The following is a 144,179-nucleotide window of genomic DNA, read 5'->3' as shown; positions in this document are numbered from 1 at the left end:
TATGATCAAACGAATCATTGGTATTCATAAGTCAAATTGGCATACCATGCTATTTTCAGCACTTTGGGCATATCGGACCTCAGTGAAAACATCGATTGGTTTCACTCCTTTTCAACTGGTCTACGGTTTAGAAGCAGTGTTACCTATTGAATGCGAAATTTCGTCTTTACAATTAGCCATAGAATTACCCTCAGCTACTTCTAAAGAAGAGAAACGTTTTTTGTACTTAGCTCAGCTAGATGAGAATCGACGCACTGCTGCAATAGCAAACGAGACTCATGCGAAACGAATGAAAGCTTAGTACGACAGAAGTGTTACACCTTGTAATTTTTCAGAAGGAGACCTAGTTTTAGTATATGATCAAGCGAACGATAAGCTAGGGGCTGGAAAATTTGTACCTATGTGGCATGGTCCTTACATTGTTAAGCGAAAGCTGACAAAAGGGGCTTATGAATTGATAGATTTTGACGGTGTCTCTTTGAATAAACCCAGAAATGGACTTTATCTGAAGAGATATTATGCTTAAATTCTGTGTGGAGATTTTTTGTTAGATTAGTTTCTTTGTAGCTAGTGTGTTTTAGATTAGAAAAGTGTGCCTAGTTTAGAGAGTGCTCTTATCATTATTCCTGCTTATCTTGATTTTACTCTTGATATTGCAGATGTCGACGTCTCTTCAAACATACATTGGTTTTGCTGATGGTGCTTGTTGTAGTACATGGAACATTTCTTCCGCAGCTTGGGTTATCTATTCACCCTCTAATGAGTTAGTGTCTATGCACGTACTAGACAGACAAGCAATCTTTGAGATGTAATTGATTCCGTTGGAATAATTAGATATTACGATACATTTTATTTCGCTATCTTGGTAAGCCTCGGTCAAACAACGAATAACATTGTAGAGTATAGTGCAGTGATTGAGTTATTATCTGAATCCATGTCATTTGGGATTCAGAGTTTGATTGTTAGGTTGGATTCTGAACTCGTTGTATTACAGCGTAACAGGGTTTATGCCATTAGAAATCCAGTGTTATTAAGGTTATTTTTGAGAGTTTGTCTCTTGGAACGTGAATTTTATTACATTGAATATCAGCATATTCCAAAACATTTAAATACATTAGCAGATGCAGTTGCTTCTAGTATGATAAATAGACATTTGCAATAATCAAAATAGTAAATTTAATAACATTCGATAACATGTTACACGAGATAGCCAGTAATAATGATATATCATAGCATAGAAGTGTGTTTCAAAATATACATCGTCTTCGATCATAGGTTGAAAAACACCTTATGATCGGCAAAAATGATAATACAAAAAGACAAAAATGTCGTGAGTCTACAAAATCGATCATCCTATCCCTGGTGATGATCACGATAAGAAACTACTGCTCGGGCCACCCTACATAGGAACCTCCTAAAAGGTCCTGGGACCCCAATCACATATCTCTGTAACCTAAGTGGAATATCATCTATATCAGTCTCTAGAATATCTAGTGTCAAGCGCTCTAGATGATGCTCCAAGTCGGTTAGGATCTCTGCTGATTGGTCCTGTGGGGCTGGTGCTGCTGCAGCTGGTTGTCTCCTCTCGTAAGGCTAGAGAGCAGCTGGTCATCGTGGACCCACATTTGCATTTAAACTTTTGATTGTTAGTTTTGGACGATTTAAAAAAAAAACAAACAAACAAACAAACAAAAAACAAAAACAAAAACAAACAAAAAACAAAAACAAAAAAAAACAAAAAAAAAAACAAAAAAATTAGAAAGTGTTGAAAATGGTTTTTACCTGAATCATCCCATTGCTCTCCTGGTGGAAGAATCATGTCTGGGTCACCGCGGTAATCCATCCCGGCGTATGGAAAGTCCTGAATCACAAAAATTTGGTTGTTCAACCAACGAAAATATTCAGGCGGAAATCGAACAACCTCTGTGCCCTCAGAGTGACAGGCCATCAAAGCAACCCAACGAACCATTCTAGGCTCTCGAGGAAGACCAACATCAACAGGAATATGCTGCGAGGCTAACATGGGGATCCTCTCTAGAGCAAAGGTGACTACGATAAATCCATATCCAAAGTTTTTCAACTATCCATTCTTTGCTCTGGTTAGTTGGCCTTTCACATTTGCCAACACAGCCTTGCACCAGTTGTATATGGTGCCTCGAAAACAGTCTACAGCCATCTGCATCTGGGATCTAGTAGCCACATGCAATGTTGCACTCCCGCATAGTCTGGTAACAGTGAATGCAATAACTTTAAGCTCAGGACGGATGATAGTTTTAATATCAATCCATTTATCCTTGGGGTCTGCTTGATCATCGCAAAACTCCAATCGGAGACTAGCGACAGACTGGCCACCTGGCCTAGTCCCGAAAAGAGATAATTGTTTGCCCCTCTTGGACAAACCAGTCAAAAAGTATATGTCCTCCAGCTCGATTTTGAGCCGATGGCCACCAATCACAAAGCGTTGGTCATGTCTGTTCCATCTATCTACCATCCATGTCAAGAGGTCTACTTGGGCCCTCATGCCCTGTATGGCCCAAAACTTATACAATCTGCATGCTCTCAATGCCTGCAATGTGGGCATATCATTCATTGCGGCATAATCTACATCCTCGTGCTCGCGTTCTCGCCAAATAAGCATTTTGAATGTCCTACAATGCATAAAAAGACATATTAGAACAAGCTTGTTCGAAAAATTTTGGGCAAATTTGGAGAAATTTAAGTTTTAAAATTCATTTCACGGGGTCTGCACCTGATGCTTACAAATAATGCGTAGGTTCGCATGGGTTGTGAGAAATAGGTGCGGACCCATGACTTTTTTCTTTATAGAAAAAAATCGGGGTCTGCAAGGCCCGCGTGTTGCACCTGCGAACCCCCGCGAGCAATTGTTTAAACCTATTTTTACTTTAAAAATCAAATTGAAAGCCTAAAAAAAATGTAAATGGATTAAATGCAAGTTAAGGAGGACGTGGATTACCTAGAGCTGACGGTTTTCGATTCCGACGGACGGATTTTCCAGAATCTTCACAGGAACTTTTTTACCCAAAAGCTCTCACTTCTCACTCTAAACTCAAATGGTAAAATTGAAGTTAGAAAAGCCCTTTTTATAAGTTTTTTCGAATAAAAGAATTTTTAATTTATTTAATTTTTCACTTTAAAAAGTTAAATTTTTAAAACATTTTTATTTATCTTAAACAAGTATGTGTAATGTTTTGAGTTTTTGTGCAGAATATTGGATTTTTCGGGAAAATTGATCATTTTTCAACAAAGAGCATACTTTTATCACTTTTTCGGACTCTTTCAAAAATTTACGAAAAAGCGAAACATTGGAGTCCTCTTTAAGTTCTTTTCAGACTCTCGAAAATTGAAAAGATTGCCGAGCACTTGATTGTTCGAACTTGTTAAAATAAATGAATAATCGTCCATTCAGTATAAGTTTACCCCTTTTACGGACTGAAATGGACTATTTACGAAAAAGGTATATGTTGACTAATTATAGACAATAGAGTCCTCTTTAAACCCTTTTCAGACTCATTAAATATGAAAATATTGTTGAGCGCTTGTCTTTTCCAACTCGTTAAAGTATTGGAAATGTCATCCCTCCAGTATTATTTTATCCTTTTTTGAACCTGTGGGATTATTTTACGAAAAAGTACCCCCATGGAGTTTTCTTAAGTTTTTCTTCTGACTCCCTAAAATTGAAAAACACCAAGTTTTTCCTATACTGGACTCGTTAAAATTTAACAGTAAAGGACCTGTTCAATTTTAAACAAGAACGAACCACTCCTTCTTAGGGTTCGAATTTTAAACTAAGTTGAACTCATCCGAAGGATGAGCTTATAAACAAGCAAATGTTATCCTCCTCAAGCTTGTCAAAAATAAAGAGGTACTTGCCAGAAATGGTGGGGGAAAAGAGAGAAAAATGATCTTGTTTGTTACACTTTGTTTGCTTTTTTAAAAGCCATCAACCACTCTTGAACATGACACTTTTTGCTCACCTGGGTTGGGAAAATCCTTTGCCTAGCAGTTAATCAAACCACATTGAAAGTCTTCAGCTGGTTTCTGGGTATTAGCTTTGGGTCAATTGTCACCAAGCCATCTGCAGTGTCGTTATGTATTCAAGAGAACAATTCAAACAAACCATTCATCTGCGAGATATTTGTCATCCATTTTGACCATCCCTGAGTCAGTCCTTGCCAATATATTTCTTCAAAACTTGATCTAGGATTTCATGTTGTGGGCTTGCCTACGACGGATCACTTTCTATCAACTTTAGCTCATTATCTAGGAAGTTGATCTATAAATTGTCAGTACCTTGAAAACTACATGCCCTAATGGCAGTTTTCTCGCTTTCGACAATAGGTTGCATCATTGACCTTCGATCGAATGATTCTATGACGTGTTCGACTTCAGCTCATTTATTCACATTTCATGGATTGTACTGGGTACTTTTAGAGCCATTGACATTACTGGTGGTTTCCCTCACACTTGTTAACAGTCCACATCATTGACCGGTAATCAAGTGGTTTCTACCATGTTCGACTTCGACACATTCATTCACATGGATAGAATTGTACTAGTTCAGGAAGCGGAAATCAAGACCCTAGATCTAGTTTCTACCATCCAGGCTACGAGGAATTTTGTTATTCATTATACAGTGGACTATTCATAAACAGATGGTTGCGTCCATACTGTGTCTACACATGTCTATACTCTTGATGTATTACAAAATCATTCCTGTATCAGAACAGTTTAGTCAGTTTTGATCTGAGTATGGGAATGCCTACCTCAACGATGATATGTCTACATATATATATATATATATATATATATATATATATATATATATATATATATATATATATATATATATATATATATATTGCATTGAATGTTTTTACAGGTTCCAACTGGGGTGTCCACAAGATGATCCTTGAAATGATAAAGTACTTCACTCTTCATACATGACAGACTCTATCTTCATCTATTACAAACTTCGCACTTTAGGGGGCAATCTGTTGTAGTAAAAATTGTCACCTTGACATTCTGTTATCTATGTGAGTTCATTACCACTCATACTTTCCTCCTCTGCAAGTCTAAAACATCAGTTCCTCATATCAAGTCTGGAAAATAAGAGAAAAGCTCTCAAAAGTTTTTAAAACTCTAGTTCCACACTTTCTCGTTGTCTTACCTGCGGTCCCGCACCTAATGGTCATATTTCCTGCACACCTGACCGCATTGTCTCTGTGTTAAAGGTGTAGACCCCTGTAAAAGTTAAAAAGGCGCAAGTATACTCTAAAAAAACTCACTTTCAGTTATTTCTAGAAGCTTCTGGAAGGAATCTTGAGGTGTCAAGTTCGCTCTTTTAAGGTTGATGTATCCCATACCTTAAGGAGCTAACCCTTTGATGTGAGGAGCTTACCCCTTTGAAGGAGGATTCTATCCCTTCATAGGTGGACCAGTAACCTCCTCCTCTGCACTATAAAAAGAAGCATTGAGCTGGTTACTTGGGAGTTAGAAGCTTAGTATTTTTTGAGGTAAAATGCTGCTGGAACTTAGTCTTCTTTAGTTGAGTTTTTATGAGGAGAGATTACATACCTCTAGATCTCATTTGGAAGAGCGCAAGACTTGTCAAAGTAAAGGAAATTCTTGTTTCGAACCCTAGGAAGAGCTTGTTCAACATCAAGGCTGAAAAGGTTGTAAGGTTCTTCTACTATTCAAAGTTAATACAAATATATTTGTTTTTCTCAATAAGTTGTTAATTCATGGTTTATTTTATGGATTCCTTGATCACCATAATAGACATGATTTATAATATTTTCTATGCAGGTGCTATTTAATGTTTGCTTGTTTGTGATTGCAGGTCTTCAAAGGTAACGTTTTCGAACGATTGGAGGATGACTACTACGAACAAGCACTGGATCTAAGGTAGGATCTTAACACCTTTGTAGTATTTACTTATAAATCGCATATGTCTAGAGAAAGATAGGTTTGTTTGTCTGTTTGTTGCTAGACTATCTTCTGATACTAGGGAGATCAGTCTTGTCCGCAAGATCGATTTATATGGCCAACACTTCATTTGCTTCTTCTTAGATAGATAGGTCAACCATCTTATGCTTCTTGTGATAGCATTTCTTCATTTCTTTCTTCCTAGACTAGTCAACATTTCTTCTTGCTTCGTAGTCAACAATCTTATACTCATTATGTGAGCATATTCTTTTTTTGACCTTCATTGCATTGTAGTACATGCCTCCGAGCATGTTCTTGGTGAAAGAGATTTTTTCATACTTCATCATGTTATAGAACTATTCCCATGACTCAATAATATACAAATGATAACATGACTAAAATTTGATGTATACATACCTCATCTTGATTCTCCTTTGATCATATTAGCTTCATTTGGTTGTCCTTGGTGTGGCCCTTCTTGCTTCATCTTAGCTTGCCTATATGTTATCCTTTCCTTGAATCCCATGAATGGGATTCCCAATGAGACATCTCCTTTGGTTTATGAACCTTATTTTGAAGATTCCATCATAGGATCTTAAAGACCCTTGCCTTGCAAATGTTTCTTTCCTTTTGATGGTGGAGGTTTTCTAAGATTCCTTTTCATGATCAATTTCCTTTCATAGTGGATGAGGTCCTATTCTAGGTATGCTCATTCTATATGAATATCTTGAGCTATGTTCATCATGCTCCTATATTCTAGAAGATATTTATAACCATGCATTTTTGTTCTCATTTATAAATGCTCTTTCTACATGAGTATCTATAACTCTATGTACTTCATGTTTCTAGATTCTAGAAGATGTTTCTAGCTACGAAATTTTATTTTATTCCTACATGCTCCTATCCTACTCAAAACTTTGAAACAAGACTTGAAGTCAATGTAGAAAGTCCCACTGTAGATCACCTGATAATGCAATATACTAAAGCAAAATACTAGATCTACTTCTACAATCAAACTTTGTGGAAGCTTAATCAATTTAAGCTAGATCAATTAGAACACAAATAACTGAGAACGAGAAATCAATCACACATGAACACAGAAGAATAACCCGGGGAAAGCCTCAGCCTAAAACCCCAATCTCTGTATTATCATACAAGTGGAAATATGTTCAGATCACAAAAAGAATCAGCTCACAAGCTATCATGCTCTCTCTGCAATCCAACTGTTGCTCATAGATAGTTAAAGGCTTCTCACAAACCTTCTCCTCTGCCCTCCAAGCCTCCTATTTCCTTGTGTAGTTTTTCCTGGGGTCCAGTGCTTCCACTTGTGTGAATTCCCACCTCACACTGCTCACTTGGCTCAGAAATAACTACACAAACCTGAAGGAGATAATTCCTTCTGCATGGATGAGTTTCCTATATAGGAAAAATCCTCCAACTAATAGTACACTATCCCTTCCTCTGATCTCAACTGGGTCTCTGACTGAACTGACATGCATGAGTTATTTATGAGAGAATATTCAGTTATCTGGAGAGCAGCAGTTACATGCATGCAAGCATTAACTAACTGAACTCACAATTAATTCTATAAACTATTAGAACTAATCTAACTGGACTTAACTCAGTTAACTGAGCTAACTAATTACAACTCAAATTACAACTCATCCTTATCTCTTTAACTAAGGGATAAATTCCTCAATCAATGGAGAAACTGTTGCATGTCTTCACATAGACTTCATGTTTAATTTTCTACAACTAATTAACTCAAGATAAATTAATTAATTATTTTACAAACAGCTGCTAAGATCAAATTTGAATTTTACTTCTCAATTTTAGTTCAGGGACTAACTAAAATTGGAATCTATCCCGAAATACTATTTATAGCAATTCTATTTTTAGCACTTCCATTTTTCATTCCTTGTTGCTATGTCCAACACTGGTACTCGAACTGTTATTTATAGCAGTGCTATTTTTATCACTTCTATTTTTAGCATTTCTTGTTGCTATTTTCAACAGTAAAGAGTTTGACCTAGTCATAGTAGAGATATGGAGGATCTTCCTTCTTTTGCTTCTTTTTTTCTTCTTTCATTTCTTGATTCACATGAGCTTCTTCCCTTTTCCTTTTGTTGTTGTTGTCCATCTTAAGCTTAGGACAATTCCTTTTGTATTGTCCATATTCTTGGAATCCAAAACATTATATTTTGGACATGTCTTTGTTGTTTGTCCTTCATGGACCAAATTTTTCCAAATTTTCCCTTTCTCTTGGCCATGGTAGCAAATGCTTGCTCCTTTGATCCCACATGTTCCTTTGCTTTAAGTCTGGTTTCCTTTGTCTTGCATAGAGACCACATTTCACTGAGTGCGTTTTCTTCCTTCTTGGCATATATACTTGATGTGAAGTTGCCCCAATCCTTGGGTAGAGCATTGAGTACTACAGTTGTCATCTCTATGTCAGACGTGACTTCCCCAAGCTCTTGAAGTTGATCTCTCATTTCAGATATTTTTCATGAAGTAGGGAGCTATTCCTTCCTTTGTTATCTTCATCTTGTACAATTCATTCCTTAGATATTTTACTTCTCCGGTTGTGGATACCGAGAATAGTTCTACTAGCTTATCATAAATTTATTTTGATGTTTCAAATTTGGAGACATAAGGAATGAGAGAGTCTTTGATTAATTCTATTAGAATCCTTTGATCTCTTTGTCTCATCCTTATTGTACTTAGCTAAGGCTTGAGTTTGTTCCTTAGTAGGGATAGTGATATTCCCTTTGACATGTTATAGGAGTTCATTCTCTTTAAGAAGTAAATCAATGCTCTTCTTCCATGAAATAAAGTTATTGGTACCTACCAATTTGTTAATTTCCTTGCAAAAATACATTGATGTAGATTCAGAAGGGGACGTGTACTTACTTGATAGATTTTGAGATGTAGTGGATTTTCTTTCTCCTTGAATACTTGATGGCTTGCCTTCCTAGGATCTTGATGTTCTTCATTTTTCCTTCTCCAAGTGAACTTGCTTGATGATGAGATTTGCTTGATGACTTGTAGCTTGATGTAGGTCCTACTTCAATCCTCTCTTCTTTGTAGGTGCCTTTATGTAAGGCTCTCCTTCTTGCTATGTAGTCTTCCTTGGTGAATGATAGGTGATAGGCCTTATTTTTCTTGAGTAGATTTGGCTTGATGCTTCAACCTTGTAGATGACTTTCCTTGATGAGTGTTCTTGAGTTGCTCTTTCCTTGATGTGTCACCTTACCTTTGATACCATATTGAAGAATCTAGGGCAATAAGGTATAGTAAGATTCTTTATTACTTCATAAAAATTTGTGGAGTATTTTTTTTTTTCTTGTTAGCTTAATCTTCTTCTTCTTCTTCTTCTTCTTCTTCTTCTTCTTATTAAAGCATGTGTACATACTTCATCAAACTGCTACAAAAACATAAGAACAAGAACACAAGATGTTGGCTCTCTATCAAGTCCAAAACCTCTCTTCTCTTGAGAGGAAACCCTTTGGTAAGTTTTCTCTTAGTGAAGCTTTTTTCTTGATCAATGCAAAACCCTAGACCCTTGACTAGGATGTCCTAGAAGCATAAGTCAAGTCCTCTCCTCTTTTCTGCACTTTGTTCCCCAACACATAGACTTCCTCCTTCCGACACTTTTCTCCCTAGCACTTCGTCCTTCTTCTTTGTTTCTTGTCTATATATAGACCTTCCTTGAGTGATCCTTCTATATGAGATGCTCCTCTTCTATCCTTTACTCAAGTAGACTTCTTCAAACGAGATCCTTCTTGAGATATGGGTGTATGATTGTACTATTGTTCTACTGCCCTAGTTTTCTCACGTGTGGAGGGTAGCTTTAGTGAATTAGGGTCCTTTCACCTTCGCTAGAGAGAGAGACTTCTTCACTTGACTTGGGAGGCCTTGTAGGCCTAATATCTAGCCCAAACACCAACGAATATCGCACTGAAAGGTTACTGCTATTATATATGCAATATGTCCTCCTTCTTCTCGCATGTGTGGTTGTTTCGAGCCCTAGAAACAGTCCCCTACACTTCGGTCTTCTTCCTCCTTTCTTCGCTTGTCTTGAAGACCCTTAGACTTGCCTTTTCCCTTCACTTTTTCAACTTCCAACTTCGTTGATTTCAGATATTTTGTTATCTTTTGAGGGAGTGGACATCCTCTATATATAGAGGTTTGTCCCTCCTTTAGGCCGACTTGAAGTTTGCAGGCCGAATTGACTTATTTAATTTGAATTGCTTCTTTGTAGGTGTCGTTGCATGGAGGAGACTTGTTGACTTTGCTTGGAGGTATTCTCTTGACTCTAATACATAAACATACATGGTGTAACATGATCTTAAGGTCTTCAACATTTTCTTTTGACTATTTGACTCACTTATAACACTTTAATATGTGATATACCTATTTCAATGAGCAAGAAACTCATTGACATATATCATAAAAATAATTTCTCTTTTCTTGAATAAATACAAAAGTCAAACTTACATTTATGAAGACCAAACCTAGTTACATTTCCTTCAACAATGTCCCTATAATACTAGTGTATCCCCCCTTATTCTTATTGTTGTGCCCATGTAGCCCCCATATTGTTATTTTTGAGCCCCATAGAAGCCCACTATTGTTATTGTTGTGCCCTTAAATTATTATTGTTATGTAGGCTTTGATTATATTGTGACCCCTTAGACTCTTATATATACAAAGGATGTCTTGTCATTTTTATCATCCAAGAATTGTTCATTTATGTAATCTAAAGTATATTTCCCCCTTGAATAGGATAATTTTTTATTTTTTTTTCACTTTCTGGTTCACGGATATCCGGGTCAATGGGTAGCCGCTACATCCAGGGTTGTTCAACACTGAGTGGATGCACCCGAAGGCATCAACACCCCTCGGCCTATTTACTGACCTAACCCCAAGAGCTTTCGGGATTCGACCCTGTGACCTCCCATTGGCGAGGCACTTGATTTGACCGATTGAGCTAACTCTTGGGGCTTGAATAGGATAATTTTTAAGTCGTTTATATATCTTTTTGTGAGCTAGTTGCATAACATTTGGTATCAGAGCTTTGGATTCTATGGTTTTGCTTCTCCAAACAGGTCATCTTGGAATTTTCACTATAACTTTGTTTCTACGAGGATTCAAAAACTGAAATTTTTATCACTTGTGGAATAAAACTTCATGAACTTCGTGTAAAAAATTTAGTTATTTTTTCTCTATATTTTTGGAGATATGATATGAGGAAGATTGGGTTTTTGCAAGATCCAAAATTTTGTCTCAAGCAAGTGACCTAGGGAAAATCGTCATAACTTTCTTTTCAGACATCAGATTTGAATTTTGTAAAAAATGGATAAAATTGCATGGACTATAGTTTTTCGTTTAGAAATCTTAGGGCCAAAGGGTGAAACAGTGACTTGTGGTATCCCATACAACTTCACTCTACTAAACCAGTCCATAATCAGGACATTGTGGGAGATTTGACATAACTCTTTCTTGAAGAATACAATAGCAATCAGGTTGTGGGGTTGGAAATAAGACTCAAAGAGATACCACCAGAAGAAATTTCAAAACTTGGAGATCCAAAATTACAGAGTTACAACTGTTTGAAGGTTAAGCTCCTAAAAGAAAGAAAAAAGTGTGTATTTAAAAAAAAAATGCATATCTTTTGTTTGAAAAAATAGTTTGAAGTGATTCCAAGGGTATATTGAAGCATAGATATCAGTATTGGGTTCTAAAGTGCCTCCTAAGAAAAATAATTCTACACCCATTAAGCCCTCAAGATCTCTACTATGATGCATGAAGAGGAAGAATTGCAGCATGATATATCAAAATTATGGTACCAAGTGCAACAATTTTTTCTCTCATAAAGATCAACCAAAGATGAACTAAAAGGTGACATGGATGGTTTAAAAAGAGGCATGGATGGTTTAAAAGGACACATGAATGGTTTAAAAGAATATATGGAAGGTTTTAAGGAAGGTTTGACAAAGTTATTACAAGAAAGGCTTCCCGATGGTGACAAGGTAATCCATGAAAATCATGATGAGGACAAAAGGAATATGAATTACGATTTTAGAGACTCCAATGTGGGGTTTAAGAACCACCACATTCCAAAGATAGATATGAGGAAGTTTGATGGAAAGGATCCAGTAACATGGATGTCAAATGGAGCAATATTTTGATCTACAGGATGTGCAACCCTCACAAAAGGTACCCATTGCATATTTATATTTAGAACCCAATCATTTTGTATGGTATAGATGGATTTTTTCACTTAAACCACTTGTCACCTAGTCAATTTTTATCGAGGAAATGACAGCACATTATGAAGATACAAATAGAAACACCTTATTTAGCCAATTGATAAATCTCAAACAAAAGTGTTCAATGGTGGAGCACATTGAAGACTTCCAAAAATTGAATATTAGGGTAATCGATATTCCATAGGAGCATAGATTGATGTCTTCATAGGGAATTTAAAAGATAAAATCCGATATGAGGTTCGCCTTTGGGAACCTGATTCATTGGAGAAGGAAGTTGAAAGCAAAATTATGGCAACAAGGAAGTCTACCACTTACAACTATAAAGATGGAAGTGTTAGTCTTCCACAACCTAGAAGGTTGACACCACAAAAATTGGAGGAAAAAAGAGCAAAAGGGATTTATTATAGTTGTGATAGAAAATACACTAAAGATCATAAGTGTGCTGAAAAGAAATTATTCTACAAATATTGTGAAGAGGAAGAAATGAAACAGGAAACATCAAAAGAGGAGGATATACACCAGGAACCAACCCCAAGGAAAGAAGAAATGAATCCAACCATATCTTGTAAAGCATTGGCAAGAATTACCACTCCTCAAACTCTCAAGATAAAAGGATATATCAAGAAGAAAAAGGTAATAGTGTTTATTGATTCAGGTAGTACCCATAATTTTGTTCATTATAAGATAGCCAAGGAATTGAATTGCTTCCTATATCTAGTGCCATAGTGTCAAGTGATGGTTGCAAATGGAGGAACTATAAATTTCTCTAGAAAGTGCCATAATATCAAGCTAACCATGGGGGAATATGTATTGAATAGTCAAATTTTTTCCATTCCAATGGGTGGTGCTAATGTTGTATTAGGATTCCGATGGTTACAATCTTTAGGGACGATCGCTTTCAATTTTCAAGAACTTTTCTTGAATTTTTTTTAGGAAGGAAAGGAAGTTGAATTAAGGGGTATTGCAGGGAAACCATGAAAGATAATTAACTCTAATGTCATGACAAAGCTTCTGAAGAAATAACAACAAGGCGTAATTGCACAATTATGCTCACCAGGGGTTCAAACATCGAAATCATTTGTTTCTCCAGATCTCCAAAAAGTCTTCGACAATCATTCCAAGGTATTTGAGACTCCCAAAAGCCTCCCACCTATTCATGATCATGATCATGTGATTCAATTTATTCCAGGAAGTGCTCCTCCAAACATCAGGCCTTACAGATATCCTTATGCCTAAAAGAGTGAAATTGAACATATGGTTGTAGAAATGCTAGAGGCTAGTATAATTCAACCAAGCCAAAGTTATTTCTCTGCTCTAGTAGTATTGGTGCACAAGAAGGATGGATCATGGCATATGTGTCCAGATTATAGGGAGCTCAACAAGCTCACTATTAAAGATAAATTTCCCATTCTTGTCATTGATGAATTGTTGGATGAATTACATGGAGAAATTTACTTCACCAAGTTGGATCTTCATTCAGGATATCATGAAATTAGAATGAAGACTAAAGACATTCCAAAAACAACATTCAGAAATCATGAGGGTCATTATGAATTTTTGGTCATGCCTTTTGGCCTTAGTAATGCACCTTCCACATTTCAAGGTTTGATAAATTCCATTTTCAAACCCTTACTTAGAAAATTTGTGTTAGTATTTTTTGATGATATACTAATCTACAACAAGTCTTGGAAGGATCATGTTCAACATGTTGACAAGGTGCCCAAACTATTGGAGGAGAAATAATTATATGCAAAAACCTCCAATTTTTTCTTTGGAGTATGGGAGGTGGAATATTTGGGTCATATTGCATCTCATGAGGATGTTAAGGTAGACCCTAACAAAATTAAATCCATTAAGGAATGGAAAATCCCCACAACCATAAAGCATGTTCAAGGATTTCTCGGGTAGATAGGGTATTATCGCAATTTTGTTAAGAATTATGGGAGAATAGCAGAACCTCTAACATCATTACTGAAGAAAGATGCATTTTCTTGGACGCCAGAAACAATGAAGGCCTTTGAACATCTTGAAGAGGAAATGTGCCAAGCACTGGTCTTAGTTATGCCAGACTTCACAAAAACTTTCATTATGGAATGTGATGCTTCAAGAAATGGAATTGGTGTTGTTTTAATGCAAGAGGGAAGACCAAATTCTTTTGAAAGTCATCCAATCGAAGGAAAGTATTTACACAAACTTATTTATGAGAAGGAAATGTTGGCAATACTACATGCACTAAAGAAATGGTGACCTTACCTAATGGGAAGACACTTCAAGGTAAAAGCAGACCATGATAGTCATAAATACTTTTTGGAACAAATATTATCTTCAGAAGAGCAGCAAAAATAGGTGACAAAGATGTTGGGCTATGAATTTGAAATCATCTACAAAAAAAGGAAGCAAAATGTTATTTCATATGCACTCTCAAGAAAGGATGAGGATGTGGAAGCATTTCTTTGTACCATTTCTATTATCCAACCTAAGTGGATAACCAAAGCAAGGGATGAATGGAAGAATGATGAAGAGGTGTTGTCTCTCATTCAAAATTTGTAGCAAGATCCCAATACATCTTATACATTTAGCTGGAAAAAGTATTCATTATGGTACAAAGATCGCTTATATATTTGTAAGAATTCCCAACTCAAACGAAATATTCTTTTGGAATTGCACACCTCTCCCTTAGGAGGGCACTCTGTATTTTTAAAAACTTACCATAGGTTCAAGAAGGATTTTTCTAGGATGGCCTTAAAACTGATATTCAAACGTATGTGGAAGAATGTTTGGTTTTCCAACAAAATAAAGTTGAGACAATTAAGACCCCGGGTCTGTTACAACCTTTATCCATTCCAAGTTAGCATTGGGAGGAGGTCCCAATGGATTTTATCACAGTTTTACCCAAGTCTAAAGGAAAGAGTGTCATTATGGTGGTAGTTGATAGACTTACCAAGTATGCACACTTTTGTGCATTCTCTCGTCCTTTTAAAGACAATACAGTTGCTTCTGCATTTATGGAAATAATTCAAAAGCTTCATGGAAATCCAAATATTTAATTAAGTGACAGAGATCTCATTTTCACTGGAAATTTTTGGACGGAATTATTTTCTTATCTTGGTACTCAATTAGCTCATAGCTCATCTTATCATCCTCAATCTGATGGGAAAACTGAGATAGTGAACAAATGTTTGGAAGGATATCTTCATTGCTTTGTATCTGATAAACAAACACAATGGGTCAAGTGGTTACCTCTAGCTGAATGGTGGTATAACACTTCCTTCCATACTACAGCAAAAATGGCCCCATTTATGGCACTTTATGGATATCATCCACCATCCATCACATCATCTTTAAGAGAAAAATCTAAGGTTCAAGCAGTGGAAAATCACATCGATCATCAACAACAAGTTATCCAAGTCTTAAAGGATAACCTCACTCTGGCATAGAATCAAATGAAACAACAGGCAGATCATCATTGCAATGAAAGAAGTTTTGACGTAGTTGACTGGGTATTTTTACAGCTACAACCATACAAACAAATGTCTCTCAAGCAAATTACGAAGGATATTAAATTATCACCCAAGTACTATGGTCCTTACAAGGTATTGCAAAAGATTGGTACTATGGCATACAAATTGAAGCTGCTTGCATCTTCCTGAGTACATGAGTTTTCCATGTTTCATGCTTAAAGAAGGTTATCGGTGACAAGCTTCTAGTTCAAACAATGTTTCCAGAACTTGATGAAGAAGGAAAAATCATATTTGAGCCTGAAGTAGTCACAGAAACAAGAACCTGATAGCTACAAAATCGATCAATTTCAGAGTATATCATTAAGTGGAAGAACTTACCCATTGAATATTCCACATGGGAGGATGAAAATTTTATACAAAAGCATCCAGAACTACTCAAGCATTGAGGAGAACACTTTTTTGAAGGAGAAGGACATGTTAGGTCCCTATAATACTAGTGTATCCCCCTTATTGTTATTGTTGTGCCCTTACATTATTATTGTTATGTAGACTATGATTATATTGTGACCCGTTAGACTCCTATATGTACAAAGGAGGTCTTTTCATTTGTATCATTCAAGAATTTTTCATTTAGGTAATGTAAAGGAGGTTTCCCTCTCGAAGAGGATAATTTTAAAGTTGTTTATCTATCTTTTTGTAAGCTGGTTGCATAACAAATTACATATCAACTTCTTCAAAAAAATTATCAATTTTCTCTTATCCAAGAGATATGCTAAACCTTCATGGGGAGCACACTATTGAGAAACAAAATTGGGGTATATATAGGTGTATACCTTACATAATTGCCCCAGTAGAAAACACCATTTACAAAACATAAAACCACTGATTGATGATAAAATAAAACTACTAATTAATAATAAAGTCCTTGATGACTATGAACATGATATGATGAGCTAATATGCATTGGGTTAAATTAATTTTTGAGTTATTAGACTCTATTAAAGGATAATTGATGGACAAGTTTGGTCATTGATGCACAGTTCTCCTTCTTTCAATTTGCATCTATTATTAGCGAGCTTGTTTGCTTCTTTGTTATGGTCCCATAATACATGAAATTATGCTATTATTGGAATGTCTTTTACCGTTTTCACTGCTCTTTTCATGATATTTTATAGAGATATTTCCTTCAGCATTGAGCCTTTAACTAAATGTTGCAAAATAAGGAGGGAGTCTCCAAGGATTGTGAGCTCTTTCACCTGCTTTTCTTTGGTGATCAATAGACCTTGATAACAACCATGAATTTGCTTGATTATTTTTCATACGACCAAGTCCCCATGAGTACCTAAACACTTCTTCATCCTCAAGGTCATAAAGAATCCCCACCCCACCCCCTCCCTTTCCTCGATTTCGTGCATTCAAAAATACAATTTAAATAATGAAAAAGGTATATGTATATGTATATGTATATGTATATGTGTGTGTGTGTGTGTGTATATATATATATCTTAACCACGGATATACCAGATATCAAATTTATCGAAGTACAATATTTTTTCAAGTTTTGCACTTAAAAAAGGTTTGCACGTCAAGAAATTTGATCTCTTAGTGCTTGCTATATCTAGGTAAGATGGATCTATATTGGTTTATAACGATCATGATTATATGGTTATATGGTTATTGAGGTGTACTAATTACTCTTGTAAAATATTGGTAAAAAAAGGCAAACTATTTTATAAGGTGGAGAGTTTACATAATATTAAATAAATATTCATTTAAAACATATAAAAAGGATTTGAGAAAATCTTGGAATATTAAAAAGTTAGTATGATTTAGAAGATCAATAGTCACCATGATTTTTTATAATAGATTCTTTGTAGAGAAAAATGATCAAATGTTAGATTGCCACTTGTTGAGAAATGGTTAAATCAAACTAAGTCAAAGAAGATAGGAAATAAAAAGCCAAAGAAGAAGCCTCTTGAAAGGAAACATAAAAGGCCACTTGTCCATTGGGGCTAGGATAGGAAATGATATATAAATGTCATTTATCAATTGAGAGAGGGATTTTGGTAATGCATTGTATGAGACTGTTCGATTTTTATGTGAAAAAATAAGTTAGTTAGACCCCAATAGGCCTCATTTCAATAGGGATACCTATCTGCATTTTTTTGTTTGGTAGCACCATTGTAAGCCCAAATAATGCAATTCAAAGCCTTCTAAGCCATTTTATGTATTGTGGTATCTTAGGCTTGTTATGGTTGGTCATGCCTAGTTCTTTTAGACTCCATTCTTAGGTCCTTTCATCTTGTATAGGATTAGAGGGCTTAGGATGGACTTACCTAGACACACAGTTTAGAGAAGTAATTGGTTTTGTAGGGGTGATCGCACTCTATAGGGTCAATATAGTCCATGTCTTGAGTGCACCTATGTCTTACCCACATGGTCATGCGTCATAGAGTTTTTATGCATTCTCTAGTCTTGCTATATTATTTATTTTTTAGTTCTCAACATGTTAGTATCACAATTCACAGAGTGTGAATGTTTCCCAAGGCATTTCATATATTCCAATGCACTGGATCTTAGATGTCAAAAGTCAATAAAGGATCATATTGCTTAGCATAATTTGTAATTTCCATGCCACGTGGAAATTTTGTCAAAATTTGAAGGCATCAAGGATATATCCTCAATCAAATCCCATGTCATCAATCCAAGCCATATGGGGATGCCATGGAGCTAGGGCATGATGTCATCATGGAGAGCAATGTATCATCCCTTTTATAGGGTTCTCATATCATCACCATTAAATTGTTTCAAAATAGGGAAACATCCATTAAGAAGCTCCAATGTTATCATGGGGTTGTCTTATCATCTCTGGGGTACATAAGCTCTCTAAGAAACACCCTGGCTTACATATGTAGTGTTTTAATTCTTGGAGGAAAAGGAGAGTGTCATCAATAGTGGTAAATGCATCCCAAGGAATATGCTTCTGAAAAATTGGTCAATGTCCTAATTCTAATTCCCAATGCATTCAAGTTTGTTTGGACGTCCTCTTCGAAGTGTTAAAGATCCATCATATAATCATTCAAGGTATGGAAAGTGTACCTAAGAGAAAGAATCTCACACTTGCTCACAAATTCAAGTGATATCAACATCATAGGTGCAAGAAACATAATTGTATTGGAGTGGGCCATATACAATATAAAAGACATCAAAGTTCATTACAAAAGCATAATATTCAAATGTATTCTTAACTTATGGTTTGTAAACAAGATATCATGCTTAGATATGGGAGAGTTATTATAAGAGCCTATTAGTTTCTTCCAACCCCGAGGGGAGGAACATTTTCTAGGCTAACCCATCATTCAACAGGTGCAAGTGATTAATGACAAAGTATGGGATTTACTTCATAGAGGATTACACAATTTTGTATCAACAATGAAATTCAAATGTCCATAAGTGTTATGATGCAAAGAGGGAGAAATTGTGGGACCAAATTTACCTTTCACTTCAACCTATTTTCACCATCCCTCTTGTGCACTTATTTCTTCATTGATTTTCTTTTTCTTTTACAAATGTAACTTGGGTTACAAGCTTTCATTGATTCATGACCCATTAACATGAAGTGTTTCATTGCTCATAGGATTTGGGGTATTTAAAAGTCCTTTTATTTACATTACCCAGGAACTAGGTGAGCATTAATGATGGGGGTGGAGATTGTTGGCAAGTTGTTTTTATCATTGATGTCAATGTATAGTCATTGATGTTAAGTGATGTCAAGTTTAGGGAAAGCTTGTTGAGTGTGATGTTAATTTTTTGGGGAGCTTGTTGAACCTATTGAGTATATTGATGATGTGCTAAGATTATGATGTAATTTTTGCCTTAATTGTTTTCTAAGTAGCCTATCTTTGAAGGTATTTTTCCTAGAGGTATCTTGTTCAAAATACCATGAAAAGTGCATGGTTAGATAACCCTCAAAGATATTTCAAATGGCATGCAACACTTATTCTAACTCCCTAGGAATGAAGAGAAAACTTTGAGATTGAAGTGATGGATTACAGAAAGACCTAGTCATGGTTATGATGGGTTAATAGATATCGTCCATCTAACCATCCTGGGGATGAGCAATGATGATAATTGGGTAGATGATCACCAATCCATATTCATCTAGCCATCCATACCTATCTGGAATCACCAAGGCATCCGGGCATTCGGGTCTCCAAGATAGCAACGGGGCAATGCTTAAGAAAATAATCGGATCCCAGATTTCCCAATGCCCAACACCAGGTGGACCCAAGTATGATATGGAATCACACATGGAGATAGCTAGCAGTGATAAAGTGATTGGCATGGCCAAGTTGATGACATGGAAACCTGAGGTGAGGACACGTGGAAAGTGGATTTAGAATTTTTTAGTGGCCAAGTGGCCTTTTTTTGAGTGACACATGGAAATGACATGGTGGTGATGTGGCATGACAAGTGGCAAATAGATGACATGGCAGTGACATGGCCTAATAGGTAGTAGAGATATGACGTGATGGTGACATGACATGAAAGGGTGCAGAGAGGTGATGTGGCAAATGATGTGGCATACCTCGAGATTCATGCTAGGACATTGTGTTGCAAGGCCTCACAATGTTAATAAATTTGGCAATTTTTTGTATTTTTTCAATTCAGAGGCACAAGGTCATTCAAGCCTCTAGTGATCTAGAGGTGCACATAGTATCCACCATTAACAACTAGCCAGATGTTGATCTATAGAATATAGTCTCCATGATAGGTTTATGCGAAGGTATCCAACCAATAGGTAATTTGGTGACAAGGCGTCAAGTGCGAAGGGTAGAGGGGAATAGATCCTAGATCCCCATATCTAGGCCTTAGCGACACCATCACGGAAAAGGTGGGACCCACCACAATTCTATGTGTTATCTAGGCCACGAGGCATCCAATGATGTAGTGTTGTTGTGAAGAGGAGTGGGGACCCAATCCCATATCCCCAAATCTAGGGCTCAGCGTGAAGTTTAAACAAGGTATCCAACTATCTGTCCATATGATGGTACAGTCTGGTGTGTCAAGGGGAGAAAATGCGTTGATGCCAAATTCCACAAGAAAATTGTATAATAGTAAGGTGTTGGATTGCACAAGTCCAAGGCTAAGTGACCCTTGAGCTTAAGTTGTTGGTCTTGTCTTGTGGTCATATGGTCCATGGTGGTTGACACTCGAGGGCCATGACTGGAAAAATTTGGTGTTTCGGGCACACAAACAGTTAAACATAATTTTTTTTTTTAAGAGGCCAAATTTTGAGGTCTGTGCATATAATATTAAAATCAAAGGGCTTGAATTTGGAGCATATCATGTTCTCATGATTGTGAAGGTGAAAAGACTGATAAGGACAAGCAATACTATGGCAATTCATTAAAGGAAGTGGTGTTGTAGAAATTTATATAAGCTAAGCTCTTGTTGGGCAGAAGACTGTGAAACTGTGCGCTAAAATGACGCTAATCAAAGATTGAGGTTGCAAAGGACTATTGTGCAGAGTTTAAATATGTAGATTGGATAAGGTTTGAGGCAGTTGCATGAAATATAAGCTTGAATCTAATATAGAAGAGAAGAGGAGTATTGAGTTGAGACCAAATGCATAGATTGACAGAAGCAATTTCATTAAAGAGAAGAAGATATTTGAGATAGAGTTGCGGAGGAACGCTAAGAAGTCGAGTGTCCATTGTAGTTGAAATTTGGAGTTGTTATGAAAAGAGAAATGGTTGATATGAAGAGATGCAGAAAGACCAGAGAAAATATGAATGGATGAGATCAAATCTGAGTTGGAGGAAGAGAGAAAGAAAATCAAAGACTAAAGATTGCTTCTTGTGTAAAACTTTAATCAAAGAGCATATGGATCTGAGTTTGAAAATGCATAAAAGATGGATTGATGGGAAGAGTACGTTGGTGCCTACAAATCAAGGGATAGAAGTTTCCTTTAGGTTGGAGCCTAAAAAGATCAGGGGGTTGGTGCCTTCAACAAGTTGGTGCTTGCAAATCTAAGGAGGTTGGTTCCTCCTGCAACTTGGTGCTTGCAAATATGAGGAGGTTAGTGCCTCTTGTAGGTGGGTGCCTACAAATATTGTAAAAGTAGGTTGGTGCTTGCTTCAATCATATAATCCAAAGAAGTTTTTTATGTTTTCTCTGATATGGGTTTCCACGTTAATATCTATGTCCCCTTATCTATGTGTGTGTTATTTGATTTATGGTATTGTTTTGTATTTAACTAGAAATAACTTAAAATGTCGTAATTATTGTTTAAAAAATTGTGTAACATTGATTCACCCCCCTCTCAGTATTATCATGGTTTGCAATAGAGACAAGGGTAGGATTTCATACGCAAACTTTCATTTTAACACTATAGATCACACTTCTTATTTTATTTTTGTAACATCAACCTCTTAGGGTAAAATTTCCAAGCCCCTTCTCAAGGGTAAGGAAAATAAAGAACCAATACTTGTGATAGATAACAATAAACTCGAAGTCTAGGATGTGGACATTAAGGAGACAAGGAAGGTGTTAAGTATGGATCACCATGGACATGCAACATTAATCAGAGCCTCCTACTTGTGCCACTACTACATAATGAAATAAAGGCGTAAAGAAAAGTCACACTGGAGTAGGGGTAGGTGATAACCACTAAGGTGAAGCATGGGGACAATAGTACAACCAAAATTGGTCTATTGTCCAATTCAACCTATGATCCACACTAGAATTCCCTTAAAAATTAAATGAAAGAACTTGAATACAAAAATGGTTAACATACCTCATATATGATGACCCAACTTCATGAAATGAGTAGGCTAGATGAAATAAAGCACTAACCGGGAGCATGGATGAGAGACCTATGAAGCTAGATATTTATAGATCATCATAGGGTTACTGATTGGAAAGTTGAACAATTGGAAAAAAAAAAATTCTCCTAGTGGTTACCACATTGATGGGTAATGGTTCATGACGTCTCACATGTGTGAGGCTTCTTGAGGATGTTTGGAGGGTCAAAGCTAGCCATTGAGATAAGTCAATGAAAGAAAAAGTCAATTACTCAAGAATAAATAAAATCTCCAAGCAAAAGGGTGAAAAGCATCCCTGTTCAAGTAAAAAGGTAAATTCTCAAAGCTAGTTGTTTGTCATCTTCAAGGGAACATGGAAGGTTTTAAGGCCAAGTCGAAAACCTTTGGACTAAATCTAGTTGTTGGGAGGTTCTCTCCAACCAAAAAAAGGTTCTTTTCAAGAAAATCAAGTCAACTTAAGCACATTGAGCCTCCTTCAAGTTAGAGTGAACTTCGTATGCTAGCCATTTGGAATATTGAACCAAGTTGACCCCCCTTTTAGGGGTATTTCTCATGTAAATTTTTTTTATGATTGTAATGATTTAGTTTACGAGTTGTGGATGACAAGCATAATCTATTATTTTAGGAGAGGGTTTTAAATTATCAATTAGAAATAAAATTATATAAGGTTAGTCCCTCATCTCATTTTTTGTTTTGAATTGTGAGATCATCATGCCATAATAATAACCTTCTTTTTGTGCATTGATTATTTTCTTTTTCTTCTTTTCAGCCATGTAAAAATTGTTCCTCATAAGATAATTGCAGGTTTTTTTCAAATCACACAAAGTTTGTGTATCGATCCATTGAGGGAATACATAGTCACATGGAAGAGGAGGGTCATGGCACTATCTCTCATTTCATCTTTGTTGGGTTAGAGCTATCATAATTTGATTTTTGGAATAACCCTTACCAAGGGTTTCTCCTTTAAGGATAATATATCTCCTAATTCCATAGTTGATGCATTGGTCGAAGGTATTGTAAGAGGGAATCACTTCTAGTTGAGTTTGGGCATTAGTGCATCATCTGAGACTAAAGTGAGGGCAATTAATCTTTTCAACTCCAAACTCACATCCTAGTCCAAAAATACAAGGATGATTTAGAAGCCATTGTCATCACGATCCGATATCGAAAGTTGTAATTTGCAAGGCTAAGGTAATCCTCAACTCAACAATCAATATTTAAAAACCTATTTTCTTTTTTCAAATTTATGTTTATATAATATAAAAAATATCAAAATATCAAAAAATATTTCACTAGATTGAGCTTAATTTATATTTTTCAACTAGTTTTATTACTTGGGTTATGCTTGAACCTTATCCATTTTCCTGAAGAAAGATATAGCCTGCTTGATTTGTGTAGGAAAAGTCGATCAAGACTACAACACAATTTTACCACAACAGATTTGAGTGGTAAGTGAAACCCTCACTCTAGGGTTGGGCATAAAATGTATATACTTGTAAACTCTTGTCTATTTTCACTTCTAAGCAATAATTCACCATGATTTGTAGTGTACAATCAATTTCCAACTTGGTGGAATTAGATTTCTGCATAATACAAATCTGGATTTTTTCACCTCTTAGGGATTTGACTCCTCTCATTGTGTAACATTTTCCATATCTCTCAGTTTACTCATTCATTTTAGTGCTAGGTTGCTCATATTTTTGCTTATTCATTTCCCTAACATTTCCAAACCTTAAGTTCAACTTGATAGATCATTTTCACACTTGTCGGTGGACCCCAAAGGGGATTTAGCTTGCTGACTTTTGCATTTTTCTACAGTTTTGTAGGTCAGAAGTTGCAAAACAAAAAACTAATTATCCATCTTCAACCATTTATCAAGGTTTACAACAAGGTATTCATCTCAAATTTGGTGAGTTCTTTTAACATTGATATTTTGTGTTATTTCAAGGCTTATTTTCTATAATTAGAATGTTATTTTATGGTTGGCTTGCATTTTTTATAGTGAATTTTTCATCTTCATATTAGCAACATATTTAAAATTAACTCCTAGGCTCCATCACCCAAAATGTATTATTAGGCACTGGTCTACTAACCTGTGTTAGAGGGTATTTAGCATAGGGAAGTCTCCCTTGGTTGTAGGAGTTGGCCTAAAGAGTGGGATTTGTGCTAATATGACAATGGGAACTTGTCTTATGTGGTGCCACCTTAACATCTCTTAAGGACATTAGTGAACCTACTAATTTGGGTGGTAACAAGGCCCTTGAAGATTTAACCACTATGTAAGTTAATGCCATGACACTATTCTCTATGTTTCTATGCAAGATCCTTGTAACGATGAAGATTTATGCTAAGTTGTTGCCATCTTTAACTATTTATAGCTTGTGGATACAAGAATGTAACTAATCATTCTAATAAAGGAAATTTTGATTATCTTATTTGGTATTAGATATTTATGTCATTAATTAATAACAATATTCTTTATCCTAATAGTGGTTATTTCCTTTGGCTCTATATGTTCTCTTTCTTTCCAAACCTTATGCAAGTACTTAGATTAGATAGCTTTTTTTTAAGCAAACTGTTAAAGCTTTATATTAGAAACATAATCTGGTTACAAGGTGAGTACCTTGCATATTCAGTTATTTCTTCTTCACGAAAGCACTTACATTTCCAATGTCTATTTTATCCTATTGTGCTTTCAGTTTACTGTATATCTATACCGATATATCCTAATTAACCTCCAAAAAACACCTAAATACAAAATGTGTCTACAATTCATATACTTGCAAAAAACATACAAATAATCCTACTTAGGTGGTCCAACATTAGAGATGTTCTTGGATAGTGTTGAAGCCTTGAAAATCGTTGCTTACAACATTGGGGGAAAACCACCCGATCCAGACCTTGGTTGGCAGCTCCTTTTCCATTTGGTGTAGTGGCTCTGACTAGGGGTAATGGGACCAGTTTCCCAATATAAATTATGATAGTGCTGATGGGGTGATATATGATAGTTCGGCAAAATGTTTAAGCTAAAATTAATCTAATCTAAACTAATAATCACATGCATATATCCTAATTTAAACACTATCTAGCTATGACTATACCCGGGAATAAAATTGAAACATGTGATCTACAATAATGTCCTAAAGCAATTGGTAATAAAGATCATTCAACTACAATAGGAAGTGAAATCATTTTAACAATAATTGTTTCGGATAAATAGTTAGTTGAAACGATTGTGAAAGATATATCGCATAAGAAATTATTCATATATTCAGCATAAAATTTAGGCCATCACCATACAAAAGTGCAATAATGCTAACCAAGCTTTAAACTTTCATACATAAACAATTTAAAGAAAAATTATTGCTTAATACGTAAACAAAACAAAATCACGAGATAAAAGTATCATTTGTAATAAGTTCTGCTCATGTGTTTTAGCAATATCAACCTACTTCCAATCAATCCAACACCATCTAAGAGTACAAAAGTGCAATTTCAGTAGAAGATGCCAGATAAGATAAAAATAAATCATGTTCCATTCATTTCACCAGAACTTCCTCAAAGGGATAGAAGTGCATGTTTTGAAGATTGTTTCTGATAAAATTTATGGACCCCTCTCTAAATGCATGAGAGGGGTTTAAATACTAAACTATAAATCCTAATAATAGATTATTACAAAAATAGTTGAGGAGGTTTAAACAACCTTCCTCAAATTGTGCAAAACAAAACAAAAATAGAAATTAAAACATGGTGACTAACTCCTTTGCGTTTGATCTTTGAGATCGCAGATGTCCGTCATGAGTTTGAGTTGTGTCGGTCGGCTGATCGCAGATTTCAACTGCCCAGTGAACATGGCATCGGTCAGTGTTGGCACCATTTTCTGCGTGGAAGAGGTTAGGCATCACAGGGTCATCCATTGGTTGTAAGGTTTAACTAAATATTGCTAGTACGCTTCCCAGTTTAACCTAGTCATTTGCCTAATTGCTTCCTCTTTTTCTCCTGTTGCCTGCCTCCACTGTTGTTCAAGTTGTTTGACATTCGGAAGAAAACCTGGTACAGACTCTACCACCAGGTTTGTGCTGTGTAGATTTTCGTTGATGTTTTCAATAACACAGTTTGTTGCTGCTGCTGTGACCATCGTTTCCTTTTCTGCTTGCCTAAGTCGAGAATCCTAGTCTGCAAATAAAATTTCTTTATGTGACTCCTCCAGTATAGGAAAATCGACCTTCCTCCCATCCTCTGAATTCTACCAAGTGATGAAGTCAGAAACTCTTTTCAAGACTTCATCATATTCAAGTCTCATGTCAACGACTTGACTCGTTAACTTGTCACTAGTCTCGCAATAAGGACTCAACTGCGAGACCTTCTGGCATAGAATTTCTTTTTGATGCATTAGCTGGGAGTTCAGGCTGAGTGCTTCGATTATAAACTGATCAATATTTGGGCTATCCTTATACTTATCTGTTAATGCTTGTATCTATGCTTCCTTTTCTGCTAAACTAGCTTGATGTTTTATTTGCATCTACTCGAATTCTTGTTGGAGCTTGGCTATTTGCAATTCCGCTTGTTGGTTAGATTTTTCTTGCTCTAACTGTTGTTCCAACAACAGAATTTTATTTTCCTTTTCTCTGAGCAACATTTGTACTTCTGTTGCTTTGTCAATAGTCGTTGTAGCATAGGCTCCTGCAAACTGAGACAGTCTAGTAAGGTTGTCAAATGGGTCAATGGGTGAGTCTTTCCAGACAATATCCATCGATTCATTATCAGGATTAGTAGCAGTTGTAGCATCCAAATTCTGCTTCTTTCTCTACCTTTTGACAATAGCTTGTGGGTTGGGCTATAGAACACATCTAAAAGAGGAATCTCCTCAATTCTCAAAAAAAATTCAGAGGTAGGAGTGGCAGGAATGCGCTCTACCTCTTGAGTACTTATAGTTTTCTCTACTATAATTTATTGAGTTTTTTTGTGTTGCGGAGTCTGTGGCTCAGGTGTTTGTTTCTCTGTATGGAGATTTTTATTAAAATGCTCCCATTCTTTCTCTAAATCAATCACTGGGGGTTTTGTTGACTGGGTGGAGGTGGAATGAATTTCAACCTGTTTTCTAGCTGAAGTTTGCTCAGCTGTCTTTTCTATAGATTTGGATGTATCATTTTCTAACTCCTTGCTTTTGCTTCCCCCATTCTATGATTGTTGCTCTGATTTCTCTGACTCCCTAGTAGACTTCTCTTGGGACTCTGCTTGGGAATCATCTTTAGAATTTTCTCTGGAGCTTCCTTCTAGGCTTACGCTGGGAGTTGGCTCCCTTATTGGTTCAATCAGTAATTGGTCCAATGGGACCTTTAACAATCTCCTTTCTCTGTATTCATGAAAGGCTTCAAGCTCTTCTGGGTCAAAAATTAATGATGGCATGTGCTTCACTTTTGTGAATGTTTCTTTCTGTAGGAAGATGTCATCAAATGTGTCTTCCTCATGACTAAATACCTTCACTTTTACCATGGTAGTGAAGTCTTTGGCAGTGCCATTTGGGTCATACTGCCTTCCTGGGAATTTAGGTAATTTTAGAGATTGCATGATCTCTGCTTCTTTGAATGCATGGCCCAGATCGTGCAGTGCAAATGCTCCACACTGTAATGGAAATGTAGGCCAAATGGCCTTTTTCACTTCCTTTAATCCTTGTTCATCACACCCTCACTAGCTGTTCGATAAGTTATCTCTCTAGCCATCAATTTGTCTAGAACATAGTATGGGAGGACATGAGGTGAGGTGATGCTCCCAAAAACCCTGATATATGTGAATGTTTCCTCCCCAAACCATCTGGCCACTGGGAGGATATCTACCTCAGCTTCCTTAGAAAACCTAGGGGCATCTCGGTTGTAAACCTGTTTGTGGATAGGCAGCATGACCCCATGACAAATTTTGTAAAAATGCGAGTGAAACTGAGACTCCCACATGTCCTTATGATATATATGAATGGGAAGTGGATCTTTCATAGTCCACTTCCATCCCATGATAGGAAATTTTGAACCAAAACAAATTGCATCCATCACATAGGCACTCATAAAAAATGGAGGGTAAACCCTCGTTGAGACACTCATTTTCCTCCTATAATCGATTATTGCCTTTTCTAAATTATCAGACAAAATTTGGGCCCAATTCATTACGGTTGTGTTTACCACTGCATCTATTAATGGCAGCCATTTTAGGGAAAATTTATTGCTATCAGGGTTACCAAACATCCTACATAGCATGGTTGCTGCAAATTATGGGGAGGAGAAATAGATGTAGTAGAGTACATACCCGCTTTGTCCTTTTTTATCTTGCCCTCATTATTCGACCAGGTCCGGGTGACATCTGCTGGGTCCTCGTTCTCTTTGGAAAACTTCTCAAGGAACTGTTTGTTGTAGATGGCTTGTGGCTCTGGTAGGTGGTACATAAGCCGTAGGTTGTCTGGTGAAAAAGATCCCATAACCTCTTGGCTTCTATTCTTAAATTCTCTATCTGAGATATTGGCTTGATCAATAATCCACTTGACCATATCTATGTAAGGGATTATCTTTGGGCGCGTGGCTATGCGATGCAGAAATGAGCATGCCGTCTCAAAAATGGTGGCATCTGAGGAAGCACAACTGTCAATTGTGACCTTTGTTTCCAGAGGTCTTGGTTGCTCTTCTTCTAATAAATCATACATGGTTTCCCACGTAGAGGTCCCTCCTTCTCTGCTGCATGTAGTATCTGTGAATAAAGGAGTCATTTATGATTTCTCAGACGCAACTACCTTGCCCTTCTTTGCCATTGCTCCCAAAGACTCCTTTTGTGGATTTTCCCTGAAAATGGAGAAAAATAGCAACTATTGAATATACAAAGATAAGAATGAACGTAAGCTGGGATAATACAGATAACTTGAAAAGGTGATAAGAAAGGATTTTTATTTGAACGCAAGTGAGAAGATATCATATCACCTTGGATGGATTTTCACACATAAATGCCATTAACTTTTACTAAATGCCCACTAATGGTTCATTATCTCTTAGCTTTAATGCTCATTAATGTCTGCATCGTAAGTCGGGAAGAAATCTTCTAGGGTGACGAGCCTTTAAATTGCGAAAATGGCGATTTTGCGATTTGCGAAGCAATCTCGCAGATCGCATTATCGCGTTATGTTTGTATGCTTTCCTTATTGTTTCTACGAGATGCGAGATGCAGGCCACTTACTATTGTTTCCAGGACATAGCTCATTTGTCAGGTTTTCTTGTGTAAAGCGCTTTTTATTAAGCAGCGAACCTAAATACTTGTCTGTGACGTATCTCGGGAGTGGGTCTAGGTCTCAATTGCATTTCGCAATCTCGATGGATGGTAAGTTTGCAGTGTTCTTTTAAATGTCCGAAATGCGATGTGATAAGGGAAATGTTGTTATCGCAATTTCGCATCTCGCACATTTTAAGGTAACTCATTAAGGTGTGCTTTCTAAAAATAGCGATATGTGATGCAGGCCTTAGTTTTAATAAGAAATGCCTTAGGACTTAGTTTATATAAGAAACGTACTAGTTTCAAAGTATTAAAGCGCGGAGTCCTCTTTTGATCGCTTTTCGCTAGATTTGGTGGATTAGCAAGGCTTTCAATCACGCTTGATCGTGCGATATGTGGGAAAGGGAGACATTTAATAGTTTTTTAAAAGGTGTTTGATTGATATCTTGTTTTATTCCAAAATTTAATAAGGAAAATGCCTAAATGCTAAACTTATTTTTGGAAGGATTTTTTAAAGGGTCCCCATTTATTAATGTAATATTAACTACTACTATTAACAAATTGGGGGTTTTTGAAAAGCACAACAGCTAGAACGGTTAATTTCCTTTTCTCCTGTTGTGCCTGAATGAGCACACATTGCCAGTCCATGCCCCTAGTGTATTTGATGTCCCCAACCACGTCCTTTGCTACCTTGTTCCCATCTGATTCTATATTTCTCAGCCTCAAATCCAGAATTTCCACCTCTGCTTTCAGAATTGCTTGGAGTTTCTCATATTTTCATTGCAGAGTTTCACATTTTGGTCCAGCAATGCTAATTGTGCTTTCTTCTCCTTTGCTTCCAACTCGCTTCACCTATTCAGTAAGACAAAATATACTCCATGTTTTCAGTTAAGTGGTCTACTTGACGATTCATTTTCTCATGCTCCCTAACCAGAGGTGTCTGCATATCTCCCTCCATCCTTCTACTTGTCCCAAGCTCTGCTAACACAACTATTTCTCCTGGCAATCCACTGGCATCTCCTCGACTATGCCATTATGACTAAAAATTTCCCCCTATATAAAATAACCGACCTGGAGCTCTCTCTCCTCAACCAAGGTGGCCATTTAATGGCAATCAAGATCAAGATTATTGCATTCATGGTGCCATCAAGACATTCCTCCCTAATTGTTGCTCTGATATCCTCCCAAATCGCCTCCACCAAAACTTCATTGAGTGTACAAAGTATCCTGGATGTGATATTAAGGTTAATGTCAATCAAGCCCTTTTCCCAATCTTCACAAGTGAGGTTGATCATCCAAATGTTCCACATGTTGGTGCTTCATACCTGTGACGAATAATTGTGGATGAGTTGGGGGCTTTTTAAAGTATTTGCATCGGTTGTTGCAGGCCACCATTCTGAAGGTTCTAGGATTGATGCCACGAAACTTTTATAATGTCATCCAATATTTTGGCAGACTCACCGTCGATCACCTGATTACAATCCATGTGCCCTACCATATTAATGAAGCTTAAGGTCATGGTAATGGGTTATATTTTTTTATACCTTCCACGAATTCCAACATGCCCTGATTCAAACTAACACCTTTATTAGCTAATATATTTGCTTTGACATTCAAATGTCTTTTAACATGGTAAAATTCTATTGTTTCAAAGCTTCTCAATTGAATTGTGATTCTTTGCAATATAGGAGAGTTATGGATGTTGCATTTTCATTTAAGCTAGTTCACTTGTTGAATGATAATTGTGGAATCCGCGAAGACCAACAATTTGTGAATTTTTTTTGTTATGGCTATTTCTAACCCCTGCCACAAAGTCAGATATTTTAGTTAATTATTGGTGGCATAACCCAAACCCCAGGCATATTATATCTCCCTTTTGTTGTCAAGGTGAAAGATAACCCCTCCCGCTTCTACCACCCCAACTTAGATTAGATAGATTAGTCATGCATTTGAGTTTACATTTTATAAATCAGGGAAAACTATAATGATTGATTGGGTCGTAACTAGTAAACCTCAAATCCATAATGCTTGTTTAGCCATAATCTAATTGGGACTTGTCACTATGATGAACTCTTTGTTGTTGAGCAATCATTCCTATACATCAACATAATATTATGAATAATATGAAGTTTTACAATGCTCCTATATCTCTATCAGCCATGACTAACACCAACAATCTTAATGTAACACCTTTACAATTAAACTTCTTAAGTATAAATAATACTTCACGAGGTAATATGAAGTGTTTTAGACCTTATTTGTCCATATCTAACATTACAATAAACTCAAAGCGTTAAAAATATGAAGAGACAAAACAAAAAGATGAGATAATTTAATCATTCATTAACTTGTGCATTCACATCACTTTGGTGCATTCTATTCATTTATGTTTTCTTCTCCTTTGTTTTGTGAACACTCTCTACAGATATTGCAGTTAAGTAATCATGAACTTGGCTAAACTTTGAGCTCATACTTTGACAATTCTTGGAAATGAACTTCTCACTAGTGTCACTCATTTTGTCATGGTCATAGTCAATCTCCAATTATTTTATAAATCACTTGGAAATATAAACAAGTTGGTGGTATATGGTAGTTTTTTTTTAAATTTAACTTAAGTCATCGCGAACTTGGCTAAACTTTGAGCTCATACTTTTAAATAAACTTTTCGCAAGTGTGGCTCCTTTTGTCATGGTCATAGTTAATCTCCAATTATTTTATAAATCACTTGGAAATATAAACAAGTTGGTGGCAAATGATAGTTTATTTTTAGTGTATACTTTTTTTCATTAGTTAAAAAACATAGTTTAATCATTGCTCGATTTATCATACCAATATTATATTTTATTTGTAAATTTATTTCGTGTATGTTTGAGGTCTTTTGTTTAATTTGTCACATTATAGACTAGTGATTATGGTTTGTGAATTGAGAGTAGTATAATTATTACATCAATTGTGCCGAGAGGTGCGTTCGACAATCCAGTATGAGGGAGGTGTGTAATTTCTGGTGTGATCAACCTCTAATTGATACATATCCCTTATAGAATAAAAATAAAATATTTTCTAAGAAAAAACATTGTCAGCTATAATAAAAAAACAAAAACAAAAATGAATATACATGTTTATATAGTTTTAATATAGTTTTAGTCAAACATATTATAAACTAGTATAAAAGAAATGTGGTAAAAATATTTCATTCTCAATTCCTTGTATCATTGATATAATGTAGTAAAAATATATAGTAAAATATTTCCCAAAAATATTTGACCTATTTGACCTATATATATTTGACCTGTGATTGATGTGTTTTTGACCTGGATATATATTGATGTTACTCAACACAAGTATAAATCAAGGGTGACAAACAATATGCAACAATTAAGGCCGCTATACAAGAGCATGCGCAAACTAGAATATTTTGATTTGACTAACTGCGGATGTTTGGATGATGGCAAGTTCACATAACTATCAATAAGTTGATTACTATTTCCAAGGCCTCGAAAACCATTATTCAAAGATAGTGGAGCAACCAAAGGTTGTGTACCGAGTTCACAAGGCACGTGTGGCATTACAATGGATGTACATTTTTGGTGGGATAGGCAGGACAAGCACTAGATGTTGAGATATTGCTAGGCAAAAATGATTTTTTTTCCCAAGGAAAATATCAAGGGATGGGAACTTCTTAGGTCCTCTGGACATGGTGTTTTTTAACTGCTCTTTATCCATCCAGGAGTATTATATATAATTTTGTCATCAATGAAGAATTGTCATAGTCATTAAGTACTTAAAAGCATTTTCAAAAGAAGACCTAAATATGTGCTTTGTTTTTTTTGCAATAATGCCCATCGAAAACTCAAAAAATGTCCCCTTGGTAAAGACAGAGCAATACATTTGAAACAAACCTTTCACTTTCCTTGCAGCTGAAGACACTAAGGTAGCTCAATAGTAAATTTGTGCGCTAACAATTTACATTATAGTTCTATGTAAGTTACAGTAATACGGAAAAAACACAATAAACGACCTTTTAAAGCAAATTCCTAACGGTTACTTCATTAAAAGATCTAGAAAACTTAAAGAAAGGATATCCCCCGTCGTGAATTGCATTGTTTATTGGGAATGGTCAGTGGGAACTCAAGTGAAAATAGAGACATTCATCACCATCATGTTTCGTCATCTAAATGGTACGCTGACACTTGCTAAACAAATTTGCATTTGAGATTAATACTTCTAGCAAACAGTCTGCCCATGTGCACCAAAGGTTTCTTCGCTTATAACTGAAACAATTCTCAGTACACCATTCATATCACAGGAGAGTGGAGTTTCTCTCATGTATGATTTCGTTTCCATTGGACCGTATTGTTATTCTTTCTAAATATTTACAACTGTCAATAATTATGCATTTAACTTGCTGAACGTTATAACCACATTTGTAATATACATTCTTACAAAATAGTAGCATCATATATATTTCTGTGAATGTAATTGAAAACAATTTTCATTCCTAATTTCTCCAATTTTCTATAAAAGGTCATATGGGACCTAGCAAACTTTGGCGGAGAAACATGATCCATCCCTAGTAAAAAAAACGATGAACACTTCAATCTATTGCATCCGTTACAACAATTACTCTCAAAATGAACCGAACTAGGAATTGAAGTGTTTGAATAATTAAACCATTTCCAGAATTTTAATGTTTCCAGTAGAATTCGCAGCAACTAATGTTTGGGTTTGTCCTCTCCAGGAAACACATGAAACAAACTGTGCGCTGTCATCTTCCATCTCCAGACCTGTCATTGGGTCTTCACAGCTGAACTTATAAGATGCTACTGGCATTGGGAGGGACTTGTGATAAACAAACACCTGTAACATATCACACAAATGTGTCATTAATACATCATGTAACACCAGTATGGACATATGTACAAAAGTGGATTTTAAATCAACATGAACAAACTACATTACCGCCCGCTAACAAATGACTCAAGCTCCACATAGGAAGTTTTTCCTCAAGTAATTCATCCATACCAAGTACTAATGCAGAAGGACAATGGAATTTTTTAATCATTTCCTAAAATAGCTTGTCTAGCAATCTTAATTATCGTCCATGAATGAAAAGAACATAATTCCCAACTATTTATAATTGCAAAAGCGTATGTAGCTACTTATAATTCGTGCAATAAGTTCATTCATTATCTTGAATCTATGTGTAGCTTCCACTGGGATCAACTATTTCATTAAGAAAACCGAGATGAACAACCAATGGTTTTACAACATGTTCTAGCAATCATGCATAGAAATTTGCTACTCTGATTTCTAAAAAAGACGTACTCAACCATTGACACTGATCTCAATCAACTTAGACAGAGTACATAAGCAGAATTGCTTCAGTTACAAAACCATGAAAGCCCGACATTGATTCATTAATTCCTTCCGTTAGTCCAAAAAAAAAAAACTGAGTACAGCACTGCAGTAGGCAATGCTATCGTCAGAGCCTCCATTATTCAAGCAGTTAACAATAATGAAAAGCAGATATCATCGTGTCCACAACGATCTTCTGTTGGTCATCTCCGATGCTTGCAAAAATTCACAGAAAATATTTGGGATGGTAGTCCACTAAAATACTCTAACAGCACTAGATCCTTGGGAACTAGAAATGATTACCTCATTTGTTTCTGAACCAGTGGCAATATACCCGTCAGCTACAGAGAGCCCAACAAAATTCTGAAGACAGCAACCAACGTTTGAATGTCACATAACAGTCAACAGACTTCCTTTTCTATTTCTTATGCATCGTATATTACATTAAAAGTCGAAGTTTGAAAATTTTCATGTAATTCTGAAGGCAGAATACTGACATTTTAAAATGCCGGTTAGCAGTAAAGAAGACTTTTCCTCTTGAAAATGCATTTTATATTACATTCCAATGCAAGTTTCAAAAATTTGCATATCAATCACTATGACATCCATTCCAAGAACCAACCACCAAGTAACCGAATCTTTAGAATAAATTAGCTGGAAAATCATTGAGTTTCCGTAAGCAAAGAAAGAAGGGATATTAGCTCCTGAAGGCACAATCACACACCTTTACATTTGTATGCCCAGCAAATGTCCGGACAGGATTCTTGAGTATCCTTCCTTTGTTTGTCGCCAAATCCCAGAGCTTGAGGGTGTTGTCTGTAGAAGCGGAAACAAGTGAAGCTGAATCGAGAAACTTCACATAGCTCACAGTCTTACTGTGGCTTGCCAAAATGTACCAAGGTGTTTTTGTGTTCCGAAGATCATAGCAATATATCTTATAATCTGCAGAGCCCAACGCAATTAGATGACCAGAATCTGGTTGAAACTGCACACAGCAAACATTTGCCTTCGTCCTGATTGTAGACACACTTTCCCCCTGTGAAAATGAAATTGAATTCATGGGTGTCAGACACATTACAAAGACTGAATGCCCTTTGAACAGCAACAAACTAGTGTACCGTGTTTAATGTTTTCATTCAAATCTTCATATTGTGATAGACTCCAGTACCAAATAGATGCACAAATAAAGCAAATGTTTTGTATGTACTTGCTGATACTCTTTGTTGCATGAGCGGAATGTGCACAGCCGGCACTGTCCTTTGTTTGTCTTAATTTATATATATAATTTTTGCAATCAAAATGGTTGTAAGAAATTATATGATTGCCTGATTAATGCTCCAAAGCTTCACAGTGCAATCATCACTTCCACTTGCCAACTTGGTTGGATCAGATTGCGAAAAATCAACTGACCAAACACGTTTCCCGTGCTCTTTATAATCCATGATAGGCTGGCTTCTTGTAGCATCCCATATCTGCAAAATTTATTCGAAGGGAAAAAGGTTTAATCTTTAAATTCACAAACTAAAGGGTGATCCCTAACATGGGAAGGTTTCAATTCCAATGAAGAAAACTAAAAATAAAACCAAATGTGTATGACCAACTATATTGAATGCATGATCTTTAACTAAGAAAATTAAAAAACTAGGAAGCCAAGCCTGTAGAGACATACCCTTACAACACCTTCAAAATCACTTGAGGCAATCTGGTTTTTTATATGATTATTCCAACAGACATTGCTAAACTTTGATTTTCCAGTCATCTCAATGACAGGATAATGAATATCCATATTGTCATTCAGGATTGTATCACATTCAAAGACTTTAATTCTCTTATTGACTCCTGCAGTAGCAAACAATTCTTTATCTCGATCAAAACCCAGGGAACACACTAAATTAGAAGTGTTAAGCAAGTCCCTTTGATTTAGGTTTGCTTTCACCTCAAACTTGCTGAATCGTAAATATTTGCATAAGCTGTCAAAAAATGAACCAAGCCGGTCATTCATACTTCCTTCACCTTGTTGTCCAGTACCTGCTAAACTGTCAACTGAGCTAACGTTAAAACCCTCTGATCCAACTATAGATCCCCATCCTATACTGCTTCCACCCAGATGTCTTCCCATTGAATTACCTACAAACTGTTTTGGCTTGCATCTTGTGGAAAAATAAGCTTGTTCTAATCTTTTGAAATTCCTCATTAACCGTGCACTCCTGGATAACAGTTCCCCCTCTCTGTCAATCTCAAAATCACACTTTCCAATCTTCTTCCCACAAATTGCTTTGTTATTCTTGTTCTCTTGGCGAAGGTGTTTTCCAAGCATCGTTGTTTTTCTAGTCGGTATGCCAGTTCTGTTGGTGAGACCTGTTTCACTTATCTGATCAAATTCGCTAGATGAATCTATGAACTTCTTTCCTTTATCAGGTGTGTATTGCTCACTTCTATTGAATTCATGAGATAAATTACCCCTCTGCTGAAGGATTGCCTGATGCTTCACAACCTCTTCAATGTCTGATGTCAGAGAAGTAACAGCATCAGATAACTTATTCACCCTTTCTTCCTTTTGTTGCTGTACTTGAAGTAGGAAATCTAGCAATAATTCTGTGTCTGCTATTTTCTCCTTTAACTTCACTGCAGCTTCCCGCTCTTCCAAGGCATCATTGGCTTCACTGATAATTTCACTCTGCAGCACTTCACTGTGCCACAATCAACAACAACATTTCAACAGGGGGATAGGTATTGCTTCATCCACTTTAACAAAATAGATCCAAATACTAATCACACAATTATGAACGTAGTTATGTCTCTTGGAAAACATTTTCTGCAAATACAACCGTGACTTATCAACCTTGAAACTACTTCTGCTAAATTCTTTGTCACTCAATACTTACTAAACTCACAGACCTGCATTCAATGGTGAATTTTTCAATCATCATGTGTGAAGTGGGACAAGAGGGAGAGAAAAATGTAATTGAACATACTAGGGCCTCCAAGAAGTTTTAATGCAGAAATTTTTGAAATCATCCATGAATGAAGACACTGAAGACACTGGAAGCAGAGAGAGAGAAATAGCTCCATTCTACCGACGGAAATGTGAATGTAATCAATTACTATCTACTGTCAATGGTGACAGTGGCTCAAATTATACACACAAAGTCTATAAGTATGTGTTATGGAAGAGGACAAATTTTAACAAGTAGAACTTGTTTTGACGTTGATATTCATCATAAAAATGCATGTCAAAGCAGATCTCTTCACAGTAAGAGAAAAAGCTCATAGGACAAAGTAATAATATATATTTCTCATAAATCAGAAAGAAGAATATTTGTGTGTGAGTGTGTGTTCCTTGTCCCTTTTAATTGCAGTGTATGTGTCTAATCTCACTATTCTGTGTTACTGCAGAGATATAGGACATCTTTTTTTAACATTTTGAAACCTGATTCCTCTTCACTTCAGTAGTCTTGAAAGGAATAAAGACTTCAAAGGAATAAAGACTTATAAGTTATAACAGACAATTTTTGATAATTCAAATAAAGTCTTTCGGTAGAAATCACATGGGAGAATTTTTTTTGGCTGACGCGTTTCAAACCAACAAGTGTGGTTCATCATCAAGACCAGATGAAGACGCAGACCATGGCAAAGGCTTAAATAGAGAGCAATGTAGAGACATAATTTCAAGTAACGGCTATATTTGAACAATAATGTTTAAATTATAATATTATTTTATTAATATATTAAAAACAAATATTACTAAATAACGGCTATATTAAACGGCTAGTTTTTGAAAAAAATTATTTAAATAATGATATTATTTCATTAATTTATTAAAATATTAATAGGTAATGGCTATATTAAACGGCTAGTTTTTGAAAAATAATATTTAAATTAATTTATTAAAACCAAATATGACTAGTTCTTGAAAAATAATATTTATATAAAGATATCAGTTTATTAATTTATTAAAATATTAATATGTAACGTCTATATTAAACAGCTAGTTTTTGAAAAAATATTTAAATAATGATATTATTTCATTAATTTATTAAAAATGTTAATAGGTAACAGCTATATTAAACGGCTAGTTTTTTAAAAATAATATTTAAATTAATTTATTAAAACCAAATATTACTAGTTCTTGAAAAATAATATTTAAATAATGATATTAGTTTATTAATTTATTAAAATATTAATATGTAATGGCTATATTAAACAGCTAATTTTTGAAAAATTAATAAACTAATATCACAGCTTAAATATTATTTTTCAAAAACTAGTAATAAAAATAATATTTAAACTGTGATATTAGTTTATTAATTTTTCAAGAACTAGCTGTTTAATATAGCCATTACATATTAATATTTTAATAAATTAATAAACTAATATCATTATATAAATATTATTTTTCAAGAACTAGTAATATTTGGTTTTAATAAATTAATTTAAATATTGTTTTTCAAAAACTAGCTGTTTAATATAGCTGTTACCTATTAATATTTTTAATAAATTAATGAAATAATATTATTATTTAAATATTTTTTCAAAAACTAGTTGTTTAATATAGCCGTTACATATTAATATTTTAATAAATTAATAAATTAACATCTTTATTTAAATATTATTTTTCAAGAACTAGTCATATTTGGTTTTAATAAATTAATTTAAATATTATTTTTCAAAAACTAGCCGTTTAATATAGCCATTACCTATTAATATTTTTAATAAATTAATGAAATAATATCATTATTTAAATATTTTTTTCAAAAACTAGCCATTAGTAATATTTGTTTTAATATATTAATAAATTAATATTATAATTTAAACATTATTGTTCAAATATAGCCGTTACTTGAAATTATGTCTCTACATTGCTCTCTATTTAAACCTTTGACATGGTCTGCCTCTTCATCTGGTCCTGATGATGAACCACACTTGTTGGTTCGAAACGCATCAGCCAAAAAAAAAAAAATCGCTCATGTGATTTCTACCGAAAGACTGTTTAATTCATTATAGATCACAGAAGCTTGAATACAAAAATTCAAGGAATTGTTTGAAATTCAAGCGAAGGTTTTAAATGCTGAAACTTTTTCTCGATTACTACTTATGGATACAGCAAAACATAAAATTTCCAGAAAACATACAAGCTTGAAAGGTGTCCCACGAGAAGGAAAATCATAGACAAAAACCTGATAGAACGGATCAAAAAGCACTGTTTGTTGAATTTCACCTCTGCCCAACATACACATCTCTATCAACCATAAATTCTCGCTACACTTTTCTTATAAACTATGTCAACTGTGTTACTGTCCTTGAAGATGCTATTTTTGTGGTTATTCTTCTAGTTTGTGAAGGGATCATAACAGATGTTTTCTATAAACATACCGCTACCTCTAAGCCAAGCTCAAGAGCCTGTACAGAAGACATGGAAGGTGATCTAAGGTTAGCATATAGAATGAAATTAGAAATGGCAGTATGATATCGAGAATAAACAGGTTTATATTAAATGAAAACGCAAACTGTAATTGAACAAACTAGATTTGGTTACATGTAGAGGAACCCTAGGGACCAGATGGCATGAAATAGTTTGACTCGAATAAATACTTTTTACCAAACTGAGAAGGCATTTGATCTTGAACTCCCACAACTACTATGTATGCCTAGGAGATTAGCAGGCTGCTCTTTCAGAACAGAAATGCTCATCATTCTTCAAATCAAATAGAAGACTAACAATGTCTAATTTCATAGACAACTAATATTGTAATCTGATAGACATCCTAACGTGTATAGTGACTGCAAGACAAGATATGTACTACAGCAAACAACACAAACCACAAGTCTTCAAAAAGCACAAAAAATTGAAGCAAGGGATTAAAAAAATGATTGCCTGTAGATCATTAGCATATTCTGCATCCTCGAGAGATATTTTCAATTGTCATGGTGCATGACTGTAACAATGTTTGAAGTTACAAACTGGAGGTATGTGGAGAAATATTAAATATGTCTTCAAAAAGAGCAAATAACAGAAATGATTTTTTTCTTAAACCATGTACTTGTTTATCATACAATTCCATTGCATGAGCCCCACAAAATAAACGAAAATCCTTAGTAATTGCCATTGTCTTCAAGCACTCAATATTATCAGGCCAAGAATATACACTACTCTGTCAGAACGAATTTCCAAAGGGTGGTCATGTTCCATGTTTCGGAGCAGTCCATGTTTCAACCCATAGAAAAAATTTCCACAATTAAGACTGAAACTCAATAAAATTACCAATGATCCAAAAAGGTTCTTCTCAGTGTTCTGAATGAAACAAGCTCTTCCATGAGTAACTGAATAATGAACCTTTTTCTCCACAAATATGTTTGCCACTGTTTTAACTTTCGCTGTCTACAATAAAGTGGAAATACTAAAAATTTACATGAGATCATATACTTCAACGAACTGAAGTTGTCTAGTTCTGGTTGTGCAGTCTAAATCATAAATAAGTATGCCGGATTGTCTCTTTCTGTAAAAAAACTTATATGTCCTAATTCCTGGTAGCAAAAATATAGCTGTCCACAACTTAATAATGAATGGAACCCTTCTGAACTTTTCAATAATTCTTAAAAAACATTTACTCTATAACCATAAAGGCTATACATGCATGTTTAGCAAGACTAATGGAGTCAAAAATGTGCATATGGAGTTAGATGCAAAATTCAAAGTACAACCAGGCGCAACTTCACAACGAATGGCACCCTTCTGAACTTTTCAAGAACTCTCAAAATACATTTACTCTATACCCATTAAGGATATAAATGCATGTTTAGCAAAACTAATGGATTCAAGGAACAATACATTCAAATACTTTGGATTTGTGGATGATACACTGTAGAAAAAATGTGCATAAAGAGTTACATGCAGAATTCCAAGCACAACCAGGTAGAGTCCATTGTTCTTCAAGTGAGCACAAAGTTTTCATCCATTGTTCAAGCACAAAGTTTTCAACTTACTAATTACATTTTTAGTTGATAAGTTGTCTTGCTTTGGTAATACATACTAATGAATAACCTCATGGACAAAATTTCATTATTAAAATCCACACCAAAAGACAGTTCCACGATGATATCACTATGGACGTTTCTAAACCCTTCGGAAGAGATATTTCCCATTCTTATATCAATAAGTAAACGAAACCTGTAATCACCAGCCTACTGAGAACAGATCAAATTCTATAAGAATTCATCTCTTTTCATAAATACAAATCAAATATGAAAGCATCTGGCCAGACTTAAAGGGCAAGTTTCCTTTGGCCAATCAAGACGGATTGATCTGGAATGCATCAAAGAATTGGTCCCTAATAAACTCCTGGTTTTCCTTGGCTTACAGGGGTCTGCAGCTGTAATATTCCTAGGGAATTTTTACAGTAAATAACAAAGCATGCATAGACATGAAAATCACAAAAAGCAAACACATAAATCAGTCCATGAATTTGCACCAAAAACTGCACTGCTGAGCCATTTTTTAAAAAATAAAGAGGGTACAATGTGATGCTGGAAAGAGTGTGCTTGGGCTTTCCCAAGGCAAGCTAGCAAAGCCCAAGTGAATAATAAGAAGTCCCCCTCAAGTCTGCTGCTGCCCTCTCCTGGCTCTGCGCTGAACTACCCAGAAAATACACTGCTGGCTGTGAAGAACAACTGCTAGGGCCGCCTCCAATGTTCAAAAAATTCCGGGAAATTAACCCCAGGCTCTCCACCAAATACCCAGAATAATCCACAAGGGAATTGGCCGATGGTTGACCTTGGAATTTCGGCCCTCTTTTCCCTCTATGGCTCTGCTGCTGGGTAATTTGACCCACCTATCAATCCTGCTGCAAAAATCCCCCAAAATGGCTGCAATCTCCAAACAAACACTTCCCCGGAGTCCTCAAATTCCAGCCCCAAACTCCCTTGACTCCTCAACCTCCAAGCGTACCTCCTCCAAGAATTGTGCAATCCCTGCATTGTTGCTGCTGAACCTCTCCACAAACTCGCACTCCCCACTGCTGGTACGAACTGGAATAGATGGAACTCCCTCCTTGGGCTGGCACTCGAAGTCCATTGAAGCAAGGGTTGAGATTTCCGCTCGGAAACACTCGTGTGCTAAACAACACTTGCAGACTTGGTTTCAGCTCAAGCGTGCTATGTCAAAGACAATTTTCTCAAAGATGAATGAATGCCCAAAATGAGTGCCTTTCCTTCCTTTTTGTCAAAGTGCCTCCAAAATGCCCATGTGGGCCCAGCTCAATTTCCTCCCACCGAACTTGCTCCAATGAGTGCGTACTTCTCATGTGGGCCATAATTCTCTATGGGTGGCCCCCATGCTCCACTAGAGATTCGATGTTCCCCTTCCAACTCTAATGTTTGGGCTTGCTTTAATCAAAATACATGTGGGGCCTCTAAACCCACATTTCCTAAGTGCAAACATGAACTAAGACAAAATTGGCCAAAATTAATATTTCACTTAGCAATAATGCTAACTGAGAATATCACAGTCCTCCCCGCAAAAATGTTGCTTGTCCTCAAACAACTGTAATGAATGATGTTGAAGTATTTGCTCCCCTTCCCGAGTGGCATCCTCATCTGGTAGGCTCCTCCATCTGATCAAAAACTCCTTGATGACCCTGTTCTGCAAATGCCTCTCTCGGGTGTCCAAAATAGCCTATGGCTCCAAAACTAAGTGCCCCTCATCATCCATAGGGGGTAGCCCTGTAGCTACTATCCCCTGCTACCCCAGTGCCTTTTTCAGGCAAGACACATGAAAAATGTTGTGCACTCGACTTCCCGGGGGTAGCTCCAACTCATATGCTACCTCCCCAACTCTCTGAGTGACTCGGTATGGCCCATAGAAGTGAGGTTTGAGATTTTCGATCCCCTTCTGCTTGAGTGATGACTACCTATACGGCTGAAGCCTCAAGAAGACCAAATCCCCTACCTCAAACTGCCTCTCAACTCTGCCCCTATCTGCATAAAGTTTCTACTGGTTTTGTGTCATCCACATATTGTCTTTGAGAGCCCGCAAAATGTCTTGGCTCTCCTGTATCCAATCCTTGGCCCTAGGGGCCTTGCTATCTCCAAACATCACGTCAGCAAAAGATAATGCATCGTAACCATATAGAGTTCAAAATGGAGACATACCTATGGACATGTGGTACGTGTTGTAGTAGTACTCACCCAAGTGCAACCACCATATCCATGCTCACTGATGGCTCGTCACATAGTTACGCAAGTAACCCTCTAGCCATTTGTTAACTATCTTTGTCTGCCCGTCTGTCTGGGGGTGATAACTAGTGCTTGGAGTGAGCTCAATGCCCACCAATTGGAACAACTCCTGCCAAAATCCCCCCATGAACCTGTTGTCCCAGTCACTGACAATGGTCTTCGGAAGACCATGTAGTCGAAACACCTCCCTAAAAAACAATTCGGCCACCTGTGAGGCCGAGTACCGGGCTGAGATGGCAAAAAAATGTGCAAACTTCGTCAACCGGTCCACCACCACGTAAATGTGGTCCTTGCCCTATACTATGGGCAACCCGGTAATGAAGTCCATCGACACACTCTACCATTTATCCTCAAGGATAGGAAGAGGTTGTCGTAACCCTGCAGGGTGTGGCTACTCACCCTTGTTCCTCTGGCAAGTGTCACACTCCCTGACATGCCTCAAAACGTCATCCTTAAGGCCCCTCCATGCAAAATGCTCTTTGATGGCCTTATATGTCTTTTTGAACCCCTGGTGCTTTGTTAGTGGTGAGTCATGGGCAGCGTGTAAAATATTCTCCCTCAATTGGGAGTTGGGCACCAAGTAAATCTAGTCTCTGAAGTAAATCACCTCGTTCATCACCCTGTACTGGTCATCTACCACTACCCCATCAAGGACCTCACATGCAAATCGGTCCTTGGAGTACTCTACCAGTAATTATGCCCTCCAATCCGGGGCAATGCTCATCAGTGAAAGGGTAGCCGACCTCTTGGACAACGCATCAGCCACCACATTGTGCTTCCCTTTGACATACTCAATGTCAAATTCATACGCCTGGAGCTTGCTCACCCACTTCTGTTGCCTCTCCTGCAACTGCTTCTGCTCCAAGAGAAATTTGAGGCTGTTGTGGTTTGTCTTGACCCTGAACCTGTTCCCCACCAAGTACTGTCTGAACTTGGCTAGCGCATGCATGATGGCTAGCATCTCCTTGTCATAGATGGAGTACAGCCTCTCGTGGGGCAGTAGTTTCCGACTCTCGAAGGCTATGGGGTGCCCTCCCTGCATCAAAATTTCTCCTACACCCTCTCCAGATGCATCACACTCCAACACAAAGGGCTGGGTGAAATCTGGAAGTGCCAATACAGGAAACCTAGAAGTGCCAATACAAGAAACCTGGAAGTGCCAATACAGTGAAATCTGGAAGTGCTCAAAAGCCTCCTGCGCTGTAGAGTTGTACACTCAAAGGCCCTCTTCTTCGTCAAATCAGTGAGGGGACCTGCCAACTAAGAGAAGCCCTTCACGAACTTCCTGTAGTAAGTGCAGATGCCCACAAATCCCCTCAACTCTGTCACATTCCAGGGCCCTGGCCGATCCTGGATGACCCTGATCTTCTCTTCATGGACCCTCACACCGTCCTCCCCAATGATGTGCCCTAGGTAGAGCATCTCTGTCAAACCAAACTCGCACTTAGACAGTTTTGCGTAGAACTGTTGCTCCTCCAAAATACGCAACACTGTCTCTAAATGTTGCAAGTGCTCCTCCCAGGTCCAGTTGTAAATCAAGATATCATCAAAGAACACCAACACAAACTTCCGCAGTTGTCCACGAAACACGTGGTTCATGCAGGACTGGAAGGTGGCCGGTGCATTGGTTAGCCCAAAAGGCATAACCAAGAACTCAAAGTGCCCATAGTGGCACCTGAAAGTGGTCTTAGGGACATCCTGGTCCCTTATCCTGATCTGGTGGTACCCTGAACGCAAGTCAATCTTGGAGAAGAACTTCGCCCCCCTCAGCTCGTCCATCAACTCATCTATGCGTGGGATGGGGTAACAGTTCTTCATGGTCTTCTTGTTAAGGGCCCTGTAGTCAATGCACATGCGTAGGGACCCATCCTTCTTCTTCACCAAAACAACTGATGAAGCAAAAGGGCTGGAGCTAGGCCTGATGTGCCCAAGTGCCAACAACTCATGAATAGCTCTCTCTATCTCATCCCGATATGCCTTGGGATGTCAGTAAGGGGTAGTAATCATGGCCTGTACCCCCAGCTCCAGCTCAATGGTATGCTCAAACCCCCGGTCAGGTGGTTGACCCAGTGGTATGTCTCCAAATACTATTGGTTACCTATCCAAAATGGGTGCGGTGGCTTGGGCTAACCGCCAGCCTCTGAAACCCCAACTCCACAACCCACTCAATGTTCCCCTGTCTTAGATCAACCTCTATCCTGTGGGCTGAAACAGTCTGTGGAGGGTAAGAGTGCATACCCCGTAGCAAAACTAGTTTGCCATTCGACCCCGTGAACTCCATCTCCAACTTCCTCCAATCAGTGGTGACTCTAGCAAGTGAGTAGAGCCACTAGACACCCATGACCACATTGGTGTCCAGCACATCCACCATGAAGAAGTGATCGTTCACTGAGTAGTTCCCCATGGTCACTATCAAAGCTGGAACATAGCATGTGCACTGCATGGTTCTGTCCCCTAGTACCAGAACCAAAAAACCCTCAAACTCCTCAGTTGTGATACCCCTCCTCTGGACCATCTGTGCATCAATAAAATTGTGGGTAGCCCCACTGTCCACTAAAACCGAGACACGGTGCCCCTGATCCTCAAAGTCAAAAAATTGGGTACCCCACGTAGAGATGCAAGGACCCCTTCTGACGGAACAAAAGGAGCTCTCCCTGGTGGGGGTGGTGGTGGTGGTCCCCTCTCTTCCTGCATTGCCTTGTCATCTCCACCCACCTCCAAATCACTATCAGAGAAAACCTCAATGTAGTGGGTCTTGCCGTTGTGCATCTATAGCTTGGAGCCCATGGTTCCTGACAGGTAAAACACAACTTCCTCCTTCAAAGGTCTCTCTAAGTCTCCTCATCCAACTGTCCACGCCCCTGGTTGGCTCTCGATGGCAAAGCCCTAGTGTCTCTTCCCCTCTGCTGGAAACCCGGTCTAGGTGGTAGTGGTGCCCTAACCCTCGATAAAGCATCCTGCAAATCTCAGGCCCTCCCCATTGTGTCCTACAAGGTAGTGGGCCTGTTGGACTTCACCAGTCCCTTCAATGTCTCTGCTAGCCCCTCTATAAACATGAAGACCGTCCTAGACTCCAATAGACCCAGCACCATCACTGACAACCTCAAAAACTCTAAAATGTAGGCCTCAGCACTCCCGGTTTGCTTGAGCCTTATGAGCTCCCCAAAGTGCTCCTCCAGATTTTTCCTCTCAAAATGCTCAAACACCCTCAGGGTGAAATCCTCGTAGGTTGTCACCCCGACATGTCCCATTGTCGTTGGCCCATGGAACCACCAATCACGGGCTTCACCCTCCAAATGTAGTGTGGCAATTTAAATTGCCTCCCCCTCCGTCATCTGATTTAGTTGGAAGTAGACATCCAGCTTCTCTACCCATGCTCTGGTTGAGCTCTTAGAAGATCCATCAAAAGTTAGGAGAAAAAACCTCCCCATAGTATGCTGCAAATCAGTCCCATGTGTGTAGTTTCCCCCACTCTATCCCTTGGGCCTATTATTGCCCTTCAGTTGACAAAAATCCCTGAAAGTGATGGCTAAACTTGGGTCCATAAGACTGATACTCCAAGAAATAGTCCCCCATAGGTAACTCCTCCTGCCCTTGCTGCCCACCAGCTCCAAATGTCAAGAACATGGGAATAGTGGATCTAGGTAGTGTGTTGGGAATAAGAGGAATGTTGGGGTTAAGGGATGCATGGTGTTGTGAAGTATCAGAGCCTTCGCCTAGTTGGAATTCCCTTGAATTCCCTTGCCCTTGTTGTTGCTACAATTTTGTTGCCTTAGTTCCTCAATACTCTTGGACAAGTCTTGTACTGCCTTCAACAAACGCTGAGCAAACTCCTCCTCCTTACTCCTTTTGTCTCCCTCATGCTCTACCATGTTTGTTTCCACAACCTTCGGTTCAGTTATCACGGGATTAGGAGTAATTTGCAACTTCCTTTCTCTACTTTTGTACCTCTGTCTCCGGCTAAGTTGCATGAAACAAGGAAACGAGTACGAGTTTCCGAAACGGGCACGGATACGAAATGCAACCCCCAAAATTTGGAAACAGGGAAACGCGAATATATATATATATATATTAGAATTTAGGACATTTAAGAAATGTTATGTGCAATCATAAAGCATACATGATACATTATAATTTATTACATTTAAAGTTTAAACATTATGATTTAATTTACATCACATTTGCTCATGATCACATAATGAAAATAACAATATCAGAATATCCAAAATCAACCTTTATTATATATCCAAATCTCAAAATCAACCTTTATTATATATATGAGGCTGCAAGTACAATAAAGACTATAAGGCTACAAGAACTATAGAGACAAAAGACTAATCCTCATCAAAAATAGAAGCAGAAGCATGCTCAACAATGGATGGTGGTGCTGAAGAAGATGATGGGCCAATTCCACTTCCACGCTAGACCTCAATATTCGGGGCAGCGAGAGAGAGATCCAAATCAGGACTTTCTGCATCCACATCCCATTCTTTAGAAGGGACATTGTTGTATTCTGGACCCCTACGAGATGCAAGGTGAAGGTTGGAGTGCACATAAACAAGATCCTCTGCCTTCTGTGAGCCCAACCTATTGCGCCTCACAGAATGAATAAAACCATAAGTGCTCCAATTCCTTTCTGTTGATGAAGAGCTTGCCACTTGTGAAATAATACAAATGGTAAGGTTTTGCAAATGTACACCATTTGCTCCATGACAAATCCACCACCTAACTGGATTCATGGTGCTTCTCTCCTCCAAAGCTGATATATCTGCAGAATCATCTATTCCTACAACAAAACTGGCAAATTCTTCCTTTACCTCCTTGTGTAAATGAGCAGGAAACATTCTCATAAGGGCTTTTTTCACCCCATTAGCCACCTCTCTATCCTTATGGGGTGCCTTCCTCTTCCCATTGCTTTGAGCAATAAGCTCCTCATCATAAAATTTGGGGTTCAAGGCATGTGCTAAAGTGTGCAATGGAGTGTTGAAATTGTTCCACCTATCAACAATAATTTTCTTGACTAAATCAGCAAAATGATCATCAACAAACAAAAGTTGTGGAGACTCTTGCGAAATGATTTCCATAGTTTTCTCAACCATGGAATCCATGCCATCATATACCTCTCTTAAGAAAGGTTGGTCAGTGTCAGCATTCCGAAGAAGCTCAAATGCAGGGGTTGTGAACTTTAGCAAGAAATCTATCTTGCTCCACCAATTTGTCTCCACTCAATACAAAGTTGACTCACCACCATAGAAACTAATGCATGCTTAACCTCAACAAGGCTGTGCAACATCAGGAAGTTTGAGGCATATCTTGTCTCAGCAACTTTTAACAACTCCAATTTGGAGTACTCTCGAAATATTGCCTGAGTGGTTGTGGTTGGTGATGAATTTGACAATCTCCCTTGCTTCCCCTGTGATTTACTTTATCCATGAAACTTTGTTGTCGATCTCCTCTAAGATTAGATTCAGATTATGGACAATGCATGGTGTCCAAAAGATGTGGTCATACCTCCCCTCAATAATTAAACCTGCAGCGTTGCAAATTGGTGCATTATCCGTGATAACTTACACCACCTTGTTAGGCCCTATTTGTTCAATAACTTTTATAATAACATCAACAATGAACTGTGCATCTTTTACCTCTCCTCAGCAGTGTTCCGCCTTGATAAACATTGCTCCTTTGGGGGAAGTGGCAATGATATTTATCAATGGTTTGTGCCTTGTATCTGTCCATCCATCTGAGACTATGGTAACCCCATAGCTACTCCAGGAAGAACGAATTGGCGATAAAATATCCTCCACAAGCTCCTTCTCATTTTTGAGAAGCTGAGTTCTAACTTTCTCATAGTTGGGCCCCTTGTCCCCTTGAGGAGCTTTGTTAATTGCCCTTATCATATCTTGCCAGTAAGGAGAGCGAACAGCATTGAATGGGATACCACATGCATAAATGCACCTATCCACTCTGGAATGAGTTTCTTCTCTCGCTTGCACATTCACCAATTTAGCAATTCTGCTACCCTGAACTGAAGAGGATGCCCCTCTGGTATTTTTGGGTGCTAGTTGTTCATGTTGTTGAGTGGCACCGACTCTCCTCTTTCTTGCTTCAACTACAAACCTTGGCTCAATGTTAGATGGAGCTTGAGGAGTAGCTTGACTAAGCTCATCATGCCTTCTCTTAATAACATCCGCCTCATCTTGCTCTCTTTGATATGCCCTCCTTGCCAATGGGTCTGTTGTTTTTGTGCAATCCACAACCCCCTACCCTTCTCCATGCAAAGGATGTGCCTTCACTCTTGGGTAGGAGCCCTTTTACGAATTATTGCAAAGATTACATCGTCATTCTCATGAGCCACCACCTCCACATTTTTGAAGCTTTTGAACATGCCTCCAAAGAGAATAATATTCAGCGCTTGGGTTGGCCCTGGGGCTTGAACTTGCAGCTGCACTTTGGTTGGAAGCCATTGCTACAAAAATAAATAAGTAAAACAAATATGTAAATAAAAAATGTTTTTCATATTTTTGGCAGCATAAACCCTCGAAAATTGAAGAAATAGTAGGAAAAAACTAAGAAAATGAATGTGGCTTACCCAAATTAATTTTCTGTAGCTAAAGCTACCCCAAAATGCCAGAAAAGACAAGAGAAATATGGTTGTAGCTGAGCCAAAATCCAAGAATGTCGTAGCCGGAAACTCTGCACTCCAAAGCCACTGAGCAACTAGAAGTCACTTTAGTTGCCTAATAAAAAATTAGAAGACAAAATAATAATAAAAAATACAAGAAAAAGTCAAGTTGCATGAGGAAACTCCGCCGTACGGCCCAGAAACTCGTTTCCTGCCGTACTGGCCACGTTTCCGCCTCTAGAAACGGGCTAGTATGGCCGGAAACAAATTTACGAGCAGTACGGTACGAGTTTCCTCGTTTCCGTTTCGTTTCCAGCCGGAAACGGACCCTAACTCCACGTTTCCTGGAACTTAGGTCTCCGATAACTCACGTTTTGCCTATCCTCTGGTGTCATAGACTGTGTTGCTCCCACAGGCTGAGCCAAGTCTATGAGCTCTAATACCATTGTAATATTCCTAGGGAATTTTTACAGTAAATAACAAAGCATGCATAGACATAAAAATCACAAAAAGAAAACACATAAATCAGTCCATGAATTTGCACCAAAAACTGCGTTGCTGAGCCATTTTATTAAAAATAAAGAGGGTACAATGTGGTGCTGGAAAGAGTGCACTTGGGCTTGCCCAAGGCAAGCTAGCAAAGCCCAAGTGAATAATAAGAAGTCCCCCTCAAGTCTATTGCTGCTCTCTCCTGGCTCTGCATTGAACTGCCTAGAAAATACGCTGTTGACTGTGAAGAATTGCTGCTAGGGCCTCCTCTGGTGCTCAGAAAATTCTAGGAAATTAACCCCGGGCTCTCCACCAAATACCTAGAATAACCCCCGAAGGAATTGGTCAACGATTGACCTTGGAATTTCGGCCCTCGTTTCCCTCTATGGTTCTGCTGCTGGGAAATTCGACCCACCTGTCAATTGTGCTGCAAAAAGCCTCCAAAATGGCGGCAATCACCAAACGAACACTTCCTTGAACTCCTCCTCAAATTCCAGCCCCAAACACCCTTGACTCCTCAACCTCCAAGCATACCTCCTGCAAGAACTGAGCAGTTCCAACTTCCTGCGCTACCGCGACTGAACCTCTCCACAAACTTGCACTCCCCATTGTTGGTAAAAACTGGAATAGATGGAACTCCCTCCTTGGGCTAGCACTCGAAGTCCACCGAAGCAAGGGTTGAGATTTCCGCTCGGAAACACTCGTGTGCTAAACAACACTTGCAGACTTGGCTTCAGCTCAAGCGTGCTATGTCAAAGACAATTTTCTCAAAGATGAATGAATGCCAAAATGAGTGCCTTTCCTTCCTTTTTGTCAAAGTGCCTCCAAAATGCCCATGTGGGCCCAACTCGATTTCCTCCCACCAAACTTGCTCCAATGAGTGCGTACTTCTCATGTGGGCCGTAATTCTCTATGGGTGGCCCCCACGCTCCACTAGAGGTTCGATGTTCCCCTTCCAACTCTAATGTTTGGGCTTGCTTTAATCAAAAATACATGTGGGGCCTCTAAACCCACATTTCCTAAGTGCAAACATGAATTAAGACAAAATTGGCCAAAATTGATATTTCACTTAGCAATAATGCTAAGTGGGAATATCACAGTAGCCCAATGAAGGGATTGGAGATGGAACCACTCTACATGTCTGTTGATCATTATAAATGGCTATGTCCAAAGCCCATCCTCGATGTCAAGTTGAACAAGCTAAGGAGTCTAAAATCAAAGCAAAAAAACTTTTTCTTCAGGCTCTGAAGCATATGGAAGCCTTCAGTGGAGCCAAATAAGGCCTTCTTTCCTTGATTGATGATTCCTGTGGGACTGGCTCTAGGCCAGACTCCAGCATTTGGTGGTGGCCCAACCTAAGTACCCCTTGAGAGAAAAAAATAAACTTCAAAACCCTATTTTAGGTACTATAAGTTTTCCAAATGTGCCTGGGTATGGGTGTCTAAAGTTTTGTAACAAACTCTACTCCCTTCCCCCATTTCTTGGAAAGTCACCCAATTTGGAGCTAAACTTCCTTGGGCCATTGAGTTCAATAAAGCATGGAAACTCATTTGATCCATAATCGCTCAACATGTAATCTCCCCTCTCGAATGATCAGCATAGGGATGGCTCATTAGCTCATTCCTGACTTCGGTGGGCTAGAGTCGTAAGAGAAACATTAATAAAGGGGATCAACTAGTCAATAAAGCGTCATGGGTCATGATGATTTTATAAAGTGATGTCTTAAAGTGACATTAATAAAGTGATGGGGAAAACATTTGAAAAGCAAATAAAAATTAAAAGAAGGGGAAAATAAATTCAAAATAGAGAAAAGCCGGGAAATTGGAAAAATGGGGATTAAAAGAGAAAAAATTGTTTTTCCTCAGATTATTATACATTTGCCTTTTGGAGATTGGATTGGAGAGCACATCTCATTTCTTCCTCGGACGGAAACCCTGTGAAGCAAATCTAGTTTCGGTGGATGATCATCTACCCTAGCTGGATTGTAGGAGGGATCACACAGATCTCTAATCGAATTTAATCGTGAAGATGTTTAGTGCCAATAGCTCAGTGATTCGAGTTACCTGATCAAGTGACCTTTGTCTGACTTGCGGATCGTTAGATTCTATCATTCATAGCAAGAGGATGAGAGTAAAATGCTAACAAGATTTGTGTGGAACTCATGGGGCAAGGAAGAAACGACTAGGGTCACAACAATGGCCTGAGACAAGTGATCAATCCACTATGGGAGATTTTAATCTCGAGTTGGGCAGGAGACAGCCATCGGGCCCAAGCTATGGGTGCACGCGAGAGGATAAATCCATCTCCTACAAGCCTGTTATGTTGTGGGAGTGACTCAAGGGTTTGCATGAGGTTGTTGTAACTGCACGTGGAGGAACATATTGTCGACAATTTGTTCAAGGCAAAGGCAATGTTATAGGGAGGCCACAATCTATTTGCACGGGCTCGTCAAAGCAATCAAGTGAGGATAAATAATGTTGTAGGGTACAGTTTGCACTCAAGAGGGTCCGCATAGTTTGTTAGTCTTGGTGAGGCATCGATGAGCATAATCTAAAGCCACTTTGACCATGGAAAGATTGTGCTGAGTTTATCATACACTCAAGGGACCCGCAATGCTGTGTAGAGGAGACCGCAGGACAGTTGGGGGACAGAGCGTGGGACAGAATGTGAACTATAGCTAGTAGACAGGGGTGGAGCAAACACACAAGGAGGAAGTTGCTTCAAACCAGTCTGAGGCCTGCAAAATCGTAGCTAAGGACGAAACCCTTGGGAAAGCAGTCTGACAATCAATTCGTGCAACTGTGGGGCTCGATTTAGACAAAGAAACAAGAGTAGAAAGTTGCCTGAGGAGTCTTTGGATACCATATCAAAGTGGCAACTTCATATTATAGCCTTTGATCATTGGAGAAATGTATTAGGCATGTATTTGCAATGCAATTGTTTAATAAAAGAATTTTGTATTGTGCAATATATGGTGTCTTGAAGTGTTTGTGTTGTAGTTAAAAACCAAACTTGCATGCATACGACATAAACTACCAGAAACCCTAAAAAACAAACAAAAACCTCATTCCTAAAGGGGCAAACCAACTAGGAAATTCAATTTATTATTTTTAGAGGTTGGTTGAGCTACTACAATGGTATCAGAGCTGGTGATTCTACTAGCTTGTGGATCAAAGGGATTGAATGTTTCCGAAGGACACATCATACATCACCTACCAGAGACAGAGGAGAAGGGGAGGCAATCCTTTCCCAGCAGTAACAAATTCCGAAGAAGGGGAAAGCATGTGGGACATGTGTGAAATTTCCACGATTGTAATAAACCGGAAACTATTCTTCTAACTGATACAGTTTATTTGTCTTTTGTTATTTAATTAACGACAAATAACAAATAGCTCACTACTACAATCTTCATAATTAAAATAAACGTTGCAGAAATAAATCAGGAACTGAGAAATAGATGCACACACATAAAATGACACCAATATTTTGGACTAACATCCCCGGAAAACCCCAAATGGAAAATTGGTGCAGTAGATGAGGGTTTATATTTTGTTACTTTAGCAAATTAGAGAGTACAATGATCTGCTTTCCAAACATTGGCAAAGCTTCGGAAAATTTTATCCACCACTCCAAATGGCAGATCAACCTGGAAACCCTCAGTTTCCCTTGCAAAATCAATTCAGCCTCCTCCAGTAAATGCACACAAAAAATGCTACTGCGAGAAATACGCACTAGTTGGAAACTGAGGTTTTGTTGATCCTGCACTCCTTTGGTGGTCCTGCACTCGCACTATACAACTCACTGCATCTACACTGTTGCTAACACTGTGATTGTGTAATCTCCTCAGGTCCTGAAGCACTAAGCTTCCATAGGGTTTCTCCCTCTAAAGCTAGACCCCCTCTGAATCTCAATCTCTCTAGCTAGAACTGCACCTACTCCCTGCAACAGGGAAATTCACACTATCTGTGTCATTGCAGCTAGCTCTACAACTGTCTCTCGAGTACCAACTGTAACTAGCTCTGCTACTGTCATTTAACTGCAACCTGCTAACACTGAACTTGCTACTAGAAACTGTGGGCCCCCGTAGCAAGGGTGATGGTCTTGTTGCAACAGTTGGAAATAATATGACTGATCTCCTTACAATATCTGCACTGGACCCTGCCCATCTTAACACGTTGAAGTATTATCAAGCACCTCCTCCTCCTAGAGGTATTGCTTATATCAGTGCAAACTCCTCCAATTTGGCAGTCAACTCATCAATCTTTGTCGAAGTCGTTGTCTGCTCTGCCTTCTTGTCCTTCTTCCTTTGAGGACACTAGGAGACATAGTGACTGAATTCACCACACCCAAAGCACTTGACCTTTGATAGGTCTTTCTTCTTCTTTTCTCCTCCCATTGAGCCTTGTCCTTGACTAGGACCCTTCTTCGCCTTTCCCTTACTTGCAAGGGCTACATTCTCCTCATCCTGCTTCTCCTCCAGTCCCTTGATGTTGTTGCTGTCCTTCTACAAGACTGAGCCTCAACTCCTAAGTGAAGTCACTCCATAGATGATCCCATCCAGGTAGTGTATCTTGCACAGAAATGACTTGGACAAATGTATGCCACTCCTTGGTGAAACCGTTGACAACTATCTGCACTAGCTCAATGTCTTGTGGTTTTTCTCCCATTGCTGCAAGTTCATCTCTAACCATCTGAATTCTAGTGAGATAGGATGTAACGCTTTCCCCATTCTGCATATTTGTGGTCCTTAGCTTCTCCTTTAGAATCATACTTCTATTCTTTGATGGATTCTCGTACAACTTTATGACGACACCCCACATTTCCTTTGTAGTATTCAGTGATGCAACATGTGTGACAATGTGATCCCGAACCCCATCTAGGATCATTCTTTTGGCTTTGGCCATCTCCTTCTTGTCGGTGCGACAATGGTGTTCTCTGCATACTCCCTCAATCCATACTCGTCTAACAAAAATGTCATCCTAGGCTTCCATGTGCCAAAGTTTAATGCTCTGTCAAGTCTATCCTAATCCCTGAGCCCTGTTGTGGCCATCTCTACAAAACTCAAATATGATGGAGGTCAATAAATTAGAACTCATTTTCTCCTTCCAGCAAGTGAATCTGGCTAACTCTGCTACTTGCACTCCTCCTAGAATGCACAGATTTGATCCTATACTGGCAAATCCGTTCTTGCACTCACCTCTAGTGTCCTTCCGAAAGTTGCACTCCCTGCTATTCCTTCTGGTAGCTCGCACTGTTGACCCTAAAACTCACACTAGATGCACTAACAAGTCTAACTCGGCCTACCACTATTGGAAATTAGTATTACGGATCTCCTCTTCAAAACTAGAAACCCTCTTAGAAAAATTCGGAAATACTCTCCTCTACGTGTGTTTCTCTTCCTTCTCTGTGCAAGTCTACACTACAAACCCTTGTTGCAATTTTCTGCACTCAGATATACTCTGTGAACTGACTAATCTTCTCATCGAAAATACTTCCTAGCAATACCACTACCTGCTACCACAGATCTGAAGAAAAAATGATTTTTTTCTCCTCCCGGATCTGGCAATTGATTTTCTGCTCCTCTATTATTCGCGCCCCAGGTTGGCCTACACAGATCTAGAAGTTGGTGCTTTAGATCTCCCTCGGAGACTGCACGATTTGCTTCTTTTCACCTCTGAGCCTCAAATCTGATCAACTTGCTCTAATACCATGTGAAATTTCAACGATTGCAATAAACTGGAAACTATTCTTCTAACTAATGCAGTCTACTTGTCTTCTGTTTATTTAATTAACGACGAATAACAAATAGCTCACTACTGCAATCTTCACAATTAAAATAATACTGCGAAAATAAATCAGGAACTGAGAAACAGATGCACACACATAAAATAACACCAATGTTTTGGACTAACATCCTAGAAAAAACCCTGAAGGGAAAACTGGTGCAGCAGATGAGGGTTTATATTTTATTATCTTCAACAAATTAGAGAGCACAATGATCTACTTACCAAACACTAGCAAAGCTCCGAAAATTTTTCTCCACCACTCCGAATGGTAGATCGACCTGGAAACCCTCTGTTTCCCTCGCAAAATCAAACTTAGCCTCCTCCAGTAAATGCACACAGAAAACACTGTTGCATGAAATATGCACTAGTTGGAAACCGAGGTTTTGTTGATCCTGCACTTCTTTGGTGATCGTGCACTCGCACTAGACAACTCGCTCTGCCCTCCGGAATTGATTCCCATCAACTAGAAAAGCGATCTGCTACCTAGATCTGCAAACTGGAGAACTCACACCCACTGGTATGGCCTTCTTGTAGAAGAAATTGACCTTCCTTCTAACTCAAGAAATCTGTGGAAATCTCTCTCCAATTTCTATTGAAACCCTTTCATTGATGCTTTGTTGGCTCGAACTCTTCCCTCGCTAAATACCATGCACTAGGAAAATCGCATCGCCTTGATCCCTTAATGCTCACTCTCATTTGATGTATTTTCTCCAAGTCCCTTCGTCTTGCTCCTATAATCTGTTGTTGAGTCTTCAACGGCCACAATTTGATCTCCATCAATGACTTTAGATCAATTAGACTTCATCAATAGAAGTGTCTAGCGAAATCTTGAACATCCTTAATTAATTACCTTTAATTTACCAATTTTCCTAAGTTAGAAGACTACAGGTTCGAACCCGAACGAGGTCCAGCAAGTATGGAATGTCATACTATGAAACATTCAATTCATTCAATTTCGGGGAATGAGCCACCTAATTGAGATTGGCTTTGAGTAGAGCATTTTAATTATGGAAAATTAATTTAATTAAGTTGGTTCACAAGCATATCTCACGAAACCTTTTCTGGGTTTTGGAAATCTCGTGTTCCTTAGCCTCTTAGCATCATTAGTGACTAGAACACTTGTCCAATGCTACTCCAAACTCCATTCAAAAACTAACAGCATGCATGATCAACCAAGGGACAACGCCTTGAACAAACTGAAGGATCTTGCTCGAGGACAACAACAGTTGGTGCAGTTGATCACATAGTTGGTAACAATCAATCAAAGCCAACATGCAACCACCCATGGAGCAGGTGGGTCCAATAGGCCTAATAGGGAGCAGGGGGAGAGGAATAATCCCACGCACTTGAATAGCAAAAATTGGAATAGAACTCAAGCACTTCAAGCAAAACAACCCTGAGACTCCTACCAAAATTTCTAGATGGGCCACAAACAAGGAACCAAGGACAAACATGTCAGAATGAAGGATTTGATTACTACCAATGGGAATATGAGTTGCCTGGGCAAGAATTTTGTCGAGCTATGCCTTTTCAGGACTTTCGCCTAATCAAATGCAGGAGCAAGCCAAGGGATTTTAACGAGGGTATGCAAGGGTCCCAAAATATTTGATTTGATGAGGAAAGTTGGAAACTTGTCTATACCTTCATTTGATGGGCCGTCGCGCTCCACAACTAGCGCTTTGGTACAAAAACTAGACACTTATTTCTAGCTAATTCTTATGATTGAGGCAAAATCCATCCAATTTTCCACTTTGCATTTAGAGGGAAAAGCTCACAAGTGGTGGTACCATGGGTTGGTGATTGTAGGGCATAATAGCATCACTTCTTACATGGAGTTCACGTAGTGCTTGATAAAATGATTCAATGTGAGAGACCCTGAGTTGTATTTTAGAGATTTGACTCAGCTCAGAAAAACAGGGATTTGACTTAGAGTTTCAGAAGATGGCAATGAGGATAAATGATGTGTCTGAACCCAAGTTGATCATGTTGCTCATTGAGGGTCTTGTTGAACCTCTTCGCAATTGGGTCAAAGTGTTCAAACCAACTACTTTGCAGGATGCCTTTACAAAAACATGGAGGAGGTGGTGCCAAAGACGAAGGCTCCTCCCAAGCCTTTTGTCCCGCATAAGAACAAGGACCAGGAGTCATTCCAACAGGGAGGCACAAGGAAGCCTAGGATGTCACCCATGACGAATTGAGAAGGAAGAAATTATGTTTCAATTGCAGGGAGCCATGGGAGCCAGGGCATAGATGCAAGCGATAGGAGAAGGTGCACTACATTGAGGTATTGTCTAACAATGAGGAAGAAAAGGGGGAAACAGGATCGGATCAGGAAGTGAAGCAGATCACAATTGATGAGGAGCAACTTCAGGAAGAGACGACAAAGGTTACATGACCTGAGGTGAAAGGTGGAGCCATCGCCACACTTTCAGGAGTTCCACGGTATTACACTTTCAGAGTCAAGGGAACCATACAAGGCCAGAGGATCACAACGTTGATTGATGGTGGGTAAACCTACAACTTTATTGATGTTGCATTGGTGAAGACAAGGGACATCCTTATTGAGGATTTTTAGGGGTTTGATGTGCTAGTAGCAGATGGGTATAATCTTACATGCACACATTGAGTCCCTCGGTTAGATGTCACCTTAGGTAACTATACATAGACAGATGATTTTTACATAGTTGACTAGGCAGACACAAATATGGTGTTGGGAGTACAATGGCTATACTCCTTAGGGGACAGCCTCACCAACTATCAGATTATGAAGATGGAGTTGAAAGGGAAAGATGGGAAAAAGGCAGTCCTCAGAGGCATGTCAAATGGAGCTCCAAGGGTGATCTCAATAGAAACGATGGAGAGGGTCTTTCGAGATGGGGGGGTAGAATGGGAAACAAAGTATCTCATTACCACTCAGGAGACTACAGGCAACACCACCCAGCATCACCCGGACATACAATTCCTGTTGGATAAGCACGGGAAGGATTTTGGGGATATTCCTCCAAGGCGGCCACTAGACAGAGGGTTCGAGCATACCATTGAGTTGAAGGAGGGAGCCAAACCGGTCATCACCACTCCTTATAGGCATCCCAAGAGATTTAAAGATGAAATTGAAAGATCCATAAAGGAGTTACTAGACATGGATCACATTAGGCCTAGTTCTAACCCCTTTTCATCCTCAATTGTATTGGTCAGGAAGAAAGATGGCACTATGCGGATGTGCATTGACTTCAGGGCTTTGAACAAAAAAACCATCAAAAATAGATATCCCATCCCCCAGAACGATGAGTTGCTAGATGGGTTGCATGGGGCAGTGTTCTTCTCCAAGATAGACCTTCGATTAGGGTACCATCAGATTAGAGTCCGGGATTAGGATGTGCATAAGATCGCATTCAGATGCCATTTTGGGCACTATGAGTTCTTAGTCATGTCGTTTGGGTTGACTAATGTGCCAACCATGTTCTAGTCTTGCACGAATCATATTTTCACTAAGCAATTGTGCAAGAACTTTTTGTTATTCTTTGATGACCTGCTAATTTACAACCATACTTGGGAGGAGCACTTGGCTAACTTGGAGGAGATTTTGGGGATATTGCAAGAGCAGTCCTTATATGCCAAGGCTTCAAAGTGTGAGTTCGGGTCGACAAAGATATTGTATTTGGGGCATATAATTGATGCACAGGGGTTCCAGGTGCACCAAGAGAAGATCTAGGCTATTCTAGATTGGCATACAAGAATTTTATAGATTTGCGAGGATTTTATGGGTTATGCAGCTACTACATGCACTTTGTAAAGGGGTTTTCATAGTTGGGCGCGCCCTTGACAAATCTCACAAAGAAAGGGGCATGTTGGTGGTCGGAAGCGACCCAAAAAGCTTTCGACAAGTTGAAGGAAACAATGAGTACATGCAGAGTACTAGCTCTTCCAGATTTTTTGCAGCCCTTCGTGCTAGAATTTGATGCATCGTGGGAAGGCATAAGGACGGTGTTAATGCAAAACAAGCACCCAATAGAATTTCAGAGCAGGAAACTCTGGGAGGACAAGAAACTTTATTCCATATACGACAAGGAAATGCTCACAGTCATGCATGCCTTGATCAAATTCAGAAAGTACTTAGTAGGCAATAGATTCACAGTCTGAATGGATCATAACAGTTTGAAGTATTCTTGAAACAAAAGGAATTGAACGAAAGGAAACAAAAGTGGGTGAGTAAAATACAAGCATTTGACTTTGAAATAGAGTACATCAAGGGCAAGAAAAATGTTGTTGCTAATGCCCTCTCCAAAAAGCACATTGTTTGTTCACTCGATGCAGTTTCCAAAGATTGGAAGGCAAGCCTCTTGGTAGAATACTCAAAGAACAGGTTTGTTTGCGAGGTAACAAATGGAACCAATATACTGTGATGGACGACATTATCTACTACAAAGGGAGGATCTATTTGGTACCCGAGTCCAAATTTAAGGAGAAGATCTTTAGAGCCATGCACAACACACCTCTAGCAGGGCATCCAGGTTATTTTAAAACTTATAAGCACGTGAGAAAGAGGTTCTCATGGAAGAGCCTTAAGGAGGATGTATTGAGATATGTGAAGGAGTGTTCAGTGTGCTAGTAGAACAAGACAGAACATCTTCACCCAATAGGATTACACTAGCCTCTCCTTATCCCTAAACAAAAGTGGGAGAGTATGTCTATGGATTTTATTACAGGGTTGCCCAAAGTGCAAGGAAGGACTACATCTATGTGGTGGTAGATCGACTGACCAAGTTTGCACATTTCTATGCTATCTCATTAGATTATTCAGCTTCTCATCTGGCAGACTTATTTTTCAGGGAGGTTTTTAGGCTGTATGGTCTACCAAATTTCATTGTTAGTGATAGGAATAGCCGCTTTCTTAGTGCTTTCTCGCGAGAGCTCTTCATATTGGTTGGCACAAAATTGACACCTAGTACCAGTTGCCACCCGCATACCTATGGACAGACGGAGACTTTAAATAAATGGGTGGAAGGGTATCTATGTAATTATGTGTCTGGGCAGCAATAGGCATGGATTAAGTGGTTGCACTTGGGGGAGTATTGCTATAACACCACATACCACATGTCCATTGGCATGACTCCATTTAGGGCCTTGTATGGGTATGAAGCATTATCATTTGTGGAGCTGGTTTTTGGGGATAGCAGGGCGCCCAAAGCCAAGGATTGGATATAGGAGAATCAAGAGATCCTTAGAAGCCTTAAAGAGAACTTACAGGTGGCCCAAAATCACCAGAAGACATTCGCAGACATGCACAGGACAAAACACAGCTTCGAAGTGGGAGACTTGGTGTTTTTGAGATTGCAACCATATCGACAATCCTGACTTAAGAAGAGTGGAGCTGAAAAATTGAAGCCTCATTTCTTCAACCCATACAAGATATCTAGGACGCTGGGGGAGATGGCATATGAACTAGAGTTACTAGAGGGGAGTAAAATCCATAATGTATTTCATGTCCCTTGCCTTAAGAAGGCTTTGGGACAACAGGTTGACTCCTCCACAAAGTTGCCTCCAATGGACGAGGAAGGTTAGTTGATTTTGGAGCCTGAAGAGATTGGAAAATGAGGGAGAAAAAATCGAGAAACATGACTATTCGGGAATACCTCATCAAGTGGAGAGGACTACCTTCAAAAGATGCTACATGGGAAGGAGAAGACATTGTGCAACACCCCAACTTACAGTTGCTTGAGGACAAACAATTTTGGGGAGGGAGGACTGTAATGTCCCCTCTCGAATGATCTGCGGAGGGATAACTCATTAGCTCATTCCTAACTTTTGTGGGCTAGAGTTGTAGGAGAAATATTAATAAAGGGGGTCAACTAGTAAATAAAATGTCATGGGTCATAATGACTTTATAAAGTGAATTCTAAAAGTGACATTAATAAAGTGATGGGGAAAACATTAGAAAAGCAAATAGAAATTAAAAGAAGAGGAAAAATAAATTCAAAACGGAGAAAAGGTGAGAAATTGGAACAAAGGGTATCAAAAGAGAAAAAAATGGTTTTCCTTGGATTATTAGGCATTTTCCTTTTGGAGATTAGATTGGAGAGTACATCTCATTTCTTCCTCGGATGGAAACCATGGGAAGAAAATCTAGTTTCAATGGACGATCATCCACCCTAGCTAGATTGTAAGAGGGATCACATAGATCTCTCATTGAATTTAATCGTGAAGAAGTTTAGTGCATTCAATGCAAAATCATCGACTTGAAATAGTACTTTCCCTTCTTCTTCTTTATCCAACTTGGATAATTCATACAAGCACAAGTTCTCTACACTAACAACTAAATAAAATAGCCACACATTTCCAGAATTCAATTGAAAACAAGCAAAAATACTACAACAAAATATTTACACAATTTATTAAATAGATTGGCCATGCTCTTGGACCTCTATTACTTTCACAGAGCTTATGCATGAGTCTCTACAATATACAACCATCCACACTACACAAACCAAATCAAAGGAAAGCCAACGGCCCTTTGCTCATTCACAAACTTCATACTTATGCTTGTGTTCCTTAGCTTTTGGCCTTAGAAATGTTGCCTTTCCATGACCTTGGTGTCTGGGATAGAATCTTAAATCACTAACACTACCAAACCAAGAATCACAACGAAGCTACTTTTCACAGCACAATATAAACAACATTAAATCTACTAGTGCACAAAATATAAAAAACTTTTTGCGATTTTCAACCCAACTTCATTATATTAATCAAACTGAATAATACAACAGTCTAGGGCTCCCGTACTAGGGATAATGGCCCTCATACATCCACTAGTACAAGAATACAAAACTAGGGCTTGGTGTCAATCCATCGACAACCAATCTACCCTCAACAAGATACTCTAACCATCTGGCTGTCACATGCTCTCTCAACTCCTCTCGGTCGTACCCTGTACCTACCCAATCCTTCGGCTCCCGATCTGCAGCACTGCCTCTATCAACGATCCAAGTCCATCTGACCACTGAACCTCGGCTATCCAATCTGGTCACTAGTTGTGCCTTAGTCCATCAAAGGCACAACACATCGAGACTCTTTTCGAGTTGCTCACAAATCAGTTTGTGAACAACTTTCAATCTGCCCACTGCTGCTCCTCAGCTACGCAGGGACTTCAGCCCACTATGGTCTTCCTACACTACTCCAATGAAGACCAACATAGGGTACGGAGGGTTGCCACCTATCACTGCAAGATACCCATTTATCACAATGAACATGAGCTAGGAGGACTGCCCATCATCTGTTGTAGAAGTCCTTCTCCATAGACAAGTCTAGGACTTCTCAACTACTCCTTTGGTTGATCAAATCTTGAGCTCAACTTCTACCACTCTAGCAACCACCTAAGTCCATGAAGATGGTGCACACCGGGCTCCAACTTGGGCACTATCACGTTGTCCTCCACCAGACCATAAATGCCCAATCCGCGTCCACACTTGGTCCACTCTCACACTGCCCTCCAACAGTCCACGAGTGACCAATCCTTGTTGTAGCATCTGCTCCTAGTTAGGGCATCCAACACCTATGAAGCCCTTCCTCTTGGTTGCCAATAGACTTCTCTTAGAACACCCATTCACCTGCAAGTCACATCAACTCAAGAGGACTAACATACCTCTGCTCTGCAACCTCCTGTTTCTCCTCTTGACATGACACTTAAGTTGTTGATCTGACTGTTCCTTGGGATTTCCACAACTGTCCTAATCTAGGACTTCCATCCAACTAGCATCCAATCATCAAACAAGATGACATCTGCAACTTCCTGTTGTTGCCACCTTGTCTCGATTTCTATGCATGTAGCAGTCTGGTTAGGGCATCATAGCAGCCCTAAATCCCTACTCCAAGTGCTAGTTTCCTTGTCCGAACTTGTTGCCTACTTGCACTGACCTTTCAGCTATCCTTCTGTACTATTGCGGCCTCAAGACACCACCTCATGATCCAGATTTAAACAGGAACGCAACAAATTACAAATATAACCATAAATACAGAGATGCAGCAGAAATAATACTTCATTTCATTAATGTAAAATACTGAAATATGCTTACAAACAGAAATGGAAATAAACCAGCTAGGGCAATGGTAGCTTATCTCTGAGAAGAGATGTTGTGGCTACATGCCTCTGAACTGTGTTACAATGAGGCTCGAAGGCCTATTTATTGTTGAGAAACAATGGAAAACCCTAAACATCCAAAACCCTAGCCCTAGGAGATGAAGCGCCAAACTATGGGCCCCATTTTGGCTAAATTGGTACATCAACTTCCCGGTGTCGTAACTTTGGCATACAATCTCCGTTTGATGTGCACAATACCTCGTTGGAAAGATCTATCTGAGGACTACAACTTTTGAGTGAGCAACATCGATCTATAACCCATGTTGCTCACGGTTTTCCAAAAAAAACTTCGTTTAGGGCCTCAAAACGGCTCTGGAAGTTCAAGACTTGAAAAACTGCCAAAAATAGTAAATTTTGCTACAAATAAGGAAACTGAAAAACTAAAAGAAACAATTGTGGGTGTCCAAGTGGGATAGGTGGGTAGCCACCAACATCCACCTGCATCATTCCTCCCCCGTTAGGAAGCAATGGTCCCCATTGCGTTGAGTTCCTCCATGAGATGAGGAAACTTCTGCTGAACTTGGTCCCTGATGAGCTATTCTGCAACCTTTGATGTGTCTAGTAATGGTGGGAAGCATGGTCGAGCGCGGTCCACATTGAACACTCGAAGCAAGCGAAGGAATGGGGGAATGTTGTGCTCCAAAGCATTGTTTTCCACAACCTTGGTAATGGTGTACGGACCATATCAAAGTGGTCTGAGCTTCTGATGGGCTCTTGTAAGGAGTTCTTTCTGTAGATGCAACTAGATTTTGTCGCCCACTTGAAACTTGTGTGGTACCTGATGTTGATCATGTCACTACTTGTACTTGGCATTTTCCAAAATGGAGTGGCGATAGATCGGCCCGTTGGGTAGAGGTGCTCCGGAAGTCAGATCGAACGAATGCTTGACCTAACAGTGCAACAGTACCCCTGTGGGTGAGGAGAAGATGTCCCTGTCTTCTTTCATGACTGTATCCACCTACTTCTGTTGCGTGGAGGAACCCTTCTCAGGGGCCATGGATGTGGCTACGATCTTCCCCTTACTTTGAGAGCAAACCAAACAGAAAATAAATTCCTAGTCTGGGAGATGATCTTACTGCCTTTCTTAGCAGAGATCAAAGAAGTGGCGGTAGGTGGGGCTACCTCTGGTATCTTGTATAATGTATTACACAAAGAAATAATAACAACGCGAGGCCTTGACTCATACACAGCATGTCGCTTCCACAAGTATGGTTGGCCTAATAATACATCACAAACATCAAGCGGTGCAACATCACACAATACCTCATCTGTGAAGGGCTTGATGTTGTAAGGAAGGTGACACTGCTGGCAGACTCGGAGATCTCATCCTTGGTGAAGCCACCCGATGTTGTACGGTTGCAGGTGTGGTATGGTTGGTAGCCCCAACCGCTTCACGACCTCTGCTGAAATGAGGTTCTTTTGGCTCCCACTGTCAACAATGAATTGCAGCAGCGAACCCTTCACCCACATCTGTGAGTGGAAAAGACACTCCCCCTCCTCTGGATCTTCGGGCTCATTCTTCTGGACCTTGGTGGTGGCAACAGTGGCACTGGGCTCTGCATCAATGATTTGCTTCCCTTTGTCATTCCCCTTGTCAAGTTCTAACTCAGGGTCGGAACATGCATCTGATTCTGAAGCCTTCAACTCGGCCACCAGCGACTGCTTGGTCCGACACTCACTTGTGTTATGAGTGGGGCTCTTATGGAACTCACACCACTTTCCTGTGTCCTTCTTTGACTTCGTGGTGTTGTTCTTTTCTTGCGGCTTCGACGGGTTGTCTTGGGTCACCCCACCTTGGCTTTGTCCTTTGTTCTTCGGATTCACAGATCCAAAGTCTCGCTTCTTTTGTTTAAACTTCTGCTCGATCTTGACAGCATATCAGTATGCCGTGCCGAGCGAGGAGATGTCCAGGAACTCCATCTCGTCCTGGATGTACCTGTGTAGGCAGCCACGGTATTTGAGTACCAAATGCAGCTCAGAATCCTTGATACCCAACTTTGTGCGAAGGGTATGAAAAATATTTGTGAACTCTGGCACATCTTGGTCCCTTCCCTGCCGTAGTGTGGTCCACTTTATGTATTTGTCCTCATAGCTCTTGACAGGGTAGTACTACTCCTTGATGGCATCCCAGAATGAATTCCAAGTGGGTGCGGCTGAAAATAGTGAGCCCGTACTTTCATCCTTCTGCTCGCAATAGGTTTCCCACCAGTCTTTGATGTGGGGAGCTACTTTGAGAAGTGCAAAAGTGATCTTTTCCCAGCTGGAAAAATCATGAACAAAAAAATAACCATCTAGCAAATTTAACCATTTATCTACGGCATCTGCGTCTATCTGACCCTCGAATATGGGGATTTCAAAGTTAACTTGTACCTTAAAGGGTGCGGCGTTTCCAATGTAGCTGTTGGAAGCAGATGCGTCGCCCCTGGGTAGCCGTTGAAGGATCTTGGCAAAGTTTTCCATCATCGCGTTCCTTTGTCACTCGAGGGCTTCTTCAAGCAAGATTTTGATAGGATCTCTTGCCCCCTCGTCTTTCTTTTCATCCACCATGGGAGGCCGTCAGGATTTGCGAGGCTGGTCTTCCAAATCTCTACTATGACTAGGTCAAACTCTTTACTTCTAGACTTCTTTCAAAGTTTTGAGTAGGATAGGAGCATGTAGGAATAAATTTAAATTGCATGGCTAGAATCTAGAAGCATGATGTACATAGAATTATAGATAATCATGTAGATGTAGAATTTATGATAAGAACAAAAATGCGTAAGTAGAAATATCTAGGAGCATGGCAGATATAGCTCAAGATATTCGTGTAGAAGAAGCATACCTAGTATAGGACCTCATACATGATGAAAGAAAAATAGATCATGATAAGAATCTTAGAAGACCTATATCAACAAAAGAAAGGAAACATTTGCAAGGCAAGGATCTTTAAGATCCTATGATGGAATCTTCAAAAGAAGGTTCATGGACCAAAGCAGATGTCTCATTGGGAATCCCATTCATGGGTTTCAAGAAAGGAATGATATGCAGGCAAGCTAAGATGAAGCAAGAAGGGCCACACCAACGGATGATCAAAGGAGAATCAAGATGAGGTATGTATGCATCAAAGTTTAAGTCATGTTATCATTTGTATATTATTAAGTCATGGGTATAGTTCTATAACATGATCAAGCATGAAAGAATCTCTTTCACCAAGAACATGCTCGAAGGCATGTACCACAATGCAATGAAGGTCAACAAAAGAATATGCTCACATAAGGAGCATAAGATTGCTAACTAAGAAGCAAGAAGAAATGTTGACAAGTCTAGAAAGCAAGCAATGAAGGAATGCTCTCACAAGAAGCATTAGATGGTTGACCTATCTATCTGAGAAGAAGCTAATGAAGAAAGAGATCAAGCATGTGAAGAACACCATGATCACCAAGAATCACTATCTGACAAAATGCCTTGAAAGATATCTCCCAAAAGAAGGCAGGACAACTCTGATAAAGGAAGAAAGGACCCTTGACATCTATGAAGGCCTTGGAGATGTAAAAAGTGTAGATAACTGATTCTACTCCACAAAGATGTCGTGACGAAGAAGCCATCCAACAAAAGAAAAGGAAATGTTGAAGCAATATCAAGATAAAGCCATGACGGGTTACTAGGTCAAAACATGTAATCAAGCAAGTACAATAGAGCATCAATGAGAAGAGTATTCCAAAGCATGGGCAAGATGACAAAGGAGTAGCCAAGATGACAAGAAAAACCTGATAGTCACTTTCCACGAAGCAATGACATGACAAACCAAGAAGGAAAGTGATCGATGGATGGTGCCATACCTAGAAGAAGTTCGAACAAAGACTTCATGACATCAAGAAAGGAAGGAGATCAAGGAACTGAAGAAGAAGAAGTTGTTAATGAAGGAAAGAGTCCCCCGTTAAGAGGGACCTCTGACAGGTCCTTGATCAAGAGGGAGTTTTTGATCACCCCTGATTACAAAAGAGTGACAATTGTGTTTTCCATTTCATGGGTCATGCACTAGACCGGTACTAATCGCCGTAAGTCTAGATGAAGGCCATGAATGGAAATGTAGACACAAGTTCGACACAACATTCTTGTCTTCACTCAGGAAGAAAGAATGGGTGGATTGGGTAATCATCTGACATCCAAGACAAGAGTAGGCAAGAGGACTGATATTCTTTGAGGGATGGGAACCCAAGATAAGAATAGTCCTAGAAGGTCATACTCGGTGAACACCCGAGTGGGTATGTACCTTGAGAGACAATGATGAAGGTGTCAATAAATCATTGGTCTCACCAGCATTGTATCTCATGGTCTCTTAAAAAGATGGAGTTGTTAGTCAAGGCCTTGCACCTTGTAATTCTCTTATGTGAATTCTTCAAGATTGATAATAGCCAAACACCTTGTAATGTTGTATGAATACCTCCCTAGTTAAGAGGGAGTGTTGAAGGAAGAGTAACTAGGTTCGGTTTTCATAAATGAACTTTTGATATTTGTACTTATTCAAGAAAAAATAAATATTATTTTTATAATATATGTCAATGAGTTTCTTGCTCATTGAAATAGGTCTAGCACTATTTAAATGTTATAAGTGAGTAAAATAGTCAAAAGAATAAGTTGAAGACATTAAGGGCATGTTATATCTTGTATGTATATGTATTATGGTCAAGAGAATACCTCCAAGCAAAGTCACAAGTCTCCTCCAAGCAATGGCACCATCAAGAAGCTCATTCAAGCATACAACTCCACTAAAGAACCATCTGAAGTCCACTCTACAAGTCGGCCTACAAGCAGTAACCAAGTCGGCTTACAAGTCAGCCTTAATGGAGGGACAGACCTCTATTTATAGAGGTTGTCCGCTCCAAATATAACGCAGAACTTGAGCTCTGAAATCCGCAAGAGAAAGAAGTGAAGAAGGAACGAAGGAAGTCAAGGAAAAAGGTCTAAAGGGTGCAGCAAAGAAAGGAGAAGAAACAGCGAAGGTTAAGAGACTGTTCTTAGGGTCATACACAACCACATGTGCGAAGGAAGGAGGTCTCTCTACAGCTATAACAGCAGTAATACATCAGCTCAATCCTTATCACTGTTTGGGTTAGAAACTAAGGTCTACAAGGCCTCCATCTAAGAGTGAAGGAGAAGCCCTCACCAATGAAGGAAGAAGGAACAAGATCGAAGTTAAAGGGATTTTTTCTAGGGTAGAAAACAGTCACACGTGTGAGAATCAGATCTCTTTCTGCAGTCACAACAGCCCTACATTACAGTCATCCAAGTTAGTTGATTGGTGAAAGGAACCATCATAAGGAGAAGGGTCTCATCAAAAGTATCTTCTCTAGAGCAAGGACTACAAGGTTACTAACAAGTTGAAAGAAGAACGAAGTGCTGGAAGTAGGAGGACGAAGTGTCGGAAGAAGTACCGGGGTATATGGTGCAGAAAGGAGTGAAGGCTTGACTTGTGCTTAGAGGATCTCCTTGTTAGGGGTCTAGGGTTTGGCATTGATCAATAGAAGCTTCAATAAGAGAAATTCACTAAAGGGTTTTCCTCTCAAGAGTAGAGAGGTTTTGGCCCTAGCAGAGAGCCAACATCTTGTGTTCTTTTTTTTATGTTTTGGTAGCAGTTTGATGAAGTACACACATATGCACTAATAAGAAGAAGAAGAAGAATAAGCTAACAAGAAAAGTAAAAAGACTCCACAAATTGTTATCAAGTAACGAAGAATCACACTACACTACTTTGCCCTAGATTCTTCAACATCAAGGATGCTCCTACATCGAATTCCCCTAGTTGGAAAATGTGAGCATCTTTCTCACAAGATTGTTGGTAAATCAATAATCACTGAATGTCTTCATCTTTTCTATATTTTCTTCTTAAGCCTCTTCCACACTCTAAACAACTCATCATTCGACACTCTCCATTAAACACCATTCTCATTCCTCTTTGTAACATGCACCTTTGTACTTTGCAATTGTAGGCAACTCATTTCCATAATAAACTTTTGCATTTTCCTTGCTTGGTTTACCTTCATCATAATTACCATCATTCCTTCTACCACTTCTTGGAACTTATCCACCTCTAGTAATTGTTGGAAATCTTGTCCAATGGAGCTCACTACATCAAATTAGTTACTCCCCATGGTGATTACTACATCCCCCTCCTCCCTCTTTTGCATCACTGCCATCGTCTCAACAAACTTCACCAATGCTTGGTACTCAAGCATCTCCTCATTCCCATTTTCTTTCATTGCAGCAACTCCTCTATTTCAATCATCTTCCACTTGATTCTACTATACTTCATCTCCACTCTTTTACATCAAATCTCCCCACTACAAACACTACATCTTTTCTTTAGTTTGCTCCTCTTTCTGTTTCTCTATTGCATATTCGACTTCACCTACACAAGTCACCACACAAAACATGTTGGGAATCAAACATTTGCATCCGCAACTCTTCCACTGTTCCATTTGTAGTAACATTCTCTCCTTGCAACTCCACTATTGCAAGACCACACTCATCTACATTACCACCTTCCCTTGCAACACCACTCATAGTTGCAACAATATCTTTGGTTTGCACATACACTGTCTTGGGCAAACTGCCACTCTCTACTGCTTCTTCAGTTTGTTGCACAAACTCCTTTCCCTCATTGTTTCCCTTGCAATCTTCTATTGAAATCCCTCTCTAATATCTTTTTTCATACTATCATGCATTTCATTCACACTTTCTTCATTTGTTTCCCAACAACATGCACCCCACTGGGACACTCAAAATTCTCCACAACCACAAGTAGAAGAATTCCTTTATCTTTATCCTCTTGTTGCCTACCCTGATGCCTTCATAAGCACCTTCTGAATTCTCAAGGCCAAATGATAGGCCTCTTCTCTGCAATTATCTCCCTTTAACGGATAACTACAATCCATCTATAAATTGCATGTCCTTTTTCTCATTATCTGATACAAAACCAACTCTCATGGTCCCTCTACAAATTTTATTAAAATATACTTCTACACATGTATCTTTTAGCTTTAACTTCTCCATTCTTCTCTTAATTTTCAAAGTATAGTCAAAATTTACAAACTTACTTCTCAATTTAATGACCATTTTCTCCCAATTTTGGATCTTATCTTTGTCTCTCCACTTTTTTTCCCTCTCCAGCTACTACCTCAAATCATATAAAAAGATCTGTAATCTTCTACAAACAATTTTCATTATCTGGGTGTCTTTAACCTCATTGCGCTCAAAATACTAGTTACATTTCTTCCATTGACTTCATGATTCTTCTATGCTAAACTTTCATAAATCTCAAGCATCTCCATCTTCACTTGGTGTTGTTGCACATCCTCTTAATATTTCATCACTCTTTTTGGATCACTTTCATTGTGACCCTTCACCTCTGTTGGACTTGTTGTCGACCGGAATGTACAGGCGCCGCGACAACGCTCAGGACAGGGGTTGTCACTCTGATCCCCGCCCACTCCGTTCTAGTTGTCTCCCAACAGTAGGCTATGGGGGGTAGTCCCTATGGAATGAAGTGAAGGAAAGCAAGTTGAGAATCAACTTACTTGGCAGACACGGATGAGTGGCCTAGCCACTTGGTTGAAATCAAACAAAATTATGATTAAATTAAATTTCTATTATGAGACCAGTGCCTTAATGGAGTCACAAATTCTTTCTTCTTATGAATTGGAACCAAATAACCGAATGGACACCCGCTGCTCGAATGATTGACTAACCTATGTGAGATGCTTATGCAAGAGATTATGAGTGACTATTATCTTGGATTACGCTCGGTTAGACTACTTAACTACCTATGTGAGATTTATCTTAAGAGTACTTAACAATGTTATGATGCAATCTTAAACAAGATAAGCTTCAAGAGGTACACGTGTAAACTTCACGTAACCAATTCGCTAATTAACACAAGATGTTATGACAAGCTATGAGATTAATGAGATTAGAAAATTTCATATGTATCTCAACAATAAATATTCAAAAAATTCAGACTTAATCAATGTTATAATAGTAGTAAGAAATATTAAACCAACAATGCTTATGCTTGCCCAAGATCACAAAAATATGCCAACTTAGAAAATTATGTATGTTAGTCTTCTCAAGATGTATCTTTCAGCGAAATTTCAGATCTGAAATATAAATTGCAGCAGTAAGTTAACCCACATATCAGCAAATAGTGATGTCAACACCAATGCCTAAACATAATAAAAATTGCCAAACTTGAGGAAAATCAACCTTTATGATTTTTTTTAGGGCTTGACTAAGAAAATTTCAGATCTGATATACTTATTTCAACAATGAAACAATGACAGATTAGCAAGATAAAATGGCCAAAAATAGATAACCAATATTTCCATAAATGACAAAATATACTAAAACTTGAAAATTTCCAATTGTAGGGATTTAGGAGAGTTTGATTCAGCAATTTTCAGAACTGATAAATTTATGACAAAAGTATATTAATGACAGATCAGCAAAGTGAAAATACTACAGATAATCCCCACAATGTCTAAAAATAGTAAGTTTGCTGAAGAAAAAAACTGAAAGTTCAGATTTTTTAGACTTTAATTAGGATGTGATTCAGAAATGTTCAGATCTGATTTGTTATAATTATGCAGAAATTTCCAGCAAGCTAGAATGTCAGATCTAGGTCAAATCAAAGATGCCCAAGTGGCAAAAAATTGTGAAAACGAATATTTTGCAATTCTAAGCAATTTTGACCATATAGAATTTGATTTTAGGGCCTAATTATTTGTGTTTTGCTTGTTGTAATGAAATTGTAGAAAAATAAGGATCTAGAGATCAAACCCTAGGGCCTAGGCCCAAGGCCTTGAAGATCCCAACGTTGAAAATCGCTGAAACTTTGGGATTACCCTGCCGCTCACTAGATATGAATTTTGAGACCTTAACCCGGCAAAACCGCCAAGTATTTAGCCTTAAATCTTCAGATTAGGGTTCAAGTCAATTTTGAGGCAAAAGAGGCCAAAATTTGGAAAACTAGAACAAGGGAAGCGAATTTGCGGGGATAAGAAGGTCAGGATGATAGATCAGGGTTCAACGAGGTTGGAAAAGGCCACAGAGAGTCAACGCTGGGGGAGGAAAAGCCTCTAAGTCTTGATGTTGGCCAACAAAAGGCTCCAAGAGGAGGAACCTGGAGGGTTTGAAGGCCGAAAAGGAGAGAGAGGCCTGCGCAGGCCTAGGGAGGGCTGACGCAAGCCAAAAGAGGGCCGAAAATATGACGTAGAGGGAAAGGATGGCTGACGCAGGGCAAAAGAGGTTCGAAAATATGACGTAGAGGGAAAGGATGGTTGATGCAAGCCAAGAGAGAGAGACGTTGGGCCTAGAGGGGGTAGATCTGGCCCCAGGAAAGCCAAAAATTGAAAACCCTTGCTCTAAAATTTTTTTTATGCTTCAGCTCCTTGATTTTCTGGAAATTTTGCCATGGGCAACCTACAAAAAATTCCAAGAGACTAGATCTTACCCTCAAGGGCCTAGATCTAGCTCTTTTTCCACATAACTCCTTGATCTAACCTGCAAAAATAAAAATAGAAACACCCAAACCCCAAATATATACAAAATAGATCTAAAAACCCCAACCCAAGTTAGAAAAAAATTAATTACAATTTAAATTTATAGTTTGATTCACAAAATATACATGGGTTTTGAAATGGATTTTGAGAAAAATATTTTTTTCAATATTTTTTACTTGAAAGAATGACTAAAATGCTTCAAAAAAAATAATGATTCATTATAGCCCAAGCAAAAATTAAATCCACCATACAAAAACTAGAGATCCAAGCAACAATGATTCTTGCCCAAGTCTGTGAACTTGGAGGCCAAGCACTGAAGTACCTGCAAACACTATGTATTTATTTCAAAAAATACTCTGTTAGATCACATGGGGAATCGAACCACCTAAAATTAGCCCAAAATATCAATAGCACGATTTTATCCCCATCTAATGAAAAGATAGATCTTACGAATATTCAGCATAACATAGAGATGCCCATAGTCAGCGCATACCACAAATCAATAAGCAAGAACACCTTGAATTGCACCCTAAGTTGCACGATATGGAGAAACGGGTATAGGTACAAAACGTGACCCCCCCAAATTTTGGAAACGGGGAAACGCAATACATATATATATATATATATATATATATATATATATATATAAGAAATATGTGCAATCATAAAGCATACATGATACATTATAATTTATTACATTATGATTAAATTGTCCAATGTCAATGCATGAACTTAAGTCTCTAAATTTACATCACATTTACTCATTAATGATCACATAATGAAAATAGCAATATCCAAAATCAGCCACAAGAAATTTCTAACCTCTTGTCTCGTGCTTGATTGGTAGTCTCCTCCTGCATAGTCAGACGGCCTTAGTGCTCTTGATTAAATACAAGTTCCATATCCTAGTACCCTAGGTGCTCTTGATTATTGGGAGTCTCCCTTGCATAGAGGACTTGGTTCTCTTGGTTAAATACAAGTTTTATACCGTAGTACATGACAAAATCCAATGGAAACATTGCAATCCCCCCAATCCTGCAATCCCCCCAATCCTGAAATCCTGAAAAAATGATAAGTCTGCTGATTTTGTGTGAGATCTAAAATTCTGCTTTCTCCATATGAAATCCAACGAGAGAAAAACCACTCTCAAACATCCTGAGTCATTTCATGGTAGCGTTTAAAATTTAAGTAAAAGGATGAAAATGAAAGATAAAGGAAAACGTCACTTTTACTTTAAGAATTTAACATTACCATGAATTGCATAACAACACTAGGGCCATAGGCTTGAACATCAGACTGCCCCACTCAAAAAAAAATTGTTTCCAGTCTTCAATAGCTCCCTCTATCACTCCTGAATTGGTAGGAAGCGAAAATAAAAAAATCAAAAGAAAAAGCTGAAAAAAGTCACTTTATCGTTGAAACGAGGTTGTACGACCTAGAAACGTGTTTTAGGTTGTACTGGGCCACGTTTCCCCCATGTGAAACGTGGCAATACAGCCTAAAACACATTTCCAGGCCATACCAAATGCATTTCTGTATCATTTTTGCCCAAAAACAAGCTCAGGCCCAACGTTTCCTACAACATAGATTGCACCCCAAAGTCTTTTATTATGATAGAAAAAAATGACTCTCTGAGTCTCTAATTTATAGATAAATCCTCCAAATCGAAAAATAACGGCTAGTTTCTTTGATCCTTGTCAAAAAAATCTTGGTCGTTGATAAATACTTCAAGATCTTTTAATCTTGGCCCTTGATTTCTTATTTTTAAAGAATTTTCGAATTTATCATCTAATTCCACTTTAATTAGCTCAAAATTAATTATTTAGAGCTAATTTCCTCAAAATTTTGATTTTGACTTAACCACCAAGGTCTAAGGGTCCAAATTTTCTTGAAAAAGACAATATTCCCTTGGTGGAGTGCCTTTAAAAATTGATTCTTTTAAGACCCACGAATTTTTCCATTTGGAAAAATTATTTTCCTAAACAATTTAATTTTGACTCTAATTAATTAATTTTCTAGCTTAAGATTTAATTTAATTTTGCCAGAAAAATTAATTAATTTACACATAAAAGCTTTAATTATTTTTCCAACTCTCTAATACATATGATTTTTCTTTTACAAGACTCAAAGAAAGAATACACATTCGTCTTAGACCCTCAAGACACATAACTCATTTGCGACTCAATATGATATAGTAAACCAAGTGATTTGTAATAAAATAATTAAGCGAATTAGCTTAAATTATTCCCAAACCACTTTTACATCAGACTCGACTAAAACACTAGGACTCACCTAATAATTTGACAATAAATTTCACCCTAGCTTTGGGGGTTTAAGCTGGAGGGAAAAAACTCTTATGATTAGCTATGTCGAAAAACACAAGTAATCAATGAGGTTAAAAAACCTCCTAGGATGGAGTTCGTCATCAAATTATAGGCTTACCTAGGTTGTTACATAGGCTCATGGTTTTACTAAGATCATTTACAATATATAACTTGCAGGATGGGATGACTATGACACACGAACTGCTGATATGTGATTCGATCCTTGTTGAAAGAATTGGTACTTCCACTTCCCTGGAACTTTGACAATTTGAGAGCAACAGGACCAATTAGAAAACATCCATTCCCTAATCATTTGTTCTAGAAGCTTCGCAACATCTTCCACTACTCCCAAACCAACATTCTCTCTTCTGGTTCTTCCAATAACCACAAGAATTCCACTTTCTGCCATCATCAAATCCTAATTGCACCATCTCTACAACCTCTTGTGGAGTCTTCAACACCCGATCCTTTATGGCCTCTATGCAATGAGCTCTTCATATTGTTGTATCTCCTCTTACAACAACTACCCATCCTACCACTAGAGGTGTGCTTCACTCACTCATTCAAATAACTTTGCCTGGCATCAAACACTTGCCAAAGTCATCTACACATTAGGGGATTTTGATGTCTAAAATGGGCCTCCTAAGAAAAATGTACAACCAAAATAAACTTTTTAAGAACCAATAGGATTCAAGATGATGATGTCAACCATGGGGGATGATTCACCATTTTTGGAGTAAAAAAGTAAAAGGTTTAAAAAATAATAAAATAATAAAATTACCCTTTCAACTCGTATTTTCAACTTATCTCCCTAAGGTTTTACAGTTTACTCAAATTTCGAGCGAGAGTATTCAGTGGATGCAAAATTTTATTCTTCATCCAAGGAGTACCCATGTTGCATACTTTCGATGGACCCTACTACACAAAAAATGAGAAATACATGAAAAAACGTGATTGCAATCTTTTTCATGTATTTCTCATTTTTTGTGTAACAGGGTTCATCAGAAGTATGCAACATGGGTACTCCTTGGATGAGAAATAAAATTCTACATCCAACGAGTGTTGTTGCTCGAAATTTGAGTAAACCCATATGGAGATAAGTTGAAAAAATAGTTTTTTTTTTCTTTTTTCCCTCTAAAATTTGATGATGTAATCCAATCTTATTTTATTATTTCCACTATTATTTTATAATTTCCTTAGGAGGCCCATTTTAGACCTCAAAATTCCCCTAATGCTTCTTTCCTCACTATCAATGTTGTCTCACAGAATTCCCCCTCTCCTCATGGCAACAATTATGCTTAGCTCTCCTCTTTTTCATTAGAATTGTCCCAATCCTTCAAGATTCTACTTGTTATGACACCATTAGATACAATGAAGCCGCAGCCCCCTACAATATCACACACACAACAAAATTTCTACCAATTATTATAAACAAATTCAATTCCATTATTAAAGAGACAACCACCACAATCTGCAATTCAAATGAAAACAAGCATAATTACACCACAATAATAAACCACTTAGTAGAAATAACCACACGGTTTTGTAATTTAATTGAAAACAAGTTGAACACAACAAAAAATCTACATAATTTATTAATCAAATAAGTTATTGATCCTCCATTACATTCAAAGAGCCTATGCATAGGTATCTAAAATCCAAAACCATCCAAGCTACAAAAACCAAATCAAAGGAGAGCCAAAGGTCCTTTGCTCATTCAAAAGCTTCATGTTTATGCTTGTGTTCCTTGACTTTTGGCCTTACAACAACCCTAACTATTCAAAATGAAAATTCATTAAGTACAATATATATTTCACTACATTACAATTTTAAAAGAAAAGAAAAAATAGAAAACAAAACCAAAAACTAAGAAAATGTGTAGGATAACTACAATGTTAGGGATGCTCCTACATCACTACACGATCCTATTTGTTTGCTCTCTCTACCTCATGCATTTATTTCTTGCCCACTCTTTGTTGCCCATAGACAACATCAAAGGGTGAAGGTCACCAATAACCATAATGAGTTTCCCATGGTTACTTTTGGGTAGAAGAATCTACTACCCCACTGTAAGAGCATTGAATGTACTTTAGCTATACATCCCAAAACTTCAAATTCCTATTATATCCTCTTACCAATTGCACCAAACTTCTATTGACAAGTTCAATTTTTCCATTGTTCTGAGGATGAAATTAAATGAAATGTTTCATCTTCAAATCCATTCTTTCCTATAGCATTGTCAAAAAAAATCCCAAAAATATTGAATCTCAATCAAGTACAATGGGATGAGGCAATCCAAAATATACCCATACAATTGAAAAGAATAACTTAGTTTAATTTTTTCCCTTGATAACCTTCTTACAAGGCATAAGCACATGCATCATGTTAGTGCACAACTACAAATAAGTAATCATGACCATGCCAAGTCATTGGAAAATTACCAATGAAATCCATGGAGATACACTCCCATGGTATGTTGGATACTAGTAATGGCATGTAAAGGCTAAGTTTCCCATCATTAGGTTTATTGGTGCTACAAAGAACACAAGTTACCATGATTATTTGGAAACTTGGTCTTGCATCTTAGCCTAATACACATAGCTTTACAAATAAAATCATTTAAAAGACTACAAATAACAATAATGTAATAAATTCCCCGGATGCGGGTGACACGCCAGCAGATAGCGAGGAGACACATGCCAGGCATGTGATGCCTCAGGTATAAGGACATTCTCCCCCGTCAGTTCGCCGCCATGGAATATAGGTCGAGGCTCACCGTAGGTCGGCATTCATTGCCGCATTCAAGTTGCAGGTCCGTCAGCAGAGAGCAGTTATGGCATTCGCGGTTCGAGAATGGGTTGCAGGATTTAAGAAAGGTGAGGAGGGGGTTCAGCACAAGCAGTTTCATGCTTGGCGTTCGGTCTTCTCTGTTCAGGTGTTGGTATGGTCTCTGGCCCTCCCGGAGGCATTATCTCCCGCTCCATTGTATTCTGTATGTAATTCTGGGACTGAAAGACCTCTGTGTGTTTTTCGCCTCTGTTTCCTTTCTCGCCTCCCGCTTGCCTCTCTGCCTTTGCCGCCTCCCCACCCCGTTTCGCTCTTCAGCCTCAGTGCGCCGGCAGCAATGGCTCGTCCCCGTGAGCGTATGCTCAGCCGACGAGGAACTACACGAGGAGGCTCCTCTCGGACGCCTGCTGAAGGTTCCCAGTCCTATTGTTGTCGTTGCCGCTGCCATAGCTTTCCTGCCGCTCATCCTATCCAATCCAGACAATTCATGGACTCTTACAGCCCGGACCAGGACTCAGTCCCTGCACCTGCATTTGGCTCAGCCATTTTTGCCTTCAATAGCTCGATGGACAGGCCCCGCATCAATGCACATGTCTCAGTACTTTTTCTGGAGGAGGCACAATCCGTCAATGATGAGCACCGCCATCAAGGGATGCAACAGGACGAAAGGCCAGAATTGGCCCAGGCCTCGCCTGGGAAGGAAGTGGAGGTGGTCCAGGCCTCGCCTGGGAAGGAAGCGGTTCAGGCCCCCAGCCGTATTCAGCCTCAGGAGGCATCTACGTCCAAACAGGCCGACACCTACCTTGACCCCTTCCCTTCTGCGGGGGAAATTAGTCGATTCGGGTGGTGTCCGATCGTCGAAGAGGAACCGGAGGAGTAGCTGGTCTCCTGTGCAGATTCACCAGCCTCAGCGACTCTCAGGTTTTAACTCGGCGTTCGGTTCATATTTTCAGTTTTTAATGTTTGTTAGTTTCAAGTTTTTTGAAGCCCCTGCGTGGGATATTGTAGTTGATATTTTGCTGCCCCTGCGTGGGCTTTCTAGTTTGATATGGATGAAGTTTTTTGAAGTACAAAGAACCCTGGTATGGAAGGTCTCAACTAGTCATGGCACCTCTGCGAAGGTAGCCCATTCTGATCTCAAACAGACCAGAGTGCCAAATTCAGGCCTCTGAGGATGCATCTCTTGAATGTAATGTTTCTTTTGTTCTGTATATAATAGATTAGTATTTTAGCGAGAAAAAAAAAACAATAATGTAATAAATTAGAAAAATTAAATTAAATTAAAAATTAAGAATTAAATGGATTAAGAATTAGTCAAATTTGCCTAAATTCCTAAGAGGGAATTGAAAGATTGAGAGATAAAGAAAACTAAATTAAAAAACAGTTAAACATAAGACATTATTAATTACACATTTTAAAGATAATTTCATAAAATATAGAAAGAAAACAATGGAGTAACTTAGAAAATTTTGAACAAATTATATTAAGAAATCTACAAATTTTGAGAACAAGCAAGAACAAAGAAAATACAAGTCAATAGAAAACTAAAGATAATGCGGGCTAGATGAAACTAAAGAATAAATTTAGTAAACCAGCCTAGATCCATCTTAACCCCGGATCTATCAAGCACCGAGAGGGATCCAATCTCTTGAGGTGCAAACCTCTTTTTTGAGTGTAAAACTTGAGAAAAGGTTTGCACCTCAAGAGATTTGATCCCTCTCAGCGCTTGATAGATCCGGGGTTAAGATGGATCTAGGTTGGTTATATAAAACTATATAATATCTATATTTGTATCTATGTGTCTCTTTCTTATTTTCTCTCTCTATCTCACCACCAAACATACACACTCACTTTCAATACTTATCTCTCTCTCTCTCTCCCTCCCTCTTCCTCTCTGCCTCTTTCTTCCTCTTCTCTTCTTCTCTCTCTCTCTCCTCTCCCTCACTCTCTCTTCATTTCTCCCTTGTCACACCTTTTCTCTCTCCACCTTTCTCCCTCTATGTCTTTCTTCTTCTATGTCTTTCTTCTTCCTTCCCTCTCTCTCCCCGTACAACTCCATCTCTATCACCTTCTCTCTCGAGTCCTCTCTCTCCATTTCTCTCCCACCTCCCTTTGTCTCTCCCCCATCACTCTCTCTTTCTATCTATTTGTCTAACTCTCTCTCTCTCTTCCCTCAAACTCTATCACTATCTCCCTCCCTCTCCCCTCCATCGTTGTGTCTCCCTCTCTCTATATTCCCTCCTCTCCTCTCTCCCTCACTCTCTCTCCATCTCTCCTTTGTTCTTTCCTCATTCTCTCTCCCCCTCCAACTCTCTCTCTCTGCCCTCCAGCTTTGCCCTCTCTCCCTCCCTCTCACCCCCCTCTCTCCCCTTTGCTTTGCTTGTTGTCATCAATTGGATCCTTAGTTAACATGGATCTATGTTGGTTCTTACTAATATTATTTATATTTTATAAATTCCGTATCTTTAAATATGAAAGTATTCTCATTTTCAATTTTGTTAAAAACCTTAATTTAATTGCTTTAGGAATATCTTTAGTAGTCGTGAGGATAGAGGATTTAGATATATCTCAAAAGTAATTATAACATTTTTCCTTTTACCTTCAATTGAAAAATGTTATAAAATTAAATTAAAATAAAATATTTTTATTGTGAAATAAGTTATGGTTTTTGGGCATGTGGTATTGATAAGACATGGTATTGTAACAAAGCCTATTTACAAGTTAATAATATCCATGGTAAAGTGGGGGTGAATATCCATGGTTCTTGTCATATTGTTGAAAAATATTTTGATTGTGAAATAAGTTATGATTTTTTGGCATGTGGTATTGATAAGCCATGGTATTATCCCATGCTATTATAACGAAGCCTATTCACAAGTTCATAATATCAATGACAAAGTGAGGGTGAATATCCATGATTAAGAATCTTGTCATATTGTTATAAAATATTTTTATTGTGAAATAAGTTATCTTTTTTTGGGTATGTGGCATTGGTAAGCATGGTATTGGGCCATGGTATTGTAACAAAGACTAATTAAATTACAAGTTAATAATATCCACGGTAAAATGGGGGTAAATATCCATGGTTAAGAATCTTTTCATATTGTTATAAAATATTTTGGTTGTGAAATAAGTTATGGTTTTTGGGCATATGGTATTGATAAGCCATGGTATTGTAACAAAGCCTATTCACAAAATCAAAATATAACAAATTGATTTTTATTATTTTTATTACTTTAACTTTTTATTATTAATTGAACCAACATTTAAATGTTTGCACTCATCATTGATATCACTTTTAACTTTTAACTTTTAATTTTTTTCTATTTTAACTTTTCACTTATAATTTTTTCTATTTTTTAATTAAGCCGACATTTAAAATTGTTTACATACTTACATTACATCTACACATCCACTCTATATTGGGCTGTAGAGCGCCTCCTAGTGCCATTAGAAAGTTTTATTAGAAGAAAGAAAGGAAAGATAATGAATCATAAGGAAATGATGAGGAAGTAATGAAACACAACCATTCTAGGGAATGAAAAAGGGAAAGAGAGGAGGATGAAGGGCAAGAATCAATGGGAGAGTTGGTGGATGACGGGCTTCCAGGTTGGCTCAACCTATATCCATCTTCTCTATTAAAATTATTAGGGTTCTCAATTTCAAGGGCTTCACGAATAATGTGAGAGGTATAAAAAGGAACAGAGGCTAAGATCTTTGATTGATCAAAACAAATCAAATGTTTGGACTTGAAAGAGTGTTCAGCGATGGCAAAATTTGATAAACAATTGTGGTTAGTATCAACAATGTGTTCTTTGAGGCAGGCTTTGAAAGGGCGACCCGTTTGGCCAATGTAGGATTTTCCACATGAACAAGTCTTGATCCTTGTATGGGATCATATTTGTCTTTGGCCAATCGGAATAATTCTTGATCCATTTAATTATTAATTTTTTATTTTTTATTTTTTTCTAATTTATTACATTATTCTCATTTGTAGTCTTTTAAATTCTTTTATTTGAATTCTTTTTATAATCGTCTTTTAAATTATTTTATTTGAATTCTTTTTATAATTATCTTTTAATTTATAATTATTAAATATTTTTTTATTATCAGCTCTTAATAGAAATATTTTTTTGATTATCAGTGATATTTCTAATTAATTCTTAATCTTCAAAATTTAATTAATTCTCATTTGTGATTTTGGTCAAAATTCTAGCTTAAACTACCAATTTAATTTATTCCTTTAATTACTTAAATATCAATTAAGTCAAAATATTATTTAATTATTATCTCTTAATTCAATTTTAAAATTATTTAATTAATAAAAAGTTGTGCTTATTCCTTAAATTATTATAATTATTTTCAATTAATTCTTATTTCATATTTTCCAAAATTAGTTTATTCTCATTTGTGATTTTGGTCAAATTCAAACTTAATATGTCATTTTAATTTAATCCTTCAATTATTTAAATATCAATTATGTTAAAAATCCATTTTTTGATCAATTATTAATTTTAATAATTTGTAACCAATTTGACCATGTTTATTCTCTAACAGTTACCTAGCTCTCCATCTCCTATAAAAAGGCTCCTCAACACTCATTCACTCACATCCTCTTCGATCCCTGATGATGGATGGAGTAGCCATCCGAAACGTTGGACGAACTAAATCATTACACAATTCTCTTCCAAAAATCTCCAACAATATGAATAATTGTGGAAGCCTCTGTTCACTTCTATAATTTCTTTTCATATAAACACAGAATTTCTCTACTAAACTTTGCAGCAGAATAGGAACAAAAATAAATCACAATCACATAATAGCAAAACACAATATTTTTTCTAGGGAACCCAACTGGGAAAACCCTCTGCTTGCTTGATAATTTTATTGAAGAAATTTGATCAGTAGATCTCTTACAAATACAACTTGTTTCAACATGAAAACAACCTTATTTTCCTGCCTTGAACCAGGCTTGAAATCCTTGCAAGATTGTTGATCCTTGCCTCCTACATTTATGTGCCCAAGCTTCTCTTAGCACACCTTTCTCTCACAAGATCCACACATAAGCCTGTGCAACCTTCTCACAAACCCGTGAGCTCTATTGCCTTGTCTCACCAACTCATTCTCACAAGACAATGATCAAATTGTGCCTTCGTTCCTCCTTTTAAAGCAATTTGAATGGCCAAGTTTAGTGAGCTTCTAATAAAGGAGTCTACTTTTGTGATTGATTGAGATAGCTACTCATGCAAGTCATCCTATCTCAAATCAAGGACTTGAGACTCCAACACATGTTCTTCCTCAATTAACTCGCGCTAGAAGACTAATAACTCGGCCTTCCAGTTTAACACATCAATTAACTGCTTCTAAACTCGTCTTGATTGTTAGGAACGATTCCTAAATTTTAGGAAATCATCCTAAATTATAGGAAACTCGAGCATGCCAAGGAGAAACTCGTTGTGGTTCCTTTGATTAGGGCACAAATCAAAGAACCCTTTCTCACTATTATTTTCAACACTTAGCACCTTTTTTATGGAGATCTTCATAGTTGGAGGATGATGTCACCCTTGGAGGACCTTTTGCTCACGTGTGGGCTAAAAGGAGGTTTTTGTTATGTTTTCTCATTGACATAGTTATCTTTTTAGGTCAGCTTGTGACCTACTTAACTTGTAAACAATTAGACTTAGGATTTTAGGGCTTTTAGTCTAATTTTTCCCTAAATCGACTTGGTTTCCCTCATATAAATAGAGGGAAGTTGATTTAGGAATATCATTATCATACACACTCATTATTTCCCTTGTGGGAGAGTGCGCACCAATTGTTCTTGTCTCTTGGACATAATGACTCACTAAATATAGCAAATTGTCTTAGGGGGGATAAAATTGCTTGGAGGGATTTTCTCTTAGACTTATTAAGTGATGCTATGGTGAATTGTGATATTTTATTGTATCATCTTCCATTTTGAAATGTTGTATGATTAGGGTTTCTATGGAGTTTCATGATATGTTGAATATTTTATGGTTCTAAAATCTCTTTTGCAAGATTTGTCACCAAGTATCCATCGGGGAAGCTTAGAACAACATTCATTGACCTTAAATCTCCAATTTATTGAAAGCTACTAGGGTTTGATTGAAATTTTTTCTCTTTTACTTGTTTCAATCAAGGTCCTCTCCCTTTTACCTCGCCCTTTTTGACTCTATATACCCATGATTAATAAAGGCACTAGTTTTTGCATGTCAATCTTATTAAAATTGTAATATTTTTCTTCTGTTTATGGTAAATAAGGGTTAGGCTACAGCAAAATCTGCATTAAATAGTATAAAATATCTTAAACATCATTGTCCTAGGGTTTGGCTTTGCATCTCTTAAATTGAAAAAGGAAAAATATCATTTTAATGCATTTTTTTAGACATATTTCTAGGAATGGTGTCTATAGTTTAGTAGTTTTTTTGTGCATTTTCTCCATTGAAAAGTTTTTGTAACCTTTTCCCTTGTTTTCTCATTAAATAGCTTTTGATTATTTATTGTTTATTATTAATTATCAGTTGTTTTTGCTATTGTTGTCCTAAATTTTTCATGTTGTAAATTGTCCTTATTTTAAGCCCTAATTTATAACAACAATCATTGAATTTAAGGTAGCATGTGTTTGAAATCTATTTGAGCATCTTTGGCACTTATCATAGCTCCCTAGACTTAGCCATAGGTTGTTTCAACTCACTAACTCATTTCACCTGGATCCCTACCTTATTGAATAATATTTTGAGGTGTCTAATTAGCAAAGTCTTTGGATGGTTTTTGGCACAGAAATCCTTGGATTACTTAATATCCAAGACCTGTTGGGGAAGCCTCCCTTGTGAGGATAACATCCATCCACATAACAACAGGGGAACAACCACTAAGGTGACAGTAGTGGTTGATCTCATTTTTTCTCTTAACCTAGAGTGCCTAGTGAAGCTTTGCACTAGACTACTAGATTTTGTGGTAACACATACCAATTTTGGTACCATTTGAGGATAATTTCTTGAAAGAAAATAAATACCATGGGGGAAACAAGACTCTCTTTGTAGGAACACTATAAATGGATGAATGTTGTGAAGATCAACTATGGAATTCACCATCAAGTTGGAGGAATTTCCAACACAAGATGCAACTTGGAAAGATAATTTCTTTATACAAAATCATATACAACGCATCAAGCATGGAAGGCAATGCTTGTTTGAAGGGGCAAGGAATGTTAAGCCCCTAGGTATTGGGCCATTACATTGCTATTGTTATATTGGTTGGATCAATATTTGTAATTGTATCCTCTCTCTCTCTCTCTCTCTCTCTCTCTAGATATATATATATATATATATAAAGGAGACTCATTTGGAGGAGGAACCTATGTTGTACATTTGATATCTTGTGATAGGATGTTGCCCCCTCAAACAAGCTTCTTATTCATTCACTCTTTCACTTGATTTATAAATGGCATCACTGAGCTAAGTCTTTTTTATTCTTATTTCGCTATTTGGTCCATACATAGGTGCAATATTTTATGAACACAATACAAAGAACAAGGATCCAAAATTTGTCCAAGAGGGTGGATCAAACCAAGTAAACAAAGAAAAGAGGAGGAAAAAGCCAAACTCTTGTGTTAGATGGAGAAAAGAAAAAATCAAGTTGATAGTGGAGGAAAACCTGACGGGAGAATATATAGTGAAATATGTGAGAAAACTTTTAGTGGGAAATCTCACACCCGGGAGAATATATAGTGAAATATGTGAGATAACTTTTAGTGGGAAATCTCACACCCTCTACTGCAATGAGAAAAACCTTGTGATGATTATGTATATGGTATCGTAGGCCTCTTATGGTCGGCCATTTGTATGATTGTAAGTTTGTATCTTTAATTTGTAGCTTGAAATTAATTATTTCAGACCTTAGAACCCAACTTCTAAATGATGAGATCAACTAGGCTAATAGGTCACAAGACGACCTAAATATAGTTTTATAAATGACAAATCATAATAAAAATGACATAAATCCTACACAACACGTGGGAGGGAAGACTCTCCAACATGACGCCATCCTCCAAAAATGGGTATCTCCATCAAGCAAGAGACAAAGTGGGTCCAAGAGTGCTTGTCACTCCAAGGAACATCATCAAAATGCATGGGTACATCTCCAAGAAACATCTCCTCCACCATGACGTCATCATCAAGAAGGCTCACATCACCCTCCTATGACATGCATAGGCAACATGGCAACCGTAGGATCAAGTATTGCCATCAAACTAACATGTGCTAGCCCTCCCAAATCTTCTCAAGTGGTCTCCATCATCATCTGGGCTTTGAAACAAGGAAACATCCATTAAACAAGTTCAAGGACAACTTAGGGGTGTCTTGGGTCCATCTAGGCACACCATTATTTAAGCCAATGCCTTGGCTTCTTCGCTTAGCATTTCGACATCTAGAGGTGGGGCAAGGGGCATACAGCCATGTGGAGGCTCCTCCAATCCCAATGCTCATCTTAAGAAGGGCAATGTTGGGGTTGTAGTGTCATATGCACTCTCAAATTTGGGATAGACATACTCTTCACTGTGTTGGAAAGGTGTCAAGTCATCCCTTTGTTAGAAAACCAGAAAGGCAGAAAGATTTTCTTATCTTTGATAATTACTTGTGATGTATTTTTATCTTCTTTGTCTTTCTTATGTCTTCTTTAACTTCTTATCATTAAGCAACTATCAAAATTCAAATGCATGAAGATCAAAACAACAAGAACACAAGATGTGGGCTCTCAGCTAGGGCAAAACCCCTCTCTCCTAGGGGAAAACCCAACAAAAATCTCTTCTCTTCTTCAAGAACCAAATCAAAAGAGACAACCAAGACCCTTGGACCAATAATGAGACCTCCTCCAATCCACCAAGTCAGCCTCCCAAAAATACTAATCAAACTCTACTCAATTCCTCAATAGTCAACACAAGTCAATTCTCCAAAATACTTGTCAACCAATGTCTCCACCCTTTCTGCACTTCTAAAATTCAACCTGCAGTAACCCTAATCAGTCTTGTAAGTCGCATGTATGAGCCAAAAACACAAGAAAAAGAGCTTCTTCAACTTCGCTTGGATGCCTCCTTTCTTCGCTAGGATTTCCTTGCTTGTTCAAACCCTTCCACACCTCTTCCTTCATCTTCGCTTCTTCTTATCAATTACAGATCGAATTCTTGGGAATATGTCACATTAGGTCGAATTAAATGTCCATATATAGTCTCCCAATGAGGTCAAATCTCTTCATCTAGGTCGGCATGAAGAATGAGCAGGTCGACTTGATGGTGGAGGTGTAGATGACCAAATTACATCAAAATGATTTTATTTCTTTAATATAAAGAGTCAATAAGGGTATAGAACATAATGACAAGTACAATGACTCACGACTCAGCCGTAGAAGCACTCAATGGGTGCTTTGACCTATTAATATAATCAAATGAGCATGAAACCCATGTTAATAACAATATTTTTCTTTGACAATAATTCTTCTTTTTCTTTTCTTTTGACAAATACATTATATCATGAGCTAGACAACAATTATGAAGACCGATACTAGTTACATTTTCAACACCCTCAAGGGATCTCTACCACATGTGATGAACCACCTAAAACATACTCTCAAGACCAAGTGAGATCAACATCATTAGGGACAAAAAACCATTAAAGCATCATAGTGGACCATATTCAATGTTAGGGGCAAAAAAATACTTCACACTAACCTTTCCTTTAAATGTCTTTCTAGCTAATGATTTGTAACCAAGTTACCAAACTTAATGATTATACAATTATCTCTATTAAGTGCTTCTAGCCCCTCGAGGGCAAAACATTTCACAAGTAGGCCCATTAATCCATAGATGCATGCAATGTTTTAAAAATCCGACTCCGACACCGACTCGGCCGAGGGTCGACTCCGACTCGGTATCAACTCGGCCAGCTCGATTTCAATGACTTGGTTGTTGTAAAAAATACATTAAATATTTTTATTTTTTTTTATAAAAAAACATAATTTTAAAGATTTCATTCATGTTTCCAAACATACAGCATTAGAATATAGATAGAAGACAACATATGATCAAAGCAGGCTCATGTATATATCCATTTTATCAAAATGGCACCCAGTGCACTATCCAATACATACATGATGATGATATAGAGATCAAAACAAAAACACATAACCAAGGAGGCTAGAAATGGCCTCTATAACAAAAGTAAATTGTGACCAGTACTACTGGCTAGTGGCGTCACTAGCTACTGCTAGAGGATCCAAGATCATTTGGATCAACATCTGGATCAGAATCAGACAGGGGGCCCCATGGCTCCTCCTCATCATCATCTCCAACTGCAATTGTAGAAGTGGTAGCACTAGCAAGCTATGCAGCAGCTGCAAGCTGAGATAGACGAGATATGCGCTTTTGTCGTGGCTCCACAGAAGAAGCAACTACAACTGGAGGACTTGGGGCTGGCCCTGAGGCTGGTACAAGTGGATCAAGATCTACATTCAACTGAACATTATGTTCGAGTGTTGCCTCAACCTATAAATCCAAATCAAGATCCTCATCAGACTCAAACTCTGTTGGATGACACTCCACTACCCAATCTGATGTTGGATCAATGTCTTCCAACACAATGGGATCTGAATCAGGGCTTTTGTTCAGCAATTGGTTGCGTCTGAGCCGGAGGTTGTATTGGACATAGACTAGATCATTTAACCGTTTTTGATCCAAACGGTTTCTCTTCTTTGTGTGAATCCTCTCAAAGACAGACAAATTGCGCTCACACCCAGTAGCACTACAAGTTTGACTCAAAATACGAATTGCAAACCTCTACAATTCAGGACAATGGCTACCAAAAGCCTCCCACCATTGTGCTACAAAAAAAATAGGAGTGTAATGAGTTAGCTCAACAAAATTACAAATTATATCCAACTTTCAAATTATAAACAATTTAACGAAATAAGTATTAAGAATTTGAAAATTGAAAACTTTGCTTACCTGGCTCATCTACTTCCCTTGTAATCTTTGCTAGGTTCTTCCCAAAGGTACCTGAGGCACTGTTGAAGGTTGTGGCCTGTCGGTGTATCTCCAGTTGATCACACTCCAATGGGATCATGTGATTAATGCAGTCAATCAATCCATCTCTAACCTCCCCCTTCAAAGCTCTGGTCGCCTTAGCTTTATAATGATACTGAGGGTTCAAAAAATACCCAGCTACATGTATAGGGCGATGGAGTTGATTGTTCCATCTTTCATCAATGATTGCCCAAATGGGCCCATACTTAGCCACTTTATCCTTGTATGCCCTCTTTATTTGCTCCTTTGCTTGATCCATAGCCTCATAAATGAAGCCCATAGCTAATCTTTCCCCATCCACTAACCACAACACCTTAACCAGTGGCTCAACAAGCTTCACAATCTCTGCTGCCTTTCTCCAAAATATTTCTTCATTAACTTTCTTTTTCAATTCTTTGCCTTCCAGTTTGTGAGACCACTGGCTTTGATTCCATTCTTCACTGGAAAAAATCTTTTGCAAGTTTCTATGTTGTGAAAGCATAGATTGCAATGTCAAAAATGAGTAGCAAATCTAGTGATGGCAGGGCTAATAATATCCTTGCCCCTTGTGTGTTTCCTCATCAGGCTCAAAATCCATGAAAGATTGTAGATAAATTTTGTTATGCTTTTGGCATGATCTACAATGTTTTTGACCCAATCTAATTTGCCAACATCCTCAAGCATGAGGTCTATGCAATGTGCAGCACATGGGATCCAAAAGATGGTTTCGTGCTTTTCCTCTAACAGTTTACCAGCAAGAACATAGTTAGAGGCATTATCTGTGATGACTTGAACAACATTAGCCACCCCCACCTCCTCAACAACCTCATCCAATAGCTGAAATAACAATTGTCCATCTTCTACCTTATCAAATGCATCCATTGATTTTGGAAACATGGTTCCCTGTGGGCAGAAAATAAGAAAGTTTATGATGGTATGGTTTCTTTGATCAATCCATCCATCTAACATGATGGTACATCCTGTTCTTGCCCATGAGTCCTTGAAATCTATCAAATACTCATTAATGGAGACAATTTCTTTCTGCAAACAATACCCCCTTAGCTCATGCATAGTAGGGCCTTTGAAGCCTTTTCCAGCAGCATGTATGGCATCAAACATAGGCTCATAATATGGTGAACGGGAAGCATTGAAGGGGATATCAGCATCATACCACCATCTAGCTATGTAGTCACAAGCAGTCTCCCTCAATTCTTTCTTCCAATGGTCATCTAAAGTGGGCTGCAAATGACTTCTACTAGGTTGATTCTAAAGTGGGCTGCACATGATTCATCGATCTTAAAGTTTCAAAGCAGTAGAAGTCATTTGAAACTTTAAGATCGATGAATCATGAGACTAAAGTGGGCTGCAAGTGGGCTCCATGAATCATGAATCATGGAGAGAAGGGAGTGAAATAAATTTTGATATTCATATCACCCTTTTTCATTTTACCCTTTCCCTTTTCTTGAATAGACTCAAAAGAGGGAGGAACATATCGGAAGGGGTTGGATGCATCAGTACAAGGGACAAAGGAAGAACCCTCAAAATCAAAATGGGGGTTGGTAGCCATCATTTTTTGTATATTCCTCTTCCTCCCAATTTCAGCCTCTAACTCTTTTTGCCTAGCCTTATCTTCTTTAAACTTCTCAAAGCTGGCTAACAAATCCTTCCTAATCTCCCCAATTTCTGGTGAGGTACATGGATTAATTTGGCCTCTAATCCCCGCCAAGTGTTGTTTTAGCCTATTAATGCCCCCAGGACCTTCCTTAATTTTCCTATGGCAAAATTTGCAATGCATTTGACTATCAACCATTTCAACATATGCCCAAGCAGCATCTTTCACTCTAGGTGCCATTTTTTGACTTGGAAATGAAAGAAAAAAATCTGAAAATGAAAACAAAAAAAAACATTGATTCAATGTTCATTTCTTTCAAAAAAAACACTCTTTAGGATTTCTAGATTTGCACATAAAATTTAATAAGCAAAAACAGATTTTTACAAGTGAAAAAAAATACCTCCAGGCACAAACTACCTCCTCAAGCTTGCTCCAAGAAACCAACTCCTCAATGCTGCTCCAAATCGCTACCCAAGAAGCTCCTCACTCCAACTACAATGCTTGCCCAAGACTCCTCACTACTGCTCCAAAAACAAACTCAACAACTCCTCACAAACTCTCACTAAAATTCTCACTCAAATGCATGAGATGGGTGTGAGAGAATGAGAGGGGTTGAGTGGGTTAAAAAGGGTCTAGGAGAGGGGAATGGACCCCAAAGACCAAATAGGCAAACTATAAACCGGTTTGGAGTCCCCAAAATTTTTTTTTTTTTTAAATCGCAGTTTTCTGGTTTTTGTGGGCCGCTGTCACTAACTCGGTCGAGTTATAGCAGGCTCGGCTGAACCGGCCTGGTTAGTACCGAGCCAGCCGAGTTGTTAGACAACTCGGGTGGCTCAGTATTAACTTGCCAGCCGAACTGAATCCAGGGCCAAGTCACAAATTCAAGGCGTGGCTCGAACCAACTCGGTCGAGTCGGTTCCGAGCCAGCCGGTTTTTAAAACAGAGGATGCATGTGATAATTATGGCCATGGAATGGGAAAGACTTCAAGGAAGATGGCCATAGCCATGATACTAGCTGAAAGAGGTTCAACGTTTCGAGTATAATGATAATACGAGAGAGCAATCATGGAAGCTTACCCATTTCCTCGGCTTGCTTTTTCCACTCCTCTAGTGCAACTTTTATTTTAATAATTGATTTTTCTTTCTTGCATACCTTAGGTGACCTAGCTTGCTTTATGCTTTTCCAATACCCCTTAAACATGTAAGAGCAAGGTTACTTGGAAGCGGGAGCGAAAGCGACATTTTCAGAAGCTCCCGGTTTGGGAGCGAATCTCAGAGCGTTTTTTTATATAATATATATTTTTTTATTTTTTATATTTTGATGCATATATGTCAAAAAAACATGTAGAATGATGAATTAGATATAAAAAAGCATAGAAGCATGGATTAAACCATATAACATCAATCATCTAGAATTTATAATCTTCATCAACCACGTCCACAAGTTAGTAACATAGTAACATACAACATATTGAGTCTCATGATTCATCAATCTTAAAGTTTCAAAATTTCAAAATTCAATATATAACATTTATCATCATTGATCACCAAAGTTGTACTTGTAAGTTAAGTGTAACCATTACAACAAATAATATCTAACATGAAATGAAATGTTATAAAATGAAATGAAATGAAACAACTTTCACTTTTCATGAAGCATCATATTCATAATTCATTACTAATGAGTTATAATTGCCAACTTCAAACTTAAATTGTCATATATTATTTAAAAAAATATCATAATAAATATGAAAGAGTCAATAGTTATAAAAACTCCTAGAAACTAGAAAAGACAAGTAAATCTATTATCTATTGTTTATGCTTGGGCCTCTTGCCACAACGAGAAACGTCTAATTTTTTAGTCTTGTTGGAAAATCAGGATCTTTGTCATTAATATCACCCTCTAAGCATTAATATCCAGAGGTATCTTTGTCATTACCTCTGGATCTGTATAGGGATCTTTGTCATTAATATCACCCTGTAAGCATTAACATAAGATAAAAAAAGCATAGCATGTCAAGTCAAGATTTTGTTTGAGTGATGCGTACATTTTTAGGAGGGTCGTGATAGAGGAGTTTGACAACCAATGTCACTAACATCAAGGTACAAAGAGGGATTGGTGCTCTTGATTAAATACGAGTTACATACCCTAATACATGACAAAATTCAATGGAAAAAATTGCAATCCCCCAATCCTAAAATCCTGAAAAACTGATAAGTCTGCTAGATTTTGAATGAAATCTAAACTTCTACTTTCTCCATATGAAATCCAATGAGGTTGGAACCACTCTCAAACATCCTGAGTCATTTCATGGTAATGTTAAAAATTTAAGTAAAAGGATGAAAATGAAGATTAAGGAGAATGTCACTTTTACTTGAGAATTTAACATTACCATGAATCGCATATCAATACTAGGGCCATAGGCTTGATCATTAAGCTGCCCCACTTAAAACTTATTTGTTTCTTTGAAAAATATTGCATTTGGAACATTATTGCAAAAAACAATTTGCAAAAAAGGCTAAACGCTCCCGAAAAAGCAGGGAGTGTTTTTTTTTAGGGAGCGCGCTCCCGAGGCGCTCTAGAGCTGCTCCCGCTCGGAGCGTGAATTGGGAGCGGGAGAGAGGGGGGGGCGCCGCTCCCGCGCAACCTTGTGTAAGAGTTTATCGCTCTTCACAATTGGGACATTCATAAGTTCCATTATTTAAATAGAGCATTGAATGCTCAAGAACCAAGGTGGCTAATGAGGGGGCTAGAGCTCATGCTAGAATTTTTCCCACATGCTTATCCAATGTCCCAACCATCATTTGCATTTTTCATTTTCTTTCATTTGGGGCTTCATATTGTTTTATCTTTCTTTCAACTACACCAACCTCTTAGGGAAAATCTTTTGGGCCCTAACTCAGAGATGAGGATATAAGGTGCTAGTCCCAATGACCAATGACCATCAACCCAACGAATGGAAGTGGATATAAGGGAAACATGGAAGTTGGCAAGTATGGATTACCTTGGGCATGCTATATTAATCAGTGCCTCCTATTAGTGTCCTTCCTAATAGTAGAAGAAGAAGGGCCCTAGGGGAGGTCATACTGGACTAGAGGCAAAGGATAGTCGCCTGGATGAAGTATGGGAACAAGGGTACAATCAAAAGTGTTCAATCATCTAGCTTGGCATGTGATCCATGTTAGCATGCCCCAAACATTAAATGGAAGCAGATGATTACATAAACAATTAGTGTACCTTTTGATAGATGACCCACCTTCCTTTAAGAAGTATGTTAGATGGGAGAGAGCACTAACCTAAGCATAGGTGGAGAGCCCTAAAGTAAAGATATATGTGGATCCTCATAAGGCAGCGAGTTGGTTGGCTGACCAATGGGGAGAAAAATTTTCTCCTAGAGGTTACCCACTTTTGGTGGGTAACAACTCCCTTTCAATCTCCAAAGAATATAAAAGGACGCTAGGGGTAAAGAGTTGAGGAACACAGGTTTGTCTTCTTCAATTTCTTTGAATCCACATCCATCTCTTTTCTTCCAAAGATTATTTACTCCTAGATTCCATTAGCCCTAGATTAAGAAAGGTACTAGTCTTATCTCTTGTGTCAATCCTACAAAATAAATTTCTCCTAGAGGTTACCCACTTTTGGTGGGTAACAACTCCCTTTCAATCTCCAAAGAATATAAAAGGATGCTAGGGGTAAAGAGTTGAGGAACACAGGTTTGTCTTCTTCAATTTCTTTGAATCCACATCCATCTCTTTTCTTCCAAAGATTATTTACTCCTAGATTCCATTAGCCCTAGATTAAGAAAGGTACTAGTCTTATCTCTTGTGTCAATCCTACAAATACCCTAAATATTTCTTATTTTATGTTTTCTAGGGTAAATTAGGGTTAGGTTACAACAAAATCATTTATTTTCAGCGTTATTTTCCTTGGATATTAATGTCCTAGGGGTAAGACCCATATGCATTTATTTGGAAAAATAAAAATATCATTTGACATGTACAGGGCTGATGTCTAGGGTTTATTGTGTTGTTATATCTGTTTTTAGCCATTGAAAATTGTTACAATTATTTTCTCTATTTACTCTTTATTTAGCCCTATTTTTGCACTTGTTTACCGTAGATTCGAGGGTTTTATTGTATTGTTGTTGTAAACTATTCACATGCTGTAAATTGCTAATCAAAACCCTAGTTTATAGCAGCCAAGTGTAATTTCTTGATTGCATGTGTTTGGGAACCTATTTCAACCTCTGTTGGTTAACCTAAGCTTTCTAGATTGAGCCATAGGAACCCCTTGAACTCACTTTCTTGAAATTATACCATAAATCACCCAAAATCCTAATCATTACATACTTATCCATATCCTCGGGTGAGATCTTGTTGTAAATCCCTTAGGGGGGATTTAGCCTATGACTACTTGGGTTACTTGATCCTTGAGATCTACTAGGGAAGCCTCCCTTGTGATGGATTGTGTCTAACCACAAAAACAAGTAGAGTAGTTGCTAAGGTGATAGTCGTAACTTTCCCATTGTTTCTCTCAATCTAGGTTGCTTAGTGAGGCTTTGCACTAAGGTGCTAGATTTTGCGGTAACAAGGCCTAAGGCTGAAAATTCATCTAGATAAAATGTTAGCTTTTGGGTTACTTGAAAGTGTTTGCACCATGTTTGGGGATACTTCATGTGTTTTGGAGTACATGGTGTATGTTCAGCCCCTGAATGGTCCAAGAGGAGTTGGTGCATGGGAAATGGTCTATAATGGATTTGCAAAATGAAGACATCTTGCTCAGTGGTTGCTTGACCTTAGGTGGGTGCTTGCTTGGCATTCTTCCTAGGACATTGGAGTTTTCTTGCTTGTTGGGTGGAATCCCTTCATTATGGACATGTGGATCACCCTACTTAGGGAGAGGAGCATTGTCCATCTTGGAGGAGAGCATCAAGTCCTGCATAGCATGGGGTAGCTTGGATTCCTACGTGGAGGTTTAGAGTTGGTTCAAGAAAGCTTGGACTACAATAGTGCTCTTACAAGGGTAGTTGACCCAATGGAGTGCATGGGAAATGGTCTGTAATGGATTTACAAAATGAAGACATCTTGCTCAGTGGTTGCTTGACCTTAGGTGGGTGCTTGCTTGGCATTCTTCCTAGGGCATTGGAGCTTTCTTGCTTGCTGGGTGGAAGCCCTTCATTATGGACATGTGGATCACCCTACTTAGGAAGAGGAGCATTGTCCATCTTGGAGGAGAGCATCAAGTCCTGCATAGCATGGGGTAGCTTGGATTCCTACGTGGAGGTTTAGAGTTGGTTCAAGAAAGCTTGGACTACAATAGTGCTCTTACAAGGGTAGTTGACCCAATGGAGTGCATGGCTTAAGAGGAGCAATGGAATTTTTGTGGGCTTGGGATGGAGAGGTGGTGACACACCTTGAGTAGCTAAACCATCTTGGAGCTCGTATTGCATACAACATCACCATGGAGCACAACATGCGTACTCTAGGAGTGGATTGCTTCACTTGTATAGGCCTACATAAGCTTATCGTAGGTTGCTTGTAAGGGCTCAAGCCCACATTTTATTGTTGGTCTCCCTTACCTCTCATATATATAGAGGAAGGGGAGAGTCCTCATACATAACTTGTTTTATTCATATTTATGCACTTTCGTATAAAGATGCAACCTAGAAGAGGAGAGCACATGTTCTTTCTCTCTCTCATGGTCTTCACTTGTATGTGATCTCTCTCTCTCTAGAGTCGCTAGGGTTTCACTGCCTTCATGGAGCATCTTGAAGTCTAGGCTCAGGGTATATCCCTAGGAAGTTTGAGTATAAGAAGAAGAGAAGAGGATGTCTTGCCTTGGAGGAGTAGTTGGATTGATTCTTGCATGTTGGAGATCCTTTGTTGAGCTAGGGTTCTTCTTGGTTTTCACTAGTTAGGATTTTGGTGGTGATTTGTACTAGCCTTGAGAGAAGACTATGGTATATATATGAACTTCCTCTTGAGCGTATTAAGGAAATTTTCAGCTGTACAAAACTCTTGCAATTTTGACATTTGATTTTCAGCCATCTATGTTCTTCATGTATTGTTATTTACACGTATACATGTGTTGCTGTTCGGATATAAGTAAAAGGGCAATTTTGTTGAGTGATTTTACATTATCATTAAAGAATTTAAGGGTTGTTCTTCTGCTTTTATAGTTGTTGTCTTGTTACTGTTATATCTGTTGTAAAAGTACATTTTTAGATATGGTTTATGCTTGGTAAGTTGTCCTTGAGGTTTGAAACTTATCTGAACAGTTTGGTATCTTTTATCCTTGGATTTTCTAAAAACTTGGGTTGTCTGAGAGTGAAAGGTGTAATTTCCTAATTTGCATTAATTTCACTAGTCTAGAGAATTTATGTACGGCATTAAAGCTTTTGTGGTTGAGATCACTCTAGGTGTAAGAGGGAGTTGGTATTTCAACTGTGGTGTACCTAGGAACCATAGGTTGAGTGTGAAACCCTAGGTTGCTTGGGAGAAGCACTTGAATCGTAAATAGGGTTTTGCGACTTTCATCTACTTCATATATTGTTGAATTGTGCACAAGGCTTCTTGGAAGCAGGAGCAGAAACGGAAGCAGGGAGCAATAATTTTCAAAAGCTTCTAGGTTGGGAGAGAATTTTAGATAACATATAATTTTCTATATTTTGATGCATATATGTCAACAAAAGCATGTAGAATGATAAATTAGTTATAACAAGCATAAAAACATGGATTAAACCATATAACATCAATCATATAGTAGTTATAATCTTCATCAACAACAAGTCCACAAATTACAAGTTCTCATTTATATAGCATGTAAGGGTGCACATAACCAAAATAGCATTGAGTGCAATCCATCTCTTAACCGAAAATACATCAACAAATAGGCTCTAGATGGCCTCTAGCATCCAAAAAAATCATGCTACAACAAATACCTACATATCATCAAAATCATTGCCTATCTTGGGATATTTGTCATTAATATCACCCTCTAATCATTAACATAAGATAGAAAAAACGTAGCATGTCAAGCCAAGATTTTGTTTGAGTGATGGGTACCATTTTATTAGGGTCATGATAGAGGAGTTCGACAACCAATGTCACTAACATCAAGATACATATAGGGCTTAGTGCTCTTGATTAAATATGAGTTCCATACCCTAGTACATGACAAAATCCAATGGAAACATTGCAATCCCCCCAATCCTAAAATCTTGAAAAACTGATAAGTTTGTTGGATTTTGAGTGCGATCTAAAATTCTACTTTCTCCATATGAAACTCAATGAGGTCGAAACCACTCTCAAACATCCCGAGTCATTTCATGGTAACAATGAGAATGTCATTTTTACTTTAAGAATTTAACATTACCATGAATTGCATATTGTAACATAACCCATACTAATCCCAGCCCTGACTAAGGTTAGAAGGAGGCAGTTACTATGATGACTCGAATCCTATAGTCACATCATGGAAATGGGGTCTAAATTTTCGCTTTCTTTTACCTTTACAAAACTCAAAACAAACAATATCCTTGCGTTTGTCTTATCAAGATGATTCTGACAATATAAAATTTTGTCCCAATCTGGCTCCTGGATCATCAGATATGGTCGATTGAGGTCATAGCCAATTAGATAGTGCCCAGTGTTGCAGGAAACGTTCCCCCCCCCACGGATCAAAAGCCCGATCCCCGATCCGTACAGATCCGTGGGGGATCCGCCCTCTGAAATGCGTTTCGGAAAAACTGAAATGCGGATCGAGCTGAAAATGCGGTTCCTGCCATTTCAAAAACTTTTGGCCCAATCCGCGTTTCAGTTTTTTGGATCCGTGTTTCGGTTTTTTGGAAACGCGTTTCAGTTTTTTCCGAAATGCGTTTCATACGGAGATAATTGAGCAACTATATGCTTAGCACTAGTCCATTTGGGAGCATGCATGCAATTAGTGATTCCAGGATGATGATGATCGAGTTGAGATGCCACGCCCATCTGGTCCCTTGGTTCCTAGGTTCCATGGTTCAACACCAACAGCAGGGGGTTCGTCTTCATCAGTTTCAGTGCCACAACTTCCACAGGCACCATCTTCTTCATTGCCACCACATGGAGGCCCGCCGCCACGTTCTCTTCGTGGTGGAAGGAGGAGAGATTAGTAGATATATTCACAATTTACTACTTTTGTCATAGATTAATCATTAGACTTGTAGGCTTGTGAATTTGAACCTTTTTGTCTTGGCGGTGACCAAGTGACCTATTTTGTAAACATTATTATTTGAATTTTGGACATGACAAATGTTGACAGTTGCTCACTTGCTAGATAAATCATAATATGCTCTATGTTTTATGTTTTATAATATGCTTAAATATTTTATGTTCTATAATATGCTTAAAAAATTGATGTATGTTTGTAATTGCTAGAATATAGATGGTTGATGCTCAAATAATTAATCATTGATGTACATACTAGTAACTACAATGGAATCATGGATGCCATATCTATCTTGATTTATGCAAAAATATGCATGTTTTCATGTCTTCTACAACTAATTTGGTATTTGGGATGTTTATTTTGAATATAAATGCAAAAAAAATATAAAATATATATATATATATAGCAGACGCTTCGCTTCCTAGATTTTTGGAAAATGACGCTTCCGTGTCCCCGCTTCCAAAAAACATCCCCGTTTCGTCCCCGCTTCGTGCAACATTGATAGCGCCATGCCATGTGGTTCCCACGTGGAGCCCTCATGGCTACCCATGTCATAAGTCACCTATCAAATACCGACTCACACATACTCTAGGTCACGAATTGACCCATCTCATCGGCTCATAGGGCTCAATGGGAGGACTTAAAACACATAAAAATTCATTTGACATGCAAAGGTGCGAGCCACCCTTGCCACCTCACCTCAGGGCTTCATTCCCGGGCATTCCCTTATAATCTTCATCCAAATCTATTGGGATGACAAGGACCGAGCAAACGCGGTAGCTAGCGGACATGGACAAGACTTGTCAAGCATTAACCAACATCGGGGTGATGAGCTTATTACAATGTTGTCGCTCGTTAGAAGACAAAACAAGAAATTTCCCATCTCCACAAAGTTTGTCTCCCGGAAGGTTCAACGGTTTGCAGTACAGGAGACATCAGGGTGACTCAATGCCAGAGGGACGTGGCATATGGCCCATGTCGAGCGTGGAAAAGTGACTAACCAAAAAACAAGCCTGCTTACTGAAACGCAAGCGCTGACGTCATCCTAGGAAGGGATTCCCAGAAGAAATAAAAAGTGGTATTTAAGGAGCAGGCCTGAGAACAAGGCTATGGACTCACGTGGAAGGTGGAGCATGAACACCCAATAAAAATCACTAAGAGCGGCCATGCGACTGTTGAGTTGTCCCAGCACTTGAAGGAATAGTCAGGCTGGGACGACGTGTCTCGGAGGACCATGGTCACGGATCTTGGTTGCATGCAAGTGGAGTTAAGGCATCATGGGCACTAGAGTTAGATGCCAAGTTTGTATGCCACAGCTAAAGGTGCCATCCAAAGGCTTTTTTCTAAGGAACAAGGTTGTAATATAATGTTGAAGCCCTCGCAACAATTAATAAATATAGAGGAATTATTCCCCGCGCTCTTATGAGTGCCCTTCCCATCCCACAGTCATGATTCTAATGCTGGTAGGAACGGTATTCAACCCACGATCGAGTGAAGGAAGCACCTGCTTATAAAAACATATGTAACTGTATAAATACGTGTACATAACCCACATACACGAGAATGCTATCCTTCCAAAACTTTAGAAAAAAAAGGGACAAGGCTTATGTGATATTCCCACTTAGCAACATTGCTAAGGAAAATATCAATTTTTGGCCAGCTTTGAATTAATTCACATTAGCACATAAGAAGTGTGGGTTTAGAGGTCCCACATGTATTTTTGATCATATGTGAGCCCAAACATTAGAGGATGGAGGAGAAAATCAAGCAACTAGTGGTACGTGGGGGCAACTCATAGAAAATTGCGGCCCACATGGGCAACACACTCTCATTGGAGCAAAGTTGGTGGGGGAAAGTCAAGCTGGGCCCACATCGGCATCTTGGAGGCTCTTTGATAAATAGAGCAAGAGGGACTTATTTTGGGTATTCATTCATCTATTCAGAAATTGTGTCTTTGACATAGCACGCTTGAGCAGAAGCCAAGTCTGCAAGTGTTGTTTAGCACACAAGTGTCTCCGATCGGAGATCTCAACCCTTGCTTTGGTGGACTTCGAGTGCCAGTCCAAGGAGGGAGTTTGACTTATTCCCAAATCGTACCAGCAACAGGGAGGCCGAGTTACATCAGCAGAAAGAGTAGCAGCGGAGAGGCCAAGTTACAGCAGCAGTGAGAGTAGCAGCAGCAGTGAGAGTAGTAGCAAGGAGGTTGAGTTACAGCAACAGTGAGAGTAGTAACAGGGAGGTCAAGTTACAGCAGTAGGAAGGTCAAGTTACAGCAGTAGGGAAAGTAACAGCAGGGAGGCCGAGTTACAGCAGCAGGGAAAGTTGTAGCAGCGCAGGGACTGCGCAGTGCTTAGAGCAAACCCATTTGGGAGTTGAGGAGAGAAGGGAGTTTGGGCCTAAAACTTGAGGTGGAGTCCAGGGAAGTGTTGTGTGGGCTTTCCCAGCATTTTGGCGGAGCAGCAAACACAACATCTACTACAGGGTACATCTTTTGCTTGTGGAGGAGGGCCAAGCATTTGGGGTCAATTTTGGAGCATCAAAACTAGGACAAACCCTTTCTGGGTTTTTTTGGGTTTTTGACAAGGACCTCAGAAATAATTTGGCAAAAAATTTTGGGCATATTTGAGGGGTCAAACATGGGTCCCAATTCAGCTAAGAGCTAGAGGAGCTAGGGGAAATAGGTCCAAATTTCTGAAGTCAAGCATTGGCCAATTCCTACGTGGATTATTTTTGGTATATGTTGGAGAGGTCGGGACTCATTTCCTAGAATTTTTTGAGCACCAGAGAGGGCCCTAGCAGCAGATCCATTCAACCAGCAGCGTATTTCTGGGCAGTTCAACCCAGAGCTAGGAGATAGAGCAGCAACATATTTGATGGGGACTTCTTATTATTCATTTGGGCTTAGCTAGCTTACATTGAGCAAGCCCAAGTGCACTCTTTCCAGCACCTCATTGTACCCTCTTCATATTATACTAAAATGGCTCAGCAACGCAGTTTTTGGCTTTAAAATGGTGTTCTGATGCTCGAGTATTTTTCTGTGTTTTTTATTATGTTTGCTTTGTTTATCATTGTATATTTCCATTAGGAATATTATAGTGGTATCAGAGCAATAATCTTGGCTCAGCATGTGGGAAAGATTAGAATCAAACAACATGGTCGTAACCTTGAATGAGGTGATTAGGATGCAACAAATAATGATTGATGTGGGGGAGAAGTTGATTCATTCCACAATTGGGAAACCAGACACGATTGCAACTGATGTAGAGTTATTGGGAGCAAATTGGAGGGCATACCGATCATTGGGTCATGTCATTTAGGCGTCCCTCTCTTTTTGGGAGTTCTGTGAACTAAGAGGCATGTGCAACTATTAAAATTGGCAACTAGGGCCAAACTCCATGTGGGTCATCTTATTTATGGCAACTGATATTTTTCCTTGATTCCTCTCATCGAGAGGTGTAGGATTGATCTAAAGATCATATGATTCTGACAAGTATTTATGGAGATATGAATTTATTTCTATTTACTTGACAAATTGTCAAGGTCGACCAGCAGCTAAGTGTGTGGCACACATGCCCAGCGTTTCATATAAATATAAGAGAGGTTGAGTCATTATATCATCTCATCTCATCTTGTCTTCTTCTCTCTCACTCTCCTTACTTGATTGGGTTAACAAAGGAGCAGCTAACGTGGGAGAAGAAGGACGCAGCTAGAAGGCAAGGAGGATGCAGCAAGGAGGAGGACGCAAGTCTGTTCTGCATTGACTTTCGTTGACCTAGGGTGCAGCAAGCAAAGGAGGACTGCATTGACCAGCGAAGGAGCCATTTTGACTGCAGCCTAGTGTGGGGAGTCTCCCTCAAGCAAGCCGCAATCTTGATCGGTTGTCCGTGGACCTAATTTGGCTCACGAAGTGACCAGTGTTAACTGGTTAGGGCTAACCGCAAGGCTGCCTAAACGTTGACCAGTTTTGACCATTTCTTTTGGGTTGTTTCTTTTGGGCTGTTTCAGGCTGTCCTTCATCGTTGTTGAAGGTTGAGTTGACTAAGGTTGACTCTAGGCTATTTGTGAATCAATTGATCCACTTTGCAAGTGTTGGTTAGGGCTTCTATTATTGCTGTCATAAAAATTACAGATCTGTACTATTGTTTTATTTCTCTCTCTGTTGAACTATTGAAGATTAAGGAAGAATTGATCAAAGGGTTTTCCCACATTGGGGTTTGTCCCTGGCTAGCCGCCACATCTGGTGTCTCTTGTTTTTTGTCGATCTATTAATGTTCTATATGCATTTTACTATATGTTAATGTGATTGCTAAACAATGGCTAATAAGAAGAAATTGAAGTAAACTGCTCTAAGCATAGAACATACCATTAGAGGATCCCACATGTATTTTTGATCATATGTGAGCCCAAACATTAGAGGATGGAGGAGAAAATCGAGCCACTAGTGGTACGTGGGGGGAACTCATAGAAAATTGCGCCCCATATGGGCAACACACTCTCATTAGAGCAAAGTTGGTGGGGGGAAGTCGAGTTGGGCTCACATGGGCATCTTGGAGGCTCTTTGATAAATAGAGCAAGAGGCACTTATTTTGGGTATTCATTCATCTATTCAGAAATTGTGTCTTTGACATAGCACGCTTGAGCAGAAGCCAACTCTGCAAGTGTTGTTTAGCACACGAGTGTCTCCAATCGGAGATCTCAACCCTTGCTTCGGTGGACTTCGAGTGCCAACCCAAGGAGGGAGTTCGACTTAGTCCCAAATCATACCAGCAACAGGAAGGCCGAGTTACAGTAGCAGAAAGAGTAGCAGCGAGGAGGCCGAGTTACAACAACAGTGAGAGTAGTAGCAGGGAGCTGAGTTACAGCAGCAGTGAGAGTAGCAATAGGGAGGCTGAGTTACAGCAACAGGGAAGATAGCAGTAGGGAGGTCGACTTACAGCAGTAGGGAAAGTAGCAGCAAGAAGGCCGAGTTACAGCAGCAGGGAAAGTTGTAGCAGCGCAGGGACTACACAATGCTTGGAGGAGACCCACTTGGGAGTTGAGGAGAGAAGGGAGTTTGGGCCTAAAACTTGAGGTGGAGTGCAGGGAAGTGTTGTGGGGACTTTCCTAGCATTTTGGCGGAGCAGCAAACGTAGCATCTACTACAGGGTACATCTTTTTCTTGTGGAGGGAGGGCCAAGCATTTGGGGTCAATTTTGGAGCATCAAAACTAGGACAAACCCTTTTTGGGTTTTTTTGGGTTTTTGACAAGGACCTCATAAATAACTTGGCAGAATTTTCTGGGCATATTTGAGGGGTCAAACATGGGTCCCAATTCAACCAACAGCTAGAGGAGCTAGGGGAAATAGGGCCAAATTTCTAAAGTCAAGCATTGGCCAATTGTTTCGTGGGTTATTTTGGGTATATGGTGGAGAGGTCTAGAATCATTTCCCAGAATTTTCTGAGCACCAAAGAGGGCCCTAGCAGCAGATCCATTCAACCAGCAGCGTATTTCTGGGCAGTTCAGCCCAGAGCTAGGAGATAGAACAGCAGCATATTTGATGGGGACTTCTTATTATTCATTTGGGCTTAGCTAGCTTGCCTTGAGCAAGCCCAAGGGCACTCCTTCCAGCACCTCATTGTACCCTCTTCATATTATAATAAAATGGCTCAGCAACGCAGTTTTTGGCTTTAAAATGTATTTTGATGCTTGAGTATTTTTCTGTGTGTTTTTGGTTATGATTGCTTTTTTTATCATTGTATATTTCCATTAGGAATATTATAGTGGTATCATAGCAATAATCTTGGCTCAGCATGTGGGAAAGTTTAGAATCAAACAACATGGCAGTAACCTTGAATGAGGTGAGTAGGATGCAACAAATAATGATTAATGTGGGGGAGAAGTTGATTCATTCCACAATTGGGAATCCAGACATGATTGCAACTGATGTGGAGTTATTGGGAGCGAATTGGAGGGCATACCGATCATTGGGTCATGTCATTCAGGCGTCCCTCTCTTTTTGGGAGTTCTTTGAACTAAGAGGCATGCACAACCCAATGGAGAATCGGTGAAATTTTGCGGCGATGGTGAGGAGGATAAAGGAAGAAGATGAGAGAGTAGTTCAAGGAGCCACGGTTGGCAAAGGAGACAGCTGAGCATACACTCGCTAATGAGATGCCATCCATTGTTGAGGTATCCATTGATGAGGTGCGAGGAGAGATCTCCACTGTTGACGAGGAGCCAATAGGTACATAGGCATCCAGATCTATGATAGAGTTGTCAGACGACAGTCATCTACAGCGGACTAGTGAGCATGTCATGCATGTTGGGTTGTCTACGGAGGAGCAGTCGAAGGTTCATGTCAAACCCGTGATGGAGGAGGATGTGCAACCATCCTTTGGGCTAGCCATTGATGAGGGGCAGCATAGAGACCACATGTTGGGATTTTAGCACAGTTCGCTTCAGAGGCACACTGACAGGATATATCGCGTTATCAACCCATCCCTACGGATTGGATTGAAAGAGGCGGAGTTGTCTAGGCATACCAGAGGAGATGACCAAGTTAGCAACACTGTTGGGTCACCTTTGCCCATTAGAGAGAGAGACAGAGCTACCTAGTCAGATCTCATGCGTTGACCTATGTAGCAGGATGAGAATCGGAGTTGCACAGGGTGCAGCGTTCACATGTTGAGGTTGATCTATGTGCAGGAGTTTGTGCATTCATTCCCTCTCTTGGGGTTGGATGGTCAGAGATTCTAAGTTGGTACCCTGTGGAGTGGGCTATGGAGATGGTGGTGGACCTGGGTGTAGCTCAACAAGAGCTTCCAGGCACTGGGGATACCGGAAGCCCAGACTGGCATTGGGATGCGGGTAACCTAAATGGTACGGTTGACCTAGCAATTGAGCATGCACATTCGCTAGGGGAGTCTCGATCAGCACCAATGGCCAACCAATTTGTGGATAGACTCCTTCAATTGTCGTGGTATGACATCTATACATGGGATCACGGGGTGATCCACATACTCTAGCAGGAGTTTGTCAGAGGAGGTGGCATTGGCAGGGCACCAGACGGTGCCTTGTATGGAGTTGGGGACTTTTCACTTTTGTGTGGGTCACAAAAGATGCAGAGGAGCAGCGTAGTGGTAGCATCACTAGTGACACATAGGGAGACTCATTTCTCAGATCCCTCGAGGGGGATTTGGAGTGAAGATCCATTCATCGGCGGGTATAGTGATGCGATGGTGGAGATGATGATATTGATCAGGTGTGGGCCAGCACGTAGAGACACAACCTAGGCCATCACATCTAGGGATGTGTGGGAGCATCTAGTATTGAGCAGTGGACTACAGGTGGACATGGAGATGCATGGTGGTGTACCGTAGTGTGTTGGATCACGTTGTGGAGTAGGAGTGTCTTACATTACATTGAGTACACGCGGGGAGTGATTGGTGCCTTGACACAGACAGGACACAAGACAGTACATGATGGTATAGCCGTAGCTGAGCATATCCAATGGTGTACAGGAACAGGTTGCAGCATACAATGGCATGTCGAGGAGTACAGTGATTCTTGGTGGTATGCAGTGACACATGATGCAGCGCAACAGGCTCTGGGAGCATTGCCTCTGAGGAGACTTATGGATCGAGGCATTGGGTGTACCATTGGATGCAGCTCACCTAGGATCGATGAGGACATTGTTGAGCATCTGGGGACACCATGTTTAGTGGAGACAAGGCTTCGAGGGGGTTATCAGCAGATCCGAGGCAGAGAGAGTGTCGTCCATAGGATTACTCTTGAGCATTCCGACAGAATTTTGATCATACCCTTTGGGACATACCCGCCCATCATCCTCCAGTGTTGCTTATAGTCACAGAGTGTTTGGTTGTTGCCCCTTCACACTCTCCATTTAGGTAGCAGGACATGGGAGGCTCACCCTAGACAAATGGATGAGACACCATGTGTCATGAGCAAGGAGGAGACTCTCTAGTTGAGACACTTAGTAGGTGCACAAGTTGTCGGATACAGGCTTAGGGATGGTGTGGTTGATGGCTGAGGTACCATATGTTCCACCCATCGGCTCACACTTGAGGGACGGTGGATGGTAGACTTCGTCTACAGGAGGGTACCCAGATTCCGAGCAGTGTCCAGGTGTATCATCAGGAGTTGGGATAATGGATTTCACTGCGTGGTCTAGCAAGAGTAGGGCAGGTTCGCATGCGCGAGACATACTCTTGATACTTGGGGTCCACCCAGGGGATACATACAGGGGTCAAAGATGAGGGCGATGGGTTATAGCAGGTAACAACATTACGTAGGGACATCTTGTGAGGAGTGGGAGTTATGAGCTCCACATATGTTTGGGGGATCCAAGGATCCGATTAGCGGGTGGATCACTCCAATTTGTGATGAGCAGGGTCATGGCAGAGGATGATCCAAATCACTTTGAGTTTGACACATGCGGGATCACTGAGACCTCCATGGCATGGCGAGGCAGACTTGTCCTGTTATGGCTCAGGGTTGAGATTATCAGTGGAGGGGTAGATATTGGCATCATGGAGATGCTCGAGCAGGATGAGCTTGGCTCTCACATATTTTTTGCCACTAGGCCTCAAGAGGGGAGGATATAGTCCATGCACGATGGGGATTATGTCATGGTCAAAGTAGCGCAATGTCAGCATGGTGGCACCACTGTGGGACTAACAAGGAAACAAAGCATCACAACTCTTCACAGCTCAATAACCTTTAGGGATGAGTTGGCCACTACAGGGGGAGATCATGCAGATCTTCCATTGGGCTTTAGCGAGTCATTGACGTAGCAAGGGACTTCTAGTACTTGCATCGGGCAAGATAGTCAGTGGAGCGAAGGGAACTTCACGTTGGACAGGATGGCCTGGGATCCTCGTATTGAAGGATTCTTTCATGTCAGGGCAGTGCAAAGTTCAGGCACGATTCACTGACACATTTCGGACCCTGACACTTTTTGCAGTGACAGTGGGGAGCAACAACTAGAGAGGATGCTTGTTCAGGCATTGCTTGAGGACAAGCAATTTTTGGCAAGGAGAACTGTGATATTCCCACTTAGCAACATTGCTAAGAGAAATATCAATCTTTCTCTAGTTTTGAATTAATTCACATTACCACTTAGGAAGTGTGGGTTTAGAGGTCCCACATGTATTTTTGATCAAATGTGAGCCCAAACATTAGAGGATGGAGGAGAAAATCGAGCCACTAGAGGTACGTGGGGGCCACTCATAGAAAATTGTGGCCCTCATGGGCAACACACTCTCATTGGAGCGAAGTTGCTGGGGGAAAGTCGAGTTGGGCCCACACGGGCATCTTGGAGGCTCTTTGATAAATAGAGCAAGAGGCACTCATTTGGGTATTCATTCATCTATTCAGAAATTGCATCTTTGACATAGCACACTTGAGCAGAAGCCAAGTCTGCAAGTGTTGTTTAGCACATGAGTGTCTCCAAGCAGAGATATCAACCTTTGCTTTGGTAGACTTCGAGTGCCAGCCTAAGGAGGGAGTTTGACTTAGTCCCAAATCGTACGAGCAGCAGGGAGGCCAAGTTACAGCAGCAGAAAGAGTAGAGAGAGTAGCGGCAAGGAGGCCGAGTTACAGTAGCAGAGAGAGTAGCGGCAGGGAGGTCGAGTAACAGTAGCAAAGAGAGTAGCAGCAGGGAGGTCGAGTTATAGCAGCAAAGAGAGTAGCAACAGGGAGGCCGAGTTACAGCAGCAGGGAAGGTTGCTAGCAGTAGGGAGGCCGAGTTACAGCAGCAGGGAAAGTAGTAGCAGGGAGGCCGAGTTACAGTACCAGGGAAAGTTGTAGCAGTGCAGGGACTATGCAATGCTTGGAGGAGACCCACTTGGAAGTTGAGGAGAGAAGGGAGTTTGGGCCTAAAACTTGAGGTGGAGTCTAGGGAAGTTTTTTCCCAGCATTTTGGAGGAGCAGCAAATGCAGCATCTGCCACAGGCTACATCTTTTGCTTGTGGAGGAAGGCCAAGCATTTGGGGTCAATTTTGGAGCGTCAAAACTAGGACAAACTCTTTTTGGGTTTTTTTGGGTTTTTTACAAGGACCTTAGAAATAGTTTGGCAGAATTTTCTGGGCAGATTTGGGGGGTTCAACAAGGGTCCCAATTCAGCGAGCCGCTAGAGGAGCTAGAGGAAATAGGGCCAAATTTCTGAAGTCAAGCATTGGCCAATTACTTCGTGGGTTATTTTGGAATTTCCCAGAATTTTCTGAGCACCAGAGAGGGCCCTAGCAGCGAATCCATTCAATCAGCAGCGTATTTCTGGGCAGTTCAGCCTAAAGCCAGGAGATGGAGCAACAGCATATTTGACGAGGACTTCTTATTATTCATTTGAGCTTAGCTAGTTTGCCTTGAGCAAGCCCAGATGCACTCTTTCCAGCACCTCATTGTACCCTCTTCATACTATAATAAAACGGCTCAGCAACGTAGTTTTTGGCTTTAAAATGGTGTTCTGATGCTTGATTATTTTTCTGTGTTTTTGGTTATGTTTGCTTTGTTTATCATTGTATATTTCCATTAGGAATATTACAGATAGCCAATTCTGTAAGTACTAAAGTAGTATGGTAAATAGGACAGGGACTTTCCCATTCATAATCACTAAGGCTCTTTAGACAAAAATCAAGCTCGCAACAACTCAGAGGTCTGCAAGCCTCTTAGATTGATAATAATAAGTAGAAAACAATTTCAAAATAGTCCAGAGATCTACCGATCCCTGGAATGATCATAAAATGAGCTCATGAATGCATACAAGAATCCCTGCAATTACCCAAATTTCTTATAGGAATTCAACATTCCTCAATGATGGAAGCAATCACATTCCATATTAGGTCACAGACATAAACCAACACATTAAATCAATATCAATACAAGCCTTAAGCCAACACAGTAAACACATTTTGAACATTCAAGTGCAAGAGCTTGAGTAACACTTATCTTATGATCTGAAAGGCCTGGCAACTAGGGCCAAACTCCATGTGGGTCATCTTATTTATGGCAGCTGATATTTTTCTTGGATCCCTCTCATCAAGAGGTGTAGGATTTATCAAAAGATCATCCGATTCCGATAAGTATTCATGGAGTTATGAATTTATTTGTGTTATAAGACAATTCGTCAAGGTCGGCCAGCAACCAAATAAACCCCACATGTGCTCAACGTTTTAGTATAAAAGGAGATGACTTGAGAGTCATTTCTCACACACACTTCTATCTTGATTTCTCTCCACTTGTCTTGGGTTTTAGTGGAAGAGAAATATAGGAGTGGAAGACCTAGACATTGGAGGAAAGAAGAATAAGGGAACTACCCTAGAGGAGATGCCCTAGCCCTAGACACTGTCAAAGAAGAAGTCAAATACGTTGTCAAGGAAGCATGCCCTAGCCGTAGTCTTAGAGGAATCTTATCACAACAAAGAGAGGCCCTAACGTTGTCCAAAAGGCAGCCCTAAACATAGTCTAAGAGCAGCCCTAAACGTTGTCAAAAGGCAACCCTAGACGCAGTCTAAGAGAGGCCCTAACGTTGTCCAAAAGGCAGCCCTAAACGCAGTCTAAGAGCAGCCCTAAACGTTGTCTAAAGGGCAGCCCTAAACGTTGTCTAAAGGAAACCCTAACTTAGTCTAAAGGGAGCCCTAACACTAACCTACGGTGCCCTAGATGCAGGCCTAATACGGCTGAAAAGGTGGGTTGTAGGTGACCCTCAAAACAGGGACAACATGAGAGTTTGAGGACTTAAACATTCCCAGAACAGTGATGCTAATAAATGGGACAACTGGGCTACATGGTGCTGCTAAGACACATGGGACAGCAGCAGGTATGGCAAGGCTAAGGGGACAGTAGCAAGGTATAGCATGACTATTAGGGACAACAACTACACCTATATACCTAGGCAGCAGTGGAAAAGGGACAGTTGTATAGTAAATGGGACAACAAAGGAATGCTAAGGCAAGCATGGCAAGCATGGACAGCATGGCAAGCATGGTGTTGCAAGCACATGAGACATGTTGTGTGGCAACATGATCAGCCTCATAACAATGATGGGACAGCAGCATGTTGGGACAGAACTATGATGGGACAGCAATGACATTGGTGGGACAACAGCATGTTGGGATAGAACCATGATGGGACAGCAGCATGTTGGGACAGAACTATGATGGGACAGCGATGACATTGTGCAGCAGTGGCACAATGGGGTAGCAACAACAACAAGGTGCAGCAAGTACATGTTGCAGCTAGGTGCAGCAATAGTACTTGGGACAGCAATGATGCTTAGTGCAGCAAGTACATGGTACAGTGATGATTGGTGAAGCATTATGAGATGCAACATAGTGATGATGGGTGCAGCATGGTGCAGTGCAGTGAGCAGTGTTTTAAAAACCGTTTTGAAAAACCGGTTACCGGTCAAACCGGCCGGTTAGCAAGCTGGCCGGTCCAAATCGGCCAAAAAACCCGGTTATACCTTGCATTTCACCTTTTTTGGGCCCTAACCGGTGAAAATCGGCCGGTTTTTGGCATGCCCACCATAACTTGCAAAAAGCGGTCTTCTGATTGTGGTTTAGGGGTTTTGGGGGGGAACTAAGGGTGTTTTCCCTCCAAAAACACCCTCTCCAAGCTATAAGAGGCCCCTCTCACTCTCATTTGTCTCACACAACTGATTTGGAGTGTTTGTGAGTGTTTGTGAGTTTGTTTGTGAGCTTGGAGAGTGTTGAGTTTTTGCTGAAGTAGTCATCTTGGAGTTGGAGTTGGAGCTATTTTGGAGATAGTATGTAGCTGTCAATGGAGTTGCCATCTTCAAGAGGAGGCTAAGGAAGCTAGTTTGCATTTCCAGGTAAGAATTTGCACTTGAAAATTCCTTATTTGACTGTTGTCCATGAATTAATTTTTTTTATGTGTTATAAACTTCTCACTTCTATGATCTACCATCCAGGGAGTCATCATGCCTCCAAAAGCCAAAGATACTGCATGGGCTCATTGTGATATGATTGATGGCAAAATGATTTGCAAATATTGCCAAAAATCCATTCAAGGAGGGGGTATTAATAGGTTCAAGCAACACTTGGCTGGGATAGGAGGCCATGTAAAGCCATGTGGAGCACCAAATGAAATAATAGGGCATATTAGGGCAGAATACCTTCAGAAGTTTGAGACTCAAGTCACTGAACCAATAGAGAAGTTTGTGACTGCAAAGTTTGGGAGTCGAGACTCAACCAACTGAGTTTGATCATGATGACTGAGACTCATGAGAAGTTTCAACTTCAAGTGATAATGTTGATCACTATTATAGTATTACTATTATCATATATGTAGAGTCTACACTGAAGTCTTGTAGTAGGCCACTGGCCCCATAGTTTGTAGGCTTTGTTTTTGCACTCTAGAGGCCATTTAGAGCCTCATTGCTTATGTATTTTGTCGATGATATGTATTGCACTCGGTGCCATTTTGATATATTCACCTTTACATGGTATATAAATGAGCAATCTTTGCATATTTTGTCTCTATTGGCTTGGAATCCTGGTTTTAAATCTTAAAAATAGTTTTTTTCATTAAAAAATAATTATTTAATGTATTTTTCTAAAACCGGTTCGTTTAGACCAAACCAGTCCCAGTTAGACCGGTTCCGGTCGGTAAACCGGTTCATTAGGTGGACCGGTCCGATCACCGGTTCCGGTTTTAAAAACATTGGCAGTGAGGTGCAGCATGATGACAAGATTCAGCACAATGATAGGTGAAGGAGTCACCTTGGAGAATCAGTTAAAGCAGCATGTCTTCAACTAATCTCATGTATCATCTTCTTAGAGATGATCTATGCTCTTATCTAGATAAGTCAAAGTGTTGACTTCTGTTATAAATATATTATCTCTCTCCCTCTGTGCTGAACTATTGAAGAACATATAAGAAGAATTGATCAAGGGTTCCCCACATTGGGGTTTGTCCCTGGCTAGCGCCACATCTTGTGTCCTCTTGCCTTGGCTTGTCTTCTGCGATTTATGTTTATGTTCTATCTGCAGTTTTAGTTTACTTTAATGCTGATGTGATTGCTAATCTGGAAAAGATATTGAGCTAACTGTGAAAATTAAAATAAATTGCTCTACGCATAGAACATACCTAAAATTAACATGGTATCAGAGCTGAGGTGAAGACAAAGCCCAAGAAAGAGTGAAAGAAAAATCACTGAAGATAGTTGAGAAAGGACAAAAGGATCAATGGATTCCTCATCCCTCTTCTAAATTCACCAAGGATGAAATCAAAGCAGAGAATATTATCAGAATGGCGCAGCGGAAGCTTCTGATGGCCTACCTAAAGATCACTTCAATGGAAGTCCGAATCTAAGGGTGGAAGGAAAGGCAAACGCCTTGTTTATAATAAGTTCGGCCATTATGCGAAGGATTGTCCGAATGGCAGGGACACATCACTTGATGATGATAACAATCATTCCAGGGACATCTTCAATGATCAGAGGAATGATAGGTAATGCAGGTTATCAAGGATACGGCTGACTCTTCAAAGAAAGCAAGGAACCCCAGGTATGAAGAATCAAATGTTATTTCTGATAAGATAAAGAAGCGTTATCTTGTATTGGCCCTCACCTTCAGATTCTGAGGGAATCTGGCTTATTGATTGTAGTGCTTCAAAGCACTTCATCAGATAGAAGGGTGCTCTCTCTAATTTGGTAGAGATGGAAACAATCGTGGGATTATACTTGGAGCCGATGCCACCTATCCCGGAAAGGGTGTAGGGAATGTTACCCCTCAATTGAATGAGGGTAACTCGATTCATTTACAAGAATCTCTTTATGTACCTGATCGCAAGAAGAACCTGGTGTCCATTTCGGCAATGGAAGTCAAAGGTTTCAAGGTGGCATTCATCGATGGAAAGGTACGTGTTTGAAAATAGAATTTTCAAAGATGCTTTTACTCATGGGTTCAAGGTTGGCAATTTGTATCAAGTTGCAGGAAGTCCATTGGGGACCATGTCAGTTGACACATCTCATCTATAGCACCGGAGGTCTACTTATTGTGGGCCCTACCCGATGTGAGTCAAATGGTGACAAAGATGCCTGAATTCAAGAAGAGCATGAAGTTGCATGTCTGAGATGTACCGAAGGAAAATCTTACAAGGGGACCATTCCCCTCATGTAGCAGGTCCACAAGTTTGGAACAACCCGAGGGGTTTGAGATTCATGATCGGGAATCTCATGTGTGCGGGTGGAAGAAAGTCCTCTATGGCTTGAAGCAAAACAGCCTGGGCTTAGTATGAGAGCATTGATAGCTGAGATTCACTAGGAGTGAAGCCGATCCAAACCATTGCTCGAAGGTTGTGGATGATAGACCTCTCATACTAGAACCTTCTAAGGACGACCTATTTCTGACAGGTGTAGACCCTCTCATTTGCAGAAGTAAGAGGGAGTTGGATTCAACATGTGGAATGGTAAACTGCAAGCCCGTGACTACCTTGAGGATCTTAACTTTCAAAGTTATATGGTAGTGATGCCGGACCAGATTTAGGAAATGCCTATGAGTTTTCATAAACTCATTCGCGTTGATGTTCTTGGTGAACTTCTGTCTGGACATATGATTTGCAGTTAGCATGTTGGGCTCATATTTTGGTTGAGCCTCACTAGATTGGTGCCAAGAATCTTCTCAGATATCTTCGGGGCACAATCTCTCATGGATTGAGATACACTACTAGAAATATGAAGCTGCATGATTATTCGAATGCTGACTGGGCAGGCAGTGTGGAGGATCACCAGAGCACTTCTCAGTGTTGGTTCTCTTTGGGTTCTGCTTCAATATCCTGGATGAGCAGGAAGCAGAAGTCGGTTGCTATAAGCACTGTTGAGACCGAATACATAACTATGAGTATGATCTCATGTGAAGCTGCCTGGTTGTGGAAACTCTTCAGCGAGCTGTTTGTACACATGATGAATACCACTGTGATCCTCTGTGACAACCAGGGGGGGATTTGATTGTTGAGGAATCCCGTATTCGATGATTGCTCCAGCAGATAGACATCAGATACTACCTTATCTGGGATATGGTACGTCGATGAGCGAGGAGGCTCCATCGCATTGAGACTAATGTACAGGTCGCAGACATTTTGTCAAAGCCCTGGGGAAAGGTCAAATCTGTGACTTTCTCGAACGACTTGGAGTCATTGAGAGACCTTCTTATAAGGGTACTGCATGTTGCATGCATTGAGCTCTGGGAGCTCCGGGGGGCTTGGGGTACTTACTGGAGTAACACACGACCATAGGGCGACTCACCCTCCCCTAACAGTGCATTTTGTATAGGGTGAATGGGTCAGCGTTCCCCTGTGATACCTCGAGGCGACTTATGGATAGGATGCATGGTTCTCCTGTCGAGGCATCCTACCCATGCAGTCTGGGACTCATGGGAAGTACCTCTCATCTGGCCAATGAGCAGGGAAATGGGGTTAGGGACCATAGTAGTAGTATCGATGGACGCATCGTTGTATCTACCGTACTCCCTATGCTAGGATGACCTCCATTGATCTGGGATCAATATGAGTGGTTTGAGACACTCTCTTGTGATATTGATCTAGGATCAATAAAACTGACTTCAGGTCAGTAGAGAATGGTATCATACATTCTCAATCAATTCTTCTTCTTCATGGTTCAGTAGAGCAGAGCATAGTAGAGCAAAGCTCAGCAAAGCAGAGCAGAGTAGTGCAGGGCACTGATGCCAGAGATAGTACAGTCAGACATATGGATCAGCGGATGGAGTTCTCCCTAGTTGAGAGGGAGTGTTAATATTGGCAACTAGGGTCAAACTCCATGTGGGTCATCTTATTTATGGCAGCTGATATTTTTCTTGAATCCCTCTCATCGAGAGGTGTAGGATTGATCTAAAGATCATCCGATTCCAATAAGTATTCATGGAGTTATGAATTTATTTGTGTTATAAGACAATTCGTCAAGGTCGGCCAGCAACCAAATAAACCCCACATGTGCTCAACGTTTTAGTATAAAAGGAGATGACTTGAGAGTCATTCTCACACACACTTTTATCTTTGATTTCTCTCCACTTGTCTTGGGTTTTAGTGGAAGAGAAATCTAGGAGTGGAAGCCATAGACGTTGGAGGAAAGAAGACTAAGGGAGCTGCCCTAGAGGAGATGCCCTAGCCCTAGATGTTGTCAAAGAAGAAGTCAAAAACGTTGTCAAGGAAGCATGCCCTAGCCGCAGTCTTGGAGGAATCTTATCACAGCAAAGAGAGGCCCTAACGTTGTCCAAAACGCAACCCTAAACACAGTCTAAGAGCAGCCCTCAACACTGTCAAAAGGCAACCCTAGCCGCAATCTAAGAGAGGCCCTAACGCTGTCCAAAAGGCAGCCCTAAAAGCCGTCTAAGAGCAGCCCTAAATGTTGTCTAAAGGCAACCCTAACGCAGTCTAAAGGGAGCCCTAATGCTAACCTACGGTGCCCTAGATGCAGACCTAATATGGCTGAAAAGGTGGGTTGTAGGTGACCCTCAAAACAGGGACAGCATGAGAGTTTGAGGACTCAAACATGCCCAGGACAGCAATGCTAATAAATGGGACAACTGGGCTACATGGTGCTGCTAAGACACATGGGATAGCAGCAGGTATGGCAAGGCTAAGGGGACAGCAGCAAGGTATAGCATGATTGTTAGGGACAGCAGCTACACCTATATATCTAGGCAGCAGTGGCAAGGGACAGTTGTATAGTAAATGGGACAGCAAAGGAATGATAAGGCCAGCATGGCAAGCATGGTGCTGCAAGCACATGAGACATGCTGTGTGGCAACATGATCAGCGTCAGAACAATGATGGGACAGCAGCATGTTGGGACAAAACTATGATGGGACAACAATGACATTGAGGGTACAGCAGCATGTTGGGACAGAACTATGATGGGACAGCAATGACATTGTGCAGCAGTGGCACAATGGGATAGCAGCAACAAGAAGGTGCAGCAAGTACATGGTGCAGCTAGGTGCAGTAATAGTACTTGGGGCAGCATTGATGCTTGGTGCAGCAAGTACATGGTACAATCATGGTTGGTAAAGCATGATGAGATGCAACATAGTGATGATGGGTGCAGCATGGTGCAGCACGGTGAGGTGCAGCATGATGACGAGATTCAACACAATGATAGGTGAAGGAGTCACCTTGGAGAATCATTTGAAGCAGCATGTCTTCAATTGATCTCATGTATCATCTTCTTAGAGATGATCTATGCTCTTACCTAGATAAGTCAAAGTGTGACTTCTGTTATAAATGTACTATCTCTCTCTCTGTTGAACTATTGAAGAACATATAAGAAGAATTGATCAAGGGTTTCCCCACATTGGGGTTTGTCCCTGGCTAGCGCCACATCTTGTGTCCTCTTATCTTGGCTTGTCTTCTACAATTTATGTTTATGTTCTATTTGCAATTTACTTTAATGTTGATGTGATTGCTAATCTGGAAAAGATATTGAGCTAACTGTGAAAATTGAAATAAATTGCTCTAAGCATAGAACATACCTAAAATTAACAGATCAAGACTACAACTCTCCACCCAACCATAGACAAGCTACAACCACTATTACTTGTAGTTGTCACCCCGAGCTAGATTCCAAAGCTTGAGGTGGAGTGCTTTCAAAGGACTTTTGACCAATCAAACAGTTGGAACAAGGTGTACAAGGCCACACTACCTTCATCCACCAACTACACACATTATCTTGCACATTCTTCAAGCATATTCACATTCATGCCAACATACCACAATGTAGAGAACTTTAGCTCACTTTCAGGAGAAGAGAGTCCACAATAAGGAAGGTTCATCAGTGGATAAGTTGTTGATGGGTAAAGAGATCAGTGAGTCAAGCACTAGAGCTTCAGCCCCATGGAAACTCATGTTGGTTCTTTAGCCCTCACAAGCACCCGAGTGACTCTCCCCAGTCCAACAAGTTCATCAATCCACAAGCTCCCAGTGGGTTCTTCAACCCTACAGGCAAGCCACTGCTCTCTATGATGCTTATGCCCAACAAGCCTCTAAGAGGGTTCTTCAATTGGCGTTTAAATTCTCTTTAGCGCTTAGCAACAACCATTTGAGATGTTTCCTTCTTTTTGCTCTTCCATAGCAATTGTTAATGCTACTCTACGTTTTTCCTTCCTCTGTCTACAGTTGCCGCTATGCAAGAGAGGGATTTCTCTGTGTTTTCTCCCTCGTAAACTCCTTGCGCCCCTCCCCAAGGTCCCCTCGTCTGATTTTTCCTTGCCTATTCAATGGCCAATCGCCTACTTCTTTTTGAGGCTCCACACAGCCCATACCTTGGACAACACAACCCATTACAAACTTGAATGATTTTGTCCTTTCTTGCTTATTGTTGGAGGCTAAGGACACCTAGGCCTGTCCTTTTCTTGTTGGTTAAACTTATTGCACAATCAACTCATTTAAGACCACTTCAGCCAACCCATGTCTGCCATTAAAATAACCAACTCCTCAAACAATCTTCCTCAAGCCATCTCCTTCCTCAAGCAATGGAATCTGTGTCCCTCTCTCAACCATTTAATTAATTACAATTATTTACAATGAGAGGAAAGATTAACCAAGGGATGTCACACATCAATACTAGGGCCATAGGCTTGAATATTAGGCTGACCCACTCAAAAATTCTTGTTTCTTTAAAAAAAATTGCATTTGGAACGTCTTTACGAAGAGGGGGAGCGCTCCCCCGCAACACTAGCCGTGCACTTAAGGGTTGTTTTATTGTGTGTAAGATGACGCTCAGTTTTAGAGAAACTGATAGGTTGGAAAGGCTTCCAATTTTGTTCCATAGAAGCTCAAGCTATAGACACTTATGGAGGAAGCCAAACTTTAGGAGCATGTTGAGAAAGTGATTCCACAACATACCCATCTAACACAATTGGTTACTCATTGGAAGAAGAAAGTCAAGTTTGAGAGAATATAGAAAGATTAAGAAAATCATTCTAGATTCAATAGAGGACCATTTCATCTCTCACCTTGCAAAGAAGATGATAGATAAGTACATGTTTGGATTTGTGATTCAATTGTTTCAAAACCAACTTTCATCCATTCATATGAGCAAGACAGATACTATGGTAAGCTACTTAACCAAGACCACTCAGTTAAGAGATCAGTTAGCTACCATTGGAAGACATTTCAAAGATCAAGGGTTGGTGCCCATTCCTTTGAATGGACTTGTTCCTTCCTAGATGTTTTTTGTTCAAGGCAATTGTGCTTGAAAGGCTTTGCCAAAGTTCAAAAAGTTTTGGATTGATCATGTTTGGGAAGAAATAATATTGCAATCATGTTCGATGCAACAAGGGGAAATAGATATGATTGGTCACCTCAAAAAGATGAAGAAGGGTGGTAAGAAAGGATACAAGAATAAGGAAGGTACATATACAAGAAAGAAGAACTTGAGTAAGTTGATGTGTTTCTGATGTCACAACACAGGGCATTATGTCAACCAGTGTCCAATGAAAAAGAAGGGAAAGGAAGAGAAACAGTTTGCAGCAAGCACTGCCAAATGTAGAGGATGATCCCTCTTAGTTTGAGACTACCTTTTCCATGACCTCCTGACTGTCATCTAACATTGTGTCTAGTGTTTGATAGCATGTGGATAGTGGAGCTTCAAGACATATGGCATGTGGCAAGTCATTATTTAGTAGACTTCAGGAGCAAGAGGAAGGTATGCATTTGGAGCTTGGTGATGATGCTACATATCATGTGAGAATAGTTGAATCCATTTCTTTCATATGCCTTCAGGTCATGCCCTTGAGTTGAGTGATGTTCTATTGGTTCCTAGTTTGAAGAAGAATCTTCTTTCAATTCTTGTATGTTCGATGAGTTGTATTTGAGGGTCAACATTGTACCATCAGTGACTGTAGTATAGCTAATACGAGGACATTAGCTAGAGGGGTGAGAAAGAGTGCCTTTAGAGGTTAAATGTTGATCCACTGCCACTTGTACATTCCAATGAGAGGTTGGATGAGCCTTCTAGTTTTGAGGAGACTCAAGAACATGTAGGAGCACTCAAATCTTCAGTAAGGGTGAGTGTATTTCCTAGAAGATATGCTAGTCATATTGCATTGGTTTCTACCATCTATGTGCCTTCTAGTTGTTTGAGGAGGAGAGATGATATCTTGATGGAGGAGGATGCTAAGGTTGATTACATGATTGCTATTGATGGGAGTATCGTAGAGTACAAGGACAAGGTTATTGGATTCTCTTAGACAAAGTGAGTCAACCATGATGTTAATCTTTCTACATAATTCACTCGAAAAGAGAGAGTTGAGCTAGTTCACATTGTTTCAGTTACCAAAAGGCTTTGACATGCATGACAGGAATTCTCACATTCATAGGTCGTTACCTATACAATAAGCTTGGTATTTTAGGATCGATGAGTTGACTTGACCAAATTTCTATCTTTCTAACATTGATAGATGTGATGCACTTGTCTTGGACTTGTATGGAGATGTGATTACCTTTGCAGGGCATCTTGAATAGCTCATGATGTTAAGATGTTGACTTGAGGGATGATAGAGTTTTGCAGGTTGCTTATGATCCAAGGTTATAATCCTTCAAAATCAAGATGGTCAATGTTATTTGGAGGCTTGAGATGTTGAGATAACATCATGTGACAAATGGGTGATACTTTATTTTCAGGGGACAGTTGGTGATTTTGACACTACAAAAAATACTAATTTGAGAATGGAAAGTTTTGTAGAGTTGCATAGGGTTTATAGAGTGTTGGTGAAAACATTTTCCTCGTAAAGAGGGATTGTTAGCTTTTGAGGTTACCCCAAAAGTGTTTGCACCATGTTTGGGGTGGTTCATGAGATTTGGGGTACATGGTGTATAATTATTCCTTGGATAGCCTATGATGGATTTGCACATTGAAGATGGCTTATTGAATAGTTACTTGACCTTAATTGGGTGCATGCATGACATTCTTCATTAGAGCATTGGATATCTTCAAACAACTTGTTGACATTCTACATGCTAGCCACATGAGGAGGAAGCTTACTTACAAAACACCCTACATTGGAGGAGGAGCATTTGGCATTTTGGTGGAGAATATTAAGCCCTAGACAACATGGAGTAGTTTGGATGCTTGCATGAAAGCATGAATTTGTCTTGGGGATGCCTCTGTTGTGACAATGTTGATTCAAGGGGAGTGGACCTATGGAGTACATGACTCAGGAGGAGCACTGGAGTCCATGCAGGCGTTGCATTGGACACATCTCATGGAGTGCCCTTGCACTGGAGCCTTGCTTGTGTACAACATCACCTCGGAGCTTAACATGTGTACCCTTGGAGTGTAGCATTATGCATGTGTGACCCTACTTGTGGCTTTGTAGGTTGCATGAAAGGGTTTAGGGCCTAGGCACACTCGTTTTGTTAGCCTCCCTTACCTCACAAATATATAGACAAAGGAATGGGTCCCTTCATCATTCTTATCCTTATCACTCTTGTGTTAGAGATGTGACTAAGAGTGCACTAGTCTCTCTCTCCTTCTTTCTCTTAGATCTTCAGCTTTGTACTTTCTCTCCCTTGTCTTGGAGGTGCTAGGATTTGTTGGATCTTTTGCGGCATCTTGAATACTAAGGTTATGATTTCATTTCTCGGAGACATTGTAGCTAGAGTTTTGTGATTAAACCCTAGCTTGTACTTGTTGAAGTGAAGAAGAAGAGGATATGTCCTGCCAAGGAGGCTTGCTAGTGTTGATGCTAGCTTGTGAAGTATCTTTGACGAAGCTAGGGTTTTGTTCTTTTCCCTAGCTAGTTTTTTGGCGAGCTGGAGGATTGTACTAGCATTGAGATGAGGCTCGTACATGAATTTCACTTTTATGCATATAGACATGAAGTTTTCAACTACCCAAAACGTTTTCTATTTGCAAATTTGATTTCCAGCCATCTATTTCATTATGGTTTGGTAATTTCCAGCGCTTGTATGTCTTGCTGATTTGATATAAATTAACACTGAAATTTTTAACTGATTTAACACTAATATTTACTATTCTAATTACAACTGTCATAAAGCAAATTGGAGATTTGTTTATGCATGCTAAGATTTCACGAGAGGAATAGAACTTGTTGGCAGACTTTGGTATCTTCTCTCTTGGATTTCCTTGTTGATTGGGTTGTAAAGAGGTGAAATATTGTCCAACATTGATGTTGTTTATGTATATTCTATAACAGCCCTAAGGTTGAAAATTTATAGAGTTAAGATCCATGAAACCTCTAGGAAAGAGGTGAAATTTTCTGAGTTGCATTAATTTCCCTAATACGAAAAATTTCTACAAGTAGTCCCCCCGAGCTTAGCCTCCTTTCTAAACGTAAATATATGAATGTATTTTCCCTAGTTTATGTCTAGTGCCTAGGAAAGGTCCTCTTTATTGTTTTCTTATGTCATGCTTTGGTCATGTTTATTCCTAACTGGGTTCATTAGTTGGACATTTTCTACCATGGGTTGTACAATGAATCTATGTTTGCCCCCTACAAACTAGCAGATCAAAGAGCCCAATTTCAATGAAACACTTGCTGAATTTTGTCTCGGACCAACAAATCCCTCAATTTGACTCACAGATCAGTAGTTGAGCCCTTTGACTTTTAATCAACAACTATTTGTCGTGCCTTCTACTCCCATGTGGGTTTACTTGGTCTATAAATATCCCTCTTTTTAACTTAGTTAAGGCTAATAAATCGGTCTCTCTTTTGATTCTTGAAACTTACCAAAACTTTGTTGAATTTTCTTAGGTCATGCTATGGTCATGTTTATTCCTATGTGGGTTCCTTAGTTGGACATTTTCTTCCAGTTGTACAATGAATCCATGTTTGCCTCCTTCAAACTAGCAGATCAAAGAGCCCAATTTCAATGAAACAACTAAGGAATTTTATCTGGGACCAACAAATACCTCAATTTGACTCACAGATGAGTAGTTGAGCCCTTTGATTTTTAATCAACAACTATTTGTCGTGCCTTCTACTCTCATGTGGGTTTACTTGGTCTATAAATATCCCTCTTTTTAACTTAGTTAAGGCTAATAAATTGGTCTCTCTTTTGATTCTCGAATCTTACGAAAACTTTGTTGAATTTTCTTAGGTCATGCTTTGGTCATGCTTATTCCTAAGTGGGTTCCTTAGTTGGACATTTTCTTCCATGGGTTGTACAATGAATTTATGTTTGCCTCCTACAAACTAGCAGATCAACAAATCCCTCAATTTGACTCACAAATGAGTAGTTCAGCCCTCTGACTTTTAATCAACAAGTATTTGTCATGCCTTCTACTCCCATGTGCATTTACTTGGTCTATAAATATCCCTCCTTTTAACTTAGTTAAGGCTAATAAATTAGTTCTCTCTTTTGATTTTCGAATCTTACCAAAACTTTGTTGAATTTTCGTAAGGATTGTACTCACCCTTTGTTGATGTTTGTAGCTTAGGCAGATACTTCAGCACAGACTTAAGTGTCAAGGTGTGTGGAAGTCACCTAATTACCTCTTAATCTTAGTAATTACTTTATTTATTAAAGTAATTTCTTTTCATAAGAAAAGTGTGTTTTATCTAATGAAATGCAAAGGTTATTTGCATTAGTGAATTAGATAAATCACAACCATTGATATCAATTGAAGTTGAGATTTAATTTCAACCATCAATCATTTTGTATATTAGGTTATTGATTTAGCCATAACTCAAACTTTTAAAAAAAGGCTCAGGTAAGGGAGAAGACACATTATTGAGCAGAAGACATAGTGAGATAAGTGAGTATCTCAATGATTGGTTGGAGAAGGAAATTCGCTCGAGTGTGCAGAGATGTCAGACAAAAAAACAACAAGAGGATTTGCAACAAGGAAGAAACCTAATGGCAGGAAATCAAGGATTGATTTTCTGCAGCAGATCTAGCCCACGTGTGCGGCAGAACCCAACAAGAATGCACATGTGTGAGTACAATATAGGTACAGCGTGTGGCGGATGCAACCATATAGCAGATTGCAAGGATAAGTTTGCAGATTTGGATTTTCTCAGTGATTTCAGAGGGCCCTACAGCTTTACAGATGCCCGAAATTTCTTCAGTAAATTTCTGAATATTCTTGTAGATTGTATTTTCTCAGTGGCCAGATTTTCCCGGGTTGGAAAAGTCCTTGTGAGCTTGGTAAAATATCTGAATAAAAAGCTGAATTTTGAAAGGCATATTTTATGTGTTTTGCGCAAATGAAATTGACTGTTTAAATTTTTGCTTCCGCTGAAAATTAAATTTTTATTTACCAGTTAAAATCCCAGTATCACATTTTGTTCAACGAGCTGAAAACTAAATTAAAATCAGCAAGGAATTTTTGCTAGAAAATAATTTGTAATTTACTAGGGTTAGAAAACTTAGCACCCTTCACCAAAGCACCTAAGGCTACCGAAAACTACAGACCCCATGAACTCCCTCATAGTAGGGACTTACCTTCATTGTTGTGTTTTTCCCTTAGCTTGGATTCTTCAATTTGTACCTAGCAATCAAGTTGGATCTAAGGTTTTGCCCTCACGGGTTTCTCTTGGATTCAATCAATGCCCTTCTCCAAGGAGGATTACCCACACCATATTTGTAGGGAGAGTGCCTCACAGTAGAGGGCCAATCATCTACTAAGCCGATAATTATGTTCTTTATTATTTGGTAGATATATCATGATTTTGTAATTACATTGCATCGCTTTGGAGGCTATTTTCAGGTACAAAACAAGGAAATCGGCAATGGCTTGGAGCACGGTAGGAATTTTATTGTCTTTGTTGGCTTCACCAAGGGTTATGACCTGCCTATTCCTGGTTCAAGCATGTCCATTCCTCTTCCCTTCTTTTCCATGGGTATTTCCTTTCTTTCTGATTTCTATAGTTAGTTTTTTTTTCTGCATATGAAAATTCTATCTTGTTAGGAAACCTCAAAACCTAACATAAGCGCCCTCCTAAAATAAACCAAAACCTAAGGGAAACACCCAGCCAATGTTAATAATTAACCTAGTGGCTTCCATTCTTCCCTTCATCCTCCCACCTTGGCTCCTCGCTGCCAATGCGGTGTCAACTTCACTCCTTTCCTCCTCCCTCCTCGTGATGGTGGCAGGACCATTTGTGTGGTAGTGCATTGTTTCCCTCTAACTGCTGCTCCACAAACTCTTCTCCTACAATTTCCCATTCCCGATACTTGGGGACACAGGTTTCAATAATATAGGCTATCAGTTGTTTCTTCTAAGTATGATTGTATGCTTCACTAAAAGCATGAGAGGAATTCTTACCTTCCAGAGAAGTTGGAGGCATGAGGGGCAAGAATCTCTTATGAATGCAATATCCATGAGCCATAATTTTTATTTAAGAATGTACAGAAATCGTCAAGCTTGGGTGAATAAAACTAAGTATTGATTGAGGGATGGGTTGCTATAAAAGATTCAATTGCAATGTCTTCAAGTTCCATGGTCTATATGGAGACACTTCATAAATACATCAGCAGAAATTATATGACGTTTATCTTTCTTTCTCAGTCCAGGTTAAGTGGCCTCAACTAGAAACGGATCTTCTGATGCAGGCTTGTGAAACATTTCTTGGGAAAACTTTAATACGACCCTGAAAAATGAAAAGTCAAACCATATGAAACCATACATACTTTAAGGTCTCTGATAATCAGACAATGTATCAGACCACTATTTTGAAGACATGCTGATCCAACCTGACTACATGGGATACTATGCAGGACCAAATCCATCTCCATGGTACTTTCTGAAATCATTAAGCTGACAATACGCAGATGGTCTACTAACCTCAGTTTTGGACGTGAAGCTGGTGCAGGATGAAGCAGACGTTGACAAAAATTAGCCTCCTTAGGCCACTTCAGCAAGAACTGTGGAGGAAGGACACGATGCCGGAGATTGGACATGATTGTCTGTTGCTCTGCTTCTGAGCTAAAAGTGCAGAATAGCTAGCAACATGAAAGGACTCAAAATGGGTGAGGATTACTGGATTTTACATTAAACATTTGAATTTGAAAATGATAACAACAATAATTTTGAATTATATATTTTAATTTTGAAAAATGCTAACAACAAAACTTAGACAGTAGAATTCATTATTTTATTTCTATCAGAAATCAATCTCCTGTAAAATTGTATGACTAGTTTTGTTCTGCTTCATACCTCAAAGAGGAGAACACCTAAACAGTACATATCTGAAGAAAATGAGATTGACTTCCCCGCTAGCTCCTCTGCACTCGTATACCAGTTAAGTTCCATAAGCAGTAGTTGTTTCAATGGGAAGCAATTGCCCCTCTCTTGAACATTCTCATCTGCATTCATAGCATCCATTTTTGATTGTGCAATCCCATCCCTTGTGTCCGGTCCCAGGGTATCAACTGGTATGACATGCTTACAATCATCAGTCTCTAAGCATAAAAAAATTCCTACAGAAGCAAATCTTTCAGATACTCTGGCTAGGCTTTCTTGACACTCACCTGTTGCTAAAATACTTGATTGCTGAGTTTGATGGCCTACAATGTGGTCACAGGTGCTTTGCTCAACTTCTTCTCTGATTCTTGAAATCCTCCCAATGTCATCACTATGTTGCCTTGGAGCTCTCCCTGTCTCATGTGGAAGTGCCTGAGCTAACCTTTCAGTTGAGTCTTCGGACGACTCAGAACCTGAACTCGTACATGAAGCCGATTCAATGAATGAAACTCGATTGAATGAAGACAACATAAAGCAGGAAGGTCGGATGTTTTGCAAAACAACTCCTTCAGAATGTGCAAGATGGACAATCTCCAGAATTTGCTTGAAAATGTGCAAGGATTCTACTCTATCCACGGCTCTATTTGGTGTGTTCAGCCATTCTCTCAAGCTAATATCCTCCGCTTCTAAATCATCCGTCATGTGGTGCAGAGTGGAATGGGTCTGAAAAGCAACTTCTTGTTTCTCATTTGCAGGGTTACCAGAAAGACAGCTGTTGTTCCCCATATAATCGGCTGATGATGTGATAAGCTGTTTCTCTTCTTCTTCGGATTGACTACAGACAGTGTTGGAAGCATCCTTTGAGCTGCCGCAAGTGGTACTAGGATACAACCCTGCATTATTGATGCTGGATTCCCCAGACATAAACTCCCTCTGACTCGCTTCCTCCCAATTCAACTCTTGGGAGCCGTTCATTTCATCTCTCAATTTCTCCATCCCACGGGTTATGATTGGCCATTTGTGTAATTCAGGTTGGTGTTCCACCCATAGTGAATAGGTTGTAACCTCTACGAATCTCTGATTCCTTGAAATAGTTCTCGGACTTATGGCACCAAATCCACAATATAAATTCTAGCGAAAACAGCATTCTGCATCTCATTCCTAAGAGATAAATTATAAAAATCCCTCCGAATGTCCCCACCGATTCTCCTTTCGTGGCGCCGGTATTAAAAATATTTGGCCATTGCATAAAAACCCTTCTACGTTTTCTCACTGCTCCTTATTATATGCAGGGCCGACAAGATAAACTCAAATACAAATCTACTACATGCAATCTCGTTATGTTTCCCCTTGCTTTCCCATTTCCCACTCTTCCGGACCACAAAAAGAAACCAAATTTTAGAGGCAAATATTTCTCAGAGGCATTTACGACCGTACAGCACCAAAGCCTCCCAGAACAAACACACTTTCACTTTTAAATTATTCCTACCAAATTGCACGTAATATACGCATACAGCCTTCAGCAATTTTCCCAAGGCAAAATTTCTCAAGCCGGTTCGCGAACCGAAACTTCTTAAATTTCACACAGTAAAAAGCGGTGCCAAATATTCTTTACAGTGCCTTCAAGAGACCGGGACCAGCTGTCGCTTCAAACACATACTGAACTTCAAAATCTCGAAAATGTTAACAGAAAACCTACCAAATTCTCAGCCATAAAGCAAATTACCTTTCAGACAAAGCCGAAATTTCTAGCCATGAAAGAATTCAGCAAAGAAGACTTCAAAGGAAACGCCTTTCTGCACTTCATTTAAAGCTTCAATGTACCGGCAAATTAAAGAAAGCAGTCCATCCTGCGGGAACCGCCCGCATTGAACCCCAGCCGCAAACTGCAAGAAACCCATCGACACGTTTAAATCTTTAACCATTATCGTTATCAATAAACAGACAAAATAATAACTAAAGCAGCTCCTGCAGTACGAAGAGCATTTGACCTCACAAATCAAAACGATAGCTCTACCTCAGAAATTAAACCGATAGCTCAACTTCCGATTGATTTTTTGCAGAATTTAGAAAAAGAAAATGCCAAACCGACAAAGAAACTTGCATTTTCTGCCGCCAAAGCCAAAGAATTGTACGAGGAGCAGAGCTGACAGAAAATAAAACCAAAAATCAAGCCCTGCGAGCTGCAGAGCGACGACGGCCTCAATTCCGCGGAATTCACCGGTAAATCCAGCGGTTTATCCGCACACCGTAAAACGGAGGAGCAAAAACAGAGCCCGCTATACTGTAAGTCTGTACATTATCTCTTTGCCTCCGCTGAAGGTAGCCATCCAAATGGTTTATCAATTAATTCTGTAATCATTATTTTCCTCGTCCTCTGCTTTTTTATCCCATCCTCAGGCTCCACATCAGCCTGCCGACTCCGTGCGTGGCTACATGCGCTTCCATGAAAATTCTGCCAATTTTAGGTTTTATGTAAAATCGAAAGCGAGATTCGATGCGGGGCCGGATTCGATAGCGGGTAACCAAACCCACACAACGAATTAATTCACATTGAAGATGAGTCCATTCCGGATAGGATTCAATGCACTGTGATTCATACATGTGGAGAGTAAAATAATTTTTCGCAATTCCAAAGTGTTTCGATAATGACGTGTCCAATTGAAGGCCAGGAAATCATTTGATGTACTCTGTTGGTATTTTGTACTGTGCGTATCTTTGTGCCTGTGCTTCGTGCTGTCGCTTTTGCTTCTTGGCATTAGCGCCTGCGTGGTCCAATACTGAGCCTCACAATACAAATGTCTGACGCAGAACATCCATTAATAATAGTTATATTGTTGTCACTGTCACAGCAGTTAACGTTGGAACAGTTAGCTTTCTCTTATTGTTATGAAGAGTATGTTTTACATCAATGCTCTGCGCAGCTGAGGATAGCATCCCCTCTGCTCACGTGGTCAAAGATCCACCTACCGACGGGGATTTGATTCCAACTTTTTTAGTCAAAGAATTTCATTCGTGGTTCAGTTTTCAGTGTCCGGATAGATATGCCCTTCTCTCCAGGGCTTTTTTAAAAAGAATTTTGGATTATCATATTAATATGAAAAGACCAGTACATATGATTAGAGATGCATCAAACTATTCCATCATCAACATAAACCATCACAAAAGGTACAGTACTTCTTTATATAATTCATCATCATATAAGTTAGGATTAATGTGTAGTACATTTCACTAATACACAAAATTGTGTTCAAAATCTATTTTTAATGTTAATAGAAATATTTTAGAATTTTTATTCTTTTACATGTAAATAGACTAATACACTTAAAAAAATACAACTTCCTAAAAGATAGGATCATCATCAACATATCAGGAAAGAATTTTCACCTTCATCTCATTGTTGCACAAAGAACAATAATGAACAAAATCTTGGAGCAATCGATAGTCCTCTTTTGATCGCACGTATGCCACAGTGTTGAATTCTATGAAAACATGATCAAAAGAGATGCAATTAAAATATTTCTTTAATTTCTCTATGTGATATATCCAATTTACTAGGTCGGGGGAGGAAAGGTTTTCCCAACTGTTGGACTAGTCAATAATAACTCTCGCGTCACCCGTAATAGAAATTTTATCTATTTGAAGTATCCTAGCGTTGTATAGCAAGCCCCACCATCCAATAACTTATGCTATGGTGTTTGTTCCACAACCACCAAACCAATAAAAATGCAATTCTACAAATGTACTCATCTGAATAACAACCACGCAGCCACATCGTCCATGTTGGGCAGCACCATTGAAATATCCAACCAGAAAATTGACATTGTGGTCCATTATCAAATTCTATGGCAACATAACCTTGGGAGGCTTCTGACCATACTCACCAAAACGAACACAAATACAAGTACAAATGCATTCAATCTATAAAGGGCGACCTTCAATGATCAGTGCATTTCTCGCACACCAAATTCCCCACATAATAATTAGAGGCAAGGTCCTGTGAGAACCATTCAATCATATCCACCACTTAAGACACTCTTCCAAAGATTGGAAGACCCATCCAGTATTTAATTGAAAAACCTATAGAGTCTAATTCCAAATCATAATTGCAAATGGGCATTGGAGAAATATATGGAGAACATGCTCGGTCGTATCCCTGCAAAAGTAACAATGACCTGGACCACTGAAACCTCGCTTACACAAATTATCTCATGTGAGTATTCGATTCTTCCAGGTGACCATCCAAAAAGAATAATCTTCATGGGAATATTCCAACTCCAAACCACTATGTAGCAACAACAATCAACAATTTTATGAAGTGAAAGAGAAATGTATTTATAAATCTCTGAAACCACCAGCTGGCCATCATGCAGAGATCCATTCCAGCCTAAAACATCTTCATGACCACCATAAGTAATCCCAGTCATCATAAGTTCATATATGTATTGCTTCCAACATACAAAATATGCATCAGTGAGACCCAACTCCTTTGTTATTTTCCATTTAGGGAATGAATTCAATATCTCGAATCTTTCACAAATTTGTGATAAGAAAAAGATCCCTTTTGCATGCAGGGCACTTATAATCTCCATTGGAAGAATATATTTATCAAGCATACCTTGTATGGGATCAATGCATGTTAATATATTTCCGCCATTACCAAAATTCCATTGAAGATTATAAAAAAGCCAACATTTAATTTTTAAGAAATTGTTCCAAATATGTGCCCCAAACTGCATAGAACCATTTCCAAATGGCCTTAATCTTCTATATAATCTTGCATGGTAACATAAATGAACGCATCCAATATACGGAAATGTGTTGAAGCATTGATTATACTAGAATATGTTGAAATATGTAACTAGGTTCATTCTTCATAATGACAAATGTAATCATGATTTTATGTATTTAATGAGAAGAGAAAAAAAAAATATATATTATTATTGTGAGCCTTGAGGCATGGGTTTCATGCTCAAGATAATTTATTTTTATAGGTCAAAGCACCCATTGAGTGCTTCTAGGTTTGTTATAAAGTCATTGAGTCATTGTCATGTATGAATGACCCTTTTGGGCATGTTACATACTGTAAAGAAAATTATTTGAGTCAAATTAGAGTCAAATGACCCTCCAAGACCAAGTCAATCATACAAGCATCAAGGTGGCCTAATGGAGCAACATGTCGACCTAAGGACATGTCAAGTCGACCTAATAGGAGGCTCAAGGAAGCCTATATATAGGGCACTCGACCTCATTTGGAGAACACACTCACACTCACACAAGTTCGATCATAAAGAAGAAAAGAAGTGTGAAGAAGAGGAGGTCGAAGGAAGAGGAAGAAGAAGAAGTCAAAGTTTTGGGTTTTGTTTTGGGCTACTTATCTCTACACGTCTGAATGAATTAGGGAACATATTGTTTCTGTAAAGCCGAGTTGCAAAAGCAAAGTTAGGACACCAAAAAGAGTTATTCTAAAAGTTGAGTTCTCTGAGAGAAAGAATCTACCTAAGTAGAGAAGCGAAGTTGCAATCAAAGTTGCAATAAAAGTTGTAGTAAAAGTTGCAGTAGAAGTTGCAGTCAAAGTTGTAGTTTTTGGGCAAGTCGAAGTTGCAGTTTTTGGGCAAGTTGAAGGTGCATTTGGAGGATAAGTCAAAGTTGCTGGCAAGAAGAGCTACTCAAAAAAGGAGAATTGACTTGGTCTTGGAAGGGTTCTTGGTCAAGGGTCTAGGTCTTGGAATTCGTCAATTGAAAGTTCTATAAGAAGAAGAATTCGTTGGGCTTTCCTCTCAAGCTTGGAGAGGTTTTGGCCCTAGCTAATCGCTTACATCTTTTGTCCTTCATCTCATTGTTCTTTATGGTTTGGTAGTTGTTTGATGAAGAAAGAACACATAATAATAATCAAGTACAAGAAGAACCTAATTAAGAAAAACAAAAAGTCCTCACAAGCAGTTATCATTATAAGAGAAATCATCTAATATCTCTGCCTTAGATTTCTCAACAGAATATACCTGCCCCCTATAGATAACCATCTATGACTCCAAAGAGCGAGCCACTTTTCAAATTTGTTTAAGAATTTTTTTAAGAGTCATTTCCAATCCTTTATCTGATATTTGTTTGGTTTCATAGTCAAAAAATAGAATCAATAATGACTTTTGATTATTCAAGAATAATCCAGACGCATCCCCAAACTTCGATATGATGGAATATAAAATTCTCCATTTATACATTGAGACCTAACCAAAAGTAAGCACATTGTCCACAAACATTAAATGAGAGACATAAACATTTGTAGTTACTAGCAGATCACAAAAGAGGCCACCATCATGAGCATCCTTAAGTTTTCTGCTCAAACCGTCTATGACCAAGAGGAACAAAAAAGGAGACAAGGAACATCCCTGTCGAAGACCTCTAAATGCCTTAAAGAATTCCATAGGTACACCATTAATCAACACAATGTAATTTACCAAGGTAACACACACCATTATCCAATCAACTAGATTCATCCTGATCTTTGTAAGATTCATTCTAAGAAAGTTCCAATATACACAGTCATAGGATTTCTTTAGGTCCAACTTTAACACCAGATTGTTTTTCTTTTTAGTCTTAGTTGTGTGAATGCACTCTTGTGCAATGGAAACCACACATTGTATTTGCCAATTCTGAAGGAACCTGAATTGCTTTGTTGATATATATATATATATATATATATATATATACAAATAATTTCTCCTTGATCCGATTTGCATTAATTTTAGATATTAGTTTGTAAGTGACATTGCATAAATAAACTAGGCAAAAATCTATGAAGGTTGAAGGACAAGAAAACTTAGGAATTAGGGCAATGAAATTTGAATTAATCACCCCAACAACCTGATGGGAGCATTTGGATTGCTCCGCCATCAATAACAAGTATTTACCCATAATGTCCAACAAATGCGTGAATATTTCAACCATCCACCCATCCGACCCAGGGCATTTGTCCCGAGAAAAGGATCAAAGAACCAAAGAGATCTCCTCCATCGTGATAGGCTAATCAATTTCCACATTTTCATCCACCATGAACATCGTAGGATAGGCATCGATAAATCACAGTTGGTTATGTATATCCACCTGTGATTTGTCCTTGTATATTACTTCAAAATAATTTTTTGCTTCTTTACAGATGTCCTCAGAATTGAATATCATTTCCCCAGTCTCATATTCAATATCCCATATAGTATTTTATTATTATGTCTCTACATGGCATATTGTTGGAAGAATATGGTGTTTTGGTCATCACTTTCTATCCATATCGCGCAACTCTTCAAGCGCCACAATTCTTCCTGCAACTTCAATATGTCTCTTTTTAATTTCCAGCTCTTTTAACAACACTTGTTGCGAGAGAGACAGGGAGACAACATCCATCTTCTTATTTATTTGCTCCATTTCCTCCTCAATCTCCACAAGATCCCTTCTCATCTTCCTTTTCTTTTGGCACTCCCAAGTACGAACCGTCTTCTTTAGCCTCTCTATCTTTTCCATAATAAACAACATCCTAGACTTGCCCTGTAGGTTTTCATATGATGACCAAGAATCACAAATAGTTTTGCAAGAATCCTTCTCTTCAAGCCACGATCTTTTGAACTTGAAAGGCAGACCCTTCCAAATCTTCCCCCTTTCCATTGTAGAACAATGGGAGAATTATCTAAAACCTTTGTCTATAGCACCCATGACCTCACATGGCCTAGCCTTTCCAGAATATTTTCATGAACCAAGAATCGGTCTAGCCTTTTTCCTATATGTTCAGAGCCTACAGGTCCATTATCCCATGTAGGGACCAAAGGGAAAGGTCTAACATCCACCAGATAATTTTTAGAAAATAGTTGAAAGTGGTTGCTCAAAGGATCCAAATGACATCGTTGGCCCCAACATTCATCCCCTACTAACGTGATCTTTAAATCCCCATCCAAGACCATTGAACTAATTTTCAAAATCCCACAGTCATCCATCATCTACCAAAATAATTGCTTGTCCCTTAATGGAGCATATAAATTGAGAAAATGGATTTGACAAGAAGAACCCATAATGAAGGTAGATCACACAATGGCTACAAAAAAATTATATGCCTTTAGTTTAACCCATTTGGGGTCCCACATTGCAACCATACCACTGGAAAATCCACTAGAATCAGTAGCAACAAAACACCATCCTGGGAAAATTGACAAAAAATATGGTTTGGCCCTTTCCCGCATTGCCATCGTTTCTTAGATGAAAATAATAACCAACTCACTAAATGGATAAGGTGTCAATGGGATAATTTTTAGTGGCATCCCCCATCCCCCAAAGATTCATGGAGAAAATTTTCATGGGGGGATTATGGAAGTGGGTGCATTTTCTTTAAGGGATCGAGCATTCTCAGAGTCAATAATGGGGACATCATATAAGTCACTATCCCCACCATACACTAGAGGTTTAACATCCAATCTACTACCTTTCAAATAGAAACTCCCTTTTCCCCCATGTTTCTGGACCGTAACATTCATAGCAGATTCAAGGCTAATGAAGTGGATCGGGGAATCTTGATGGACAGTGAGAGGAACCAAATCCATGGAGGATCTTTTCACCAAAAAATCCATGTCATTGTCGATGGAATTACGTGGAGAAGAGCCAAAAAGATAATAACCAAATGGTTTGGAAAAATTATTACCCACAAATATGGGATCGCTCGAATTATCAGAGACCTCCAAATTCGGGCATATTGGAAGTGTAACCCCCCATAATTGTGGAGGGTGGGATAACCCAAGGGGGGGAGCTTGAACAGAGATATTGGGGTGAGATTCTGGCTAAATCAACAAATTTTATAAGTTGTTTCGACACAGGTCCAACCCCTCACCATCCCTATTAGAGGAAGATTGACACTTAAGAGACGAACAAGGATTCAAGGACATATCACAAAATGGGGAGTCAGAATGTGGAGGAGAAATGTTACCTGGGGAATCATCACCCACTTCGTCTCTAGTCGATGTGTTCATTGATACCTTATGTGACTTCCCCTTAGGAATAACATCATGCATGTTTATAAACCTCCACGAGAAATTTACCATCGCATGCCCCATTCGAACATATCAAATAATGGAAGGGAACCCCCCAGAAGTAAATGTGTTGCCTATGCCTAATAGTTCCCCACAACAAGTCAATTTCCATTGGTAGTCCATTAGAAAAATTAACTTCCACAAGAACCCAAGGGACACACTTGTCCATTGCACGCAGGCTCTTCATGTCCAGGTATATGAATTTTCCAATAGCATCACCTATCTCCATAGTAGCATGATTTGTCCATAGTTTAGGCAGAAACCAGGCAATTTAACCCAAATCAATCTCTTTCGAGGTACCTCTAACAGGGGATTAAACCAAACGTACCAGTGATGTAGTTGTAGAAACTTATGTCGTTAACCTAATGAGTTTTTAGGGTGTAAGAAATTAACCCCGAATCAATTATTCATAATAACACTAATATTGGGATTGTATTTGAGAATAGGCACCCAATGTGTTTACAACCATTCCTATATCTAAGTACCATCCATAACAACAAATTCCCACCACCCTACAAAGGCTCTCTTCTGATTTTTTTTTTTTTAACTTAAAATTTATCATTTTATAGAATAGATTAATTAAATTTTACTGGAAAAAAAAAAAAAAAAAAATAAATTTGGTTTTTTTACGAAATGTTTTATGGGGAAGAGTAAGAGTGTCGTCTTGGCTTTGTCAATATCTGGAATTCAGTAAAAAATATTCAAAATTTTATTGAAATTGTTGATTTATTTTCATATTTAGAATTTATAATTTTAGTAAAAGATAAATAAAATTATCAATGTAATCTTAAAACATTTAAATGAAAATTTAAATGGAACGAATTATTTATAATACAAAAAATTGCAAAAATGTTTATTTATTATTAAATAAATAATTTTTCCCTCTATTATGAGATTTTTGAGAAAAATAATTACTAAATAAATAACTAATAAATTTAAAATTAATTTTAAAAATTATAATTTATTTATTTTTTTTTATTTTTTTTTGAATCAGTCTATTTCTATTATAGTACAAAAAAGTCAAAAGTTACATCAGAGTTACAACAAGGCCGTGGCCTTGTAAATCTTGCCATGAGATTGACAGTTTGCCCAGAATTACACATGCCAAAATTGAACACAGTAAAAAATTGGGTGACTTCCTTCTGTTGCGTCTTCTCCTAAGACTCTAAACAGTGCATAACAGAGACATGTTGAGGCAGACAATCATAACGATGATGAACATCGCTTAAACATGGACTTACAAACATACTAACCCATATTGCCGACACAAAGACTTTGAGACCCAGACTACAACCGAACACATATAGAAAAACAAGATTCGAAGACAGAGTAAAACGCCTACTTCCGAGGCTGCCGAGAGCGGAATGCCTGACCGGATCAATCATCGTCCGTGGTGTATGGTTCTTCCTCTACCCTGCACCCAAATTGCAGGGAGTCTTCCGAATCTGAGAGTGGGACCACCGAGCTGGTTGGGACTCCCTGAGCAGGCTCGCTTGGACCCGCCAGGCCTGCTTGAGTAGCTAAGGAGGAACTAACTGGGCGTTGTAGATCAATTGTGGGCACTGTCCCTTGAACTGGTGGATTTTCCAGATTTACTTCTGCCTGACCTCTGAGATTATCACAATGCTCTACAGTAACAGAGACAATGAAAGTGGAGTTGGCGAGTGTGCAGGGTATCCGATACCTGACCATAGGATGCACCTCATGTCCACATTCTGTAATGCTTCCTCTCCCATGCCCTCTGCCACGGCCAGCTCTGTTGCCATGGAGGCGGTGCTGCTCAGGTGCTAATTCGACGGAGGAAGAAGGGGAAATGGGGGCAGACCTCTGAGTGGTGGCCCGACCGCGAGAGCCTCCTCGTCTGCTGCTCATTCTAAGCCGCTCTCGCCGCATTGCTGGATTCAGAGGATGAACCAGCGTGCAGATACCCAGAGAGGAGAAATTAACCAGGACGGAGGCCGCAGAATTTGACGTGCAATGCTTATAAACCACTCGCAGGCTTGGAACAATGTCTAAATTGGGCGCAAAGAAAGAATGCCCCTGAGCAATCCCCCACACCACAGAGGAGTGCGCCGGTGTTGCAGTGGTATGCCAAACGACTGCAGAGGAATGCGAAAAGGTGGCAGGAGCTCCAGGGTTATGTAGCTCCATCGTTCAGGTTACCAGGAGGCGTATTAAGGCAGACAAGACCGGAGTTAAAACCTGCATTAAAGATCCTGCATGCGACCAGCTAAAACATGCTGTGGGGTACTAGGTGGTGCTCATGGGCTGACACCTGCCCATGTGAAGCGCCACCTTGGAACTGCCAAACTCATTGATCACCCGCATCCCGGAGGTTTAAAAATTATAAAATTAATAATCCTTTTAAAAAATATTTCTTCTCATATATAAAAATGCAAACCTTACATTAATTTTATAAAATTAATAATTCCAAAAAAACTTATATTACAAAAACAAGCATTTTACATAAACAAAAAATAAAAATTGATAATAATAATGTATTTTATTATAAAAAGAAGTAACATGTTTTGTTTGTCAATTTGGTTGGTTGGGAGGAATGATCGTTATCCTCGCCACCTAGGTTCAATTTGTCGTCAAATGACATGATGAAATTTGATGTAATGGCTTTGAATTTTGATGTAATGAAAGAATAGACAAAAACATGTATATTCCTTATGGAATATATACATATATTCATCTTTAACAAAAAGAAGTAATAAATTGTGTTTATTTTTATATTAATGTATTCGACTACTAGGAAAGCTATAAAGTATTTTTTGAATATGCATATAGAGCTGGAATCTACCAAAATAACTAGGGAGTATAAAATATTATATATGCAGAATTTAACTGCATACTAAATCTAGCAAAACCAAAGAACTTTAATGATCTAGAAAATGTACACAACACTCTAAGTTGTTATTGTGCAACACAACATTTACACTAATTGTTTAATCATGACTTTCTATGTGAACGAAAAAAATCAGCCTTGTCAATGGATTACTACTACCATGTTATAAGAGAAAGTCTTCCCCTTCTGTCAAAGTGGTGCCCCTTCATTCTTCATGAAAGATGAAACCTTTTTCCTATTAATTTTTCTTAGGGCTATGTTGTTCTTTGCTTTAGATAATTGCATTTCTTCACTTACATGTTAAATTCACCCCATAACATTATATCAATATTTAGTTTTACAACATTATTAAGTAGCATATGCAATTATATAGAAAGAACAACATCATCATTAATGCAGTGGAACATAAAGGAACAATAGAAGAAAAGCATTCACACATAGAGACACCAAGATTGGTCGGAGACCAGGGCTTAACCCACTACAAGGAAAACCATTTCAATTCTTCTTCTTATTAGATCATCATTGAATGATTCAACAAAAGAGAGTACAATGATCCATATCTTCAACCATAATCCTATCTAGCAAAATCAACTAAACAACATCATGAGATGAACCCAACAATGACAATAACCAAAACCCTATTTTAGAAGCCCGCGGTTAACTGTCACTATCTGCAGTCAACTAAAAAAATCTGCAGTCAAGTGTAAAATTCAAACCTCAGGTCCCAACTGCATGGATCATGTGATGTGCGTGCGGTTGAAAGGCTTCAGCAACATAGATGAGCCGGCTTGCGTGCAGTTGCAACTGAAATTTCACTGTGTTAAGACTACAACTGAGGCTCAAAACCCTAAAACAGAAATGCAAACTTCGGACCCTACAATTTCACCTTCGTGCAAACCAATTCTCCACATATCTACCTAAGACTTGTGTGAGCCAAAAACAAAGAAGAGAATAGAAGAATGTTTCATGATTATTGTCCAAATGAGGGTCATTTGACTTGTATTTATAGTCTTCCAAGGGTGTCCAATTTGCTTTAGGGCCGACATGATCAAATGTGCTCATGTGGGCTTTAATTCAAAAATACACTTTCCCTTGTCCAAATTGAGTGCTTCAATAGTCAAAATTGGTCCTCTCGAAAAAAGAAATCTAGACCCATGGTAGGAATTTGTTAATGAGCTGCCAATTAGCACTCCCTCTCAGCTAGGGATAAATTCCAACTACATCATGTAACCATCACAAGTATCCTATCATCAAATCATATCCAATCTCAAGTATTTCGTCATCAAATGCCATCACTTCTCATCTCTGGTCATCTCTGCTTATCTCTTGATTGTCTCTACTCATATGTTGAACATTCTTGAATCTAAAAGAAGAAGAATTTGATATTGGAAGGGAGCCTAAGCTACCACCCTCTATTCATCAAGGAGCCATTGCTATCACCCAGAATCATTGCCAGTGGGGAGCCCAATGCTAATACCCAAGAAACATCAGAGAGCTTAACATCAGGATCCCTGCTCAACCTGGAACCACATCTGGGAGCTTAGTCTCAACCCAAAATGACAATGAGGAAGGTCCTACGGGACACTCTCACCTCATGTCCATGACTATGGGGAAGGTCCTATTGGACACTCTCACCCCAAGTCATATCATAGAGGAGAAAACATCTTCCACCTTATGTCGAGAAATAAGAGTCATTGCATAGGGGAGCAACCATCTTCCACCCTATGTCGAGCAATAAGAGTCATTGCATAGGGGAGCAACCATCTTCCACCCTATGTCGAGCAATAAGAGTCATTGCATAGGGGAGCAACCATCTCCCACCTTGTGTCAATGCAATGTCTCGTCCATCCTCTTGCCCATTGATCTTCCCAACAATGACCCTCAAAAGTCATTTGGTAGAACACCTGAATCATAATTAACTTGGGTGACACACCTCTAAGCACTCTCTCAACCCACTGGCCAGACAGGGAGCAGTATTCCCAACAAACCCAATTTGTGGGTATGATGCCAACTAGGGTATACTCTACATAGACCAAAATAGGGAAGCAACATCTCTGACCCTGTGGGTAAGAGATAGGGGTGATACCCTATTGTCCAAAGATCCCTGAATCCCAGGAGCCCTCCATCTCAATTCCTTACACTAAGAGCTCAGATAGAGGGGAAGAGTTGGCTCAGTGTCCTTGTTCAGTCCTGCTCTTTGCAGATCATAAACATATCATCGTACTCATATCTAGTATCAACTTAAACAACTCACTGAAGAGTTAAAACATAATGTTTCAATAGCAACAATCTCCTATTCATGTAGGACATCAAATCAAATATTATGTTAAAACAAATATATATCACAAAAAAAGGATACATTATTCATCCTCCCTCTTATGGAGGCGTCAACCACAATCTTAAGCTTGTTTCGTACAACAACATTGTCTCAATATATGAAGATATCTCAATCGCAACTATATATGGGATTTTCTACCAATCAAATCCCACTCCTTATTATCACAATGTATCACTGTCACATCCAAAGCCTGTTCAAAATAGCTCTCCAATGAGATTCTTCAACCAGGCTCACAATTATCCATGCTAGAAACATCGTACTCAACCTCGGTTGTGCTTAATGCTATAGAATTTTCATCAAAATACCATGGTATATCTCATACTAAAGCAACACCCAGATGTGCTCCTCTCATCAATAATGATCCCAAACAACATCAGTACATCCATGTAGTCACATATCATAGGAAGAATATCTTAGACCCAAAAATTGATTGTCCCATGCAAATATCTCGAAGGGTGCCCGATGACAACTCAATGTGTATGAAGCAACTCAATCATGAATTAACCTAGATTCTATGCAAAACATATAAATATATGGATGAGTGTTCACACAAAACATCAACGCTTCAATCAACTATTGGTTGCCAAGTAAGGTTCAACAATATCTCTTCATAACATATTGAACTCCAATCAGAGTGTCCAAGGATTTGCATTTCCTCTATCCAAAAACTCTTTATTAGATTCATGATATACATAATTTCCAAACTTCAAAAAGTAGTTCATCACTCCATGATTCTTCATTTTGAACTTCAGAGGCCAACTCCCTCTTACTTTGATCATCAAAGGCTCATTTCCTATCAAGAATAAACCATCAACATATAAAACCAAAATCAAATCCATACCTTGGACCACTTTTGTAGTAGAGGTTTGAATAGAACATCTTCTTGGCTTCACCAGATGACTATCAATGTAGACATACAAGGCTCGGGAAGCTTGCTTCATATAATGTTTTCTGTAAACATAACACTTGACCAAACCAATATGCTCAGTCTCAGACAAATCAATATTGTGCAATCAAATCAACTAAGTCAACTTATCAAGCCTTAGATGTCAAATCAAAGTTAATATCAAAGTCATAAAATTTTTTCCAATGAAACAGTAACAAACTCCTTGGACAAGGTGTCAGGTGGAGCTCACATCTAAATGCTAAGTTACAACCTTATCTATTAACGAGCAATATCCAACCAAATGTTATGAAGTCATCCTCATGATCATAAAATGAGTCATTTCTAACCTTAGATGCAGATGCATATACCAAGAATAATAATATAAGTTCAATCCATTCATTGTGAGGTTATTTCATATTGAATCACAATTGTTTATACTTCAACCAATGTTCCAAAGTTAATGAAGCCAATACAAAATCATTATTGAATATAAATATTAGTATATGAAATTCAATATGCCCACATAGCACTGTCATCAAGGCGAATAATCAATTATCAAATTAAAACCCTAATTTGTCATCATTGTGAATTCAATCAATCCATAATCCAAAACATATATATGAACTATGAAGTATCATGTCAAAACTCCAATACTAATCATCTATATTAAACCAATAAGCCAAATCTTGTCAAACTCTTGCAACAAATATCAATTACTGTCATATACTAGCTCCAATGATCAAATCAAAAATAGCATGCTGATATGCATATTCCAATTCCCTGTAAACACAAATTTAGTTAACACGTTCACATTCCCTATAGTAAGTCAAACATTTAAACTTCCTTGCTTATAGAACTTTCTATTGTCTACTCCATATCTGTAGGACTGGCATTCTCTAGGTGTGCTCCTATTTTTATGCATAGGGATTTAGATTTTGTGTCCTAAA

At 39.0% G+C, this 144,179-nt stretch overlaps 1 protein-coding gene across 4 annotated transcripts; it reads right to left on the bottom strand.

The window, feature by feature from the left end:
- Nucleotides 1-34,153: 34,153 nt before the first annotated feature.
- Nucleotides 34,154-130,564, bottom strand: LOC149229124 (protein SPA1-RELATED 4-like). Of its 4 annotated transcripts, none has more exons than XM_089378485.1 (9): nucleotides 130,110-130,564; nucleotides 129,819-129,978; nucleotides 128,066-129,738; nucleotides 127,694-127,851; nucleotides 36,776-37,796; nucleotides 36,432-36,578; nucleotides 35,831-36,142; nucleotides 35,410-35,469; nucleotides 34,154-34,608 (listed from the first exon to the last, which is right to left on the bottom strand). In XM_089378485.1, exons 3-9 carry the CDS (start codon nucleotides 129,086-129,088, stop codon nucleotides 34,417-34,419), a joined length of 2,913 nt encoding a protein of 970 aa, XP_089234611.1. In that variant the 5' UTR covers nucleotides 129,089-129,738; nucleotides 129,819-129,978; nucleotides 130,110-130,564; the 3' UTR covers nucleotides 34,154-34,416. The 4 variants fall into 4 exon arrangements, with proteins under 4 accessions (XP_089234611.1, XP_089234607.1, XP_089234612.1 ...); XM_089378481.1 differs by having other exon boundaries at nucleotides 128,066-129,732; XM_089378486.1 differs by having other exon boundaries at nucleotides 128,066-128,280; nucleotides 128,380-129,978; nucleotides 130,110-130,541.
- Nucleotides 130,565-144,179: the final 13,615 nt, after the last annotated feature.

Source organism: Pinus tabuliformis, chromosome J (assembly GCF_031772625.1).
Source record: "Pinus tabuliformis cultivar Carrire ecotype Pingquan chromosome J, CPIR1, whole genome shotgun sequence".
In the NCBI taxonomy this organism is placed as follows: domain Eukaryota; kingdom Viridiplantae; phylum Streptophyta; class Pinopsida; order Pinales; family Pinaceae; genus Pinus; species Pinus tabuliformis.
Note: the sequence above shows the minus strand (reverse complement) of the source record. Positions and strands in the feature narration are given on the sequence as shown.

What these genes read in the sequence shown, in the direction of transcription:
- LOC149229124 (XM_089378485.1), bottom strand. Translation starts at nt 129,088, where the DNA reads ATGGAGAAATTGAGAGATGAAATGAACGGCTCCCAAGAGTTGAATTGG. An exon ending in AGCTTTGGAGCATTAATCAG is followed by an intron (nt 36,143 to 36,431) that starts GCAATCATATAA and finishes TCATTTTCACAG; the next exon opens with GGGGAAAGTGTGTCTACAAT. An exon ending in CTGGTTCAGAAACAAATGAG is followed by an intron (nt 34,609 to 35,409) that starts GTAATCATTTCT and finishes GATATGTTACAG; the next exon opens with GTGTTTGTTTATCACAAGTC.